The sequence below is a fragment of the Lutjanus erythropterus genome, chromosome 16 (assembly GCF_056507025.1).
Source record: "Lutjanus erythropterus isolate fLutEry1 chromosome 16, fLutEry1.hap2, whole genome shotgun sequence".
Lineage (NCBI taxonomy): Eukaryota > Metazoa > Chordata > Actinopteri > Lutjaniformes > Lutjanidae > Lutjanus > Lutjanus erythropterus.
Window position 1 is genome coordinate 27,301,236 of NC_139332.1, and position 139,269 is coordinate 27,440,504.

At 39.5% G+C, this 139,269-nt stretch overlaps 14 protein-coding genes across 20 annotated transcripts; 5 read left to right on the top strand and 9 right to left on the bottom strand.

Moving 5' to 3' along the window:
* Positions 1 to 16,408: 16,408 nt before the first annotated feature.
* Positions 16,409 to 22,580, top strand: LOC146313219 (serine/threonine-protein kinase Sgk1). Its single transcript, XM_084738470.1, has 13 exons — positions 16,409 to 16,626; positions 17,122 to 17,197; positions 18,756 to 18,831; positions 18,926 to 18,966; positions 19,081 to 19,138; positions 19,230 to 19,313; positions 19,487 to 19,618; positions 19,727 to 19,839; positions 20,309 to 20,432; positions 20,534 to 20,629; positions 20,728 to 20,883; positions 20,998 to 21,087; positions 21,791 to 22,580. The coding sequence occupies exons 1-13, from the start codon at positions 16,545 to 16,547 to the stop codon at positions 21,953 to 21,955; spliced, it is 1,293 nt and encodes a 430-aa protein (XP_084594596.1). The 5' UTR covers positions 16,409 to 16,544; the 3' UTR covers positions 21,956 to 22,580.
* Positions 22,581 to 25,107: 2,527 nt separating this feature from the next.
* eya3 (EYA transcriptional coactivator and phosphatase 3) lies at positions 25,108 to 40,586 on the top strand. Its single transcript, XM_084738625.1, has 19 exons — positions 25,108 to 25,245; positions 29,430 to 29,534; positions 31,114 to 31,163; positions 31,332 to 31,426; positions 31,517 to 31,597; positions 31,690 to 31,744; positions 32,640 to 32,749; positions 32,996 to 33,133; positions 33,314 to 33,399; positions 34,109 to 34,286; positions 34,846 to 35,015; positions 35,193 to 35,276; positions 35,376 to 35,465; positions 36,283 to 36,341; positions 36,495 to 36,655; positions 38,257 to 38,371; positions 38,708 to 38,829; positions 38,953 to 39,053; positions 40,063 to 40,586. Exons 2-19 carry the CDS (start codon positions 29,478 to 29,480, stop codon positions 40,141 to 40,143), a joined length of 1,833 nt encoding a protein of 610 aa, XP_084594751.1. The 5' UTR covers positions 25,108 to 25,245; positions 29,430 to 29,477; the 3' UTR covers positions 40,144 to 40,586.
* A 5,365-nt stretch (positions 40,587 to 45,951) lies between these two features.
* LOC146313221 (XK-related protein 8-like) lies at positions 45,952 to 51,823 on the bottom strand. Its single transcript, XM_084739378.1, has 3 exons — positions 50,503 to 51,823; positions 48,145 to 48,335; positions 45,952 to 47,490 (listed from the first exon to the last, which is right to left on the bottom strand). The coding sequence occupies exons 1-3, from the start codon at positions 50,796 to 50,798 to the stop codon at positions 46,727 to 46,729; spliced, it is 1,251 nt and encodes a 416-aa protein (XP_084595504.1). The 5' UTR covers positions 50,799 to 51,823; the 3' UTR covers positions 45,952 to 46,726.
* A 302-nt stretch (positions 51,824 to 52,125) lies between these two features.
* Positions 52,126 to 57,118, bottom strand: xkr8.3 (XK related 8, tandem duplicate 3). The gene is made up of 3 exons (XM_084739876.1): positions 56,429 to 57,118; positions 54,750 to 54,937; positions 52,126 to 54,357 (listed from the first exon to the last, which is right to left on the bottom strand). Exons 1-3 carry the CDS (start codon positions 56,752 to 56,754, stop codon positions 53,621 to 53,623), a joined length of 1,251 nt encoding a protein of 416 aa, XP_084596002.1. The 5' UTR covers positions 56,755 to 57,118; the 3' UTR covers positions 52,126 to 53,620.
* A 1,103-nt stretch (positions 57,119 to 58,221) lies between these two features.
* Positions 58,222 to 66,496, top strand: srsf4 (serine and arginine rich splicing factor 4). 3 transcript variants are annotated; one of them, XM_084738609.1, is made up of 6 exons: positions 58,222 to 58,410; positions 60,235 to 60,374; positions 62,828 to 62,934; positions 63,647 to 63,861; positions 64,141 to 64,218; positions 65,587 to 66,496. In XM_084738609.1, exons 1-6 carry the CDS (start codon positions 58,304 to 58,306, stop codon positions 66,074 to 66,076), a joined length of 1,137 nt encoding a protein of 378 aa, XP_084594735.1. In that variant the 5' UTR covers positions 58,222 to 58,303; the 3' UTR covers positions 66,077 to 66,496. The 3 variants fall into 3 exon arrangements, with proteins under 3 accessions (XP_084594735.1, XP_084594736.1, XP_084594737.1); XM_084738610.1 differs by lacking the exon at positions 58,222 to 58,410 and adding an exon at positions 62,181 to 62,377; XM_084738611.1 differs by lacking the exon at positions 58,222 to 58,410 and adding an exon at positions 62,181 to 62,329.
* A 2,559-nt stretch (positions 66,497 to 69,055) lies between these two features.
* On the bottom strand, positions 69,056 to 77,361 carry msto1 (misato mitochondrial distribution and morphology regulator 1). 2 transcript variants are annotated; one of them, XM_084739706.1, is made up of 14 exons: positions 77,159 to 77,361; positions 76,028 to 76,157; positions 75,794 to 75,863; positions 75,490 to 75,565; positions 75,183 to 75,240; positions 74,956 to 75,106; positions 73,894 to 74,008; positions 73,507 to 73,641; positions 73,231 to 73,383; positions 72,220 to 72,351; positions 71,941 to 72,125; positions 70,229 to 70,333; positions 70,005 to 70,117; positions 69,056 to 69,661 (listed from the first exon to the last, which is right to left on the bottom strand). In XM_084739706.1, the coding sequence occupies exons 1-14, from the start codon at positions 77,240 to 77,242 to the stop codon at positions 69,402 to 69,404; spliced, it is 1,767 nt and encodes a 588-aa protein (XP_084595832.1). In that variant the 5' UTR covers positions 77,243 to 77,361; the 3' UTR covers positions 69,056 to 69,401. The 2 variants fall into 2 exon arrangements, with proteins under 2 accessions (XP_084595832.1, XP_084595831.1); XM_084739705.1 differs by having other exon boundaries at positions 74,956 to 75,109.
* Positions 77,362 to 80,181: 2,820 nt separating this feature from the next.
* On the top strand, positions 80,182 to 85,233 carry LOC146313225 (uncharacterized). The gene is made up of 2 exons (XM_084739452.1): positions 80,182 to 80,475; positions 81,973 to 85,233. Exons 1-2 carry the CDS (start codon positions 80,182 to 80,184, stop codon positions 84,862 to 84,864), a joined length of 3,186 nt encoding a protein of 1,061 aa, XP_084595578.1. The 3' UTR covers positions 84,865 to 85,233.
* A 1,701-nt stretch (positions 85,234 to 86,934) lies between these two features.
* On the bottom strand, positions 86,935 to 92,486 carry apoea (apolipoprotein Ea). Its single transcript, XM_084738939.1, has 5 exons — positions 92,394 to 92,486; positions 91,973 to 92,036; positions 90,394 to 90,538; positions 89,081 to 89,368; positions 86,935 to 87,420 (listed from the first exon to the last, which is right to left on the bottom strand). The coding sequence occupies exons 2-5, from the start codon at positions 92,013 to 92,015 to the stop codon at positions 87,114 to 87,116; spliced, it is 783 nt and encodes a 260-aa protein (XP_084595065.1). The 5' UTR covers positions 92,016 to 92,036; positions 92,394 to 92,486; the 3' UTR covers positions 86,935 to 87,113.
* A 2,124-nt stretch (positions 92,487 to 94,610) lies between these two features.
* Positions 94,611 to 96,079, bottom strand: LOC146313227 (uncharacterized). Its single transcript, XM_084738637.1, has 3 exons — positions 95,922 to 96,079; positions 95,665 to 95,818; positions 94,611 to 95,414 (listed from the first exon to the last, which is right to left on the bottom strand). Exons 1-3 carry the CDS (start codon positions 95,959 to 95,961, stop codon positions 94,835 to 94,837), a joined length of 774 nt encoding a protein of 257 aa, XP_084594763.1. The 5' UTR covers positions 95,962 to 96,079; the 3' UTR covers positions 94,611 to 94,834.
* A 3,526-nt stretch (positions 96,080 to 99,605) lies between these two features.
* Positions 99,606 to 101,559, top strand: LOC146313228 (uncharacterized). The gene is made up of 4 exons (XM_084738715.1): positions 99,606 to 99,705; positions 99,821 to 99,874; positions 99,964 to 100,114; positions 100,892 to 101,559. The coding sequence occupies exons 2-4, from the start codon at positions 99,835 to 99,837 to the stop codon at positions 101,466 to 101,468; spliced, it is 768 nt and encodes a 255-aa protein (XP_084594841.1). The 5' UTR covers positions 99,606 to 99,705; positions 99,821 to 99,834; the 3' UTR covers positions 101,469 to 101,559.
* A 674-nt stretch (positions 101,560 to 102,233) lies between these two features.
* tomm40l (translocase of outer mitochondrial membrane 40 homolog, like) lies at positions 102,234 to 108,007 on the bottom strand. Its single transcript, XM_084738636.1, has 10 exons — positions 107,849 to 108,007; positions 106,060 to 106,274; positions 105,755 to 105,822; positions 105,497 to 105,589; positions 105,301 to 105,402; positions 104,801 to 104,906; positions 104,521 to 104,643; positions 104,343 to 104,419; positions 104,128 to 104,230; positions 102,234 to 103,020 (listed from the first exon to the last, which is right to left on the bottom strand). Exons 2-10 carry the CDS (start codon positions 106,271 to 106,273, stop codon positions 102,881 to 102,883), a joined length of 1,026 nt encoding a protein of 341 aa, XP_084594762.1. The 5' UTR covers position 106,274; positions 107,849 to 108,007; the 3' UTR covers positions 102,234 to 102,880.
* Positions 108,008 to 111,694: 3,687 nt separating this feature from the next.
* On the bottom strand, positions 111,695 to 122,226 carry LOC146313230 (putative ATP-dependent RNA helicase ddx6). 4 transcript variants are annotated; one of them, XM_084738890.1, is made up of 14 exons: positions 122,047 to 122,225; positions 121,312 to 121,337; positions 119,593 to 120,689; positions 119,399 to 119,503; positions 118,172 to 118,301; positions 117,603 to 117,749; positions 117,027 to 117,121; positions 116,789 to 116,911; positions 116,242 to 116,370; positions 115,766 to 115,882; positions 114,891 to 114,954; positions 114,697 to 114,798; positions 114,270 to 114,489; positions 111,695 to 113,856 (listed from the first exon to the last, which is right to left on the bottom strand). In XM_084738890.1, exons 3-13 carry the CDS (start codon positions 119,833 to 119,835, stop codon positions 114,275 to 114,277), a joined length of 1,470 nt encoding a protein of 489 aa, XP_084595016.1. In that variant the 5' UTR covers positions 119,836 to 120,689; positions 121,312 to 121,337; positions 122,047 to 122,225; the 3' UTR covers positions 111,695 to 113,856; positions 114,270 to 114,274. The 4 variants fall into 4 exon arrangements, with proteins under 4 accessions (XP_084595016.1, XP_084595018.1, XP_084595015.1 ...); XM_084738892.1 differs by lacking the exon at positions 121,312 to 121,337 and having other exon boundaries at positions 111,695 to 113,851; positions 122,047 to 122,226; XM_084738889.1 differs by lacking the exon at positions 121,312 to 121,337.
* Positions 122,227 to 123,187: 961 nt separating this feature from the next.
* Positions 123,188 to 127,216, bottom strand: LOC146313231 (trypsin-2-like). Its single transcript, XM_084738522.1, has 6 exons — positions 126,858 to 127,216; positions 126,481 to 126,631; positions 125,281 to 125,537; positions 124,691 to 124,827; positions 124,212 to 124,313; positions 123,188 to 123,419 (listed from the first exon to the last, which is right to left on the bottom strand). The coding sequence occupies exons 1-6, from the start codon at positions 126,991 to 126,993 to the stop codon at positions 123,372 to 123,374; spliced, it is 831 nt and encodes a 276-aa protein (XP_084594648.1). The 5' UTR covers positions 126,994 to 127,216; the 3' UTR covers positions 123,188 to 123,371.
* Positions 127,217 to 128,360: 1,144 nt separating this feature from the next.
* lipea (lipase, hormone-sensitive a) lies at positions 128,361 to 138,053 on the bottom strand. The gene is made up of 10 exons (XM_084738523.1): positions 137,730 to 138,053; positions 136,042 to 136,326; positions 135,693 to 135,783; positions 135,433 to 135,578; positions 135,148 to 135,333; positions 134,192 to 134,344; positions 133,801 to 133,945; positions 131,922 to 132,149; positions 130,636 to 131,027; positions 128,361 to 129,441 (listed from the first exon to the last, which is right to left on the bottom strand). The coding sequence occupies exons 1-10, from the start codon at positions 137,967 to 137,969 to the stop codon at positions 129,178 to 129,180; spliced, it is 2,130 nt and encodes a 709-aa protein (XP_084594649.1). The 5' UTR covers positions 137,970 to 138,053; the 3' UTR covers positions 128,361 to 129,177.
* Between the last annotated feature and the right edge of the window lie 1,216 nt (positions 138,054 to 139,269).

Consider the following 139,269-nt stretch of genomic DNA (forward strand, 5'->3'; position numbering starts at 1 on the left):
CACCACGACCCTGACATTTGTGCATTTCGTGACAGACAACACCGAAAATGGAAATCTGACATGTAAATATTCACCAACAGTTTTTTTTTTAAGACATTTTGCGTGACCTCTCTGTCCAAATGCAAGAGAGTGTGACTCAACATTTCACGTTTAGGATCACACGGTGCTTAAGACGACTAAAGCGGCCCGGCCTGTTTCTATTTGTGTGTCAGTGGGTGTTAAGCTCTTCCATGTCTAGAGAGCATCCCTTTAAATCCACACTCACCTACCGGGTGACCGTCAAACACACACCGACATCGGGTGTCTCTTAGATATCCCGTAAAAATTCAGAAAGACCTGTTTCCCGTTAGGTTAGATTTTCATGTGAACTAACATCTTGACTCTTACAGTTAAAGAGCTGAAGTAACACACACACACGCGCGCACACACTCAAACACACCTGACAAATCTTCCTCTTATATGACCTGCTGTTAATCAGGTTAAAGATAGCAGCAGGTGAGCCGGCACTGTTCCTAGAGTGACCTACTGTGCAGACAGACTGATCTCAATCCCTCACCTCCTCCAGGCCTCCTCGCCGCTGCTCGCAGGTTATTCGTCCTTCCCCTTCACACACACAGCTGACTTAGCGGCCATGAAGCGGCTGAATAATGCTGAAGCAGGACAAACACAGGTGCAGATCTGTAAGAGACAGCAGGAGGGGATGAGCAGCACATACAGTGAATTTTTAGTCCATCTGCTTTTGGAGGGAGAGTTTTGTAGAAACAAATTGCGGGATTGGCTGCGGTTGCAAACACAAACACTGATTTCCTCTGAGCAGAAACATCTCAATGTGTTGTTTGAAACTGAAGTACAGTTTAAAACAAGCCGAAGGTTTTTAAACCGCCATGTTGTATATTTTATTTGGGTTTGTCCTCCACATTTTATTCCACATTAGGGCTTCAAAAAATTGCTATTTTCATCATCATTGTTGATTATTTTTAGAGTTATTGGCAAAATTGTTTAATCCATCAATGTAAAAATACTGAAATATGCCCATCACAATTTTTTGGAGTCCAAGGTGACGTCTTCAAAGGTCTTATTTCGTCCAATCCAAAGATATTCAGTTTATTTTGATGTAAAACAGAAACAAGAGCAAATATTAATATTTGGAGATCTGGAACCACTGAATATTTGTTATTTTTTCTTGATAAAATCAAAGCTTTTTGGGGGGGATAGTATGGGCCATGAAGGCCCTGCAGGTGGGCCTTGAGAGGTCGTGGAAAGTTTGAAATGATCATAAAATTTAATTTATGATCAACGTTGAAAAGGTAATCTGAACTTATAAATGATTTCACTTCCTGAGATCCTCCTTGCCCATTGGAGACATGTAACTATGGTAACCTGTGCCTTCAATGAACTAATTCAAACAATATATTTCACTTTGCAATGTGAAACCTCTCTTACATTTAATTTAAAGCGTCACTGATGTTACGCCAGAGCTGCCTTGGTTTCTGCTGTCACTACTCAAGAGCTCCTAGCACTACTGCATTGCACTGTGGGATATTTATTCCAACATAGTGTGCAGTTTTTGCATACTGTACTATTTTCCTGGAAATAGTACGGACCTCACAAACTATTATTTCCTTCTAAGGTTTGGGCATCTCAATCTCACATTCTGTTTTAGTGCGCTAAAATGCATTTAAGTATTGAATTTTCAGACGCAGCGTAGTCTGACACGTAAAGTCACAATGAGGATCAGAAACAATTTATTGATCCGTTTGTGTTACAGTTGCTCCCATTCAGGAATAGAGGTGAGCATTTAGAAAATATAAGAACAGAAATAGAAAAATATAAGTTTGTAAAAAAGTTAAAAATATATATATACAACCTCTTGTCTTAACATTTCAGTTTTTGAAACTTTTAATTTCATTCATTCATTCATTTTCTGTAGCTGCTTAGTCCGTAAAGGTCGCGGGGCTGCTGGAGTCTATCCCAGCTGACATTGGGCGAGAGGCGGGGTTCACCCTGGACAAGTCGCCAGTTCATCGCAGGGCTGACACATAGACAGACAACCACTCACACTCACATTCACACCTACGGGCAATTTAGAGTCACCAGTTAACCTAGCATGCATGTCTTTGGACTGTGGGAGGAACCCGGAGAACCCGGAGAAAACCCACGCAGACACAGGGAGAACATGCAAACTCCGCACAGAAAGGCCCTGGGGGATCAAACTCAGGACCTTCTTGCTGTGAGGCGGCAGTGCTAACCACTGCACCACCGTGCCGCCCGAAACTTTTAATTTAACCAAGTAATCATGGCATTATTCCACATTAACCAGATGTTTTTCTCTCTCTTTCTCGTGCACATTTCTGATGCAGACTTTTCTTAAATCTCGCTTTCATTCACATGGCACATCACATGAAGTTAAGATAAGCAAAACAACAATACAGATTAGATTTCAGGGTTTGTGTCTGACAGGAAACAGTCCTGCAAACAAGCAAGACAGCAACAATTGCTTCCTTCATTTCTGTGTCAACTCTGCCACAATGAAGCCAAAGATCGTCAGTGACAAACAATCACATGTCTGAAACAACATGTCGGCCCGTTTCTGTGTCACTCCAGACTCACATCCGTCTCACAGCGCCCTGCTCGCACTCTTGTCCTAATTTAAATTACATGCAAATCTGTCCAGTCGGCGTGGTTTGTCACACATTATTTCTGTGCCCTGGCCTCATCGTGAAACACTCAGGGTGCATTTCTATTTTTCAAACTAACATCCTCGCAGTCTCAAGTTACATGATATCAACCTGTATTTATTTTCATTTTTCCCTGTGAACTGTGCGGTGCGGTGTTGTTCAAGGTGATGAGCAGGCTGAAAAAATATGTTTGTTGGCGAAGTTGCTCCATTTCAACACAGAGCTGCGGATATAAGATGACTCAGTGAAAGTTTTAAAGAGGAGGCCCAGTTCTCTTTTTAGAGTCCATTTTGAATGAGTGCATTTATAAACTCCCCTTGACCTCTTTGAGGTTTTTGAATTTGAATAATGCTCGTTAGTCGGCTGTGGGAGCAGCTTCTGTTTGCTGTGAATCTGGAGTTCAGCAGCGGGGCAGGAATCTGTGCGTCACAGCCTTTTGATTCAGTATCAATAAAAGCAGAATGAATGAACAGGCTGTAAAACATTATGAAAATGTGTCATCTCTTCAGTGATTGCATAGAGACGATTCTTTTTTTTATCACCAATGCAGATACATTCTTCACACAATCACCATTATCTGTGAGAACTTTATATCACAATCAAGATAGAAAACTGAGGCTGAACACAGCCGCATAAATTCTTCTTCTAGGGCAAGTCCAAGTCTCATGTCCTTGAGGAGCTTGTTAGAGTGTTTTGTGTCTCTGACCATTAAAATCAAGCAGCATTTTCCCTTCAAAATTGTGTTAATAATGTTTTTACATAACTGAAAGTCACTTGAAGGCATGGACCTAGCAATTAAATGTTTAAGTTGTGTTGCCATGTTTTTTTAAAATATCTTTTATACCATTGTTTTGGTGAATACTGCTTTCTGATTGGCCGGTAGGTGTGCATTAACTCACACATAGTCCAGCTCAAGTTTAATCACAGTTCAAAATTAATCCACAACCCAACTTTAATCACGGCAACATTAAAGTGCACAACTGCCAAAGCTCACACCACCAACCAAAAATCTTCTCAGCAAACTGAAAGATCACCTGACTCCATCTTCTGCCTGTTAGCTCAAATGCTACAAGAAGTTGCGGCGCTCCCTTTGCAAAAAGTGGTTTAATAATTAATGAGACTTGGACCTGGGAAGCACCTGTGTTTGTTGGCATGTCTGCCAGCCCCACCTAACTAGTTTGCATATTGAAATCCGATCACCGCGCGGGCAGAATTGAGCCATTATTATTACCAGGTGTAAATACAAAAGACCACGGATCGAATGTCACTATCAAGATAATGTATCCAGATACAGATCGCATGTTAACACAGAGTCTCAGGTCTACAGCTGTGGTGTAAACTGATATCAACTTTTAAAGGGAACCCACAGCTCTCATATCCTCTCTCAAAGGTACAAATTAAAGAAGATACTTCAATAAATGAGGGAAACAAACAACACTAACACATATGGAGTCACTACATGGTTGTGAAACTGGCTAACTGAATGCCTGGAGCAGGTTTTGGATGGACTTCGGCCTCCTCAATTGTTCATCCGTCCTGTAGAAGTTTTCTAGCAAATCTCTGTTGAATCTCTGTTGAAATCTTAGATGTAAATACTTGAATATCTATTAATGGGTGATATAGCAGATGACCATATAAATATTGCACTATGATTGTAAATCACTTGTCCAGCCTCAGAAGCAAAATCATAATTTAACTCAGCATCTTTGTTGGTGACAAATGGTCTAACTCATCAGTGATGCAGCTGATGCTCCTGTACGTCACCTCCCACAGACCTCGCTCTTCATCACACAGCACTCATTGTATCTGATGGCCTCCAGCTAACAAAGCAATCAGGGCTGTCAGTATGACTAACCGGATAATTTCACCCCCCTAAACTCCACAGAGACAGTAAATGAAGGAGGTAGAGGAGGCTGGTGTTCAGTAGTGGCCAATTAAAAGCAGATTTAAACCCCTCTGTGTCTGTTCCCTCTATTCCTCAGGTGGTTCCCTTGTCATGGAAACTGGTTTCCCCTGTGGCAGGACTCCCACGCTCACGGGAGCCGTAACCAGACACCTGCTTTTGTTTTGCTCGATGCTCTCCAGGTAGATAAAAGAACAGATGAGGGTGGAGGTGGAGGGGTGGTGAGGGGGGGGGGGTGTACAGAGGAGGAGAGGCAGGTGCGTCACACATCTTTGGTTTCAGCTATTTGCTCTCCGCGCAGGCAGGGCAAGAAGAGGAAGAAACGGCAGAGGGAAGAGGGAAGTGCAGCAGGGAAAGTTATTTGCCTGTGAATCGAACACTTTTCTGACCAGAGCTGCAGCGAGAGCCATTGAAAAGAAGACGGACGGAGACAGAGAGAGGGAGGCAGATTTTACAGGAGGACTACATCTTTCTCATGCACTCCATCACCTGGACGCTCTGCAGCAGACAGACGTTCATTCATCAGAAACCCGGCGCTCCACAGCAAACATAATCAAACACTTAGAGGGACATGAAGACCGGCAAGAAATCCTTCATAGGTAGGTGCTCCTTTAATTCTGTGTGATGAGACTGTCTGGGGAATAATCTGCAGGCTTTTCAGCACCACAGCAGAGGATGATGCACCTTGAGACGTGCAACTTTTCCCTCTAACAGCTCAATCATCTAAATAATGTCCCTTTTATTGCCTCTTCAATCATGTGACTATTATATGTTTATGACTGTTTATTAACTATTCAATCCCCTCCTCCCTTCTGCATTCCCTCTGCTTGCTTTGACGTCATTGGCACTACTTAAGATTGCTTTTTGGCCACAGAACCAGCCAGATCCCAAATTCAAAAGGCATCATCTGACACTGCTCAGTCCGTTCTTGCATTGTCTGGTTTATTTTGTAATGACAAACGCAGAGCCTCTCACCTCCTCTCTGCAGCTCCCCTTCGCTTTTCATCTCATTTGTCATATGAGAGGATAAAAGCCACTGCTGGGGCCTTGACACCGTAACCAGGACTGAAAGGATCGGATGGTTTTGGCATTCACTGATCAACAGTTCTGTTCTTGCCGCTAGAGATGGAAAGCACAATGTCCCTTTTGTAAAAGCTCCTAAATGTTAAAGGTAAAATCAGTACGATTTGCCCGAGCTCTTAGCAAAACGCACCAGAAAGACAGTTGATTGCTGAGTCTCATTGCCCGGATGTCAAATACAGAAGTTTTGGAAGAAGAAAATAATGAGAAAAATAAGGAAATACTAGCACAGAGAAGCGTCTATGCAGATACAGCCACCACCACACACTTCTAGTGGGTCACAAGTGATGATTTAGAGGGATTATGTTTAAGGATTATGCATATCGTGCCTTTAAAGGAATAGTTTGGCATATCGGGGGAAAAAACTACAGTTATTCAGTTTCTGTCTAAGAGTTAGATACAAAGATTTCCCATGACTGTACAGACATGACGCTAGAGCTAGCCGACAGTTAGCTTAGCATAGTTTATCTTAAAGATTGAAATTAGGGAAAAACAGCCAGCTTGACTTTGCCCAGCAGAAACAAATTATTCCCACCAGCGCCAACTAAAGCTCAAGAGTTAGCTTGTTAGTTTAATCCGTTGTGGCCCTGGAGTCTTGAGTGGTTACGTGCCAACTGGTCCCTGTGATGACAAGAATCAAGAAACTTACTACTCCCCATCAATAAAGTGTACAGCAGGTATCACCTCATTAAAACAACATTTTATTTTTATACTTTGAACATTTTCCAGTTGCTTTGGAAAGAGCCAGGCTAGCTATTTCCTCCCGTTTCCATTTTTTTAAATGCTAAGCTAACCTAACCAGCTGCTGGCTGGATCAAAGCACCATGTGATTTGCAATATTGTTTAATCGTTCAATCTATTAAATGTCAAAAAATTATGAAAGATTCTCTTAGCAATTTCCGAAATTTGACACCCCCAAATGTCTTGCTTCGCTTACAACCCAAAGTTATGCAGTTTACTGTCATAAAGGAATAAAGACACTAGAAAATATTCACATTTAAGAAGCTGGAATCAAGAGAATTCTTACTTTTTTCCTGAAAAAAATATTCAACAGATTAATCAATGATTAAATTGGTATTTTTAATTGAGCAATGGTCCTTCGGAGCAATGGGCTAGGGCTGGGTACCAAACTATTACTTCACTGCTATCGAGAATTGAAAAATGCCTTGTCATTTCGTGCTAAATTTTGATACCTTAGGAATAAATCCCCAATTGTGGTTTATTTTTTAATTTTTAGTTGTGCAGCTGCTTTGAGTGGAAAAAAAAAATACCAAGGTGCTGAAACAGAGAACTAAAGACTTGACACAGACAACTCTAACCACATTCTGGTAAATAGATTTCTGTTTCTATGTTACGAAACTGCTGCATAAAAGGGAGAAGAAAATGGGAACCAAAGATTTGCACCGTAATGAGTAATGCGATTTTCTTTTCAAGGTTTTGTTCGGTAACAAGTATCAAAGTCAAGGAATCACTAACTGTATTGGTATAGGAAGGTTTTGAACAACATCTAGCCCTGAATTAGGCATTTGTGTTCGGACTAATGGCCGTTTGGTCCCGTGGGATGTTTTTTTTTTGATTATTAAGGTTTAAGAATGAAGGGCCCTCAGAACAATGGGCAGTCCCTGCTTGCTGTGGCTTCAAATTCCCCATACATGGCATGACAGGTATCAATCTTCTAATCTAATCTATCATCTTACTAAAACCGTCACCACGCCTGGTTGTTTCCGTTATGCTTTTGTCTGTGTTTAAAGATGTTAGCCAGATGTACATATTTGGCCTCATCTGTGAAGCCTCACAAAGCCTCTGCCCATAAACTTAGCTTCACTCATTCTGGTCTGGAGATGCTCAGGAGGTATTTGTTTGGATTAGGGGCATCACGACTGGCCGTAGACCAGAATTACTCTGGATCAGACTTGAACCAGCTCCTTCACATTTCACTGAATAAACGCACCACTCACCGAGCCTTCGTTGCCTGTTTTCAATTTGGGGAAAAAAAAAAAACACCCACGCTGGCTGCATGGAAAATTTCTCAGAAAATCCACAGAGAATACGCCACGCAGTCACACAAACATGCCTCATCTCGGATCATCCACATCTTGTTTCGGGAGTTGTTGACGAGGCTCCGGACATGCGAGGCCGCAAATTGGCACAATGCAGCTCGCTGTCGTCGTCATCTGAACCACTTCACACACTTGATTAACTAGTTTAGTTTCCAGCTGCCACGCTCGATTGATTCTCAGCGGATGTTTTCCAGATGAATATCTCATAGTGATAACTGACCTCATGAATTTTTCCGCTGAATTTGCAATCGCTATCGACACTCAGCAGACCACAAACTGGATCAAATTAATAACTTGGTGGTGGCTGTGCAAGTTGTTTGTTTTATTTATGCTAGCCTGACTGCTTCTATGTAGTTCAACAACCAGGCTCACTCCACACAGAGTTATTGTAGTTTTGTGTTTTCCATTAGTTTTTATTTTTATTTAGCTTTTTTTCAATTCAGTTTAGTTTCATTTATCTTCCAGAGTGGGTTTGCTTGTTTTGTCTTTTTCCCTGAGTAAAATGTTATTTATTTTTTAATAGTTTCAGGTTTTTTTTTAATTATAATATGGGGGGTATTTGTCAGGGTCAAGATTCAAGACGTTCAGAATATGTATTACAATAAAAACAACACTTTGTGAAGGCAACTGACTCACAGTCACAGCCTCAATAAACATGCACCAATGCCTCCTCGCACTTATTATGCAGAAAAATTTGACCAAATTGACATAAACTACAATAACATTTCCTGTGTATTTTTACTTTATTTGAGTTAGTTTTCATAGTATATAATATCATTTCAGTTAGTTTTTGATTTTTGTCAAATGTCTAGTGTATATTTAGTTCACAATTTCTTTTTTCAGATCTAGTTTTAGATTTTAGTATTGTTTTAGTTAAAGCTACAACAACGGCTTTGTTGGTTTTGGAGGCCCCTGTGAAGAAAAGCACGAGCGTTTCTTTGATAAAATCCACAAAATATAACGCCACAAATAAAATTTAAATAAAGATCTCCTCCTACTTCATTGCAGCTGGCTAACGGACTATTCACTATAACTTTGCAGGCTTGTTTAAACTGATTTCACTGAGAATCTGACCCAGTGGGTATTATAATAACTATAGAAGTAGCCGATCTTCTCTCTGATGGTCTGGTCTGTTTATGTGGGTCATATAGAGGCATAGAGTGTTTCATAATCACTTGAAAACTCCTTGTAGTAGCTTTAACTACAACAACCTTGACTCTAGATTTGAGCTCAAATGTTTTTTTCCACGCGCCGTCCTTTCATATGATCACAATGTCCTGGCATTGAACAGAGAAACGGGAACTGCATTCAATGAGGGAAGTCAGCACTGTCCACTGATTCATGATGTTTGGCCTTCAGCTGCTGTTGGTGAATGAGAGTCTGGTGTTCTGAATGAAAATGTCTTTTTTTAATCTGCTTCCTCTCGACAGAACTGTTACAGTTTCAGTATCACACAGGAAACCTGCTATATAGAGCGGTTTGAGTCATTTTCAAGCAAAAATGTCAAAACATTTGCTGGTTCCAACTTCTTAAATATGAGGATTTGCGACTTGTGACAGTAAATGAAGAGTCTTTCTGTTTAAAATTGATGGCCGAGCAAAAGAAGCAATTTGAAGAGGTCATTTTGGGCTCTGGGAAATTGTGATGAGCATTTTTCACTTTTTTTTGCCATTTTATAGAAATGTTTAATCCAATACTGAAAAGAGCCAGCAGTAGGAATGTAACAATACAAAAAACTCATAGTACGATAAAATAAAGGGCTGCATGGTATGAATTTGGATATTGCACTTGGCCATACTGTGATTTCAATAATACTGTGATGATTCTAATAGTTTTTATTTCAGTAAAATGAAAATTGTGACGTGAAAATCATAATTTCCACTATTGCAATCCCAATTTCAGTCAAAATAATCGCAGTGCATGACTTTTTTCACTATATTGTGCAGCAAAATATTTAAATAAAATAATAAACAATGTAATATCACAGTAAATATTGGCACAGTACAGTACAGAACTGAGACATTTTTTATTGCAATAATTATAGTCTATATATTGTTGCATCAGTAGGTTAATTTATAATGAAAATAATCATTAGTTGCAGAAATATGATGTTAGATTGGAGGGTAAAACCAGAGTGCATCAGGAAAAAAGCTCATCTAACCATCATGATAGTAATTATAGCAGTAATAGCAGTCACATTAATATAATTAATAGAGGCTTTATGGTTCAAAATAGGCAGGATCATCCCTCTTGCTTGGCAACAAATTAAAGTAATGCATCGTTTGTAATAATTTGGCAGCAGTGCACGTCTGAGTCATCACATAAGAGAGAAAACATTTCTTTCTGCTTTATTATCAGATGAAGCAGGCGCATGAGCAGTCATCTAATCCTCCGTGGAGAATGAGAAAAATAAAAAACACAGCTCATCTCCTGCCTGGGAAATTCAGGAGGGAAACAAAGACGGTTGTAATTCTAACTCTGCTTTCATGAGCCAAAATCTGCTCCCACTCGCTGGGGGCCCGAGGCTGCACTGCGACGCTGCCTGTCGGACTGGACCGCCACCTCCAGTCTGCGTCTCTGCGGTTCTCTGTGTGAGTAATAATAAGTGCCAGGAGTGTGTGAGAGGACGATGCAGGCGGCAGGCTTGACCAGAGGAGAAGAACCGGAGGGAGATGTGATTTTTTGCGGAGATTTGACTGTGTGGGTGTGAGACTCACAAGGCCGTGATCGCTCCTGAGAGCTGGTCAACAAGACCCACATTGTAATTAGAGATCCTCCATCCTCGTTAGCCCGCAGCCTTCCTGCCAGCCCTCCAGTTGGTCACCGAGGACCTGTCTTTTTGCCTGTGTGACTCATTCATCCACCTTCTGCTGCCTCCTACACTGGAAGCAGGCAGCACGGCAGGTAGAGGACTAGCTTCTCGTGTGTGACCGTGATATTAGAGTCAAATAGCTAAAGCATCCAGTTTTCTGACAAATAAATACTCAGTAATCTTTGAAAACATCAGAAGATTGTTTAACACCAGTTAACACTGTTCTGAAGGCATTTCCTGTATCCTTAAAGACATTTTCTTGCACAATAAGATTTTTATCTCTTTCCCAAGTTGCAGCTTTTTACTTTATTTTCTAAAGAAAGATGGTACAGTAGCTGGAAATAGCATATCTCCTCGCTCAATCTGCACATGAACCAGATCATATTCAAATGTATTATTAATAATATAGGTATCTATGAGGGTAAAAAAAACAGTTCTCTTCAGTGTCATGATTCTTTTTTTGACTTGATTTTTTTTTATTGCTGAATCGATTTTTATGTATGTAAATAACCAGCACCTAGGGCGTTAGCTCAATGCTAACACATCATGAGAATTCCCATTGACACGCTAATGGAAATTAGCATTGTGATCACAGTGATACTGTCTTAACAAATGGATCAGTTTCACTTCACTACTTACTTAACTACTTGTGATGTGCATTGTTTTCAAAAATACGATATGCAGTCTATAGACGTGTATACTTGCAGAATCACAATACTTAAGAATTGTAGTATATATCAAATCAAATTATAGCAATTTCAGCTCATTGTTTAACTGTTTGGCTGAAGCTTTACTCTCTTTGCTTTGGTCCCAGCAGGCAGCTGTTTTCACAGAAAAGGCTCTAAAGACGGACTCTACACTAACTGCTCAGCACCAGACAGACACATTTAGTGATTAGCAGATTAACATAGCGGAGATTTTAGCTGCTAAAGATCCAGATATTTCTCCTCGGAGCTGGTGGACTGAAAACCGAGCTAAAAGAGGGTGAATATCGGATTTGCATTCATTAGATGGCTGGAAGCACAACTCGAAATCAGTGATAAGTTTGCTCTGTAAATGCTGGATAAGCAACTGTTTGCTAACAATTGTTAACAATTTCTTTCAGATGCCCTGGCAAAAAAAAAAATATTGCAGGTTTACAGACTCTGGAAATGCTTTAAGAACAGATATGTTGTTAAGGAGTCAACACATCCTCTGGTATGAATTTTTCTAGACAAATTGGATGCTTAGCTCTCCATGTCACGAATGTAACACAAGAAGCACAAGCTCGGGTTAATTTTCAATTCTGTTCACACACGACCGGCAGCCCCAGAGAGAGCCTGCAGTCATGTGGCACCACGCTGAGGCCGGGGAGTTTTGATCGATGGCACCCTGTGAGAGCTGGAAAGGCTTTTACTGATGAGTGGATGTGGCGGCAGGTGACTCACATGACGGCTTGTCAGCAAGCAGAAGTCCTGCCGGTCTGCTCAGCATCAATCACACGATTGGACAGGGGGGATGGAAAAGCAGGGCAGCTTTTGTGAAAGTGCTAAATAAAAACCTGATTAATCTGGCATGAGGAGGACATTTACAGACAGACGGAAAAAGAAAGCAAAACAATCTCTGATTCATGTCAAATGCATTTGTAATGATGCATCTCTATAGAACAGAAACAGGTCTGACTGAATGTGAGACTCCTTTCACACCTCATGATCTATATGTGGGGTTTCTTACACAGAAAAACATCATGTAGAAAAAGGGGAAATACCGCTTCAGCCAGCTGTGCTTTGCTCGACACCACCTGACTTTCTGTTCCATCACAACACGCAAATCAAAGACAGAAGTGGCAGAAAAATAAAACTGTTTGAGGGAACTGCCCGTGTCATGTTTATCCTTCATGTTACCAGAAATGACAACACGATACACCTGAATAATTCAGAGAACGACTACATGAGGTGAGGAAAAAGCCTGGGAGAGCCGGTGTCACTGTCATGCAACTGGATCCGGTGTGTTTCTGTGTGTAAACAGAGCTGAAGCTGAGCTCTGAGTGTTTACTCGGGTATCCAGGGTATGACATGATACACTACTGTTCCAGCTGGCTCTACACCAGCTTGTTTCTATTTGAGCCCAGATAGAGATCTTCACTTCCTCTTTTAATAATACCAGAACTATCGCTCCTGCGAGTTCTCACTTCCATTAAATCATGCATGACTGTCACATGTCAATCTGGGGGCAAAACCCAGGAGTTCCCCGCTGTCACGGCTCAGCTGAATGAATCTCTGAGGACTAGGGCAGATGTTTTTATGAGAAGTGGTGGAACAAGTTCTCAGATCATTTACTTAAACGTACTACAACGTACTACTAAAACGCAAATAAGGCCATTATTGTCTATTTTTATGTTGTTATTTTTAATGCCTGCCTCTTTGTTGGCATACAGACTGGAAGACCCTGTTTACATTTTTCCAGGTAAAGTTTAAGTGAGTATTATTTAGCCAGTTAAAGACAACAAAGAGGAGATTATTATTTAGCTAATTTTATTTTTGATGATATTTTGTGGTTATGTCAGTGGTAACACTACTGCATTTTTGCAGAATGACAGTGGATTAATTGGTTGGTTGTTTGGCAGAAAATAATTTGTGACTTTTTGCTGGTTCTGGCTTCTCAAATGTGTGGATTTCATCTCAAACTAAAAGTATCAGCACAGTGTACTTAAAGTAACAGGTTAAAACACCCACAACGCAAAAAGACAAACACTTTGGCACTTTTGGCATTTTTTTCACAATGTTTGCCTGGAAAATAATAAAATAATAAAAATAATAGTTTTAAGTAATTAATCGGCTTCAGCTCAATTAACAGTGCATCATTTTATGGTGTGTAAAATACTTATCTCTTGATCTGTGAAGAAACTACTAAGAAAAGCTCTCAAATAATTGGTAAGCCATGGTAGGTGATCTAACGCCCTATGAACAAAGGCTGAGTAGGGCTGTGACGATAACGGCATTACCGCGGTTATGTGACACCTGCTGCGAGATCACTGCCGTCATCACTGCAAATCTTATTTTGAAGAATCATTCTCACGTTGTTTTATCACCCAGTGCATTTGAGATCACAGCACGGATCAATTAATACACCTATGGATCATCACTGTCATAAGACAAGTCAGGAACACAGCCTCTGATTGGTCTACAACTCAAGGCATCGTGGGATTGCCAGAGGATGGCTAACAACATGCGAAAAACAACAACAACTGTTTTGAACATGTAAAGAGTGTTAAATACTCACTGACAACATTCAGCATCGGATTCATTATTATGGATTTATTTTACTGCGTCTCTAAAAACACGCTGCAGTTCAAGGCTGGATTACAAAGCTTCTGAAAGTGATACGATCGCATCAGAGCCAATGATGTTAAGGTGCAATGCTAGCATTAGCTTAATGTTAGCCTTTCCTGCTCAGCTGTCTTCAGGGCTAACCCCTGTCACTTATCCAGCAGTTAGGAAACAAGAGATTAAACGTTTCTTGGTCTTGAGAAGCGGCAGGGTTTATTTACTGATGCACTGTAACCTCAACTGTACATTTACTGCCAGACTGACAGCTCTCCTCTTGGCCATGGGCATCACCATCACTCTCAGCCTACTGCTTCCTCTCATTCACTTGCATGCCACACATATATTATGCATCGCCCTATCCCTTAAAGGAGCAACATTACTCTTGTAAAAGTATCTTTCAGTAAAGTCCTATAAAACATAATTATTTGGGAAGTCACGGTAAATTGTCATTCTGTGGGATTATGTTGCTTTTTCTGAAAAAATCCACACCGTCACAACTCTAAGACCGAGTCTTTGCCGCAGCAGCCCAAGATCAATTCCAACCTTTGGCCATTTGCTGCAATTCATCCCCCTTTTCTCTCTTCTCTTCCTCTCTTCAGCTACTGCTAATATCCAATTAAGACAATAAAAGACCAAAAAACAATCTTAAAAAAAAAATTGCAGTCAGGTAAAAAGTGCAGGATTCCCCCCATAAATATAAAGTTGCACAAAAAGCCCATATTCTGCTAGTAAATTCCTGTAAATCTTACACACCGGACCTTTAAGTACAATACTTGGATTCTTCTCCACCACTGTAAGACAGAGCATCAGTTACACAAGAAATGTTTTTGTCCTTATTCTCTCTCTGCACGGTGAGATTGTTCTGAACTCTCCTCCAAAAGCGATGATTGCTCTGTGAGCGATCTGACGACACTTCAGTCAGCAGACACCACATAACCCCCGCTCTAAAATCACTATCACTGACTGGAACATTTGCTATGCAGCTCACCCTCCTCCTCAGGCAGTATAGCTTCTATCTGCATTATGGCACAGTTATGTAACTTACAGGGTTAGTGGACCACGTCTGTGACAGCTGGACTGATCACTGATTCGGCTTAAATGAGCATGATGTCATGTGTGATTTCTCTGAATTTACATAATTCCATCGTGCAAAGTCACCTTTATAACCTTGGCTTCATCGGCAACGGAAATCCACTAATTATTCAGGATGCACAGCACATGGAGATTTCAGGAAATTGCATGTATTTAAACAAGGGATTGTCCATGCATTATGTTTATGCATTTGTACACCTTCTTCTACCTCCTTCCTCAATCAAAAACTGCAGTAGATGAGATGCAGCAATCGTGACATACATTTCTCCACATCCTTTCAAAATAAAACGACTGCAGGGAAGCTCAGGAACATATGACTTAATAACAGATTTTTATCCCTTTGTCCACATTTATGTGTCAGTAAAATTCCTCTGTTGTAGTTGGTCGAGGTGAGGCCAGTTTAACCATTTTATATGTTGTTGAAGAGTTTAATCTAATCTATATTTCAATATTTCAATATTTTGTTGTTGTTTAACTAAAAGTCCAAAACAGACAGCAAATTCTCAATCTTTAGAAGCCAGAAACAGAGAATGTTTGGCATTTTTCTACAATTTTTAAGATAAGACATGCAGATTTGTTATTTTTTCTCTTGTTATAAATTGTTTATAGCCTTTGTTAGAGCCACTAACTAATATATATAAGAATGTATAGAAAGTGCTGCTTGCATTTGTTAAGTATGATGAAAATATTTTGGTAGCAGCAACAAAAAAGCTAATTTTCAGAAGTATTGCGCAGTATTTGAACATTGCAGTGGCCCTATGACAATTAAATCAGTGGCCCCAAGCAAATTTGAGTTTGAAACCTCTTTTTTAAGGAAGGACATGTAAATGTAAATGTTATCAGGGCATGAGAAGCTGGAAACAGAGAGCGTTTGGCTTTTTTTTCCCACAATTTTTAAGATAAGACATCCAGATTTCACATTTTTCTTCTTCTAATGATTCATTTCTATTGGCTCTGTGTGGATCAACACGATCAGAAACTGCAGCAGCTGAAATGCTGCAATCGTGACATACATTTCTCCACAGCCTTTCAAAATAAAACGACAGCAGGGAGGCTCGAGAGCAGCCCAAATCAGCCCATTTTTGGTGGTCTGCATGACATCAGAGAAAAAGAGAAAGGACTCTCAGCAGCTCCCGTTCGTGTGATAGTGATTTCCTCTCACTTAATGACTGACTTTAATCCCTTTGTGTGCGGCGGTGATTACAGTCAGTTGGAGTTTTCCATTCAGAGAAAATGATGAAGAGGAGGAGGAGGAGGAGGTGGTGGGAGATCTTGCCTCCCACCTCCCCCTCCTCCGCCTCTGCGGTGAGCTCTCCTCGTCATCCCCCGCCGCCTGCTGCAGGCAGAATATGGCTGCAGCGGAATCCCGTGACGTCACGCCCCCAGTCACGCAGTTGCCGTGGTTACGCGGATGACGAGAAAATGGGTGTCGCCCTCCTCGAGCACCATGTGGTCCGTATATAAACAGGCGCTGGCAGCGGGCAGCTGCTGTTGAGAGCGGAGCGCCGCGGCTGAGCTCTGCCCGTGTGAACTCATCGATAACTGACCGATAGAGCATCACTGAGGAACTATTATTGATTTTTCTTCTTCGCGTCTGTATTGGATATTTAAATGTCGTGCAACATGGCTGTGACCGAGGCTGGATGTGATCTTACTTACTGCAAAATGAGGGGAATTGTCGCCGTTCTCACCGGTGAGAGATTAAAAATATACAATTATGATAATTTATATTAATGACAAGATGATTATATTTTAATTAGTGAACCAAACTAAACGCGTTTATTGATTATGTGCTGAAAAGATAAATTAAACCTACTTGCAAAGTGCTTTTCTGCTCTACTTTTATGGAAACATCACATAAATCGCTTTAAATTAAATGGTGCTGCCAATAAAAATGCATAAAAATCTCTACTTTGGGTATTTCCATTGTGGTTAATAATCTGGGATGGAAAATGCTTTGTTGGCTACTACTGTTGGTATCTCAATGAGTGACCCAAGTGGTTGCATAACCTATAAGCCCGCAGCATTAGAGGTCTATGCACAACACGCAAATCTACCCCATAATAACAGGATATGTGGAACTCAAAAAACAGCGGATTACAGCTCTAACACACATTTTCTCCTCTTAATGTTTTGCATCATGTGTGCTCAATGATGCTGAATTCTTTGCCTCTCTTTCCATCTGCAGCTTTCATCAAGGAGAGAAAAATGGGGCTCAATGACTTCATCCAGAAGCTGGTGTCAACCCCACATATCTGCCAACAGTGAGTATTTCCTTTAAAAATATTATCCATGAGCGGAGAGCTGCAGCTGCTGGTTGATTCATTCATTAGCTGTCAACTCTTAAATTAATTTCCAACTATTTTGATCATGCTTTAAGTCATCTTTTAAGATTTTGGCTTCTTAAATGTGAATAATTTCTGGTTTCTTTATTCCTCTATGACAATAAACTGAATATTTTTGGGTTGTGGACAAAAATGCTGTGTGATTAACATTTTTTCACCATTTTCTGACATCTTACAGACTAAACAACTAAGTGATAGATGAGAAATTGATTGACAGATGAATTGATAATTAAAAAAAAGTCATTAGTTGCAGCCGTACAATGTGGAAAAAGTTTGGATGGAAACTCAGGCAGTGTCTCTGGGCGTCAATTACTTCCTGGCTCTAGTATTTATTTCTGATCATGAGCCCATTCATGTCCAGTGTCCAATCCAATCAGCCACCTGAGTCTGGCAGGACATTCTGTGAACTGTATAATCTGGGTCCAAGAAGCCTGGGTAAGAATAGTCCTTTCATGACGAGCCAGTTAGCAGCCTCTCCACTGCCTAATCACCTTTCGCAGCAAATCCCATCTGTCCCCTAGACGAGGATAAAGTGGTAATTCAGTTATTACATGATACATGGCTCGTCCCATCGCAGCGTCCTGACCTCCAGGTCGGGGTCTTGCTGGCAAAATACCTGTGCTCGCTGCGTCTGTCCCGTACAGATGCTTTGTAAGAAAAGGGTGTCTGAGTCCTCCCGCAGAGTCGTCTGAACCTGCCTGTCGTGGGTCAGCAGATTAAGCTTTTTCTCAGACAGGTTAGACACCGATGAGCTGGTCCAAAACTTGACCTGTCTGGACGTTTCACACGGTCATTCACAGACTAGCAGGGAGCGTTCATTCAGCTTTTCAGACTCACAAACTAGGGATCTAAATTAGCAGCCAACTGCTGCAAAATGTGCACATGGCTGGTGGATTTGCTTCAGTCACAAGCCAAAAAAACTAATAGTAATCTTTTGAGTAGCTGGTAAAATTTGGGCATTCACTGGCCATTCATGCCAATGGACAAAAAAGTTCACTTTGAAACTTATGCTGATTTCACTGTGTCACAAAACTCAAATGTAGTCATTCATATTGAATCCAGGGCTGCAACTAATGATTCATTCAATTGTCAATTATTTTGTCCATCATTTCTAATTAATCAGTTAGTTGTTTGGTCCATAAAATGGTGAAAATTGTTGATCAGTGTTTTCCAAAATCCAAGATAATGTCAACAAATGTCTTGTTTTGTCCACAACCCAAAGAAATTTAGTTTACTGTTAGAGAGCAGTACAGAAAAGCAGAAAATGTTCACATTTCAGAAGCTGAAATCAGAAAATTTTGACATTTTTTCTTTCAAATTTGACTCAAAACAATAGTTGGTAATTGATTTAATAGTTGACAACTGACTAATCACTGCAGAACACTAAATGAACACATGAACACTAAATCACATAATGAAATGACAGTGGCTGATGTCAAAATCAAAATTGTGACCAGCTCTGTGTGTTTTTTTCCAGTGTTGAAGTTAACAACTTCCTGAAGATTGATGAGAATCAGAACGAGGAGGTTGAAAATGAACTTCCTGAAAGTCCGGTAAGCAGGAAATGTTTACTGTCTGACTTTATGACTCATCTTCTTTTCAAACTATGGCCATGTATTCATAATTTCCCCGTGTCTTTTCTTCTAGATGTGCCTACATTCGCGAAGTTCACTGGCTGAGGAGACTCAGTAAGTAGCCTTATACTAACACTACTTTTAATATACACAACAGATCAGATTTGTTAAAAAAAAAAAAAAAAAATCAATAAAAATCCTAATCACCTGTTTGTTTCTCTGCATTAGGATCAAACCCTGTGATTTTGACTACCTCAAAATCATCGGCAAAGGCAGCTTTGGAAAGGTGAGTCTTTATGTAACTGATGTCTCTTATCTGCTCATACGTATCTGCTGCAACACCCCCATCGCTCATGCAAATATTTGCTCTATTACAGGTTCTGCTGGCTCGACACAAGGAGTCCACCAAATATTACGCTGTTAAAGTGCTACAGAAGAAAATCATCATGAAGAAGAAAGAGGTAAAGCCTTTAGATATGGTTTCATTTCACATTACACACTGAAAACTCCGGCAGAGATCAAGATTAATCGCCGTACATGCAGTTGAATCCATATTCCTCTTGTTTCGTAATGTAAAATGTCATTGTGATGAATGCGGCATTAAAGTAACTTTTATATACTGTTTTCCTTCCAGCAAAAGCATATCATGGCTGAGCGCAGTGTGCTGATGAAGAACATCAAGCATCCCTTCCTCGTGGGACTGCACTACTCCTTCCAGACTACTGACAAGCTCTACTTTGTCCTCGACTATGTCAACGGTGGAGAGGTGCGTTCAAGTCCCATCACGCCCACCAGATATGAACCGCAGACCAGAATCAGGTCAGAGGTACGTTTCAGGCTGATGTTGACAGATGTTTGTCTGTTTTCTCTGCAGCTGTTCTACCATCTCCAGAGGGAGAGGATCTTCCTGGAGCCCAGAGCCAGGTTCTACGCTGCCGAAATTGCAAGTGCACTTGGCTACCTCCACTCCCTGCACATTGTGTACAGGTAAGGAATGATGCTGCACTGCCCCCTAGTGGACATTTGTTAACATGATCTGTGCTAAACTGAAAAGGAGCATAGATCTCTTGTCTCTTGTTCTTGTTGAAAACTGAATGACATCTTTACGCCCTTTTTTTAACTAGTTAAATGAGAAATATGTTATACATTTACTGTATTAAATCAAAAAATTACCATGACATGTCACAAGAGATTAAGGAGTCATGCTAAAATGAAATAAAAATGCTACAGCCAGCATGTTCTCCTTCTCCAGGCCATAATAACTGTTTTTGTTTACACGTTTCACATTTATTGGAGTTCAAATTACTGCTGAATGTTTGCCAAATGAGTTATTGTCTATTTAAGACTTAAAGAATTAAAAGAGAATAAATCATTAATAATCTTTTAGAATGAGTAGATGTTTGTAACTGTAAAATTCAGCAAAATGTTAATGGAGTCCTCTTCTTCTTCTTCGAAGGGACCTGAAGCCTGAGAACATCCTGTTAGACTCACAGGGCCACATCGTCCTCACAGACTTCGGTCTTTGCAAAGAAGGTCTTGAGGCCAACGGGACAACAACAACCTTCTGCGGGACACCTGAGGTACAAAACAAATCTCTCTTCATCCTTATCAATACAGAAACTCCACCATAGATAGACTATAATAGTCAGACATGGGTTGACCCTTGTTTCTTTCCTCACAGTACTTGGCCCCTGAGGTTCTCCAGAAGCAGGCGTACGACCGCACCGTCGACTGGTGGTGTCTGGGATCGGTGCTCTACGAGATGCTCTACGGACTTGTAAGTGAAACCTGTGACTTTAAGTCTCTTGGTGGATGTCTGCTGCTTGTTCACGCATTTAAGAAACTTAATTTGTGGTTGTCGCTTTTGCTTTACAGCCCCCGTTCTACAGTCGAAACACAGCTGAGATGTACAACAACATCCTGCACAAGGCTCCGGTGCTGAAGCCCAATGTGTCAAACGCAGGCAGGGAGCTGCTCGAGGGGCTCCTGCAGAAGGACCGGACCAAGCGTCTGGGAGTGAGGGATGACTTTGTAAGTGTGCGCACACAGCTCACCCTTAAGCACTTATAACGCAGAGAACTGTAAGAGATCCCCGAAGCTTGTTTCTGTCAACCTGCTGATGTAGAATTTGTTTTTCCCCCCTAGCTTGAACTCAAGTACCACTCATTCTTCTCTCCAATCAACTGGGAGGACCTGATGGCCAAGAAGATCACACCTCCATTCATCCCCTCAGTGGTGAGTTCAAACTAAGGCTGCAACTCAGGATTTTTCATCATCGATTATTCATTTTCTCAATGTAACGTCAACTTCAACTTATCCATGCATATCCGTATATAAGTATTTATTAACTACTGCAGCAACGCTCAGTTAACATGAAATCCAACACCGCCGGCGTTCTTCTACCAAATCCTACTGTCTAAGTTATAGGCAATGAAAGTGAAGCTTACAGGTAGGAATGCCAGTCATTGCTGCCCCCTGGTGGTTGGGAGTATTATTAATTAGTGGTGAAAGATGAAAAAATGACAGTTTCGTTAAAGTAATGAAGCTTCACTAAACTAATAGAGCTATTTGTGCATTAACAAGAGAATCAAAGCAGACATTTACTAACTAAGCAGAGCAGTGATGTTTGAGTGACACTGAAGCCATCTTATATTTCTAAATAGGTGCCTCAGATGTCCTATACATGGTGCAGTATTAGTAGTTAAACACATGTAAGAGAGCGTCCTGCAGTGTCACTCTAATCTGATAAAGAGCAGTGTTTTTCAAAACATCACTATTTTATGTATTAAATAAATAGACATTGGAGCTACTTCGCTACTTCACAACGTCATCAACCTACATCTTTTGATACTGTTCTAACTGAGGGCAGCAGAAATGATATAAAATCAATCCATTAGACTACATGTCTAATTCCCGTTCTTCCTGCTTTATTTGACAGACGGGTCCCACAGACCTGCGACACTTTGACCCCGAGTTCACCCACCTGCCCGTGTCCTCCTCTCTGTGCACCGACACCCCGACTGTGACCAGCAGCATCAAGGAAGCGGCCGGAGCGTTTCCAGGCTTCTCGTACGGGCCTCCAGCAGAGCACTCCTTCATGTGAACGCCCCACCATCTCTCCTCCTCTGTCACAGGAACTCACATGAACCAGGACAAAAAAAAGCTCTGGATTGAGAGTCGCATCTTGACTGAGGGACCACGCCGGAGCAGCCTGTGTGGAGGGACACAGGCCTGATAAGAGGATCTTTACTGACAAAACAGACATGAACAATCTTGAAGGATCTTGTGCATGAAACGTGTACAGACGGGAACTCTCATGTCACAGCAACACTGGCCCTACTCTTCTGCCTCAACCATCCAACATTAAAATACATGTGTGCCAAGTATGGATGCACTCTGGGGTCACGAAACATCGCTCTCGTGAAGTGACATGAAGAGAAGTGCCTGAGGTTCGAAAGGCAGTTTGGAATGGCAGCAACAGCATCATCAAAAACTACAAACTCATTTGACTTATTTGGGCTTTTTGACCTGAGCGCTGCCTGTTAGGCTAAGGGTGATGCCTTCTTTAAAGCTACTACAAGGAACTTTAATATTTTGTTGATTCTGGAGCCCCCTGTGGACAAAAGTGGAAGTGTTCCCACCCTAATAACCACAAAATATAACTTCAAAAATAAAATTATCTGCTTCTTTTTCAATGGCTAAATATGATTCGGTGTAACTTGGAATAGGAGAACTCAACCCGGTGGCAGAGAATCTACTTGTAGTAGCTTTAAATGTCTACATGTTTAAACTGTCTATGTTCACAATGCATTGTTATTATTTTCATGTAAACGCTCAATTGCACTTGAGGAAACAAGGGTCAGGAAAAGTGAAAATTCAACTTTGGATGAGACAGCTGCATATCTTTCCACTTTTTATTTTCATATCTGTTGTTCTGACAGAGAAATAACGGCATTTCAACGTTGTACACTAACAGTCATACTTGGACCAAACTGCTTTAACACAAACACTTTTTTTGACCGGTTTGTCCTCATAAACTGAAGATCAAAGTTTTACTGTACTGTGTAGGAAAAAAAAGTTACATATTTTATTGCAAAACCAACAGGTTTTCCATGTTTTAACAACCACAAACATTCTTTCTTTACTTTTAAGAAGGTTCTGCATATATTATAAATGAGTTATAAATGTTTCCTAGTATATAATGATATATATATATATATATATGAATAGATTAAATGAAAATTATATTTCCTGTATGGCAATATATTTTATTTTTTTCCAACTTCTTTTCATTTACAACAACAAGTGACTGTGTTAATCTATATCTGCTGTTTGCAAACTTAATGAAAGACTCTTATTGATCAGGAGAGTTCAACCAGCAATAACAGGCCCATCAATGATAGCACATAACTGTATATCAATCCTCTTTCAAATTTCAGTGATTGCTGTTTTATTGCAAACACTCCAGACACTCCTGTGATTATTACAAATGTTTTTTGTATTTATGCATCATGTAGAGAAGAACTGTGAATGTCTTGTGCCTGTCCAAGGCGGCCTGATCCGTATATATACTGTATGTACATATCTCTTTTCCCTGAACCTCTTTGTCCCCTTTTCTAGAAAATAATCTGTAACAAAGTGCTTCATTAATTTTGAGGAAGAACCACTAGGTGGAGCAGGCGCTGGCTTCCCCCTAATAGTGTTTAGCCACTGGCCTGCTGCATAATATGGTTCTGGAAAGTGCAATAAAATCTTAAATTTTGAAAGAAAAATAATCATTTTTTCTCTTTAAGCAGAAGTGTAAATTGTCATTTATGACCATGCATTAAGTTATTGAGAGGATCTTCACTCAAACTGAGATTGTTCATGACTTTGTTTTGCCCCTTTCAGTCAGTCTCCATATTTTAGACATACAGAGTGCATTTTCAAGCCTGCTGAAAATAATAATAATAATAAAAAAAAATAAGGCAACACACAGTTCTAGATAATTTTCTTCCATATTTGGAAGCATTACTTTTCTGTTTTGTATTTTTTATGTATATTTATTTTCATGCCACTGCTACTGTATAAAGAAGATAATTTACATGATCAATTGAAATATTGAGATGTAATCTGTGTCAGAAATGGCAAATAAATTCTCTAAATTCAAGGCAATTGTGCTGTTTTTGTTTTTTCTGGCTCCTGATATTACCTTTGCATATTAATTACTTACTACTTTAGATAATCATTTAATAGTGTATTTTAGAGCTGCATAGATTTGTCTGTCATCGAAAGATAATAGTCAATTATTTTTATGATCGATCAATCATTTTTAACACAAAAATGTCAAATATTTGCTGTCTCCAACTTGTTAAATGGAAGGATTAGCTACTGTTCAGTGTCATTTATAATAGTAATTTAAGAGTGAGCATTTTTCAATAACTTATTACACTTTATAGACTAAATATATCAGCTGGTGTTGTTTAGATGGAGTACAATATACAGAGTATACAGAAATACACACATTTTTTGCAATGCTCTGTAAGAGGTTGACACTTATGACAAAGATATCTAATGGAAACAGGATATTTACAATTTAACAATCAACTTTGCTGTTCAAAATGGCACCAGGTCACTGAAACGGTAAACTTCATCAGTATTTTTACTAATTATAAATAAAATTGTGGAATAAATTATATGTGAGGGTTAAATCTGAATTAAGAAAAAAAATCAAATATACAATATACATAGCATATAGCATATCAGACAACATATATGTCAATACCAATACAGCTATGATAGATCAATATCAGGCCAATAAGATCGGTCGGGCTCTACTTCCTAACAATTAAAAGTTTTCTCTTTTTTATGCCATGAACATTTTATGGAATTTATGTTTTTGTCTTGATGTTTTAGCCTGTGCTTGATGTGACCTTTTGTCAGTTTTATGTCACGTAGTCCTGAAGAGAAAATATAATGTTTCACAATACCTTTTTTGCATTTTAAAAAGACAAAATGAGCCCAAACCTACACTTAACTAAAGCCAAACTAATAAAATGAACAAGCTATGTTCTACGTGTTGAATAATTAGTTTGACATCGAAAAACATTCAGTAGAAGTAACACACCGTGAGACAAAGCTGACAACATTTAACTAGTGGGTTCATCTGTTCAACTAACAAATGTTTGCTGTTTTATCTCCCACCTGTCTGTGTTGATGTTCCGCCACACCTGTCGTCTCCCGTCGCGCCACAGTAACAACCCTTATGCTGTGAATGACACTGTGCGCATGCGCAGTAGGCCCCGCACATAAAACTTCCTGCCAAATAGTGCTCCCTAACAACAGACAAAGCTTGACTCTGTGGATTCCATTGAAGACGCTTTAATAAAGCGTTGCTCATTCACTCGTTCAATGGTAAGACTGGATTTGACCATTTTGGTGTGTCAGGAGCGTTTGCTTTTTGATTAGTTTTGCCGTGGGTGCAGCGGGAGTGAGATGCTTTCACACGATGCCCACTCCAATGGCTGCTGGTACCGACTAATTTGTGGAACGGAAAACTTTCATGCCCGGGCCAAACTAAGAAACTCACAGCTAGTTTAGTTCTTTAAGCATAATAACCCATAGACACGTTAGCTAGCGTGCATGCACAAGCGATAACGGATGACATATGCTGTTGTATTGGAATCGATGGATGCTAACGTGGAGAAGCTAACGTACCTGTTTTAAAGCTTGCACGGTGGCGTCTAAATGCTGGCGTGCTACGCTTTATTAGTGTCTGTTATAGTGGTCATAATGGTTGTGCCAGTTAATCTTAGCTAGTTGCCTACATGTGGCTTCTGATGACGATTGTATAGGTGCCGTTTCAAACGTTTTGCTTTTAAATTGAGCTAAATTAGTTACTGTTTCTCAGGAATTAGTCCGATGTCAGACTTCGCCGTCATAACCAACTGTCCATGGCTGGGTTATTTGCTGGGTTCAGGTACCGTAATGATAGTAGGCTAGAAAGACTAACATTTGCAGCTGACCTGGACACAAACTGCCTGGATTTCTATCACACGGTATTAACGTGCGTTTGCAGTGTGCATTACAAACCGTAGTGGAGACAACCTGGGCAGTACATCAGAGATTTTGGCACAGTGGTATTTATGATCACCAATCCCAAGTCAGGTACAGCTTTGTCATGAAACAAAGTGAACGAAAGATTGTTTTGCCAAGTTTTGTAGATATTTACTGTAGAGATTGCAGAAATCTCTAGCATTACAGCAAAGAGTAAAAATTGATCAAGTACTTTTGGGTTTGTTTTTTTCAAGATGACAGTGCAGTTAGGAAGGTTTCTGTAAAACAACACGTAATTTGGTATAGTGTACAGGGAGAATGGATCCAGTGCTCAGTTAGTACTTCTAAATAATTGTCAGAGTAATACAAAGAGTATTTCCAGATAATTAAAAATGCTGAAATGTGAGATTTCCTTGCAGCCAAGCAACCATTTTAGTAAACATGATGAGTAAAGTTAATTAAAGGTTTGGTGTGCAAGATTTAGGCATGCAGTGATTTCATGGCAGAAATTAAAAGTTCATAAGTATATTTCATTAGTGTACAGTCACCTGAAAATAAGAGGTGTTGTCTTTTCATTACCCAAGAATTAGCTGTTCATATCTACAGAGGGCACGGGTCCTCTTCCACAGAGTCTGCCATGGTGCACGCCATGTTTGTACAGTAGCCCAGAATGGACAAAGCAAACACTAGCTCTAGATACGGCCTTTCGTATGTTACACAAGTGTTGGGGCCACCATGCCAGGTGTTCGCAATCTGGAAACTTGCCGCATTATGCCACTAAATCCTCCACACTGGTCTTTTAAGAGCTGAGCATGTCTTGCCCTCGTCTCGACCGCATGCAAGTCAGATGCATTTTTCTCTTGCACATCTCACACAACAGAAACACTCATTTTAATCTAGGCAGCTGTCTGCACCAGCTCCATGTGTCTCATGTCCCAGCTGCATCTTGAGAGCTTAAATATGAGCTGAAACATTTATTTAGTGCAATGCACTCGCAAACTTGAGGCAGGCGCCCATTATCAAGGCACTGAAAATATATCTGCTATATCTGTATCTTCCATATCTATCCATATCTTCTTATATCTTATAATCACATTTTAAAACCTATGCAGAGCAAAGTGAGCTGAGCTAGAGGGCAGCTCCCTCTGCTCCAGTTTAATGCCACAGTCTCTCCCTTCTATTTACCCAGCTGAGACACAGGGACTTTTTGAACTTCTTCTCCAGTATTTATTCATGGACCAACTGCACATTTACTGCCACTAGACAACTTCGCTGCTAAATTTTAATCCCTCTATTCTGATCAGCAACATCTGTCTGCTCTGTGCACTGCCACCGGCACTCTCTTCTCTTCTTTCTGTCTTTTCTTTCATCAACACTGGTTGTGCGTGCAAGCACTGCAGAGCTTATGCATCATATTGACTATAAAATAGATCCACAATATTCACGCATATCAATGGAAAACTGCACACAGCACAGAAAGTTTGGCTGCTTATTTGCTGCTGGGCACTTTGAAATGTGTGGACAAGACGGAGCCTTTATAGACAGTGGCATGAATGCTGTTGTCACATGAGCATCCAGTGTAAAAAGCATCCAGTGTAAAAAGCCTACTCCAAATCAAATATGCATAACTATACAAGGTTGGGCAGGGCCTGGTCTGCTAGTGATTAGATGGTCCACTTTGGCGACCCTAACGGGAAGAGGCGAAAGACAAAGATGAAATGAGAATCTCCTATAAGTGAAGTCCAGCACAATATTGGCACTTAAGGGCACTGCTTAACTGATTTCCCTGTCCCCAAAGACTTGATAGTCCACCCTCTGAGAAAAGAAGACGGCTATCACTTGAAGCAGAGACTCCCGAAGGATCCTGTATCAGGATGATGTTGTTGTTCTTCACATACTGCGATTTAACCTGAGTGTTGCTGTGATGCTGACAGAGTAGAGGTGACTGTGAGTGGCTGTGTTTCTGGTGGCTGTAATCGAAGGGCTGGTGGCATTGATGCTTTCAAGTCAGTGAAATCAGCCAGAAAAGAAGAAGCAGCAGTGTATGCATATAAATTGGGAATGTCTGGTGTGATAACTTAGCAACAAGCCTTATTAAGAAGCATCTGCTTGAGAGTGTGAAATGTTTTGAGGTCAGTGTAGCCGAGAAAGTATGGATTATCTTATTCTTTTTGACATCCTCATCTTTAAAGTTTGGGATCTTACACTTTATGGAGGCTGTGGTCGAAATATCTTAAATTAGGTATGCAGTGATTTATCAGCTGAACATTGGTTTCAGACAATATTTGCCCTCTTGACTTGGCAACTAAGATGACATTCACTAATGGCAGTGTCCCAGTTATATCTGTTGTGTGGCATTAAAGCACCAAAAAACATCCAGTTTGAAAAACTCAAAACCATAGTCTCTTTCCAAAAATCATGACCCGGTTACTCAAGATAATCCACAGACTGTGTTGTGATCAGTTTCTAGTGGAAATAAAGTAGTTCTGGTAGATTCCCCTGCAGAAAGACTACATGAAACTGGTCACACCTTGAGTAACCAGGTCACGATTTCAGGAAAGAGACATTGCTGAAGAGTTTTTCAAAATTAATTTTTGCTGCTTTGAGCACCGCAAGTCAAGTGCCATTTAGTCACGTTATGTTAGAGAGAAGGCAGACATCTCTGTGGCTGATATCGCCAAAACTCTGCAACTCGCACCAATAAAATCTACATGAATAGATAACACATAAATAGCCAGGGGGAAAAAATGTACTTTTGATTTAGGGGTGAACTGTCCCTTTTAATATTGTTATCCGGACAGAATTTCACAATCTATGCATCCCTATCTAGATTATAAATATGGGTTAATTTATCCTCAATACATCATTCAGTGGCCTTATTTTCCTTCAAATGTCAAGTTCACTTATATAAATCTTGCTTACATATGTGTCGGTGGCCCAGCCAATTCAGGCGGCACGCTTTTGGATTCAGAACGTGCACTATTAACAACTGCCTGACACATCCATGCAGTTTTGAGTTTGCTGTCTGACCTATTTTCCCTCTCTTTGTCTGCATTATGTCAGTTAGATGAATGCCTCTTTTCTGCAGCCGTAGGGAAATGCCAGTTGAGCGAGCAGTGGACAAAATGAGGTTAGATCTTATCCCCTCGGGGCATCTATTGATGCGACAGCTTGCACCTGAGCACCTAATGCTTCAGGAGAATATGTTTTCGTTGAATGAAGGTTAGGTCTCATGTAAGGTGGCACGCTTCCTTAATCCCACAGCATACACAAGCGTAGTGGGGATATTGGGCAACATCCGTGCCACACGTGCCTCACCTGTGCTATCGTGCCGGGGATTAGACAAGGATGTCCCAGTTCTTCCATCGCCGCCACCTCCCTGCTGATCACCCCGGTGTTAGTGGCAGGCGAGGGATGCATCGATGAGCGTTTGTGGGACAAGGGGAGGGGAGAGTCACACATCGGAAAACTACATAAGGCATAACCCCCCGGCCATTTATTCTGTGCCTATGTGTTTTTGCTCCTCTGGTTGTGTAAAGCAGGGTCCGGACACGCTTTCCAGGTACAGAGAGTAGGCTGTGCGTGCAGACATGTCGGGGCGCTCTGCTGCAGAGATGGATGACTCGCAGGAGCTGCCTGAGCTGCCGGTGAGTCTACCCACGATGACGCCAACACAGAGCATCAGGGGAAATGTTTGCATTATTAAATGGGTTTACAAATTGGTTTTAAGATGACACATGGCTTTGTTTTCTGTTATACTAAATTACTGAGATATCTTTATTTATATTAAGTCATAAATTAGAGGTAAAATAAATGTGCATGGGTACTTTTATTGTCTCAGAAATCAGACTCAGAAATGTTTTATTGATCCAAGGGAGGAAACTGGGCTACGTTACTGTTGCTCCCATTCAAGAATAGAGAGAAAATGTGTGTGCATTAGTATACAGTAATACATACATATATATCTATACACACACACACACACACACAGCATACAATATTCTAAATAAGAGTATAAATGTAAAGTATAAATAAATAAATCCAGTGATGACAGTGTAAACCACTATATTGCGCTGTTGAATTATTGCACATAATTACTGTTCTGTTTGGTCAGTATTAAGTTTAAGATATAAATGATAAATAATAACTACTTGCTGACGGGTGAAATAAGGACCAGTCCATTGACTCAGAGTGTCTGGCACTCTGAGGGAGGAGCTGATAAGTTTGTAAAGTTTGATGATTTTGTAGATCATGAAAATATTTGATCAATACTTAATATCTTTTGCTTCTCAGCTGTCACATTCTGGTTGTTGCTGTGGGTTTTGATAGTTGCAGATTTTCTTTTTTTAGCCCTCCAAATTTCATGGTGGATTTCAGTGGATTTTAAGGATGATGGCTAAACCTAAAACTGCTATAAGGCAACTTTTTTGGACCTTTCCTCTACCATAAATACCAAAAATAAAATGATCTAAATAATAATATCAACCTGCTTCTTTTTAAATGGCTAGCGTGCTACTCGCTGTAACTTTGGGAAAATCTTAACACAGGCCGGTTTTATCCTGTTTTCATAGAGAATGATCTGGTGGCGGTCTTTAAGTATAACTGTATGGAAATAGCCGATCCTCTCGTGGATGGTCTTGTTTGCTTATGTAGGTCATATAGAGAATTCAGTATAGACTGTTTCATAACCAGTTATTAAAAACTGTTTGTAGTAGCTTTATGAAAACATGAATATAGTTTAATATGTCAGATTCACTGCGCTGCTAAATTGATTGATGGACAGTTGATCAGTGACAATTTTAATAAGTGAGAATATCAGATAGTTGCTTCTCAAATGTGACAATTTTCCATTTTCCCCTTTTGCACACCATTATAAATGGTTAATCCGTTTATGTTTTTTGACTTTTGGTCAAGCAAAATAAGCACTTAAATTGTTTTTGGTTCTCTTAATTTGTGAAAGGTATTTTTCACATTTTATAGGAACAAGCTGTTAATGAAACAGTAATAGATCTAAAAGCTTTAAATCGGTATTGATTGCTGACTGTTTACTCTCTAATTTTAGAGGTTTACTTTATTCACCTTTCAAACTATTTTTATAACTGTGGTTTAATTTTAATTTCATTCAACTTTATAGGCTACAGTATTGAGAAAACGTTCTGAAGCAGCAGAGGAAAATAGAGATACGATGAAAACCTTGTCGATGAACTGCTTTTTGTGTTTGTGCAGACAAAGAAGGCAAAGCTTGAGATCGACGGCGGATTGGAGAAAGACCCAAGGTTGGTTCTCAGTGATACTTGGATCCATTTCTGATACGTTAAATTGCTGCATACACTTTCTGATGTAAAACCATAAAGAGCAAATGTTGAGTTTATTTATTTGTTTATGTGGCTGTTGGCTTGCAGCAGAATTCATATAATTCTAATAAATTCTTTACACTCTTCCAGTAATTTAGGTGACGATGGGAGTCCAGCTGCTGTGTTAGGTTCATCAGAGCAGGACAGCTCTTACTCTTCCTTATCCACAGCCCAACTCGATACAGGTAACTAAAGCAATGTGACACCACTCAGAAATGTTCCTGGAAAATATGATAATATATTATAATTTTAATATAATTTGCATTTGATTTCAGGTGATCAGGAGCAGTCAGATGCAGACAGAGGTGCAGCACCTCAGGCATGCGGTGACTCCATGAACTCATATGCACATTCTGGTAGGAACAGACACACTGACTCAGTTGTAAATGTCTGAAAAGAAGAAAGCTGCTGTTGTGTGTCAAACTGAATCTGTGTTGTCTTCTCACAGCCACAGACACGACAGCCACATCTGAATACACCCAACAGGTTTATCAAGGAAGCAAGTGAGTACACTGCGTGAAACAAATCTGATTATCTCATCATTTTTTCATGGTCCAGTGTTACGCAGGTTTGACAGCGTGAAATTTGGGCAAAGCTCCGGTGTGCAACCATGTGACTCGCATGCTAGTGACAATTAATTATTCTTACATTGAAACAACACTTTTCACTTGAGAATTTAGACTATGCCCAGAGCTCTGTGGGCAGCAAGGTTGTGGGAGAAAAACATCCCAAGTATGATCCATCATTGAAACAAAGTGCTGCTAAACACTGAGAGTAGCTGACAACGGCCGCTGCACGCAGAGACGAGTATGACTTTCCCCTTTTCCCCCATGATTTTACCACATGGTCCCCCTGAACCGGTTTTGTTCCTGAGAGTCCCTTTGGCGTCACGCAAACTGTGCTTTAATCAAGATTTTTTGGGCCACTTGCTGCAGGCAGTACCAGTGGATACTTCTTTGTTGTTTAAACAGCACAGTGAGTGAGGTAGAGAATACATATATGTGTGTACAATAATTCAATTAATCAGATATTCAAGAGCACTGTCATTTACAAAACACTTCTAGAGTTCCCCCAGTAACCACCCCAGTAATGTCACTGCACTATGAAGAGTCAGTGATTTCCTCATGCAAAGTCTGCAGAAATGCAGTCTTATTGAAAGTGTGCATGAAGGGTTTGAAAAAAAAATCTGCAGGGGAGCCCTTGTAGACGTGACAGTTTCAGAGCAGGACAGCCTTAAGCCCACATGGACTTGCGGGGAACGCCCCTCAAAGTCTGCGAGTCTAGGTTTGGGCCATTGTCTTGAGCCTTAACAGTTGATGTCCAGTTTAACTTGATACACCTGCAGGTTTTCCCTGACTTGATGCGAGCACTGATTCTTTTGCTCTTTTTCTCTTTCAGCCCTGCAGTGACGTCGTACACCAGCCAGGTGGCCTTCCCTCCTCTGGCCCAATCCGCTGTGTACTCCACCTTCCCCCAGACAGGCCAGACCTACGGCCTCCCACCCTTTGGTTAGTCCCTGCTCCTCCTCAAACAGCTGTATTTTAACACTGTCTGCTCACTAAAATCTCAGCATCACACCTTTGTTACTCTGCTTCAGAGGCCTTACTGTGCTTTGGCGCTGTGGAATTGATTTTGCTTTTGATCTCTGCTTAAACACAAAGGACCTGGTTTCTTAACTTTGCCTCATCTTCAGTGACACACTCCTCTTGCCGCCTCTTTCATTCTCTGCTTCCATTGCTCTCTTTCATCTTCAGGTGCTATGTGGCCAGGCATTAAAACAGAGACAGGGCTGCCGGAGGCTCCCTCTGGTGGCCAGCCTGGGTTTCTCAGCTTCAGCACCGCATATACCTCAACCCAGCCAGGCCATCTGCACTACACATACCCCAGCCAAGGCAAGCTGCAACCCCACTCTGTCTCACTACGATACATGCTGTCAGCACTCAAAAATTAAGGAGATCTTGCAGCGGCACAGCTCTGTTTCCCTCTCTTGTTGTTAATCCTTTCAAATATTGAGTAGAAATACTTTTATTTTTCCTCTGGCACTGTTTGAGTCGAGCACTTTTTCTCTTCAGGCTCAAGCTTCACAACGTCCAGTGTGTACTCCAGCATCCCATCAGCTACGGCCGCCACCACAGCCTCCACCACAGTGACCCACCAGGTTAGTGTTCCTCAGAGAAGTGAAAAACAAAACTCGTGTCTGTGTCATTCGTCATGCATTCTCCTGCTGGGCAGTGCTACATAAGAGAAGAAAAGACATTTAGTTAAAAAAAATATATTTTATTAGATTTTCCGCACACATGCTTTAAAACAGAGAATCAACTCTCTGAAATACTTAACCTGACTTCTAACATGCAAACAAACTTCTTGAATATGCCACAGATATAAAAATAGTTGGTAGTTGTAGCAGATGGCAGAATGATAATCTGGCAGGAGGCTGTTACAAATCCTGGCAGATGCGTATATATTGCTGTATATTTCTGGTAGGAAATTACACATCTAAACACAGTGATGCATTAAAATAATATTTGTGAGCCACAATTTTGGCATTTTTTATCAAACTTTTTTTAAGACCAACAACAACCCTTCAGAGGAACTTTTTTTTTCTTATGGGTTTGAATAATTTTAGATTTGATATCATTATATGACATTATATTTGCTTGTAAGAAAGAATGAATACAGTTACATTTTTTAACATGAAAAATGTATCTATTTAATTTCCTTCCACGTTAAAATGAGCTTGTGTTTAAGGTGTTAAAGGAACAAAAAGAAAACAAGAAGTTGCAGACAGTTTAATGGCACTTGAGTTTTCACCACCCTTCTGTTGATCATCATCTTTTTTGTTGTTGTTGTTGTTGTTTTTCTTCCAGGAATTTAGCAGCTACAACTCTCTGGGACAGAGTCAGTTCTCTCAGTACTACGCTCTGCCTCCCAGCTACGTGCCTGCCGGGCTGCCCAGCACTGACGACCACGGTGCTGGTGTGGGAGTGGCCGGATTTTCAGCTGTGAAGTCGGAGCAGGCCGCCTCAGCTGGACTGCCTCCCAGAGGTAATTACGCTTTTATCCATATTATAGAGGTAGATTACGTTGTTATGGCTGTTTCAAAAGCACCATGTTATCACACTGCTAACTTTTTGTGTGATTTTTGGAGATATCGGCCAAAGAAATGCTCATAAATGTTTACATCCCATGCTGTCACATGCATGAGCTTCTCATCCATAAGTAGATGCACGTTTCCTTCTGTACAGTATTGTTCACTGGCAAGAGAATGGTCCCTACATGAAGCTGCACACAACAAGTCTGTCTATTATCTTGAGTAATCAGGTCATGATTTCTGTAAAGAGATGCTTGTGTTGAGTTATTTAAAAGCATTTAAAACACAAGCCGAAAGCCATCAAGGTCCATTACACACACATCTCTACTGCTGGTATCTCCAATTCTCAGTATTTTGCACCGCAACAATCTAGATGGATAAAAAGCACTACGGCCCTGAGAATTCACTGCACTATTATATATATATATACGATTTGTAATCCTTGCACAAGTTTGTGACAGAAAAAATGTAGGCTACATTTCAGGTGCTAATTGCAGACTTTCTTGTACTAAGATGCGTCTCCACCAGAGAATCTCCCAGCTGGTGCAGCCCTTCCTACTGGTGTGGCTCTTCCTGCTGGAGCCAGAGATCAGGACGAGGTTGGACGCAGGAACTCTGTTGGCAAAGCCAAAGGGAAGGGCAAGAAGTCCGATAACTCGCCGCCTACTGACAGTGACCTGGAGGTAACCAAGTCAGCAGCTGAAACATAAACAAACTATTCCTGCTCTGTCAGTAGTTAAGCTGCAGTTTAGTGCTTTAAGACTAAGATAAAACTGTGTTGTCTGTCTGCATATTTTATCTTTTATACTTGACAGAGAAATGGTTACAAAGTGTAATATTATTCTCATCTGCCTTTTTAGCGCATTTTTCTGTGGGATCTGGATGAAACCATTATTATATTCCATTCACTGCTCACCGGCTCCTACGCACAGAAGTTTGGCAAGGTTTGTTATTGTTAATATGCATAAAGTCTGAGCATACAACATAAAAAAAAAAAAAAAAAGTCTGATTCATTTTATTGTTTGTTTGTTTTTTTTGTTCAGGACCCAGCGACAGTGCTGAACTTGGGCTTGCAGATGGAGGAGCTGATCTTCGAGCTGGCAGACACTCACCTTTTCTTCAATGACCTGGAGGTACAGTGAGATGCATTCAGACTGCTGTCACAGCAGCTGGTTCTGAACACGATCAGTGGGAAACCTCACATATTTTCATAACAATTGTGACTAAATTGTACAGTGAATTTCTTTATCTTTCATCAAGCTGCCTGAGTTCTTTAGAAATTCATGCAGAGAAATGCGTGAGGACACAATGGACTGTCAAAACCAGTAAAACTACATTACACAACATACTAATGGAAAACGTGTGTGCAGTTTGGAAACAGCCATCCGTACTCAAACTTGTATGCAGAAACAAACTCTCAGTCAATCAAATGGCAACATAAGAGGCTGTTAGAAATGTCCACAATCTTTATCAATCTTTTTTTAACTGGAAAAAAAGTAAAAATTACATTAAAACCATTATTAAATTATATTTTTTTTGGTTTTCCAAATACATTTTAGGCAAGAGCATTTCTGGAGCACTACAGTACCTCATAATGCTGTTTTCTAAAACTTTTTTTTTTTTCCTAAAACATTTTCTTGTGGTTCTGCAAGTTGGATATTGCACTTGGCCACATTGCAGTTTCAGCAATGTCCAATTAATTGTGCAGCCCTAAAAGAAAGTTTAATCTGCAGCTGTTTAACTGGATTATTATCATGAACTTTGAAAGTGAATTTAACATCTGTCCAGATGCGTAGATATTTGTAGTGTGGCATTCTTCTGATACCTCTACCTGGTAGAGAGTAGATGTAGATTGTGAAAAGGACCGACCATAATATCAAATCCTGAGGGAAACCTTTTTGTTAACAATAAAAACACCAATTGACCATTACCACTTTTGTTTTCTTTTAGGAATGTGATCAAGTCCACGTTGAGGATGTTGCCTCTGATGACAACGGACAAGAACTGAGGTGTGTTAAATATTCTGTATCTAACACACGCTATACAGCACGATGACTATCTCATTACACACATATTAGCTTTAATACACACTTTTATGTCATGACAGGTAAGCAGTTTTTTTTCTGTCATCTAAACAAATCACATTTCATTTCTTCTTGTAGTAACTACAACTTCTTGGCGGACGGCTTTAATGGTCCCAGTGGTGGAGGAGCATCAGGAACCACCACAGGAGTCCAGGGAGGGGTGGAGTGGATGCGGAAACTGGCCTTTCGCTACCGCCGGCTAAAAGAGATCTACAACAGCTATAAAGGGAATGTTGGAGGTGAGTTTGCATTAATGATATATCTGTCTTTTAACATCTAGAGTTTGACACGAAAGGCCCACAAGAACATTTTCTTTGAAGCACTTGTACAGGGCTTGTTCAGAACAGGCATGTTGTGAACAGGCACGACTGCTTGGCCTCTGGTGTTGCAGCATTCTTGAGAACTGCTCATCCAAACGCCTCACTCACAACGCTGGCTGTGTAGGCTTAACAAAACGTTAACATTAAAACTAACATTAGCTAATGCTGAGCAAAGTGTAAGCAGTACTGTTGAAGAGAGAAGATTACTTTTTGTTATATAGCATGGGAAGATAATATAACAATTATGTTGAAATATCAAAAACGTGTCTTATTAATATTTCATTCAATTATCTAACCATCATCTAATTATCCACATCATTGCATATATTGATAATAATAATAGACCCTGTTTGTCAGATACTGATCAGTACTGGACCTCAGTTTCCAAACTGTTTCTGTAACAAATAGACTAATTTATTTATCAAGTAAGTTACCAGGATGCCTCAGACACATAGATGAATTTAATCACTGTATGTCAGAGAAACTCTTTGTCTTAACTGGAAAATCTGTATTTTTACTTAAGTACCTGACTTAAAATGTTCATGACAGGTTTATTTCATCAGTCGACTTACATGCAGTTAATAAAAACATTGGCAAAAGTATTTTTGTACCTGCTAGAGAAAAGGAAAACAACAGTCACTGACTGTCACAGCCGTCAATTCTCACTCATACATGGCTGTTAAAGTAAGCAGAAATTTGATTTTTAGAAATAACTTAATTATTATTAATTAGCACTGAAAGCAGAAGTAAAAAAAAAAAAAAAAAGTAAGAAATAATTTAAAGCAGTCGAGTCATAATTGATGACGTTGAGGAGTTCCACTTCCTGCTGCTACATACTGTGGAGCCCTGTTTGCATGTTTATTCAGATTTCATTAATACTGAGTGTGTTGTGTGCCCAAATTGCTCCAAATTCGACACTGCACTTCCACGGGTCCCCGGTAAGACAGCTGCCAAGTTTAAACCAGATCAGTTCGGCGGCTCTGAAGATAAACAAATTACAGGCAGAGATTCCTTCCGTTATAGTCAGATTCAAAAATGAAACTTGGAAATCTTTGTGGAACACATTTAAGTAGACTTTGAATAGATGATGTTCTCTAGTTCTTTTTCTTTCACTTTCAGCGTAACTCGTGTGTGTCATGCTTTGTGTGTCATGCCGTAGGGCACTTAGAGCCATGTGAATTCCTGTCATATTTGACAACAGTAAAATTAGTTCCTCAGTCTAATATCCAAAAGGCAAAATGAAGCAAACACACAGAAAGACACCAATTTATTCTGCTTGTGTCAAACAAATAAAGTAGTGTTTTAGCCCAGCAGCCAAAATAAACAGAGAGCTGTTTGTGTTGAAAACTTGTGCTTTTGTGTGTGTCTGTTACCTTTTTGTCTTTTTAAATATCACACTGTGGATGTTAGATTTACATGCAGTTCCTGATACACTGGTGAAGTTATCTAAATCTATAGGTTGTATTTTCACTGTTCACTCAAAACAAAGTTTCTTCATTAGTGCACTTTGTTTCTTTCAGGCCTGTTGAGTCCGATGAAGAGGGAGCTGCTTCTACGGCTTCAGTCCGAGATCGAGAACGTTACGGACGCGTGGCTCAGCACAGCGCTCAAGTCTCTGCTGCTCATCCAGTCCAGGTCTGAGCAGAGCACAGTTTTTATTTTTTAAAAAAATCTTTAAGGTCATACTCTGCAGCAGAATGAATGGTGACTCAAAGGATGATGTAACCCTGGACACTGTTCAAAAGCTCGGAAGTTGTTTTTGTCTGTGCTGAATTTGTTTGGAAAGAAGCTCATAATTCATTCAGTGTATAATTTATTTACTCCAGTTTTTATGTTTTACTCAGCTGCAGCTGGCCCAACAGCAATTCATGATAAGCAGCTCAACATACTGACAGTGTAAACAAGTCTTTGCCCTGATAAAGCTTTTTGTTTTCACCCCGTATGTCGGGGTGTGTGATATTCCACCAACAGGGGGAAGTGTATGAATGTGTTGGTCACCACCACTCAGCTGGTTCCAGCTCTGGCCAAAGTGCTGCTCTACGGCCTGGGAGACGTCTTCCCCATCGAGAACATCTACAGCGCCACAAAAATAGGTACATACGGTATAAAGAGTGCAATTAATTCTGTGTCAGGTAGAAAATGTGTTAAGATGCTGCTTTTAATCTTCTGTGCTAAATAAAATGTAATATTTTTTCCTTTGGTTTCCTTTCATGCAGGAAAGGAGAGTTGCTTTGAGAGGATTGTCTCTCGCTTTGGGAAGAAAGTGACATATGTGGTTATAGGTGACGGTCGTGATGAGGAGTTTGCAGCAAAACAGGTAAACTTCAGTTTTCTTTTGGGTCGATATTTAAGAGAGCAGAGCAGCCGATTTATGCCAATATCAAAACAAGGAAAAGTCTTGTATAATTCCATTGTTCCATCCTTATTACAATCTAATATACATCAGTATCTTTATCTAATATACATTATTATCTATTATCTTTTTCATTATCAAGGAACATGTTGTTTCAGATGGATTTTTAATGAAATATGACATACATTTGGTCGTGCTGTAGGTTCCAGAACGGGTATTTAAGGGAGAATAGAGTCAGAAGAGACGTCATTCAACTACATTATAACATAACAGGTTTAGATGAGATTTGCAATTTGTCTTTGGTCTTCACTGCAGGTAAGTGCAAGTACAGTTGTTGAGACTCCAACTTTGTTTGTTTAAACGTTGTCCACATCAGACTGAGGAGCTTACAAGTCCAGATGTGGCTGTAAACAACTCAAAAGTTTAATAAATCATAAACTAAACAGTCCAACAAGTTAATTTTTGAGGGGAAAGTAGGGCTGGGTAGTATTAATATATCAATATCATGATGTGATACTAGATATCAACACGTCAATCATGATACAACAATATCCGAAATGGATATGATATTGTTTCCTGGTTTTAGAGGCTGCATTACAGTAAAATGATGTAATTTTCTGAACTTACCAGACTGTTCTAGCTGTTATTTTATTTGCCTGTACCCACTTAGTCATTATATCCACATTACTGATGATTATCACCAATCACCAATAATCATCTCTAAAATATTGTTGCAATATGCAGCGGTCCAAGTCCAGTGTGATTTACCTGTTTGACGAGCCTGTTTCCAGATCTGTGAATCACCAGCTTCTTCTCAGATTTCTTCATTCATATAAGTGGAATATAATTTAAGTTTCCTCTGCTTAAAGCTTTGGTCTGTTATTTTTTGTTTTGAGATTTTTTTTTCATCATTCTGTAGCTTTCCAATAGTGTGAACATAAACGTATTTCGTTGTGTCTGTCTCTCTGCGTAGCACAATATGCCTTTCTGGCGGATCTCCACTCACGGCGACCTCGTGTCCCTGCACCAAGCGCTGGAACTGGACTTCTTGTAAAGGAGGCGGCGTTGAATGTCGCACACTAAAGGGAAAATATTGTCGTCCTGATGGCTTGTGGAGGGACGCGGTGTAAGAAAATCCTCCACAACCCCGACGAACGATTACACACTCGAATATTAGAAACACCTCTCTGCCCTCACTGACGACTAAAGACTCACTGTGTGATGTGTGATGGTAATGTACTGAGGCGGACTTTGGGTCGGAGCTGACTGTGAGAAACGGACTGGATGCACCATTTGGCTGAATTAAGGTTCCTCACGCCCAGCACTCCCTCCTCTACGGCAGCTAACCTCACCACGGCTGAAACTGGCACTGATTTGGACACAGAAGGGAAGACATCCATTTTTTTCTCCTCTTCAGTCTCTTTTTTTTTTCTTCCTCCTGCAGCAAAAACAATCCCTCTTTTTTTTTTTCTCTTTCTGGATTTAAACAACCAAAGGGCCTTTGTTGTTTTGTTTTTTTTTGTTGTTGTCCTCTTTTGGGGTTGTTGTAGCTTTTTATTTAGGATATGTGCGAGTGAAAGAATTATATCAACGCTAATTTGTTTTTCTGGGTTGTTTTGCACTCATTCAAAGACTTGAAAGCATCATTTTTGCCTTTTTGTCTCCCTTGCAAATCAAGTTTCTCATAGTTATCGTCATCAAATAATCCCCTTCTTTCATTATCAAATAATCTCTTTCTTTTGTCTTAAAAAAAAACCTTTCCTTTCTTTTTTTTATTTGCCTCCCACGTTGCCATTCAACTATTTAATTTACGGTACTAGATGCGACTCAAAATGAAACTTGGTCACGATTTCCTCTTCTGATCTGACCAGACTCCACCATCCGTCAGTGACCTCATGACCTCTCGACTGTGTGGCAACAGAAGACGTGTGGGTTTTTTTTTGTTTTTTTTTTACTCACAGTATGAGTGATCTGTGGTCAGAGAGCGCGTGCCAAGGCTCTGGTCAAGCTTCAGATGAACCTGAATTGGCCTTTTCATGACTCAGTAATAAAAAATGAGCAGTAGTAGGCAGAGGAGAATAGAATTTCCCACCACTTTGACTACTTAACAAAAATTAAATAGAACACATCGGCCACTTTGTTAGGTAAATTCTGCTAGTATTGTGTTGGACTCCCTTTAGCCTTAATTCGAAACATCCCTCAGAGGTTTTGGTCCATGTTGACAGTTGCAGCAGATTTGAATGGCTGCACATCCGTAATATGAATCTCCCTTTTCACCACATCCCCAAACATGCTCCAGTGGATTGAGAGCTGGATGAAGGGGGAAAAAAAATATTCTTAGAATTATTGTGATTCTCTTCTGAGAGTTTATGGATCAATCAAACCCATTTTGTCAGCATTATAATCGTCAGAAACAATTTAGAGAGAAAGGGCTGTGTGTTCCTTACAGCTGAACCAGTTGGATAGTGAAACGTAACGGACGTAAACATGTGCGTTGTGTTTACTTTCTAAACTTGGCTCCTTAGCTGCATTACATTAGAAAAGGTTGATGCAAACAGTAAAATAAAAAAAAAAAAATTCTTCAAAGTGGTTTTTGCCTTTTTCTAAAATGAGTTAAAGCGCTTAAAGGGAGATGAAAACACATTCTGAATGAGCAAACATCTGACTCGTGACTTATCAGCTGTTTTTCTCAGTTTGGTTAAAATTTTAGCTTCATTTGGATGGAAACCTGACTGCAGACAACAGCTCAGGATGAAGGATCTGAATTGGCTTTGAATGGAGACCTGACGCGTTTCTAGAGGATTCAGATAACCTCTTTATCCACAGTGTCAGCTGCGGCGTTTGAAACAACGGCAGCGCAGAGAGCTCTGCTTCACCTGCAGGACGTGGGTCCTGGTGGTGGTGCTGCTGCTGCTGCTCCTGTGTAGAAGGGCTGGGGGGCCTTTGACACGTCTGTCCCCAGGGGTCCATTGTCTCTTAATCCGTCCGTGCTCACACCTCTGACTCAGCTAATACATTGTCAGGAGGACTATAGTTCACTTAAGAGGTTCCATTTTAAAGTTTAGTGAATTGTTAGACATTTGTAGCATCTCATCACAATACTCACCAACGCAGGTTTAGTCTGCTGGACTGTTGAGTCGTGGAAGCCGTTGTACGAGCTGACAAAAGAATAACGTTTTATTACTCTTACATGTTGTCATGTCATTGCTACAAAATAAGATTTTTTTTGTGTCTGAAAGTCGAAATTGTCATTTAACCAAAGACATCATTCATTCAGCGTTTTCTCAGCTGCTTCAGTTTTTCAAATTTGATTTAGCTGACATTTATTATACTAATTAGGTAAAACTAGAGCTATAGCTAATGATATTTGTCATGATTAATTAATCTGCAGATTATTTTTCAGATTTCTTGATTGATTATTTGCAATGAGGCGCAACAGTTAAACAATAAATTAATCCAAAAAGAAACCTGCCACTATTCTGATAACAACAATTTGCTGGTTCCAACCTCTAAAATGAAAGGATTTGCTGTTTTTGTTTGTCTTATATGATAGTCAACTGGAGTAGAGATGTTAATCAATTATAATAATTATCATTCATTGATTGTCATGAAGAATTTAACTGATTGAAAACTTATCAATCAAAATCTGTCTGGTAGAGCCATTTATTGAACAAGGCAACTTAAACTTGAAATAAAAAAAAATGAAAATGAGAAAAAGCTCATTACTTATTAATGATCAATTTTAGGGTTTTCAACTGTTGGTTAAGAAAAATGCACTAAATTTGCAGTCCTTGATGTAACTTTGGGGTCTTTTCTTTACATTTTTATTGAACAATTAAGGAACTAATCTGCAGATTAATTGGTGGTGGAAACAATTGTCAGATACAGCCCTAATATTGTATACAAAATGTCATAAAACGGTTACTTCTTGACTTCTTTTAAATTGTTCATGTCTGAACAGTCAAACACCCAAAGATATTTAATTTACTATCATAGAGGAACAAGAAAAATGGCAAATATTCACGTGAAAACAAGTTATGTTTTTGGTATTTTTTGCCTCAAAACAGTCAGTTGTCAAAATAGATGCTGACTGATTAATCTACTAGTCATTTCAGCTCCAGTTAAAACTTGGAGATTACTAGTTGTCATACGACTGCAGCCACAGAATGACTTCATCACTCGGCCACATGACAACCCCCGACCTCTCGAAGGCGTGTCGGTGGGGGAAGAACACAAAGGATGATGACTGTGCAATACATTTCATTAACTGTATTTCAAGGGATTTTTCGTGTGCAGAAGCTGGAGGGGGGTCTGTATGAGATTACGACTGAACAATACTGAGCCTGAAGAAGATTTTCGTATTTACACACATGCAGCTTGACCGTTACGAATGTGTATTTCTGTGTAAATTGTTTGTGTGTGACTGTGCATATTTATATTGTGCCTTTAACCATCATCTGTATGCATAATCTCAAAGGGAAATGTGTAAGATTTTTTGTTTGATACATTTATCACTGCATTGTTATATTATCCAAAGTGTTATCTTACTTTTTTTTTTTTTGAACTCAATATCTTTTTTTTTAAGTGCTGGTGAGACTTCTCCTTTTTTTTGTTACTAGACTTTTTGTTTTTTAATTTGATTGTCCTGTCTGCACTGTATTTGAATGGTCTCCTAGAAAACTATATATCCATTTTGGGGGAAAATGCTCATGTAGATTGCTCAGTGTTTAAATAAGATTTTAGTGAAGTGTTTAAAGGGATATTCAGATTATTTGAAGTGGGGCTGTATGAGGTACTTACCCAGGGTCAGTGTATGACCTACAGTAGATGGCGGAAGTAGAGGGGAATACCAGCATGAAAGCTAAGCAGTGTACTGCTGTGGAGAGGGTCAGCAGCAAAACATATTTTAGCCTCCTGAAAAGAATCAACATCAGTTTAAGTGGCTGCAATATTTTGAATATTTTCACCACTTTAATCTTGCTGTCAGACAGCCTTTTCTGATGAGAAACCACTGTTATATAAGCCAAACATCACTCACTCCAGACCAACCAAACTCCATTAGCAAAAACAGTAATTTTACCTCACAGAACATGGGAGTTGCTGGTCTTCCACCACCTTGATCGGTTAGTTTGTGAATGACTTTGGTGATTCTGAATTATTCTTAAAATGCTGAAGTCTCTTAGTAACAAAAACAAACTAATCAATCAAGGCAGCAGCAGACCAGCAACTCCCATGATCCCGTGAGGTAAAATTACAGTTTTTTCCAAAGGAGTTCGGTTGCTTCTGAGGGAGAAATATTTGGCTCATATAGCAGCAGTTTCTCACAGCTAAAATACGCATTTGGTTACTGGTATATTGCTCAGCTTCCTACTGTGGTACCCCTGCTGCTTCTCCAAAGATTACTGTAGGTAATACACTGACTATCAATAAGTACCTCGCACAACTTAAAAAAAAAAAACCTGGACTATCCCTTTGTGATGGCTTATAGTTACTTTGCTATCAGATAAGCCATCTCTAGATATCTGAGTGACAATACATTCATAGTTTTCATAAATTGACTTGTGAAAATCTCATTTTCAACCCCCACGTCTGCTTTGTATTAGATTTTTGCTTCCTTTCGAAAAGGAGATTGTTTATTCTGTTGCTGTGAAATCGCTTAGAGACAATCGCATAGTATTTTTAATGCAGATCAGATTACTGAGGTGAAAGGTTTGTATAACAAGGTGTGCATTTGATTGCTCAGTGTCGTACTACCTAAGTGAGTTCAGCAGAAATTGGCTCATCTATCAGTCCTGACACACAGTTAGAGGAAATCGAGAGACCATAAGCAATCTTAACATTTTTTTTCTGCTTACTGAATGTGTTTTCTGTTTATTTCTTTACTTTGTCTGCATGTCACGTCTGTTTTGTAGTCTTGAAGTATACCACGACTGTCGAAAAAATGACCATGCGATGTTTAAGGGGCTATATTCTTCTACGTGTCCTCTTTTTCTTTCCAATGCCAAATACTGTTATTCTTTTTAAAATGCTGTGTGTTTTTTGTTTTTGTTTTGTTTTATTATGGATTTCATCTCATTTTCAAGAATCTGTGAGGCCACATAGGGTCATGTAGAGAGCCTGAATGTGATCCTGTAAACTGAACACTCATAATAATCAATGCTAATTTAATTACAGTAATCACTATTTTCCCCACAGTAGCTGTTTGGGGCCTCGACACAGTCCTGTAAGGTTTTCCTGTGTACCCAAGACACTCAATACAGTGTAAATAAATTTAAAAAATGTTTCAGACTCAAGTTTCTGTTTATTATTTATTAGTGTAAAAAATACAATGACATAAATTGACATGTAGTATAAATATAATCTTTAAAACATTTCCACGGAAGTCAGGTTCTCGATGAGGAATGTTGCTAAGCTGAAAGAGGGCAGCTGTTAGGTAGGCAATCTGAATCCAGTGCTGGAATGGCGGACTCTGCCACCATCAATAAAAGCTACTATGTAAAGATAATGACTGGAAGTAAGAAAATTTAATAGGGATGTAATGATATCAAAAGTCTCGGTATAGTAATACTTTGATAAAAAAAAAAAAAAAAAAAAAAAAAGACACAATATTTAAAAAGAAATATTACAACTTTAGCTTAAAGTGCTTTGGCTCTCCCTCTTTAACAAAATAAAAGTAGACAGCCAAGACAGCATGTGCAAAGAATACATATATATATATATATGTATATATGTAGTCACAGTCTGGTACATTAGTGAGACATTTTTTTAATAGTGATATTTGATATCTTGTTACATCCCTAACATTTGTTTAGTTTTTTTTTCCCGAACATTTTTATAAAAATAAAGTACGATACATATGTAGAAAAAAAAAAAATCAACACGTTTCAATGAGGAACATAAATTAACACATCATATAAACATTTAATCTTTTAAAGGAGAATAATCTAATATGTTAACTTTGATGAATATACTTGTGACATGAGTGCTGTAGCTGCAGTGTCCCCCTTTAAAATCTCTATTACAGCCTGGAAGAACTGTTTTGTTTGCTTGTTAACTAGAGTTCAAATTAATCCAGAATGTTTGCAGAATGAGTAAGTGTCTGTTTGAGTCCTAAGAAATTATTAATAATCTTGTAAAAGGCACAGATGCTTTTAACAGTTAAAGTAAGCAATTTGATAATGGAGTCTGGCAGGTAGGCTCCATTAATATATTTCTCATTATTGTTCACAGTTTTGCATTTTTGCAAGTGCTACATGTTGCTCCTTTAGTGACTATAAAATAAAATAATGCCTGAAAATATTAAGGATTTATATTATAAAATGTAAGCCATTTTAAAATAATTATTTACATAAAGTTCTTTTAAATGTGTTGTAGTGCCTTTCAGTGTTTTTATATTGTTCTGAGATATTAGTGGGGAGGCTGTTTTCAAGAGGAGAGTACATTAAATATTCTTAAGTCCTGCCCCCTTTTAGGACATTGGTCAGATGTTTAAGAGATGTTGCTGGAGACTTGCTAAGTCGTCTCCCATGAGGTGGTTTATCATAGGTCATAGTCCTCTTAATCAGACTGGTCCACTCAGAGTCTACATGACTCAGTCTTTCTTACGTCCATGTGTGGTGGATGTCAGGCGATGCAGGTCAGGAGTAGAAGTTCTCAGCCAGCTTCCTCATTCTTTTATTGCAGCGTCTGGTCTCGGCTGCTGGTGGTGGTGGACTCGGCCCGATGCGATCTTCAACGTCTGTGTCTGTGGCCAACATGACAGGGAAGTCTGGCTCATCTAGAGGGATTATTTGTACAGTTTGGGACTTTTCAGTGGGGTCCCCTTTTAGGTCCTTTTTAGAAAGATTTGGGTGGTAGAACTTGTAATATATTAACTTAAAAATGAGACCAATTATATAAACTGCAACAACACAAGCAGCTGTGATTTTGGCATAGAAGGGTGATATGTTAAAATAAGGTGGTTCTGTGATCATCTTCCAGCACCACAAACTGCTGAGGAGGCAAATATCCAGCAGTATGTACCCATGATAGAGCAGAGTCCTGTTCCTCGTCCTCCCCTCGACCACATTAAACCAGTCGAAATACCAGATGAGGCCTACGGTGGCTCGGTAAAGACATTCTCCACAAGGGCTTTCCATGAAGTCAGTCCCAGACAGCCAGACGAAGAAGAACAACACCAACCAAGAGCAAAAGAAGTGGGTGAAGATGAAGCAGGGCAGCACGGAGGCGAAGAGGGCGAGGGCGGTGAGGCGAGACGTGATGAGAAGCAGGTTCCAGAGAAAGTAGACCACCGATGAGGCCATCTGCTGCTTCGCCTTGTCGGGCAGGAAGGAGCGCAGGGAGCGGTGGTACATGGTCACACTGCAGGCGACGGCCGAAGCTGACCCGATGGCCTTCAACACTGAAGAGAAGAAGTCATCGTTAGAGAGGCTAAACAGGAATAAATGAAGCAGACTTTTTTTAGTGTGTTAAAACTATTAAATACACTTTCACTTCTGTACATTTTTGTAGTATTGCTGTCAATAGTTCGTAGAAAAGGGAAATTACTTTGAAGAAATCAGGGTCGGACCATTCTGACATAATAATCAGGCCACTTCCTTCTTTATGTCAGTGTTACTATTGTAAAGTTTGAGGAGGCTTTTCCCGCTGTTGTTTTTGTCCCAGACAAGAATTACAGACAAATTACTCTGGTCCTTCTCCTCTTTAGTCCAGCTGACATAGTCTTTGATTTCAAAAAACAATCTGCAATGTGGACTCATCAGACCACAGCACACTTTTACACTTTGTGTCAGTCCATCTCAGATGAGCTCAGGTCAGAGAAGTCTGCAGCGTTCCTGGATGATGTTGATATGTGGCTTTCTCTTTGCATGGTAGAGTCTTAACTTGCATTTGTAGGTGCAGCTAAAAACTGTGTTTGCTGGCAACGATTTTCCAAAATGTTACAGTCCAGATTCCAACATCCACTTGAGTTAGAACGATTTTTAAAACGACAAATTTATAGTTGTAGTTCAATGTGCACTGCCCATAGCTCTGAGATGTGAGTGAGGTACTGCACCTGTGACAGGATCGAGCTGGCCCCGCTGCAGAATGATAGTGAGCATGAGGACGAGCTGAGGGGAGCTCTCCGAGAACGTCTCTATGAGCCGCAGCATGCTGAGATCGTGGCTCAGGTACACTGCAAAATCCTCGGGGCTACTGAGCTTCGTGAAGAAGCTGCGTACAGAGATCTCTACGACTCCTGCGTGCCTGAGAAGAAAAGGTTGTGGTATAGAAAACAGTTAAAATCATTGAAATTACCACATATAACCTAAAAATAAGGTACACTAACAGAACCATCATGTAAAGGACATTAATTTGGATTTCTTTTGGGAGGTGGATGATAAGAATCTGGGAGAAGGGATGATGTTGTTAAAACCAGGCTGAGACTGGAGCATTGTGGTCTAGACAGTTATTTGAAAGCCAAATGCAAACATCTAGACAGTCTGTGTGGAAAGAGTCCAACCTGTTATCTTAACAAATACAAGTGAAAGGCAGCAGTTATTCAGGGAGTTGTCAGATCTTTAGGCTTTGTCTTTCAAGTCTACCTTTGCACCATTGTGCTTTTCAGCTTATAGCCTACTGCAAAGTCATTAGATGAAGACTACCACTGCAAAGAAGGAAGCTGTGGTATGACTCCCGTTTCTGTTAATTTCCGTTGTGGTCACAAAAATGCATCTGCATAAAAAAAAAACCCACTTGTACGCACAAAGAAGTCCACCATTACAATAAAATATCCTCTTATTCACCCTTTAAAGAAAATAAAAGGAGAAAATGACTTAATGTTGTGTTTTGTTCCATTACTTGCTTTTAGTTTCAAAAATGAAGTGTTCACTGTAGGCTAAAATGACACAATATGCACATTGCCCTAGTTTGGAAGGCAGCTACTGTGCGGTATGAATTATGATTATTTCCTTTGCACTTCCAGTAAATGAATTTTCATGAATGGCTTAGTAAATACGTATGGAGGCTCATTTCTGCCAATGTGAAGAAAAAATATATCCTATAAATAATTTTAATGAATAACTTTCTCAAAATCATAGAAGTTTCCCATTATTTTGAGAAAATAACCCATGATTTTGAGATACTAAGCCATTATATTGAGATACTATGTAATTATTGTGATATACGAAGTCAAAAGTTTTTCATAAGAATGACTTACAGGATCTTTTTTTCATCATATAGGCAGAATTCGGCTTCCATAAATAGTGCTGCGTAATCGTTCCATTCAGATTATTTACTTTACAGTTTAAATACATGAATTTTCATGAACAGGTGATGCATGGAAGTCTGCCATTGTGAAGGGAAAAAAAGATCATGTAATTCGTAACATTAAGTCATTATTTTGAGATAGTGACTCAATTTTTTGATATACTAAGTCAAAACTTTTCATTATGATGGTTTACAGGATCTTTTTCATCACATTGGCACAAACGGGCTTCCATAAATATGAAGGGTGGAGCTCTCAGATAATAAAAAACACACATGTAAAAGTGAAACCACCAGCTTTGACAGGTTAAACACAGGTGAGTTCACTGTATTCACACCCAGCCTTTCACACATACTGAAGAGTACGACAGAAAGAAAACCAGTCCTAAGAGGAAATGAAACAGATGATGTAATCCATAATATTTCATTCAGATTATTTACTTTGCGTTTCCCCTAAATGGATTTTCATGAACAGGTGAGTGACTAGATATGTAAGACTATTTCTGCCAATGTGAAGGAAAAAAGATCCTGTAAGTCATTACTTATCTCAAAATAATGACTTAATATTTAAGTTTATTTAGTTATTTATTATTAGCTTGAAGCTGCTGCACCCATTACAATAACATATCCCATAAACCATTAAGAGGAAATAAAGCATATTATGTAATCTATAAGGCTCCATTCAAATAATTTACTTTGCATTTCCACCAAATGGATTTTCATGAACAGGTCAGTGATTGTATGGAAGTCCATATCTGCCCATGTTGAAGAACAAAATATATTATAAATCATTTTTTTGAGATTCTAACTCATTATCTAGTATTTAAGTCATTATTTTGATAAAGTTTCTCATTATTTTGAGACAATAGCTCAATATTTTAAAGGAGCTTTCTCATTATTTTTAGAAACTAAGGCATTATTTCAAGAAAGCTTCTTACAATAATGGCTTACAGGAACTTATTTCAGTCACATTAGCAGAAATTACCTTCCATAAACATAAGGGTGGAGCTCTCAGATAAGAGGCACACATGTAAACTTGCTTTTTCATGCAAACAGCCCTCATGTTAGTTCCCTGCATTCACACCAAGCTTTTCACACACACTGCAGGTCACAACAGAAGCACTCCAACCACAACAAGATAATTACAGCACGCGAGGCATGCACATACCTGAAGTAGATTCCCAGCTGCAGCACATGGAGAAGTTTGAGCTGGCTCTGGGTCAGGCAATTCTCAACGGTCGTCTCCCTCTTATAGCCCTCATAGCTGTACCACAGCCAGCTGAAGGCCTGGACAAGAATGGACGAGCCCACAAGAAACAGCAGCAGGATACCAAGGGACACGTAGGCCTTTTCCTGGTAGAAACTCACAACAGCAAATACATCCAGCCCAATGTCGAGCAATAGGAACACCAGACCCAAGCAAGTGAAGAGGAAGTCCACCGGGGAGTATTTGAACACACCCATTGTGTCTGTCAAACTAAACGTCTCTCAGTTCCCCTTAAACAGTCAGCTTCTGGTGGAGTTACATAATTCAGAGCTGTTTGCAAGTCATTCAATAACCTTAAAGTGTTTGAGAGACAAATGAAACCAAAGAGACAAAGTTCACAATTTAAATAGTTTGTAACTCCTCCTACAAAGAGGCCTTCCTACAGACTTACATGACTCCTTAAAGGCACACTAACTGTACTAACATGAGCACTACCATCAGTACTACATACATAAAACTGTCACTTTAACACTTAAGCCGTATAGTATTCCCATATTTGAATCAAGTTGTGGCACTGTAAAGAAAGCAGAAACTGAGCGGTAAAATCACCACACAAGTAAGACACAGTTCATCAAATGTCTGCAACAGAAAAACACAAGTTAAAACAGATAAATCCAACAGTGTTACCACTTTAATAATTGCACATGCTAATGAGGTAAAAGATTAACAACCAGCTGCGACCTTGACTTTTGGTTCAGCAGAGTATGTGGCAAAGATCTACAACACTTTGCAGAAATGAACAAAGAAGTGAAAAAAAACATATAAAATAAAACAGCAACTTGAGTGAACTTTTAGGACAAAGATTTAAATAAAACATGCTTCATCTGAAATAATGTTGACTGTCTACGTGTCGTACGGTTTCACTCATCACACTGAGAGAAAAAAAAGGATGTTTTGACAATGTTCAAGTCTGAACTGATACTAAAGTAAACAGACGTTTGACATGTGACAATAAAACAAGCTAAACAAACACTTTATGAGTGAGCAAAAGTACCCACACTACCTAAAGTTTACGACACCTTAAGCAACAGTGATGACACCTACTGTCAAAACAGACATGTAAAGAAATAAAACACTTGACTTACTTTACATCATCAATAAAAACTAGTTCCCTGTTGAGTGCTCTAAAAGAAGTCTTACATATGGAAGCCCATTTCTGCCAATATGCTAAAAAATAAAAGATCTGTAAGTCTTTACAACAAGTTAGTACCTCAAAATAAAAAGAAACTCTCAAAATAATGAGTCTGTATCCCAACATGAGTTAGTGTGTCAAAATATTGAGTTAATATCTCAAAATGATGAGTTAGTACGTTATAACGAGAAGCTTTCTCAAAATACTGAGTTAGTATTTAGTTAGTATCTCAAAATAAAATGAAAACTAATAAATAAAATAAAATAAAACAATGAGAATTTTTCTCAAAATGAATTAGCGTCTCAAAATGATGACAAAATTTCTCAAAATAATGACTTAGTATCTTGAAAAAATTATTTTAACAAAGTTTCTCATCATAATGATTTACATGATCTTTTTTCCCATCACATCAACATAAACGGGCTTCCAAAGTTCCGCACAGTAACAACACAGAAATTATAAAAGCAGAGCTTATGGTCAAATCTACATTCAAAGTCCTTCAGTTGGTTCTAGTAGCAGCAGCTGTAACAAACAACAACAAAAATGTATCATACAAGTTTAGAAAGCCCTTGTTGTCATTGTGTAAAAACCCCAGAAATCCAATATTCATCGTTTTTGCAAATGAATTTAAATGTAGAGATAAACTACATAAATTCAGGAGATTGTCAGACCTGTTTGGAGTTAATCAAGCCTTTCAAAATTAAGCAGAATAATGTTCAAAACATTATGATTACTATTGCATTATTACTATTATTAGTCAGTATTTTATTGAGGACACAATTTGTTTATGTTATCTATTATATAGCTTGTCAAAAAAACAAGGTTATTTTTGTATTTTGGAAATACAAGGCGTTATCACAACAGCAGCAAACCCATATAGTCACAAAGTATGTATGAAAAAAGTCTCCAGCATATGAAAAGATAGTAAAATACATGATAGGAAATCAAATAAAATTACACTTCACTTTAGTATAGAAATAGTCTGACAGTAGCTTAACATATTAACCAAGTTTCAAGTAGAATTACAAAATAAGAAAATGGATGTGAAAAAACATGAATTTGTAAACAGAGATAATGTTTGTTTGGCATTGGCTGCATATTTGTATACTCAAGTATTTTGATTTGTCAGGCACTTCATGTGTTGGATTAGTAAAAAAAACAGTTATTGACAGTTATTTTAACAGTTTTTCAATTGATTGTGTGCCATATTATATCGTTCATGATAATATCTGTATTTTTTTCTATGATAAAACAATTCATATCGTAATTATGGCAATATTCTGAGTTGTTGACGTAATTACATCGTACCGTTAAGCACAGCGGCAACAAGCAAGGCTGAGAGCGAAACATCGCTACAGGGTCTTCGGAGGAGGAGTCTGTTCCCGAAAGGGGAGCAGCTTCAGTAGTGTTGAAGTGGTTTGGTCTGAGGATCAGATGTACAAAAAAAAAAACCCAACAGGGTTACAATTGAGAAGTGCAAGAAGATTGTAACAGCAAAAGTCGGCATAACAACAAACTAATTACACCATGTCAAGTAAAAGCCTGCAAGTGTGAGGAGAACCAAAAATCCTGCGAGGAGAACTTAACAACTATTGTGAGTAGAGCCCAACTGATAGTGGATTTTTGGCTGGATGTTGATACTGATATTAGGGAGCAAAAAAAAAAAAAAAAGAAAATAATAGAAAAAAGCTTTAGTAAAGTCAATCAAATCAAATCAATTTATCATTGCGGCTCTACTGTTTTTGAGCCTGTATTTTGGTTTACAGTATATGGTTAAATCGCAGCACAAACAGGAGACAGTCTAAAGAGAGATTGTTGCACTCTGTCACAACCACAGAAGGTAACATTTATCAGTAGTACATGGTCGACTGTGACACAAGTCAGACGTCACACTCTGTTGGTGCTCTCAGTGTTTCTAGTGACTGTTTGCTTGGAGTAAAAATGAGTGGCATGGCAGGCCATCCGTTTGTTCAAAAGCTGGGACGACGGGGTGCCGTCCTGGATGGAAAAGTCTCTGAAGGACACTTCTGCATCGGGCAGATCATCGCGCAGTCCTGGCTCCCTCACCGGGGGCCTCCACAGCTTGGGGTGGAAGCAGATATAATAGACGGCTTTGAAGAGCAGTCCCACGAGGTAGGTGAAAGGCAGAGTGATGAGCAGAGCGAGGGCGTAGGACTCAGTTTGGACAGGGTCTCTGTAACACCACCACGTCGCCAGCAGGATGCCTCCATCAGTGGTGATGAAGGTGTGGTAGATGATGCTCCTGCCTCTGGTCCGACCCTCTGCAACATTAAACCAGCTGAAGTACCAGATGAGCCCCACGGTGGCACGGTAGAGCCACTCCCCGCTGACGCTGTCCATGAAGTCGGTCCCCTGTCGCCAGGCCCACATCACGAAGATGAGCCACAGCAACAGGAAATGTGCAGCGATGCACCCAGGCAGAACAGAGGCAAAGAGGGCGACGGCTGCCACACGTGGGGCAATTAGCAGCAAGTTCCACAGGAAGTAGATTAAAGAGGAACCCCAGCCCTGCTTGGCTTTGTCTGGGAGGAAGGAGCGCAGGGAGCGGTGGTAATCCACCACCATCCACGCTATGGAAATGGTCGATGCAGCGATGCTCACAACTGCGAACACAGAAGTTAAAACCATCAGTGTTGAAACCATGAGGAAGTGTGCTGACTTACCACAACCCAGATAGCGTGCTGTTAAACCTCAACTTTGGAAACATTGATTCACATGCTAAACACAACCCTCGACTGATGTTTTTCACAGCAGCCATAATGACATGAAATAGCAGCGTAAACACAAGTCTTACCAATAATACTAATTACAGTTCCATTCAGGTCAAACAGAGTCGAGATGCTGATATGCATGCTGGCTAACTGGAAAGGCCCTGCGACACTAGATAACACCTGTTTTTACCCAACTATTTCATGTCAACATGGCTGCTGTGACAAAGATCAATTGTAGAAGTTTGCTTGTTGGGTGGAAGTAAATCAGATGAAAGAGAACTCACACTGGACAGTCCTGGCCTTGTTTGTCCGCAGCATCACATAGATCATCAGGGTGAGCTGAGGAGCACTCTCACAGAACGTCTCGATGAGCCGGAGCATGCTGAGGTCATGTGTCAGGTAAACGGCGTACTCTGAGCCTTCCTGTTTCCGCCACCAAACCCTGAATCCTTGGCGTATGGCGGAGATGTGCCTACATGGATGAATATGTCAGAGAAGGGCTGTTACGTGACACACAGATTCACAGAAATGATCAAATCCATGCAAAACATACTCAGCAATTCCAGAGAAAGATAGTTGTTTGCTGAGTCTCATTCCAAGCTTATCAAATACTGATGTTGTGGGAATGAAAGTCAACAATCAACTGTTTTACCGACCTGGATTTTCTAAAGCCTGAATCAGAACCAACAGCAGGAACAGAAGTTTAATTTTCTCTCAGACCACTTCAATCACATCAGTGGTTCTGAGTTGGCCTTTTTGTATTTTTTTCCTCATATGTGCTGGAAAACAGAGACCCAACTCATGTATTTGCAGTACAGCAGAGAGACAGAGGTTTTTAAAAATGTCCGTGTGTTCAGTTTTTGTAGCTGAACTGAACTGAATCTCTGTGGTTTGAAGTTTAGTTTCTATCCTTTGTTTGCTTCTTTCAGGTATCTGCTTTAATTTACTGTGTTATGTTTGCTTTAAGGTGGATTTGGCTGCTTCATAATAAAAACTTTTAGCTAACAAAATACCAGGGACTTTTATTGTGCAATTTATACAGTAGGAAATAAAATGATGAAAAAAAAATTGAGAACCACTTAATTACATTATCCTTAAAAGTTAACATGGAACTTTTGCCCAATAACAGCACCAACTCATCCATGTTTTGAGCATTTCATAAGTCATTAACTCATTATTTCTGCATTGTATGCATTCAGTTCTCTTCTGCCACGCCTGTCATTTGCATTCATGTTCACAGCACCTGTCAAATATTAGTTACCTATTTTCTCGTCTGAACCTCTCTGCAGGACTCTCCAGTTTTTTATAAATAGGTACAGAGAGAAATATTCCAGCAGCAAAGGCGCTTGTGCCTGGGGACATCTCTACAGAGCATTATTTCAATTGTGTCAGGACTCAAGCGTGTTTGCTTCACATGGGCTGGGTGTTGTAACCTGTCGAAACACTGCACATGTTGAGAAACCATAATCAGTCTGACTAACATTCACAGTAGGGGAGAATGGGGCGCCCTGTTATACAGGTAAGTTGTCACACTGGTTATACCTATGACACCAGAAGGTGATATCTAAATATTTTTATTTTTTTTTCTTTTGTAGTTTGATTTTTTCAAATTTATTCTTAGATATTCTGAGCACCACAAGTGGACTGCAATGTAGTCCCATTATATTGGAGAGAAGGCAGACATCTCTACTGCCGATATTTTCAAAACTCTGCAACTAGATGGATAAACAGCTGTACAGGCCAGGGAGAAAATATGTATTTTTTTTATTTTGGGGTGAACTGCAGTGTCTCTTCGATTTGGAAAATATACTGATGTACTGAGGGACAGCAAAAAGTGTGACAAGATGTCCCACTCTCCCCTACTACTGAAATACACCAGCCAAGTGATTAACTTAGCTGGACGGTCTGCATTATTATTATGATATGATGACTTTTGTAACATTAACACAGTTATTTGGTCTACCTGCAGAGGAATCCCAGCTGCAGCACATGTAACAGGCAGGAGAGCTTCACTTGGTCCCCGAACAGCACGGTCCCTCCCTCGGTCTGAGCTCTGAACCCCGGCAGCTCCCGGTCATACTTGAGCCAGAACCAGCTGAACATCTGGACCACGACAGACGACAGGACCATGAGGCCGACCAGCACCCCGAACCAGAAGAAGTCCCCCCGGCAGTAAAACTCGGCGGCCACCCACACGTCGGAGCCCCAGTCCACCAAGAAAGTGCACACGCCGACCACAGAGAAGACGAAATCGATCCAGGAATACTTGGAGAAAGTCGAGCGCTCCATTACCGTGAGTCAGTTAACTGAAGTTGACCAACTCGCCGACCTGTTGCTGAGAAGCTAACATTCGGCTAACGTCGTGGACCGTTATTTCCCTCCCGGAGCGACTTAACGTCCTTCAACCCATTGAAACCAAAAAGTTGCCCCACTCTTTCACATCTGAGCGACAGGGTGAACTCACTCCGCGGGCAAAACGTTAAAACTCTGCGGCCATATTTGTGAGATATCAGCGTTAGCCTTGAAAGATGAAAATAACCGCCACATAGAGGAGAAGCTGGTGCGTGTTTGTAATGATATTTGTCTCTGTCTTTATTAGCCCCGCCCACCGCGGCTCATACGTGTACCGACAGGTCACAAAATCCGGGACGAAGAGGTTTAACATTTAAAGACCGCACTCGTCATACAACACCCATAACCTCACTGTGCGTTATAAAGTACTAATAAATGAATAAGAAAATATGTAGAATTTTTAACAAAGCAACAACAAACAGTAAAGGTTTATAAGAGGTAAGTTATTTGATCTGAATAAACATGTTTGTCATGCTATTATAAGCAATTATAAGAGACTCATAAGGCTTTTATTTTATTTTATTTATTTGTTTCTTATAAGACTGCTTATAAATGTCTTATAGTCTAAAACATATTTAGCATGCTATTACTAACACTTGTATGTACTAAATTGAATGTTAATAAGTATCTTAGAAGGGGCGTATTATCTATTAACCTATACAAGCATCTTACTGTTAAGTCTTACCCTGTTTTATTTCCAATAGAAAGAAAGGTAGATTCTGACAAAGAAAGAAAGTAGTTACTATATGAACTGCTCACAACAAGGTCTGTGGATTATCTTGATTAACCAGGTCATGATTTCTAGAAAGAAGCGTATTGCTGTTGACTTTTTTTCAAATGTCCAAGTGCCATCTAGTCCCATTATATTTGAGAGAAGGCAGACAGTCTGATACCTCCAAAACCCTGTAACTCACACCAGAACAATCTAGACGGGTAAACAACACTAAAGGTCAGAGGAAACTTAATTTAGGGTGAACTGCCCCTTTAAGTATCAGTTTTAATTAGGTATTTCCATTTTGTAACACTTAATACTTTTACTCTGCTACATAGAGAAATATTGTACTTTTACTCCTTTGCATTTATCTACCAGCTTAAGTTAACAGTTATTTTATAAAATGAGGTTTTTTTTAACACAAAAGGAACTTATGATGTAAATATGATGTAAAAATGTAACTACCAGTATAAAAATTGGAGCTTAAACCATTAGATTAGTAATCAATTAGTTGATTAATCAATTATCGAGTTCAATAGGTAGATGCATGATTTGAAAAATTTGTAGTTTGTAGATGTAAAGACGGCTACCTGAAAGACTGAACTCTGGTCAGAAGAATGCACTGCACCGGAAAACACGCCCCCGTGAGGCAGCGACCTATTGTATGAAAGGAGCGCGTGTGTATCCGTGCAGCCTCGCGCCTAGTCTGTGTGTGTGCTCGTGCGGCTGTGTTCGGATCCCGCATTTCGGCAGCAACGCACTGAAGCTAACAAGATGTCGAGGGTGTACATCGGCAGACTGAGCTACAGAGCCAGAGAAAACGACGTCGAAAGGTTTTTCAAAGGCTACGGGAAGATACTCGAAGTCGACCTGAAAAATGGGTAAGTTAACGTCCAGTCCGTCGATCATCGTTGTTGTTGAAGCCAGCGTGTGCGCAGGCCGCACCGTGCAGTCCGGGCCTCGTTAGCTAGCTAGCTACAGCGGGCACGGCCTGCTAATGCTAACCTACCTAGCTAGCTAGTGTGCTTAATATTTACCAAAGAAAATCGTCGTAAAAATGAGCTAATGAGGTTCGGTGTTTCACAATTGCTTGTTTTCTTGTCACGGTGTTAAAATACAGACTTGTTCGTGAGCTTCCGTCTAACATTTCCGTCGTCCCGACCACGGTTGCATTTACGTTAGCTTATGTTAGACGTGGCAATGTCACAGGCGGTTGTGTGTACTAAGCTGCATGCAAACCGTTAGCTAAACAAGTGCAAGTTCAGGCACACTCGTGTGTAATATTAGACTGAATGTACTTTGTACTATAAATGTGCACGCTTTGTCGTAAATTGCATTGCGAACGTAAGTTTTAGTTACATGCATGTCCTCCTATTATCGTCTGCTGGTTAGCTTCTACGTCTAGATTTAGAGGAAACGTAAGTGACCAACGGTGGAGCTAGTCTCTTTCAGATAACGCGTACTTCCTCTATCCGTATTTAGGGCTGGATTATTATTTTGATCGTTGATTAAGATGGCAATCTTGTTCATGAGTAATGGTTTGGTCAACGAAATTTCTGAATTTTGTGAACAGTGCGCTTTACAACAGTAAGTCCAGTGTGGACAGATTATAGCAGCATGTTTTGTCTTGACCACCAGTCTTCTGTAGGCATGCACGATGTAGATTTATCACAGCCGATACAGACAACCAATTATACCTTCTTCTCATGGCTGATGCTGTTAAGATAACCTTATGATACACAGACGTCTATAGATACCTGTAGTTCATTTACGGTTGAAAATAAGAGAGTCTAAAATGGAGTGAGCAAAGGCAGATGATTTAATAATCCACAGCTCTTACTGAGCCAAATCTAACTGATATCACTATTTCAACTAGCAGGTTTGACTCGTCATTTATTTTTTATTTTACTAGCAAAGTTAATTAGAAACGTTAATAAACATGCTTTCCCTTTTATGAAGCATTTTGCCCAAGAAGTGAAATATAATTTAAAAAATATATAATCTGTCAATACTCATCATCATATAATTTCATTATTGGCATTACTGGAATAATGAAGACCATAAATTTTACATAGTCATTAATTGCTAATTTAAAAAATAATAATAATGCTGATTACCACACCACAGTGCCCAAGGTGGACAAATAGTTGTTCACATTAGAGAAAGTAGAATCAGTTATTTTGCTCAAGTATGAGACAATTCTTACAGTTGTTGCTGATTAGGCTGAAGTACAATCTGATCACTGAATCAGCAGAGCTGTTTATCTCTGATCATTGTCAGAACTGCTTCAAAGCATTTATTTGTATGTCAATAAACTAACCAGAGAAATTTAATGTTCATATTTCATCTAGAGCTGCAACAAATAGCTGATTATTCAATTAGGTGACTGAAATAATATTGTTTTCCAGCTATTCTGATAATCAATTCCAATTAATTGTTTCAGTTATTTTAAAGGGAAAAGCTCAGACATTTGCATGTTCCCCCTTTTATGTAAGAATTTGCTGCTTTTTTGTCATTCATGACAGTAAATTAAGCGACTTTGCTTCATTCTTCAAATGCAGACCCTAACTGTTATATTAACACTGCTTTATCAGAGTGATCAGGGTGTGGGTGTGTTTGGCCAGTGACCCGTGATGTGTTTTTGATTATGAACATGATTAAAATCCTTTCTTCTAAATGATAACATGTTCTCCTCTTTTATAAAGGTATGGGTTTGTTGAATTTGATGACCCCCGTGACGCAGATGATGCTGTGTATGACTTGAACGGCAAGGAGCTGTGTGGAGAAAGGGTCATTGTGGAGCACACCAAGGGACCCCGTCGTGATGGAGGTTATGGTGGAAGAAGTAAGTGTTCAAAGAAGTATTATTTAATTTCACATGAATTATGTCATTGATGTGGGATTTCATTCATTACAGGAAACCATTACTCTAAATTTCAAAGGGGCAAAATGTAAAGCTTGTCCTTGGTGGCTGATGTGCATTCAATTTTATATCCTAGTATTCGCAGTAGAAATTGTAGCTCTAGCTACAAGTCTTGATACTGATACTTTACAGGAACATTTGTTGTTGTAGGTTGTATCTTGAGTTGGGTGATGTTGTTTTGATATCAGTCACAGATGAATTTGTCATAAAAATCTGAACGTGGGTAGCAACTAAGAAGTCTGCAACCAGGCTACAGCAATAGCACTAAAATATTGTTATTGATACTAATCTTTGAGGTAGAAAATAAGTAATTTTGTTTAGCTTAGTATCATCTAGCACTACTGGTACCCAATATCCCTTCCTGGTAGCTGAACAGAGTATATTCTTCTTTTGGGATGAAGGGATAGTTAAGAATGTTTGAGGTAGGGCTGTATGAGAGTACTTACTGCTTGGCAGTGTATTGCCTACATTAGTGTTTGACACTGCCCCAATTTGAAGAAAGCAGCACATGCACCAGTATAGGAAACTGCTGTTATGGACAGGGTCAGCAGCAAAATTTATTTTAGACACTTAAAAGAATTGATATCACTAAGCTGTATGCCATATTTAGAACATTTTTGCCACTTTTGCTGTAAGATAGTCTTCTCTAACAGGAAACCACTGTTAAATAAGATGAACTAATCAGTCAACTCCTGTGGCCTGTGAGGTAAAGTACCATTTTGTCAAAGGAGTGATATTTTCTGTTTTGTTACTTTGTTATTGTGTGACATCAGTGTTTTAAAAGGTTAGTTCAGCTTCACCAAGCACCAACCAATCAAGGCAGCTGTAGACCAGCAACTCCAACTTCCAATTGATTCAAGTTGAGCAAGAGAGTGATAATTTGTGCTTGTAAAAAATGGTTTCCTGCCTGACTGCAAGGTAAAGTGGTGAAAATATTCTACATATAGCTTGTTCTTAAACTGATATAGATTGTTGAGGGTTAGCAGTTCATTGCTTAGCCTCCTTCACCAATACTCCTGATGCTTCTCCAAACTGGCACATTCAGACTGCAGATCTACTGCAGTTAGTAAATGACAATATACAGATAAGTGCTTTGTACAACCTTACCTCAAATACACTGAACAACCCCCTTTAGCTTGCGCATCTTTAAATGAAACCATCTTGTTTTCATTTCAGTTTCGATTGACCTTGAATTGCACACACCCATCCACACCCCCTCATCTTAATTTCATAAGGTTCTGCTATTGTTCTGGTCTCAACAAGCCCTCCAGGCTATAAATGGCCTGTTTAGCATACAGGCATGTCTCTGTATTGCAATTTTGTTTTTGTATTGTCTTGCAAATACATCGCCAGACAGTGTACGAGCACCACTCACTACAGCACTTAACGGGTTTTTCACCATCTGAACAATAAGCGTGGGAGGAGATGTCCTTATCAGCATGTAATGTGATTAAATTTGTGTGCACCAGAGCCACCAATGACTTGGAGAAATATCTTGGATTTCCATTTGATGGATTGAACATGCAGTTACATGTGAATGTGTGATGGGGAAATGGCTTACTGATGGACAGGATATACATGTCTTAATTTGAATACTGTAAAATAACCATTTGATTGTCAAATATCTTGTAATCTATTGATGTCTTATTCCGTTTTTTATTTTATATAAAATGATTGTCAATTTAAAGGTAAAGATTTAACAAAGAACCTCAATGTTTTAATTGAAAGAGTCCTTTGCTGACTGCCTGCCCCTATTGCTGGCCATGGTGTCCCCCCTTTCCAAGAGTGTGGTTTGACCATTCTGGGCCCCTGGGCAGACCAAAAAAGGGAGCCATTGTGAATGAAGACCGCTTTTCCCATTAGGCCCAGGCCGGGTGGTGAGGATGCCATGGGGTTAGGAACAGATGTGGGTTCAGCTCTTATAGGTGCCTGAAACAAGAACATGTTTTGTAACAGTGAAATGTTTTTAGATAGGATAGCTTAGAAACTTGCTTTAGTTCACCGTAAGTACTTCCTCGATCAGTTATGTTTTTGTATTTGTTTTTTCTTTTTTTCTTCTTATTTAGAAGATAGGCCTATTGAAACTTTCTTAACCAAAATTGAATAAGTTGCAGTTGTGATGTATAGGTTTAAATAAAGATTTCAACTTGTAGAAAGAAATAATTAGGATTTTTTTTTTTAAATACGCTTTAATGAATTTTGTTTTTTCTTTTTGTAAGTCTTTTTTCACCTTTGCTTTTCCCCTTCTTTGTTTCCCTTTCCCAGATGAATATGACATATTTTTTAGAGTGTAGCTTGGAGTTTAGTATAAATACACCACCCCTGTTTCTTTTTGGTACTCATTTTTTCCTGTCCTTTCCTTGTTACCTTAAAAGGTGGATATGGGCGCTGGGGAAGAGACAGATATGGTCCACCAATAAGGACAGATTATCGGCTCATTGTTGAGAATCTTTCCAGCCGCTGCAGCTGGCAGGACTTGAAGGTATGTATTGTTTATTTTTTCTTGAATGTCAGGTGTTAGGGAAGTCGTGTCCAAAGACAATAAGTAGTGCACCAAGTGTTATCTGGTGTTTAGTTCTTCAGAAATTTAAATGTAGAAGTACAGTGCATTAGAAATGTCAGACCAGTTTCACAAGATTGATGGATGTTGCATTTCCAAATTAGTTACAAGGAATTGCAAAGTAGATGGCTGCTGTGCAGGCTGCCAAAGATTCACCACTGATAAATCAAAGAATTCATGAGGAAAGTTTTCCATTGGTGGGAGACTGGTTCTACTAGCAGTTTTGTTCAACCAGCAGTCAAAAACTCACCATAAATAAAAGACAAAGAAAAGCTGCTAATGCATGCATACCTGTTTGCCTGAAAAACGATTGCAAGAATAGTTGGCAACTAAGTTTTGATCTGTCTGACAGAGCCATATAGATGCCCAAAGACTGCTCCTGAATATTGGCATATACCACATGTCTTTATAGAAAAATGCTACATTCAACATGCTGTTTACATGACCTGTATCAAATTCTGAAGATTGTCATACTCTGACTACATTTACATGCACACCAATTTTCCACTATTATTCAGTGTGTGAGCACCCTTGTCCCCTTTGTTTGATTTTTGTCACCATGTCTTCTGAGCCAAGTATATCAGTTAAGTCACAACTTTTCTTCTGATCACTGTGTGTTTGTTTTTCTCTGAAGGACTACATGAGGCAGGCAGGGGAGGTGACCTATGCTGACACCCACAAAGGCCGCAGGAATGAGGGGGTGATAGAGTTCAGGCTGTACTCTGACATGAAGAGGGCTCTGGAGAAGCTTGATGGCACAGAAGTCAATGGTAGAAAGATCAGGCTCATTGAGGACCGCCCTGGAGCCAAACGCCGACGCTCTTACTCTCGCAGTCGCAGCCGTTCCAGGTGAGACACTTCCCTTTTTTTATACTTGGCTTCCTGGTGCATACTGATATGTATAAATATAGCAGAAGTGCATGAGGAAGTTATGCTGTATGTCACAGAATGGCCTTAAAATGAATTAGGTCTTCAACGTTTGTTAGGCCTTTGACCCTGTATATATTTCATTGAATGTTTTGCCTCACCCCCTGCGCTCTTTTGCCTGTATTGCCTGTAACATAATAATCATCACGGCAGTTGGTCTGTGATGTGACTATTGCTAATTTTTTCAATGCGTTTTCTCAGGTCCCGCTCCAGGAGCCGCAGGTCTCGTAAGAGCCGCAGCCGCAGTGAGAGCAGCAGTCGCAGCCGCTCCCATTCCAGGTGAGAAAACAAAACTCTTAACCGAGTTACATTGTGCCAAATACATTTTATCTCTGTAGTCAACTGTAAAATCTTAGAAAACACTAAGGGTAAATGAACTTGTTTTTGTGGATTACTTTTGAACACCTGAAAAAAAAGAGTAGCATCAATGGCAGCCCACCTTAATGTGGATTTTACTAGGCAGCTGCTGAGATGCTTTACGATACTGGCACTTTCTAACTAGTTGGCAGTAAGATGAGAGCACATGTTTCTATAAAAAGATGTTTCCATGAAAGTGCACAGGTGCTTGCACCGGTCACACGTAGCCTGTGACCCCTCAGTAGCCTGATATTTACAGCTGTTTGACCACAGCCTCTCGTAATGTGTTTTATGACTGTTGACTAGTTTAAGCAGACCAAAGCTACACAGCCTTTCACAGTGGATCTTTCTGTCTGTCCACTGATGGTTCATCCACTTGCCATGAACAGGATTCTTAAGGGTGCTAGAAACCCTTAAATTTTAGTGTTTGTATTTTGAATGAAGTGCTCAAAATTGTAACTGCATTACTTTCATAATTAATCTCTATCTGGCTCAATAGTTGGGTTGTTAGATTAAGAAAAAAAATGAGCCAGAGAGCCTAAATGCTTTGGCTTTTGGCACAAAATGAAAATGACTCCACTTGAACCATGAGTGCATTGGTCTGATCTGTCAGTGTTTGCTGATGTGCGCAATCTGATGGAATAGAGTAGGAGGCTAATGTGCCAGGAGACTGCAGTTTAATGACCATTGGCTTGAAAATGAAAAGTAAATAAATTAATTAATAGGAGTTATTTGTTGAGTAATTGCCTAGACAATGCCTAGAGAGTCTGCTTAGACAGCTGACATGTGAAACATGAAACTTTTGTTTCATTTTTTTTTTTCCTTTAACTTGTCACCCTTCTGTTGACTTCTATCACAAGAGATAACATTGGTTGTTTTATAGCACAATAACATCTGATTTAATCTGATAAAGAAAGGAAATGTTCTGTTTTGAGCATTTGTATGGTACCAGTCAAAAACTGGAACACGTCTTGTCATTTCTTTTTTTAGTTTTAATGCATGTAATGCATGAATTTGGCTTTGGAAAAGTTTAGGAATCCTGCATAAAGACTGATGCCAGAATTTCTGTCAAATCTAGGCGAGCCTGTATTTAACCTGCCTCACGGTCATCTTGTACTTTTATAATTGTGTGAAACCAATTACTGGAAAAGAATAAATTTGTGGTCTGATAGATGAATGCACCGGCCAATTTTTAGCATTATTTTGGGACTCTTATTTGATCCCAAAATGAGGAAGTTGGACACGGCACAGAATCAAACACTAAGTTCTTTTATCTGATTCTGTCCACAGGGCTGCTTCTCGCTCCCGCAGCCGATCTCGTAGCAAGAAGAATAAGAGCAAGAGCAAGAAGGAGGGAGAAGACCGCAGCAACGGTGCTCAGAAGAACAAGGACCGCAGCAGGAGTCGCAGCCCCAAGAGCAAAAAGAGCAAGAAAGAAGGGAAGAAGAGCAAGAAGGATGATTCCAGGTCCAGATCTCGCTCTCGCTCCAGGTCTCGTTCTAGATCAGGAATCAAGGATCGCTCCAGGAAATCCGGGTCAAAGGGCCGCGAGCCGCCCAAGAGCGACGACGAGGGCGGCGAGCCAGAGAGGGGCTCCCGCTCCCGTTCACGCTCGCCTGCTGAGTCCAAATCCAGAGCCAGGTCTAAATCAAAGTCCAAATCCAAATCCGCCTCCCCCTCACCCGCCAAAGCCCGCTCCCATTCCCGATCCGCCTCTCGTTCAGAGTCCCGCTCCAAATCCCGCTCCCCGTCTCGTTCTCGCTCCCGTTCCCGCTCTTAGTTCAGAGTTTGGACTGTTTGTCTCGAGCCCTTACCCCACTGTGTTCCCCTGTCCTCCATTTACATTCCCCACACCCCACAACACTACCCCTGCCTCCTGTTTTTTGATAACTAGCTGTAGATTACCAGGCACTCTGCTCGATGTCTTTTATGCACATGCTACTCCTCTTCATTTGACTTTTACTCTACAGGTTTTTTCATTAGAGCTGTCGTGTATGGAGGTGTTTGTAAAAATAACAGGGTGCAATCTCAGTTTTATAAGTTTAAATGATGGTATGGTATTTGTCTTAGCCTTTTTTTAATCAAATGTAGAAGCATACTGTTTTGTCAAAATGCTGGGTGAGAATATGTTGTGACATCTCCTCACCTTTGTGAAATCCTTGTATCATTTTATTTCAAATTAAAAAAAATGCCTGTTCTACATTTGTCATTGGATTAGTGTTTTTTTTTTTTTTTTTTTTTTTTTTTTTTATATTCCTAACAGATTCAAAAGCTACGTTCAGCATCGACTTTGCTGGCTTTCACTGCACATCAACTTATAAATGAAACTATAAACGCTGACTTCACTGGCCTCCATTTTTCCTTCCATGCTGTGTGTGACATGACGTGTGCGCCTGTAGATCAGGACTGTGACCATTTCACACTGGACTCTGATATTAACTATATTTAGGGTCCTTTGAGCCAACAACGATTAATTTTTAAACTGGATTAAATCATGGTTTAACTAAAATTGTTGCACTGAACTTTAGAACTGTCTTAAAATTAAAATACCGTTCAAACTTAAGTTGATTTTTACTCCAAACCTAGTTTAAATTTAATTCTGTTGCACCAAAAGTTTAAACTGTAATTTAAAACTTGAGGTTTAATTCTTAAAATGGTTGCCTTTTTGAGAAGGATTGAGTGAAATAAAATTCATCAAATAAGGTGAACGGACAGAGTCAACTGAGCTGAGTTTTGTCTCTTCTTTCTGTCTGTCCAGTTTAATTCAGCCAAGTTGGAGCTTCTCTGCCGAGCCATCATGAATAGGCTAACAAACCAAGTTTTGCTAAAGTGATTAGGTCTAACCTCTTTGTTGGTGCAAAAATGAGCAGTGAAACAAAACCAGAATTGAGCACTAAGGTTTGCAGTGTCTAGCCGAAGTTAAATTTGTGAAAGATAATTGTGTTCTTCTGTAGGACAGTAGGAGCAAGTGTCCATTTGAAATAATATGTACCAGGGTCTTAAATTGATTGGGTTGTGAAGTTAACTTTCATAAGGTTGCATTAACTTCAGTGTCTGTTGAGGAAAAAAAAAAAATTGATCACACTGAAAAACTACAAACTGAAACCTAAATGGAACCAGTTACCACTAATGATGTGAAAGAGTGGAAAGGACAAGAAGCCTCATGTGATTTGGATTTGCAGATTTCATTAAAAGATTAACATTTAATACATGTTTACTCCAGTTTCATGTTATTGTGTAACGTAAAAACTCACCACCTCCTTAGAAAAATGTCAGTCTTTACAATAGACTATGTCCATTGCCTAAATGCCACAAACATTTGACTGTTTTGGTCTTTTAATTGAATTGGCAATTGCGAAGATTCACAATAACATCAGCTTCATCCTTTAACTACACAATCATTTTTATAACCATTGTTTATGTCTAAAGTGGAAATACAAAGCACTTCTGGTTTCTGGTTTTAAATTCTTTAATATAAAATTGACATTTTGATTCTTATGGCTGCTGGTCACTTCGTGCTCTGGCAATGAGAAAAGCTGTTTCCAATTTGACAATGAGAACTTTCTGAGCTTAAAGTGCACCGTTTCAACGTTTTTGTGCTATTAATGGATATTAATGTTCAGTGGACGGCACACCCCCAGTTTGGAGAAGCAGCAGGAGTACTGGTGTAGGAAGCTAAGCAAGCTGAGGACAGAGTCGGCAGCAAAACATGTCAGCTACTTAAAACCAGTATTAATTTTTAATAAGGGTTCTCCAGACCTATTCAATTGATGGACCATGGGCTGAATGTGCACCGTAAATGCAGCATTGTGTTTATTAAAACAACAAGCTACTTATTGAGCTCATTCATTAGTTCTGTCTGCTGTTAAACACAGGCACTTAGTTCAGAATTACAAAGGAGCATTGTTTTTTCTGTACTTTTGTACATAATGATTCTTTTCCAACTGTGGAAACTAATAAAGTGGGGTAAAAACAGTGCATTGTTTTACACATTTAAAATTCTTTACAGGTCAGACAGGAAATGTAAATGTCCAGCCACTTGGCACTGTACTCTTTTCAAATGTGGCCCTTCTAAAAAAGTAACTGAATATGCCTGGTGTACAGTGCATTTAGAATATCTTCACTGCTTTATCTTGCCATCAGGGAGCCGTTTCTGACAGGAAACTGTTGCTTTATACGCCAAACATCACTCAACCAAACTCCATACGCAAAAACAGTCATTTTATCCTGCAGAACATTGATGTTGCTTATCTATCGCTGCCTCAATCTGTTAGCTTGTTTATGTTATTTTGTGCATCTGAAATAACCGTTTAAAACACTGAAGTCGCACAATAACACAAACAAACCGATCAAGGCAACGCTAGACCAGCTACTCCCATGTGCCGTGTGGGAAAATGACTGATTTTGGCAATGGAGTCTGGTGAGAGAGAAAAGACTGCATGAAATCAAGGTAAAGCATTGAAAATGCTCTAAATACAGCATACACTTAAATGCATATTGACTTTTTAGGTTGTTCTTTCTTAGGTGGCTAAAATGCATTTTGCTGCTGACCCTGTCCACAGCAGTTCATTGCTTAGCTTCCTGTACCAGTACTCCTGCTGCTTCTCAAACCAGGGGGTGTGTCGACTAATACACCGAATATAGATAAGAACCTCATACAACCCTACTTTAAATAAACTGAAATGTCCCATTAACTCTTTTAGTTGAGTTAATTGTCAGAGGAACCTGTGCCCAAAACAGACGTGTGACAGTACATCTCTTCATGTAAATACAGTCATTTTATAGTGTACACTTGGTATAAAATACACTTAATTACAGGTAAACAGTCATTTGCAGAAATGTAACAACACGCCGTACAGTCTCATGATGCTACATCCATCACCTTTCTCAATACTACACATGGATCTCTTTTAGAGGTCTAACTTCTTTATATTCCCTCATCTCAGTTCTATCAGTCTATGAGAAACTTTTCGCCCCTTCTTTTGCCTGTAATTCAGTCGTGGTCCTTCACAAACCAGAGGCACAGCTGCTCTCTTCCTCTCTGTGTCTGTGTGAGTGCATGCAGGCTTTAAACAAAGCAGATTATGGACCTAGGACTGCCGCTGTCAGTCATCATCATCCTCCTCTGAGGAGGAGCGCATCACTCCGCTGCTGTCGTCACGGTAACACCGGGCCAGCAGGCGAAGCTGCTCCAAGGCCTCTTTGTAGTCGGCCATTTCGGGGCCCTGGGAGAGGAAGCTGGGGGCCACGCGGCGGATGTCGAAGGTGCTCGCACCTTGATGCAGCTCGGACAGCCAGGGGCCGAGTGCAGGACCGGACTGGAGGGACGTCATGACGGGGACAGAGGACACCAGAGGGGCCGGAGCTGCAGAGAGAGGGGAGGGTCGTTTTATTAACCATCAAATCTAGGTTGAAGAAAAGTTGTTTTAAGATACAAAAATGAGACATGGACGGCTGAGAAAACAAAATATTACTCTGATATTATTTTAAACAGTTTCCTTTTTAATACTATTAATCCTGTTCTTAATGCCACCCAATCCACCTCTCCTGATGTCTCTTCAGAAAGAGATTTTTGAGACCACTGGGCAAAAAAAATGATTAACAGCAAAAAAAAAAAAAAGCAAAAATGGACCTTGAAAAGTGCTTGAATTAGACTTTGGAAAAGGTGAGGGAATGCTGGAGTACAGTGAAATCAGAAATGTGCTTACAGCCGGGCGGGGGAGGCTTGTTCTGCAGGAAGCCCTGAGCGCTGAGGGACTGGCTGAAGATCTGAGGGAACGGTGGCGTCAGCTTACTGGGAGAAGACACCAACTGCAGAGCCCTGGGAGAGTGAAGATAGAGACGGAAGAGCAGTGGTGTATTATTTACCGTAAAGATAAACCAGTAAAAGTGATTTGTCAGTTGACAGCATGTGAAAGCGGGGGGAACTCACAGAGGAGCTGTGGGATAGAAAGATCTGATGTAGGAAGCGAGGACGTCTTCCCCACTGTGGAGGCTGTGCAGAGGAGTGGGCGGTTTAGTCCCTGGAGTCAGAGAGCTGAGGGAGAGAAAATCATTTAAGCAACACATCAAAGATTAACGTGGGGGGTGTTTAATGCCTGCATGTTTCTATAAGCCACGTTCTTCCCTGATCATTTATTTAGGTGTAGACAAAACACTGAAACTTCTTGATGTGTAACTTTTTTAAATAACTCAGACTTCTAGCAGCACTTGTGCTAAAAAAAAAAATGGATACAACACGTTGGGTAAGGACAGTTTGAAAGATGGTAAACAAAGCTTGTATGTACATTTCTGATTTTCATTAAGTTTTCATTACAGTTGCATGAAGTCAGGATATTTAACTCATCAGTGGAGACGAACCCCATTAAAGGGTAACTCGGGTATTTTTTAACCTGAACCTTTAACCTTTAACCTGACTGATGTCAAAAGCTTTTGGGACTAGTCCAGTAAATCTATCCTCATCTGGCAGTCACGAACATTTTGGAAAGGATCCCTACAGCAATAGATTTTTACAGACGACTCTTTCCAATGGGGAATCGAAGCCGACCAAAGTCACACAATAAAACAAACTCACCAAGCTGGGCAGCTTTGCACCTCCTGTGTTCTGCAAAGTTACTGTTTCTGTTAAAATGAGTCTGGGGCTTCTAATCGAAAGAGCTGTTTGAAAAGCTCTCCATTAATGTTAAATTTAGAGTAACACTCAGAGCCTGTCAGTGGCAAAAACAACCACTTTTGTGTACGTTCTTGCCCCCAAGGATTACATTGCAGCCAGTGTAGTCTTGTGATACCCGACGGTTGGAGATCTTGCTGCCTACTGTCTATCTGACGATTTTTAAGTGCAAAACAGTTGCTGAATCACAGCAAGAACGGCTGCTAACAAACCTACACCCCTTACGTTTTACAGGAAACACCTTACCACAAACAACACTTTCCCTGATTCTACTCAGCATGAAGCACACAACTTCTCCACATCACTGCTCCGACAGAGGACCACCCCAAAGACTTTGGGGTTTTAAAAATCCCTGCACGGCAGAACCAATCCAGTTGTTTCAACCTAGTTTTAGCAACAAAAGCTGAGCTGTTCAGAGACCGACTTCTGAGTCTACATCCATTACAGCTTGTTTTGTGGCTGCAGACTGAGGCAATGTGCTGGATCAATTCAAAAACATTTTGTACCCATTAGTCATTTAGACCCCAAAACATTTTTTGAAAAGGGCCCAGGTTTATATACACACACCAGGATTACCCTTTAATGTGAATTTTATATAATTAATGATTAATAAAGTAACATGATTTTACACTGTCCTTATCCCACATGCTTTAGATCCCCAAGTCTGACTTATAATCTTGTCAGTTTAACAAAGTGCAAAGCTGCCAGGAACCCAGTTAGAGGTTGTAAAAAATATTGTTCCACTATTTACACACACAACAGAAAAATGTAAAAGATACAACTATAATACAATCTATTTACATGTAATGTATGTTTGTGACCTTTCTGAATGTCTACGTATGAATGTTAATCACTGAAAATATTACTTTAAAAAGTTTTAAAATGGTTTTCTCAACTTATGTTAACGTGTTCTAGCTACATTTCATTTTTATGCAACAATAACTGAAAGCATTCATTAACTCATATATTCTGACCTGATTAGTCTCTGTCCCTCAAAGCCTTTGAGTGTCGCCCACTGGCCGTAGCATCGACCGTCACCAGGTTCGGGGCAAGCTGATAGAGGTTTCCATGGCAACACATCTGTGCAGGCACTCAAGGCATCAGGGAGAGAGCTGCCGTGCATCATGGGAAACGGGACGGCACCATAAGCAGCTACCACCTAGGATTTAAATGACACCGGTGGTTGCCATGAGCTCAGAGGCTCCTCTGTGGAGACGTAAACATGGAGAGAGAAAATCTCAGCAGAGCTTCACCTTTCTCCCAGACACAGCCAGCGTGTCGGCCACCTGCCACATGGGGACGCTGTTGTTCCTCAGCCTGTAAGGCACAGTGAGGGCATCCAGGGCCAGAGCCAAGACGGAGCTGGAGTGGTACCACAGTGAGGGCTGAGACAGAGGAAAGACAGTGAGAGTCAGCCAATCAGATTCAAATTTTAGATATATCCATACATATATACATAAATAACAGCACCACATTAAACAATGTACTGCTGATGGGATCAGCAGCAAAATGCATTTTAGCCACTGATAAGGCTTTTTTCACGGCTTTACTTTACTGTCAGACAGCCTTTTCTGATGGGGAAACCCCTGTCATACAAACCAAGTATCGCTCTCTCCAAACTAAACCAGACTCCATTGGAAAAATTACTAATTTTAACTTCCAACACATGAGTTGCTCGTCTTCCGCTGCCTCGATCAGTTAGTTTGTTGGCGTTTTTGTGTGACGTCTGTGTTTTTAATGGTTAGTCCAGATTCACCAAAACTTATACAATAACACCAACAAACAACAACAGATCAAGGTAGCAATAGACCAGTAACTCCTGTATTCTGCGAGGTAAAATTGTTGATTTTTCCAATGGAGCCTGGTGGGTTTGGAGAGAGCCATACTTGGTTTACATAACAATGGTTTTCCCGTAAGAAAAGGCTGTCTGACAGCAACGTAAAGGTGTAAAAAATATTCTAAATACTGTGTACATTTACACTGATGCTGTTTTTAGCCGAGCCTTTGTTTAAGTGGCTAAAATACGACTTGATGCTGACCCTGTACACACCAGTACATTGCTTAACTTTCTACACCGGTACTCCTGGTGCTTCATCAAATTTTGGGCGTGTCGACCGCAATCCACTGTAGGTAATACACTGACTATGGATAAGCACATCATACAATACCACTTCAAAAAATGTCTATTTATCAGTGTTGGGCATCTCTTATGGAGTCAAAACAGTATTTCTACACAAATAATAAACAAAAAATGAGAAGCTCACATCATAAGTTAGGTAGGGGATCGATGTGGGAGAGGATGGTCGTCGGCCTAGTCCTCCACGGAGGGTCAAAGGGCAGAAGAAAGAGCTGTTACTGGCCAAGTGTATGGTCCCTAACGTGCAGTTTAACTGGTGGTAGAGGTCCTTCATTGGAGTCTGGTTGAACAGAAAGAATACGATAAGTACAGAAGCCCATTTATAAAATATCTGCTTTTTCACAACCGTTCACGAAACAGTAAAAGACAGAACAGACACAGAGACACTGAGTTTGTGACTCACTGAATTTGAGTGACTGACAGGTGCTAACCCCCAGGTCAGGATGCCTCTTCCACCATACGAGTCCTGTAGCATCTCTGTGACCTTTGACCCCAGGCCTGCAAAGCCATCAGCCAGGTCACACAAAACCTGGAAACCCTGAGAGGAAAACACACAGAGCACAGAGAGAGACGGGATAATGACGGGAACAAAAGAAGAAAAGGTGTGTGACAAGCCCCCAAATGAAAGTGTTTGAGTAGTTTGGCATGCAACGCATCAGCAAAACTTAAAAAAAGAAAATAATGTGAAGTGAACCAACTAGCTGAAAAACATATTTTAACATTCTTAACATATTTTAAATATAATACAATACAAATAAATCAGTTGTTGGCATTAAAAACGCTGATGTACCTGAAGGTAATCACACTCCTCCACAAAGAAGTGCAGTTTGTCCTCCAGCTCCTCGAGCACCGGCCCCTGCAGGAGAGCCTCTCCTTGGCCAAAAGCCTCCAGACGTTGAGCCTCCCTGGACACACACACACACACACACACACACACACGCAAATATACACAAACATACAGCTGTGTTGAGACCAGTACTTAACTAATGATGGGAATTATGGCTCTCTCTCTCCTTTCTAAAAGCTCTTCAAAAGATCATTGTTCTTTTTCCTTTTTTTAAAAAGGAACAGGGTTTGTTAGGTTAATCAGAAAAATAATCACTATAATGATAGGGTAAGATCTGGATCTGGTTCAAACTTAAACAAGGTCATTTCATTTCACATGTGTGGACTAGGCTTAGTTGCATTAAATTACTGGTACTGCAGGAGCTTATGTCACTGATCTGCACTGTATGTTTGTCAGTCAATTTACTTTAAACAAACTTTTGTACAAAACACACACAAGAACATTTTTAAGAAGAAATAATAAAACAGCTTAATAATCCTTTGTTCAAAAGGCTCATACTACAGCCAACTTCTGTCAGTCAGTCCCCTGTCTGCCTGTATGAAGTCTGAGATTCAAGCCCAAATCTGTGCAAAGCCTGACATCTACTGGAGTAAATCATGAAGTGTCAGTGAGGAGGGAAAATATAGTTGTTTTGTTTATACAACATTATCTTGCCATTAATTGTCAGTCTGTGCTCACTGCTTCGCTCATATACCCACTGTCTTGTGCTGTAATATATTACTCATTATAATATACAACTCTGACGATGGACTCACAAATTCTTCCTAATACTATACTTTATACTCTTATGTCTTTGTCAAAACCAGGCCCTGGTCTGAATTTAACATGTGCCCCTCGTCATTTTGATGAAATCAGGGTCCCTAACTATACTGAGGTATTGTAAGAGGGAGTGTTACTTTGGAATAAATCTCTACATTGAATCAGCCTTTGCAGTCATTAAACGAAATCCCAAAGCCTTCCTTCATTTTGCTCCACAGTGTACAGAGTCTTTACATGGCAACTCACCCGTCATGGTTGTACTGGTGGATGACAGAGATGGTGCGAGGGTGCAGGTGTATCCTGAGGAAGTCGGACCACACCTTTACGCTGCCCTCCAGCCTGTAGCCCTTCTGGACTCGAGCCAGCTGTTCGTTCACAGTATCCACCCTCACTGCACCTGCTGATGGGAGAGGTTTCAGAGCTGTTGCTAAAATCTCACTTGTCATGCAGAGTTTAAAAGAGGCTCGTCTTACCTGAGCACTGAGGTTGGGAACTGGAGTAAAAATCTGCTTCAGCTAAGATCTCGCCTTTCTGGAGACAAAAACAGCTGTGATGATAAAGAACTAAACTGTCTGAGGAGGTTCATGTCTAGCTGCAATACAGTATTATGCAAGGTTGTCAAAAGTATCAAAACTTTTTCGATATCACCTGTTAGATCTCTGTTAATTCTACATATTATACATAATTATACATTAGACTGTATCCATACTGTATCCATCAGCAGAGGAAGTATGTTAGTTCACATCTGGCCTCACAACGAATCTCCACATAAATACTCACATCCAACTTGTCCAGATCTTCAAGGAAGGAGTTCTTCGCAGGAGGACTTTCTTTGTGCATCATGAGGTTTCCCTCCCTGTCAGATGGAGCACATTTTTTACACCAAAAACACACAGCAGTGAGGACCGTTCTTCTTGGACAGTATTTCATTACTCCAAAAACAAAAAATCACAAAAATCACAAATGTTGAAAGGTGCAGTAATCCACCAGCGATACACTGTAACTACAAAAAGGACAAAATCTGTTGGGTCATATAATCTGTAAACACACAGTCAATAATGTTCACACAGAGACTCTTATTTACCAGGTGACTGCAGAGGTGTCTTTGCCAGGGTCATACAGACTTCCCTCCTGCCGTAAAGTCCGAAGACTTCCTGTTAAAGACAAGTGACAGGCAGAGAGCAGTTTATTAACCATCATACATGTCACAGTTACTATATAAAACGAACAGGAAACATTTCAATCTAAATACCGTGAAAAATTTAAAATTAATAAACCTGCTCCAGCATTAATAGAAGTATGTGAGAAGAAAAGTTACCTTTGAGGTCCATGGCAATGAGGCGAGGTGTGTGGGTGATGTGTCCACCCAGAGTCTGTCCTTCACGAAACACCACATCACTCTGGATGTCACCTGGTGGTGTCTCTGGGTCGTAGGATAAAGACGCATCCTGCAAACGAAGAGATGCCCATCGTCATTTGTCCGTCACAGACTATGAAGATAAAATTACCAAAAATACCACAATACATTGAGCTCCATGTAAGATGAGAGTGAGATGAGGATCATTGCAGCTCTACTGCACAGCATGTCTACATTATAGTTTGAATTTCATCTCTACTGTATAATCTCTCTCAGTAAAATATTTATATTCTTATTATACTATTTATGTACATTATCTTCTCACTTTTAATTTTACTTCTGACTTCTTTTGTACTTATTGTTTGAACATTGTTGAACAGACTCTGAGAATAATAATTTCTTTGGAACGACTGTTTCACCTTAATTGTTGAGGATATGACAAAAAGAGACCTTAAATAGTAATCCAGGTGCCTATAGTTATTGTATATTCTGCAGTAGTTGCAGGATGCTGCCTCGTCACATCTAACCTGCTAATAAATCTTGTTTATTCGTCTTGTTTTATCCTTTAATCTTGTTTTAAGCGTTTATCTTGTTATCTCAGAGAGGTACCAAACATAATTTCGTTGCATGCAGACAATGACAAAGAAGTGTCTTATGTAACTCAATCAGTATCAACATCTCCATCATCTAAACGGTGTCAAATTCAAATATATTTAACTGTGCATATTTTAACTTATCCTGTGAAATGTTTATTATTATCAATATATTTTATTGGCGAGTCTCAGCAATTACAGGCTAAAATATGTTTATTTTATCTCAGACAGCAGAGCTGAGGCTTCATAATTAGCAACTTTAGCATCATAAAGACCCCGATTGCTAACGTTGTCTTCATGTTGTAACTCCTGTGTGCCACTTTAATTAAACTGCATGTCCTCGGTCTGTTAAAGTGACCATAAAATGCCCATTCATCGTGTTTCTGGCATTAGTTATTCCCACTGCTCCGAACAGAAGCAGTCTCCAAAGTTTGACAACACATGCGAAGCTAAAGCTAGCAGGCTAACTTTAGCGTTAGCCGCTAGCTGCGCTCCTCACCTGTAAATTCCACCAGTGGGTCCCCACAAAGTTTGAATAATGTCCCAACTGAAGAGTGATGACTTCTCTACACGGGTTACTCATCGTGACGGAGATCAACAACCAGGATAAAATATAAAATCCTCTGCTTTGAACATGATGAACATGTTCAGGGATGACAACACTGAACAGCGACAAACAAAACCGATGTGGAGCCTATTATACATCAGCTTCTGTGATTGGCTAGAGGAAATGTATGGAGAAATATGATTGGATGTACAATGACGTAGAGGTGAAGTGTGGTTTCACCGTGCCGTAACTTCACGTGCAGTCCACCCAAGCAGCTTTTCACATACAAGGGATTTGTCGTAGTATGTTGGTGTGTCAACATGGTACAAGAAAATATAAATAAATATGAAAACAAGTATTGCAAGTCAAGAAGTTTAAATGGCACATGGAAAAAATATGAAAAAAAACAAACATATAAAAACAACATGTACAATATCGGTGTTTAAAAATTGACAAACCAGGTTCAGTTTCCTGTGAAATACAATTTTTGAAATACAAATTTTGGGGGCTTTCTAAAACTCAAAGATCCAAGTTTATCTCAAGAAGTAAAGTAAATTATCCCAGCAAGTATTACAGGAAGGAAAAACTTTTAATTTTTTTTTTCAAAACATAAAAGTTTGAGTCCTAGCAAGAGTGCAGGCATTGAGCTGTGTTACAGTAAACAGCCTCAAGAGGGCAGTCAAGATGGGCTCTCATTGCCAAAGTAAATTATTTTATTTTATTTTTCATCATTTTTTATTTTCATGTTTTATCATAATTATTATTTTGTTTTGTTTTTTACTTTCTATGTTTGTTTGTTTGTTTGTTTGTTTTTTGTTTTTTACTTTCTATGTTTGTTTTTTTTTTTTTGTTTGTTTGTTTATTTGTTTTTGTTCTGTACATGCACCTGTACTTATACTGGTTAATTTTCATCTTGACTGTATTTGCTCAGTCTCTATTTTGGCTTGCTAAAGTTGTATCCTGCAAAAAGTAGGGGGAAAAAGTTGCAGTGCGTTGAGCTCTCTCGGCCACCGTAGTAGGGGACGGGGTAACTTCAGTTTCCGCTCTGTTTTGGCCCATCCTGCACGCAAAACAACACAGGAGGCGTGAGACTCATCAAATTTATGTACACAAACTGTATGAGAGATGATGCAGCGGATCGTCGTCGTCCTGTCGAGCAGTGAGTCAGAAACAGCTGCGGATCATCAGGAGACGCATTCAGGTTCATTAACGCGGTAAGAATAACGTGCAAACAGGCGGATTCCTCCAAACAACAGCTGAGAAGTCTCAAGAAAGTTTCCCCGTTTCACCAAACAGCCACGTGCAAAAAAAAAGTTTTTATTTTTGTATGTTTGGGTGCATTTGCATCTGCGTTACTACTGTGTATCAGTGGTGGGAAGTAACTAAGTACATTTATGCAAGTATTATACTGAAGTACTTCACGAGAGTATTTCCATTTGTTGTCTACTTCATACTTATGCAGATGCAAACATTGTAGTTTTTACTCCATTTAATTTATTTGATAAGTTACTCTGCAGATTCAAATTAGTAATAAAACATGCAGTAAACAAAACAAGATGATTATTAAGTTAAGGTAAGTTGTTATTGGCACGAAAAACTTAAGTAAGATAAGTGTAATTCTTTATTAACCCCACATTGCTTAATCTGGTGATTATTTTCTCAAGTAATCAAGTATTTGTTTGGTCCATGAAATGTTAAAAAATGTCAATCACTGTTTCCCAAAGCCCAATATGATGTCCTCAAGTGTCTTATTTTGTTCACAACCCAAAGTTATTCAGTTTTCTGTCATAGAGGAAAATAAAAAACACAAAATATTCACATTTAAGAAGCTGGAATCTGAATAATAATGAGAACAATTTTGAATTTTTCTCTTCAAAAATTAATCAAACCAATTAATTGATTATCAAAGTAGTTGGCAAATAATTCAATATAATATTTTAATCAATAAATCGTTGCAGCTCTATTTGCATTGTTATCGCAGCAAAAGGGGATACAACAGCACAAACAGCAGAATCACCAATAAAAATAAGATATTACAGTTGATCAGAAAGATAAATAAAGAAGGTAAAGAAGCAAGATTTAGACAAAAAATAAATCAATAAAAACAATATAAAGAAGGATACTTTACTTCCCATAATGCAAACATATTTTAACTGTTTTTCAAACTCCAAAGTCTTAGTCCAGTGTTTTTCAAAATGTACACATCACTAGGCAGAACAAGAAAACTGTGGCAGACAGGTTTTTTTTTTGTTCCTCTCTGTTCTTCACAAAGTCATAAACTGAAAACTCATAAACAGCATGCACATCCAAAAATGACAAATAGTGCTGGACAAAAGAACAAATACAGAAATACAAAAATGGGTCCGCACACCAGAAACTGGTCCTTTTGGAAATTTAATAGAATCACCACATGTGACATTTCAGGCACAATCCCTTCATCAGACCAAAGTGAGACCAGAAATGAGCTCAATGCTCTAAACATCATGTATAAGGTTTTGAATTCAGCAAAAGCTTTTAGTTTTATTATCCATGACATGATAAGCAGTGTAAATTCTCTTGAATCCACCTTATCTATAATTCTTATTGCTTATAATTCTTTGATTTATGTTAAGGATACCGACTCTTATGAGACATGTAGCCTACATAATTTAAAATTCTTTGCCAGCAAGCTGCACATATTGCTGTCTAAGCTTCTGTGTTTGGTTTCTTTCATTTAACAGCAGTCCAAAATAGGTGGGGAGTTCAGGTTTGGTGGCTCATGTCTGAGTAGAGAGGACCATGTGGAGACAAACTCTGATCATCATCAGCTTTCAGTGGAAACACATCTGATGTCCAACTCCTGCAGCTGATGTCCTGCAAAATGACTCCCTCTCTTCTTCTGAAGCTTCTCCTCCAGCCTGTCCGCAACCGCAGACTGTAGAGGTCACGCTGTCATAGATGATCTTACAGCAGCAACTCCTTTTGATGAAAACAACATGGATTTGTTGCCACAGGACGGCGACGCCCCGCGACCTGCTGAACCAGTCCAGTCACAGCAACTTATGCTCTGTCCTCCAAATGACCAGACAGACACCGAAAGACAAGACGGAGCGGGTGATCAGAGTCCAGCGACTGCAGAGAGCCAGAAAGAGAAAACGTATCACTCAGTTCTTCGTCAGATCCAGCAGCAGCAGATGCTAAAACATGGCAGAAGATTCAAAAAGAAAACCCTCATAAAAATGGCCAAACTGTATGTTATTTCCAAAGGATGGGATTCAGAGACGATGGAGGTCACAGGTTCAAACAGACCTTCACCAGAACATGAGCGATTAGTGTTAAACCAGGAAGAAGATACGCTCACGCCTTTAGTTTCCTCTAAAAGTGACACAAATTCTCTCAAAGATGAAAAGAAAGAAAGTGTCCTCTTAAATGTTTCCACAGATGCAACATTTTCAGGTGAAACTGCAGCACCAGTTACATTAAACAAGAGACCTCACACCCGTATAAAGCCAACAAAAGAGGATTCAGGAGCAGCAGAAATGTCCACAAATCTGCTTGATGATTCACAAGAATCTCTGTTGTATTCCAGGCCAGTAAAAGCATCAAGAAAGAAAGGAAAATTAAAGAAAATTACCTCCGTAACTCTCCAAGAAGATACAAAAATTACGTGTGATGACAGTCAACTATCAAGTAATAGTCCAGCAGAAATGTCCAGCACTGCTGCACCTAAAAAACAAGCTTTTAAAACAAGAAAAAAGACAAAGAGTGATGTGAAAAAGAGCCCCAAAGAAAAACTTTTACCGCAGACTTTTACAGAATATAATGATGTGACGACACTGGATGTTAGTGAAAGTAATGAGGTGGATGTAAATGCTGCTAAACAAAAACACAGTCAAAGAAAAACGTCAGAATTAACATCTGGAAATAATGTTTGCGACAAAGAAACTATCCTCTCAACCATTTCCACAGTCGCAACATTACCAGGTCAAACAGCAGCGCCAGTTACATTAAAAAAGAAAAAATCATCTCGCACCAGCAAGAAAAAAATAAAGGAATCAAGAGAAGCAGAAACAGACGCGTCCACAAATTTACTTGACAAATCACAAGAATCTCTGTTGTATTCCAGCCCAGTAATATCATCAAAAAAAAGGAAAACGATCTCAGTGACTCTCAAGGAAGAAATATCCACTGTTGATGAACCTAAAAAACAAACTTCTAAACAAAGAAAAGAGAGAACAAAAACATCCAAAGTTGGTATAAAAAACAGCTCTTTGATCCAAGAGACAGTCTTTAACAGGATGGATTTAAATGCTGCTAAACAACAAGAACACGATAAAAGTGAGACAAATTCTCTCAAGGATGGAAAGAATAGTTGTGACAAAGAAAGTGTCCTTTCAAATATTTCCACGGATGGAACATTTTCAGCTGCAGCAGTTACATTAAAAAAGAGAAAAAGACGTCACACCAGCAAAATGAAAGCAACAGATGAGTCACAAACAGGCTTCCGCTTGTCCACGAATCTGCCTGATGAATCACAAGAATCTCTGTTGAATTCCAGAACAGTAAGGGCATCTAAAAAGAGGGAAATTAGCTCAACGAACCTGAAAGAAGATACAAGAATAACACGTGGACAGTCGAGAAATATCCAAGCAGAAATATCTGGTGTTGATTCGCCCAAAAAAGAAGCATCAAAACGAAGGAAAAAGACAAAGAGTGGTTTGAAAAAGAGCACCAAACAAAAACTTTTACCTCTAACTTTAACAGAACATAAAGATGTAAAAACACAGGATGTCAGTGACGATTCCATAAACCCTCTTCTTGCTGATGGCGCTTCGATCCAAGACGCACTATTTAATGGGATGGACTTAAATGCCGCCAAACATGGAAAAATTAAAGCTTCAGAATTAACACTGGAGGTGACACCTTTAATTCAGGATGAAATTAGTCCAGTTGAATCGATCCCAACTGCTGTTCCTGCAAGAAAAACAATGAAAAAGAGACAAAGGAGAAATAAAGCACAGTGGACTCCCAGAAGGAGATTAAAGCAACGTCAGATCAACGCACACTCCAGTAATCTAGCTGAAATATTCAACTCTGGTCCCTGTAATTCAGGTACAGGTGAAGAAATGATCAAATTGAAAGATGAAAATGAAAGAAACACTGTACAAACACTGACAGCCAATACAAAAATCAAGCACTTTACTAAACATGAAAAATACGACCCTCACCATCATGAAGTGAAATCACAAAAGCCCCTTAAATGCTCGTTTTGTGGTCGTTCCTTTCGACACATCGCAGCGTTCACGGTCCACAGGCGCATTCACACAGGAGAGAAACCTTACAGATGTCCGACATGTGGCAAGAGATTTTCTCAGATCTCCAAACTCAACATGCATTCAAAAACCCACAGCGAACCTGGTGCAGTCTGTTGTCCGTGTTGTAATGAGAAATTTAAAAGTAAAGACCAACTGATCTCCCATTTTCATGCTCATATGAAAAGCATTCAAAGCTCAAATAAGACTGAAGATGCAAACCGCCAGCAGGTGGACGATTGTTTGGATTCTCCCAGCAGCAATAAACCTCTCAGATGCTCAGTTTGTTTTAAGGAGTTTCTAAACCGAGCCACTTTTAAGATGCACAGACGAACACATGGTGCAAAGTCGTACACCTGCTCCATCTGCGGGAAAAAGTTCTGCAAGTCTTCAAGTCTAAGTATTCATGAAAAAACACACTGGCCTGTAAAACCGTACTCTTGCTCCACATGTTGTTATGTTTTCGACAAGCTACAGGAGTTGGAACGTCACTCTCAGATGCACTCTGGGGCCTCGCCTTTCTCCTGTGCCAAATGTGAAAAAGCCTTCAGCAGCTTCAAATTGTTACGTTCACATCAAGTGTTTGAAGTTTGCTCAGAGAAACAAGACGCAGTTTATGGAAATCGATGTGAAATCAATGGATTCTTTGTTTCTCAGAGCGCTGAAGGACAGACAGTCACCCCCGTGTTTTTTAAATGTCCGATATGCAAGCAGCTTCATCGCCACTGGTGCCATTATGTTCTGCATCTGCAAACACACACTCATAGCAAGTCCTACACCTGTGAGACTTGCAGACAACAGTACGATGAAGCAGCTGGAATCAGGAGCCACTGCACAGTTTGCTGCAGAAGAAGTGGGGAAGAGAGGGCGTGTAGATCCGCCCTGACTGACATCTGGAAGGAGCCAGAAGCTCCAGAGAATCAGGTGTTTGAGCCTCACCTGGATGATCAAAGTTTACCTCTAGATGAAGACAAGAAAGTTCAAATGTCAGCTTTGCCTCAAGTGGAAAAAGTTGAAAAAGAGTTTACAGGCGTGTCATCACCACCAGCATCACCAGGCAGCGTGAGTCTGTCTGTAACCAACGACTTTGACATCAGTGCCTCGTCTCTGAGCTCTGGTTTCTGCCCAGAGTCTGATCGAGCATCTCAACAGCCCTCCGGATTTCATCTTCAGTCACTAATTCGCAGGCATTGTGGGCGATACTCATGTGGACACTGTGGAAAGTCCTTCAGCTGGTGGACCAAGCTGTGGCTGCACAAGCGTCACCACCGACAAACCAGCAGAGCATCTTTCTCCTGCGGCCAGTGCGACCTGGAGTTTCGTTTCTTGGGTTCGTACATGGATCACCAGCGGGAACATGCAGCCCAGACGCCGTACGCGTGCCCTTTATGTCCTGATGCCTTTGTCAGCGAAGAAAAATTGAGCACCCATGTTTCTGAATGCCACAAACAGTGTGATAATAAGAAATGCAGCATATGTGGGAAGAACTTTTCCACCCTGACAAACTTGAAGAAGCACAAGATGCTCCACAAAGGAGTCAACTCACATTTCTGCCTCCGATGTAACATCTCATTCTCCAGTAACAGTGCCTTAAAGATTCATCTGAAGACTCACAAGACACGTCTCAGTGTCCCGCAGCCCGCAGGGCCTGCCGAGCCTCTCTTGTTTCCATATCACTGCAGGAGATGCACTGCCACGTTCTCGAGCACAGATCTACTGCAGGCCCATCAGGTTTGTCATTTCATAGCAGGGAGAAAGCCAGAGAGCTCTCCTTCAGAGAGCGTTGCCTCTTTTATTCTCAGCAGAGCCACAGAAGACAAACAGGCGGGTGTTTCAGGGTCGTCTCAGCAAAAACGGTGTCTTCCAGTGAGCAATAAAAAGCACTTGTTCAGGTATCCTCATCCAGACCGCCTGTATGTCGTGCCTATCATCTCCTCAGAGCCGCCCATCGTCATTTCGGACACAGAAGAAGAACGTCCGTCCATCGCTACCTCTGCCAGCAACACAGGATCTGACTTCCCTCAAAGACAACCAGGTGCGAGTTCTACTATCTCAAATCTACCTCAGTCCTCATCTGTCTCCACACCCGGAGACACGGATGGACATGAAACAGGCGGCTCAGAGAACCAACTTCAGGATCATTCAGATAAATCCTCAGTCCTCCCAGGATCACACCCAGGCCATGATTCATGCACAGGTATAAGTGGTCTCAGTGGTTGTGATGGTGATTTACCTGAACCTGTTCTGCTGTTTATAATGGAGAATGAAGTTGTGGATGAAGTCCACAGTTGTGCAATTTGCATGGAAACATTTAGGGATATCTCAAAGCTGCATGAACATTATTTAAATCATGCCAGAGGGGTGTAGAAGCAGAAACTTTAAGTTCAATTTAAAGTATTGGGTCTGCAGAATAAATAACTCTACAAGTTTTGTAAAGACTTGAAAAGGAAAATTGTGAGTATAAGCTTTAATTTAGTCTAAAATGATCATTATATGGAGGTGTAACATTTGCGTTTAATAAAGTTTAAGGGATACCTCAGATCTTATGAAGTGTGGTTGTATGACGTACTTACCTACAGTAGATGGAGGTCGACATGCTCCAAGTTTGGAGAAGCAGCAGGAGTGACGGTGCAGGAAGCTAAGCAATGTACTGCTGTGGACGGGGTCAACAGCAAAACATGTTTTCACCTAAAAGAATCTATATCAGTTTAAGTGTATGATATATCCACAACTTTAGCATGACATCAGACAGCCTTTTCTGTTGGAAAACCACTGTCATATAATTCAGATACTCCTCTATCCAAAGCAACCAGAGACCACTGGCAAAAATAGTCCTTTTAACACTGAGAACAGGGGAGTCAGAGTCACAGAATGACACAAACAAACTAACCGACTGAGGCAGCAGCAAACCAGCAGCTCCCCTGTTCTGCAAGACACAATTAATTTTGCTAAAGGAGTGTGGTTGCTTTGCTGCTTTTTCAAACTGGGGGCACACTGGTCATCGACTGTTGGTTTACAAAGACTATGGATAAGTACCTCTGAAGGAAAACTTTAAGGCCCAGTGTGTAAGATTTACAGAATGGCAGGATCGAATATATTATTCATAAGTATCTGAAAGTTTTTTTAACCAGAAAGAGACACTGCAGCATGTTACTGTAAAGTTAAAAGTTTAACTCCAATTGTTGCAGCTCTTTCGTATTCTACTACTGAATCACAAAGTTTATGTCGTGACTTGAAAGTATTTTCTTAACACTGTTTTTACGTGATAATATGATGCTTTTCTACTGTTTCTAATGTATTTACATTATTTGGGAAAATATATATTTTGATATATTTAATGCTTTGAACAGCTGTTAAGTTTGTGTTTACCTTTCCTTTTCTTTCATCTTTTTTTTTTTTTGATAGATGATTATCGATGTTGTGGCCTGAACCAGTGTTTGATTTGTACAATGTGAACAGCTCAGATCACGTGAACACGTCAGTGACGAACAGAGTTTTGTATTTTATGGCTTCGCGAGCTTTATTTCTTGTCTACATGGCAAAACGGTCAAACGGTTTAAAGAGTTGTTGGCCTGAAGAAACAGAAGCCAATATTACAGTTTTTGACTAAAAAACACTTTAATCGTTTTTCTCTGGTGCTTTTTTTAGTGTTGATGGATACATGAAGCATATTAACACATTTTAATAAAATTACTGTTAAATTCTATGGAGTGTTCTTTTTTTTACTCTTACAGTATTTTAGAAATTATAATTATGTCATAGATTTTTGTTTATAGACAAATTTTTGAGTTTGTAAATGCAGGTTTAAAAGTCTGTAAATAAACACAACAACATTCAAATATGTTTTTGATGAAAACTGCAAATATCTTAACATACATGTGTGGTTACATGCATGTGGATTTCTATCCCATTTATTAAAACAAGAAACATTTGTGTCTGCATCAGAAATCACTTTTTTTTTTTAACAACCAAAACTTATTGTGTGCATTGAAAAATATTTTTGCACAGAGTCATTTCTCTATAGTTCCTGAGATACATTTGTGAATCCATCTGTGTGCATTATGAGACTGATCTCACCCCGAAATAGTGAGACATTTTAAAATCCTTCACTGGTTTTAATAGTTGAATATGTGTGCAAACACTGAAGGTAATTTAGACAAGATAGCGGGGCAGACGGGCAAAAGAATTGTGCATTTTATGACTAAAGCATGAAAGTTTCAGCATATAACATACATTCCCCAAGTTTTTATTTCAGACATGGAGTAAATTTATATCTGACCTCTGGTGACTTTAAGAGGTCATTGACCTCAGAATTGCATTTAATCAGTTTTTGCCTCATTACTCTGCATTATAATCATGTGTATCTTAACCAAAACTGCATTTTTGCTTTAATACAAACTTCAGACTTTAAGACAAGACTGCAAATGAGAACATGACCAAGGTTTTGTTTTTATTGAAGAGACATTTTAGACAGTGGTGGACATTTGTGAAGAAACAAAGATTTCCCTACTTATTGCTCAGTATCTTATGAATCCTCTGAGGAGGTTTTGATCTCTGCATCAGTGATCACCAGTCATACATAAACAGATCGAGTCCAGGCTGTTTGGTTACACGGTTTACTCGTCACCGTTGATCCTGGAGACAAAAGGCTGAAACCAGTTTCTCAGCTCCTCCATCTTCTCCTCCATGGTGGATCGCAGGTTCTCAGAAGTTTTCTCGAATCGCTCCTTGATGTCCCCAGCTGCGGTCTCAATCTTCTCCTTCATGTTGTCCACCTGCGTCTTCAGCAGATCATTCAGGGTGGTGATCTTTGCCTGGGCGTTGTCACGCACCTGAGCGAAGTAAGGGTCGAAACGCGTCCTCATTTCCTCCACGTTGTCTGAGGTGCGGGTCTGAAGCTCATCAAGGTAGTCGGCAACTTGTCTGAGAGATGAAAACAGTTTTAACTGAGTGAAGAATAAGACTCAAAAACATCTGACATCACATTACTTCAGCACGTTATTATATCCTGTTGGGTAGTTTGTTGTATAAAATCAAACTACTTTAACAGAAATTTGAGGTAGGTACCTGAACTTAACTGGACTATTTCCATTTCTACTTCTCCTTCACTACATTTCTGACAGAAGTATTGTGCTTTTTACTTCACTACAGCTATAAATAATGAAGTCAGTTGCTTTTTCAGTCCACTAGATGGTGCTGAGTATTTTTTATAGTGAGGTCAGCAGAGGTCAAGTTTAGCGAGACTGGTTGGTTTTTATGACAGTGTCGGTCTGTGTGCCTGACAATCTCACTTAGCTGCAGTAAAAAGTACTGAAGTGAGATGAAAGACTGATAGACCTTATCTGAGAGGCTTTATCTTATTAGATAAAATAGATGTCAATAAAGTTTTCCTTTGGAGACGCAATTTGCAGTTGATAAAAGCTAATAAATCGCAGTATTTGTTCTTGCAAAATCTTTTGTAATCACAGTAATATTGTATTGTGACATAAGTGTCTTGATGCTAACGTACCGTGGGGCCCCTAAAAAATTGTCAGACCTCACCATAGGTAACCCAAAATAATAGTATATATCTGTAAAATACAAAATACAGTCCCTGTAAAAACTCTGAATACTAAATGTCTCAGTCTTGATAAATGTCAGTGGACATAAAATTCACAAAATTTGATAGTGTCTTTAAAAAGTGTTTCATTAAATCTGTTGGCTTTTGATACTGATCATCAGAGGAAAAATCATTAAATGTCAACATGAAAACAGTCAGCTATTTACTTGTATAAGTTTGTACTGGACTTTGTCAGATATAGCATGATAAAATCCTTGACTTTTCTTCATTACATCGTTTATAAAAAATTAAGATGAAGATGTTCATTCTGTTGTTTTTGTCTGATGTTGAGAAATAAATTAAAAGTGGGACAAAAAATGTGAAATTTACTTATATGAACAAGTGAATATTTCCTTTTCAGGAAGCAGATAGAGTAAAAGGTATCACCCACCAAAATAAAATCATATAATCATACATTAACACAAATAAACAAAACAACAAACAAAAACATTTAGTTAAAATCTAGCTCTTAAATGTATTTACATAGGGTGAGAATTATTTTCAATATCAATTAACCTTCCAGCTATTTTTTCCCATTATCTGACTATTTTTTATGCAAAAATGCTACAAAACAGTAACAAAAAAGGTCTATTTTAGTTTCCCAAAGCAAAAATAGCATCTTCAAATTGCTCTTTTTTCTGATTATCAGTCTAAAACCCAAAGATATTCAGTTTACACTAATATAAACAAAAGAGAAGCAGCATATCCAAATATTCATGAAGCTGGAAACTATTTGATTTTTGCCAGAAAAGTGACTTATAGTTGTTGAAAATCAGACAAGACAGCACAGATTAGTATAAGGTATTAAAGGGAAAAAAAAAAAGAAACTTCTAACTTAATTTTTATGATGAAATAGGAGAACTGGTTAAAACTTGTAAGTCTAGTTAGTAAAAGTTAAAGAAACTATCTGAGCCTCTTACTGGACAGAGTTCCCCATCACCAGCCTCCCATGAACGCCTCTCTGCTTCTCTGCACTTCACTCACCTCTTGATCTCCTCAGTGTCCTTGCTGAGGCGTTTCTTCAGCTTGCGGGTGTAGGCGGAGACCCTGACCCTGACGTCGTCGACGTTCTGCTCCATCATGGTCTGCACCTCCTGGCCGTACTTCTCCATCTGCTCGCGGGCCTCCGTCATGTGTCTGCGGAGTCTGTCGGCCAGCTTCTGCAGGTCTCTGGCCAGACGCTCGGTGGCCTCCTGGGTGTAGGGCGCCAGCTTGGTCTCCAGGTCGTCCTTGTACATGGCCAGCTCAGACATGCTGTCCTGGATCAGGGTGCTGTTGGAGGGGCGACACGGATGAGTTTTGGTTTGAGAAAATACAGGCCTCATTCAAGAAGAAAACAGGAAATAAAATCATTATTTTCTTAATAAAATGTAAAAACAAAGCTTTGTTAAGTCTCAGCAGAGATGTAGGTCTATCTGCAGGAGTTCTGGTTCTACTGAGTCCTTCCATGTCCAAGAAACCAAAGCAAAAATCAAAGGATTGAGTAAAGATTCAATAGTGGCTGGGACTAAAACTAATACAAGTCCAAATAAGTAAAGTGGACTTGAGACCGGGGTGCACTGCAGGCCTCAGTCAGCAGCTCTTTACATGTCTCACCTCAGTGACACATGCTGATCGCCCTCCTCACACTCAGCTGAACGCGTTGTTGTGCAACCAAACATCTAACAGCATCGTGTTGATGCTTTTTTCCTCAGTCTAACACACTTTAATCAGTCTGACGAGAACACAAAGACCCAGATAAAAAGTGTTTACCAGCACTGGGGGAAGTATTTGGATCACTTAGTTAAAGCTGCTGTAACTTTAATATTTTGTTGAATTTGGAGGCCTCTGTGGACAGAAGCGATAGTGTTTCCACCACCATAATCACAAAATATGATGCCAAAAATAAAATTATCTGAAGAAAAGTGTCATCCTGCTTCTTTGTAACTAGGTAACGCACTACTCAGTGTAACTTTGCCTGAAAAAATCTAAACATAGGCTTGTCCAAGACAGTGTGATAAAGTGCCCTTTAAGGTGCTCTTCCAGTAGACAAAACATGATAAAGCGCCACTAGAATGCCTCTGTGGTAGATAACACATGATCAGTGCCCTCTAGAGTGGCCTGATGTCCGATATAATGTTGTAAAGTTTCATCTAAAGTGGCCTTTAGACGCAAAATAGATGCATAGATCCTTTAGATGCAAAATATTCACACAGATGTCACAGATCATACATATGTTCAGTGAGTTATTACTTATTACTGATTTATTACTGAGATAATTATTGCTTAATTAACCACTGTGTCATAAATGAACTCACTCCAGTTCTCTGCTGATCTCGGCGCTCCTGATGTTCCTCACCGTGCCGATGTTCAGATCTGTGAAATATCCGTTCAAATTTTCGACTATGGCCTCAATGGGCTTCCTCCAGTCATCATGACCCGCATTATCAATGGCATGGCAGCCTGGTTTGGACAGAGACAAGACAAATATTGAAAATATTCACTTCTACATCTTTTAGATGGGAATAAGACAAGATGACAAACAGTTTGGACGTTGGATTTTAGATAAAGAATTGTTTGTGAATCAGTGGCTGCAAAGTGCATCATTTCATTTAACAATTTCTCTTTACCTATGAGGGACAAACCACTTCATAAAATCTGGGACCTGAATTTGGACTACAAGGACACCGAGGAGACCCTGAGACTGATATCTGGGTTGATGAACGCGATAGATGCTTCATATCCAGAAAATAAACAAACAAGACTTTGCTTATGCTGACTTTTTCACCAAAATTCAACTCAGACTTTTTTTTTATTAGTTGCATTCTGCATCGGTAGCCCTCGTAGTCTTCCCCTTTACTTACCTTTGTCTTACCTTCACTATCTTTTTATTGCACTTAGTTTATGGATAATATACCTCATTTACATGAAATTGTACCATGTTTTTAAGTAACAAAAAGCAGAAATTGTGAGTCATTTTGGATTATCGATTGATTGTCAAACATTAGCCAGGATATGCCCAGGTCGAAACTGAATGATGCTATTGTACAAATAAGAGAGATCAAACAAACATGATCTACAAAGTGCAACATTTCTTTTCAAAACAATTTTGAACTTCATATAAACACAGAGAAACTCTCTCTCTGTGTGTGTGTGTGTGTGTGTGTGTGTGTCAGAGTTCATTTGTGTGTTTGTGTGTTCATGTGTGTATGTTCATTACACCACTAATTGTGGCCAAAATCTGACCCTATAAGACCACAGATGCTATAAAGTTTAATTCATGTCATTTTCAAGCAATTATAGGGAAGAAAACCATAGTTATGATTTACAAACACATGAAAATGCATCAAAATTGACCTGAAGACAACAGGTGAATTAATGATTGATGGAGAAGAATCGCTGCTTTATATTTCAGTATTATTTTAGTGAAGCTGTATTTTCAAAATAAAAGCTCCAACAGCTAAAAATGAGCTTACAGCAAACTTCTGGAGTGCTGAAGACTTTCAAAATAGAAATATGAATGATTTTCTTTCTTTAAAATCCTCCTTTCCCTTTCTTTCTGTTTTTCTTTCTTTATCTCTTTTTTTTTTACCGTACAGATTTTCATGCAGTTACTTTTCAGCAGTCAGCAGCTTGCCAGCTTTCACATGCGTTTTGTTCAGAAAATTCTGTTTGGAGCTACTGTTATGTTCATTTTTATACTTAAAGTGTACAATTTTCTCCTTTAAAAGAAAATTTAACATAATATGAGTATTTTTTTTTCCCTTTCTTCTGTCATACATCTGGTCTAACAAATGCAAAAACATAACTTTAAAATATTATTTTTTAAAATTCCAATAAAATATTTGAAAATTCACAAAAAAGTTTTTGTGTTCCAAAGAAGACTTTTTAACTCACCTGAGAGGAAAGCCAGCACAAAGATTCCTGCAAAGACCTTCATGATGAGCAGAAATAAGGACACCTGGAATATCATATAATAAATAAGTTAAAATGATCTCAATACTGACATTAAGGTTAATTAGTGAATATAATAGTTTACTTACAAAAAGCAAATATTTCAGCTCTTGAACTTTTTTATTAACTCAGATGTAACATTTTATTTGTCTGAATCACTGACATGTTTGTGTTCTCAAGTGATGGATGTGAATTTTTCAAAACTGTTATCTGCATGTCTGTTTAAATCAAACTCTTCATCACTCATCCAGTTTAAATAAACATGAATGTGGCAAATTATTTGACACAGTTACAAATAAATCCCTGACTTCACTCATTTACTACCAGCTGTTATAAAGACTGATAGAAATGATCTGTGACTTACCTCAGTGATCCTGATCTGTGACGTCTCTGACAGCGACTGAGCTCGTCACTCAGTATTTATACAGTTTGGGTGGCATTGATGCGACCCAATAAATATCAGGAGGACTGCTGACCAGCGTCCGAAGTTCCCAACATGAACTGCGCTGTTGTCATCTTTTATTGCTGTGTGTGGTGTTTTGGCTCCACGTCGCGCGCTGAAAGTACACATGCAAGAACAGGGCAGGAATTAGGAGCACCCAAAATATCTGATCAGAATTTGCCCGTGGAATATTTTGATACCAGTTCAGTAAAGTTCCTTAAATAAAATGTGAATATCTTCTCTCTAATCAGGGAAAAACTTTTGCGCCGTCCCTGTCTGTCACAGCCACAATGCTATTGATAGGACAACAGTGACAAGGCCAAAAGTCATTCTGGTATCATTGCATTGTCCAACTGATCTGGTTCATAGTCTGCTTTAACAACCACTGCCTGATTTTATACAACTTTTATATGATGGGAAACTTTCCAATAAACAACCATCTGCACAGATCAAGGTAATAAATGAAGAACTTTATTCCCTGGAAGTGTGGAAATTAACTTTTGTCCATACTGCTGATAAAAATATAAACAGACATCAGGTACTGGATGTTTGAGTGCTTTCAGTGCATTAATTAGTACAATTTAAAGGATAACTTCAGTATTTTTCAGCCTTTTCACTTTTTTCAACCCTATTTTCCCATGTTTTTATGTTTTTGAGTGAAACTGGTCCAGTATTTTAGCGAGCTGCAAAGCAGGCTGCAGTGCAATCATTAGGGCCATAAAAGTGCGTCCACTAGAAGTGCTTGTTTTTGCCAATGACTGGTCAATGACTTGCCGATGGCTCAGATTGTTATAAATGTTTCACAACATTATGGGAGGGAGATACAGAGATTTTTGGCATGAGGCCCAAGATCCTGCAGGCCTTCAACAGAGGCGCAACAGAGAGCATCCTGACTGGATGCATCACTGTCTGGTATGAAAACTGCACTGATCTCCCTTCATCCAGGAAGTTTACAGTGGACAGTATGTCAGTAAAACCCCAGGATCATCAGAGACCTCAGCCACCCCGACAGTGGTGAATGAAACGGTATAAAAATTTCAGATATCAGTATTATCACGGTTTTATTAAAATGTGCTGAAAATGTGGAAAAAAGTGATACAGACACTGAAATCATTTCACGAAGTTTTATATTGAAATGCTCTCAGTGACCTGAAATGGTATCATATCCTTTGTGTTATGACACTATTTACTCTAAGTTATTCAAAGTGAGGTAATCAAACACAGTTTTTATGACTAAATAAGTTAAAATTTTGAAATAGTAATACCAATTGTTGGAAATTTTATTGTGAAACTGATTATTGTTTCATCCCTAACACATACTAACATAGCTGTAGTTATACAAACACTCATAAACATGCAAACAACTACATAAACATATGCACATCTGCACATTTCCACCCACACACACTTCTGTTATTTGTTATTATTGCATCATATTTTCATCGTCTTGTATTTTGTGCTGTAGTACAGTTTTCCAGCTTTTCCTATTGTGTTTTTATTGCTGTTATTGCGTCAATATCAAGGAGCCGAAACCCAAGAATTTTACCTGTAAAATGAATTCCATCTGGACGTGGATGAAAAAGGCACAGTAACTTCAGTCTGACACAAATGACAGAAGATGTAATCCAGTTTAAAACACTTCAAAAATTACATCATGTCACATGGTAGAAAAATGATGTGCTCCTGCGCCCGATGCAGCTCTCTGCTCTGCTCCACTGCACTGCACTGCACATAACACTCGCTATTATTAAAATGAGTATACATGATTTTAAGCCAACATGCTTTTGGTTTTTAACATCTTATACAGTGACAATAAAGTTTGCATGTTTTTTAAATCAACTCTAACTTGAATTCTCACATCGCGGCTCTGAAAACTTGTTGAATTTGGAAAACCTGTGGCAGCAAAACTCAGCGTATTGAATTGAGGAAGTGTGTGTTCTCTTCTCTTAATAGTAACATAGTCTGGCTTTAATATACTTGATGAGATTATCTCAGATGTGTAAATGTCTGCTTAAAATTGTTGGACAGACATACTGTAGTTAAACGTATAGCTGATAGTTGGGTGGGTAGGTGGTATTCTGGCAAAACCTGTTGTGCATTTTTTTTTACTTCAAATGCAAATAAAGTGAAAACACAAAATACATTTAACCTATTTATTGTAGTTTTACATATGAAAGCTTACAGCTGTAAACAGTAACAGAATGGAGGAAATACTGACATTATTCAGGTGGTTGCCGTTGAGAGCATCTTTCATCAACATAAAAACATAGAAAATGAGGTATTGCACTTTTTATCTGTCCCATAAACACTGTCCTGATTCAACAGCGATAACCGAAGATGAGGCAGGAGAAATATTAGTCCGTTTACTGGATCATCTTGGTGAAGGACCTCCACAGAGCGGTCAGCTGCTTCTTCAGGTTCTGGGTGTCGGCGTCCAGCTTGGCCTTCAGCTCCTCTCCGTATGGGGCCAGGTTCTGCTGGATCTCCTGGGTCTTCTGGGTCAGCTGGGTCTCAAAGTTCTTGGCCAGGGGGATCATGCTCCTCTGAAACTCCTCCAGGCTCTGCTCCATCTTCTCCTTCATCTCCTCGGCGTAGGGAACCATCTCAGCCCGCAGCCTGTTCACGCTCTCATCCAGCTGCCCCTTCAGCTCCTGGCTCTTCTGCAGCAGGACGGCCTTCAGCGCCTCGGGGTCCACGGTGCTGGCGTAAGGGACGGCCTCCTTCTTCAGCTCCTCCACCTGCCTCTGGAGGTCAGCCACCACCTCCTCGGCGTAGGGCTGCAGGCGGGTTCCCATGGCGGTCATGTCTTCCTCCAGACGGGTCTTCAGCTGCTCGACCTCCTGGGTAACCTTAGACATGAGGTTCTGTGTGAGAGGAGCCACCTGGGTGCGCAGAGTGTCGGTGAACTTGTTGACGGCGTCGGTGCTCTCAGAGATGAGGGCGCTGAAGAGACACAGAAACAAAAACTTTGAATAAGTCACGAAAAACTCTTGGTCCTCCTTTATGTATTTGTCCTATTCTCTCCAAGCTGAAACTGTATATTTTTAAAGGCCCTGAAAACTTTCTCAACTAGTCTTTGAGTGTTAAACTGTTGTTTATTTGGTCATGAATATGTTATAAGGAAAGACTTTCAGGGCCTTTAATTTTCTTCACGGCTTTAGTAAGTGTGTCTTCATCATTCTGAGATTCTTACTTCACTTCCTTGCCCAGCTGAGACTGTCTGATCTGCTTCAGGGAGCCCTCGGCGGTCATGGTTGCCTTGGCAACGTAGTCCCAGAAAGCATCTTTGACCATGTCGACCTGATGCTTGGGCTTGTTGTGACGCACAACGTTGGCATTGCAACCCGCTGAAAGGACAGACATAAATTGTCGCATAATGAACGTTAGAAACTTGTTCCAAACGAAATAAAACACGTGTTGAGTTTCTTCAGAATCGCAAAACTTTCTTACCAGTGAAAACGGCGAGGGCGAGCACCACGAGGACCTTCATGACTGCAGCTTGCTGTTCAGTCAGAGGGCAGTTGAATACACAGTGTGTGTCCTGCACAGCTCATGGCAGAGTTTATATAGGCAGCTGAGTCCTATAGAGGATGCAGGAGTAAAGTCCAAGCCCTGAGTGCTGTGCTGTCACTGCTGCCTCCACATCACAAGAGTGTTAACAGTGTGTTAGGGACGACATCATCACCGTCTGATGAAATCCCATGACACCACTTCTGTTAATATACATCAGACACCTTTTAGAGCAACATTTTAGCCCAAATGTTATTTTAAAGAAATACTTGTTTCTTTTTATTTACTAATTAGATTTTGAATGAGTGACACTTTCTAGGTCTTTTATCAGGAAAAAAAACAGAAATGGCACCAAGTCATTGTTTAACAAGTCAAGAGCTTTAAGTCCAAAATAAGTCACAATTCGCTCTAAATGTAATGACATTTCAAAAACAGTTCTTTGTGCAACTTTAAATGTCAAACTAAGTTGGAAGTTGTTGCGTCTCCATCTGAAATGTTCATTTTTTGTTGAAAACTTTGTATTTTTTGTACGCAAACTTTGGTACAATTTTTCCAACTGGCGCTCCGTAATGTCACATTAGTTCTTCATGGTTCTCTGCTGCAACTTCATTGGATGCTCAAACAAAGTGTATCTGAGCTAAATGCTACTGTTAGCATGCTAAATGTCGCCTTTTTTTTGCTCTGTGCTTCACTAACAGTTGACTACTCTGCAGAACTTCAGTTAAATTTCTTCTTTCCTGTTTCCTCTATAAAACGCTGGGTAACTAGCTAACATTTGATAGCTGTAGCCAGATTAGCTGTCCTACAGTACGTGATTATGATCACACCAGCAGTATAAAATAAATAATATATATAATATAATAAACTTATCCATCTGTGTCTGCACCAAAAGTGGTGTCCTTGGAGCGACTACTGGCAGCTACAGGCGTGGTTTTAGGTGTGACAACAGCAAGAAATGTCAATGGAAGTGATTTGTCTCAAACAAACAGCGGCGGTGAGGTTAGCGTTGATACTACAATAGCATCAGTTATATCAGAAGTGGAGAGTAATTCTACGTTGAAAGAAGAGCAAAGAACAACACTGCAGGTTTTTGTCAATGGAAAAAGATGCCTCCGCTCTTCTCCTGAAAGGCTTCAGCAAGAGTTCGATGCAACTGGTTGAAATTAGCCCATGTTAGATGTGATAGATAGACAATCACCTGCCAAGTGCTTTTTTTGAAAGTGCCTGCCCTTTTCCAAAGTGTCTAAGAATGATTTCCCAGATGGTTCGTTTCACAGAACCATCTGGGAAATCATGTGTCAGGTCACATCAGCTGCCATACAAAAAGTTTAACAAAGGATGGAGAGGGAGAGAGGCAGACTTTCCATAAATATTACCATTATTTAGGTTTTCTTTGGTTACCCCAAGAAAGAATATGCACCAGTGAAATCGAATGCAACATGGCCACGAACAAGGTACAAAAGTAATATAATAATATAACGAGTAATGTAACTAATTATTTTTGATGCCAAGTAATATGTAAAGTAATATCATTAGTTTTGAAAGGATTCATAAGTAAAAAGTAAGTTATTACACTTAGTAACTTCCCCAACACTGCTCACCAATCATATACTGAAAAAAAGGTTGATAGTATGATTTATTGCTGTTCACATGTAAACAACCGTGTTTTGAAAGTTTCCTCATGAGCTAAAAATCAAAGCCTGTGAAAACAATCATGCAAAGCAAACATATAGTGATTATAAAGCCATAAGAATACATGCACATTAACTGAGTAAAGCAAATTTATGACACACACAGAGGTGAATTTGGGTCACATGTTACATGTGTAAACACACGGATGACTTGTGACAGAGTAAGAAATGTCAGCAGATAAGGCACTGATGTTGTTACTGTATCACTCTGTTGTGATATACAGTACAAACACTGCATTGTTTCAGTTGATTACTCAAGAGTAAACATTCACTTGAATGTTCTAAAGAAACCAGTGCTGTCAGATGTTTATAGGTCAGTGAAACGAGAGCAGGACTTTGATCCAGTTGTGGCATCTGACCTGCAGATTATCTTGACTGAGGAATGTTACGTTTCCTTATACAGCGATTCTGTCCTCACCGATTGATAAGAAAGACGGGCTGAAGTCTGATAAACATCCAGTTTTCATATGACGCACACAAAGTCCTTGAAACTAATTATAAGGAGACGTAGAGAAACTAAAATGTCTCAGTCTGGGAAAAAGTGGCAAATCAATACTGTTTTCATCAAAAGGTGCATGTATGCACTGTAGATAGAGCCACAGGTGAGCTCATGTTGAGTCCCAACATCAGTACATCAGTAAAAATTTCTATAGTGTTGATTAAAGTTGTACTGATGGGCTTCCTTATAACAACAAAGCTAACTATCTGAGCTCATGCTGCAGCTGCAGCATAAACCTCCACAACAAGCCACATGAAAAACACTTACTGACATCCAAGCTACTACTGTTATTTAATTGGCTTCCAAACAGGCTTAACGTTCACATAGTTTCTCTTAACTGTCCCTCAGTATCATAGCATTGGTCCAACATCGACGCTCCAGCCTGTGGCAGTAGCCACATTGGCCGTGCAACATGTTAACAGCAAGTTCAACAGGCAACCCTTTAAAATAATCAGTAAAACAACGTAAAACACATTGTTTCCAGGTTTGAAGCCCGGTCAAGGACAGCTGGTATTGATCCATTCTTGAACTCATAATGTTATTGTTACTGTTACATAAACTGATTAATACACATATTTATAGGTGTTGTAGGAACATTTCACTCACATTTTCATCAAAAAATAAAGGTAATCCACTGGGTCTTGACTTCAGATTTTTTTAAGACAATGCTCTGGAAAATGGATGAGGTTACTGCAAACTTGTAAAATACTGATGCACAGCGACATCTGGCTTCTCTGATTCACCTCGATTCTAAAAAACCTCACTCTGCAAGGTGTAGTATTGACTTCATAGGAATTTAATGTATGAGACCCCTGCAGAAATGTTCAGCCGTGGTCAGCATCTTCTGGCTAATTGTTTTGGTTTTACATCCCTCAGGTTTCCTGTTTTGGTTCAGTCTCACTGCTCTCATAACCTTCATTTAAGCTCCAAAACACACTGAGCACAACCTGCTGAGGAGCCAGTGACAGTCAGACAAAGTTAGCAGCTAGCTGGTGAACATAGTGGAGCATTTAGCAGCTAAAGAACCAGATATTTTTCTCTGGAGTTGGTTGAGACACCTTTACATGTGTTATGTTTATAGCTCCTTGCACTACCTTGGGGGCAAAAAGTAAATTAATGCAGCTTTAAGTGTGCAGAACTGCAGGACTTTTTTCTGCACATTTATTTGCTTTTTAGATATTTTTTTTATATGTACACCTATTTTCCCACCTATAAGTAATATAAATAGGTAAATGTTTGTTTACTTATCATAATTGTACTCATTTTTGTGCACACACTTGGCCAGTAAAGTGGCTGCACGTGATGCTGTTCCAGGGGTAAAAAACAATACCTAGCCCATTCAGATGCCAGGGAATACGTATCATAAGATGATGACTCTGATGATGACGTGGAGTGGCAACAGTGACAAGAAAGTGTCCAGCGGGGCAACCAGAGGAGGACTTTACCCCTGAATATGACTATAAAAACTGTGAACGGCCGACTGCATGACACAAGTCCTGAGACACAGAGAGAAGAGACAAGCAGCCTCTCCAAGGTAAAACATTTCATACATCTTGTATCATTATAACTAGATTAACTGTCAGATTATGCATTTTTACCCATGTTTTTTTTTTTTATATAATTGTGCATTTATTTTCTTTGTCCAACAGAGTCAAATTCAATCATGAAGGTACTTGTGGTTCTCGCCCTCGTGGCTTTCTCTGGTGAGTCAATTTTGTCTTTGAATTCTTTCCATAAACCACAGCTGGTGAATAAATGTTCCCCTGTGCTGAATCTTCTGTTTTATCCACAGGCTGCAATGCCAACCTGCTGTGGCAGGAGCCAACCAAGAGCAACCTGGATATGGTGAAAGATGCTTTCTGGGACTACGTGGCTAAAGTGACGCAAACTGCTGAGGACTCACTGCAGCAGATCAGACAGTCTGAGCTGGGACAGGAAGTGAAGTAAGAGTCAGTGTGATACAGTGTGGAGACATAGGAGTGCCATAACAAATCTGTAAAAGAATAAGAAAATAAATGCTAAAATGTAAATATAATAGAATAAATAAAAGAATAGATAATTGTGGGACAAATGTGGACAATACCAAAATGTAAAAGAAAAAATGAAACCATTTTGATTTATTTTCACATTTATTCATTGTTTATTTCCTTATATTGATGTATATATTTTTATATAATGTCATTTATTTATTTAATCTATTTATTTCCCCATATTCTTTCCCTGTTGCTTTTGCTTTCCCTTATTGCACGCAGGCAGTTCTTGAGAGCAGTTCAAAAGCAAAAATTATAAGGAAAGGAAATGCAACAGGGAACAAAATAATGGGATAAAAATAAATAAATTATATTATATTAAAATAAATTAATGAAATTAATTTTAAATATACAGAAAAAGTAAATAAGTAAATATATATTTCTAAAAATATCAGAACGAATACAAAAAAAATGAACAAATAAATGTGAAAATACATGAAAAGATTTATAATTATTCTTTGTTATTATTCATTGTTTTATCCTTTTATTTGTTTCTTTTTATATTGCCACATTTTTAATTTACTCTTTCATTTATTTTTCTTTATATTTCATAATTTATTTTCTTGTTTTTTTTAAAGATGCATTCTTTTTTATGACACTCCTATGACTCCATAATAAAGAAGCATAATAACATTATAAATGAACTGTATTTTTCAGTTTAGTAACTGTTTTTTTTCTTGTGTCTTTCAGTGGCAGGATCTCTCAGAGTGCAGAGACGGTGAACGAGTACATCGTTGCTCTGCGTTCTCAGGTGGCTCCTCTGACTCAGGACTTCATAACTCGTTTCAACCAGGAGGCCGAGCAGCTGAAGACCCGTCTGGAGAACGATCTGACCGCCATGAGCACCAACCTGCAGCCCGTTGCTGACCTGGTGGCTCAACTCCAGACGCAGGTGGAGGAGTTGAAGAAGGAGGCCGCCCCTTACGCTGAGGCCATGGACCCCGAGGCCCTGAAGGCCGTCCTGCTGCAGAAGAGCCAGGAGCTGAAGAGCCAGCTGGACAGGAACGTGCAGGAGCTGCAGGCCAAGATGGTTCCCCTCACCGAGGAGATGAAGGACAAGATGGAGCAGAGCCTGGATGAGTTTCAGAGGAGCATGATGCCCCTGGCCCAGAACTTTGAGGCCCAGCTGACCCAGAAGACCCAGGAGATCCAGCAGAACCTGGCCCCACTGGGAGAGGAGCTGAAGGCCAAGCTGGACGCCAGCGCTCAGGACCTGCAGGCTCAGCTGACCGCTCTGTTTGAGTCTTTCACCAAGAAGACCCAGTAAACAGACTGCTTCATCAACCTCAAAACACACCAAATATTTATTTTGATTTTACCCAATGTTTATTTTATTAAATAAAAAGAATTATAAATAAGTTCAGTCTTTTGGTGTCTTGATTAAAAACTTGTGCCAGTTTGATTTTGAACTGATCAGGCTGTTAGCTAGTTAGAAAGATGACCAATGTACCAGAGCAAAAGGGGTCAGGAGGATTAAAATGACCCTTCCTAAAAATGGACCCTTCTTAAATTTCTAATCTCTTTTTCTGTTTTTTTGCACTTAAAATACGGTATGAACTCGGTTTGATTATAGTGAAAAGAAAACCAAACTTTGAAGATGGTTAAAAATGTTTCTGAGGAACCTGTCAATGCAACATTTGAAGTTAGCTAATGTTAGCCAAATGCTAGCTAACTAATGTTAGCAAAATGAAAGCTAATTAGCTAGCTAATGTCTGGTGTAGATTAGTTAGCTAGCATTTTGCTAACACTAGCTAACTTAAGATGTCAGTTTTACAGGAAAAGGAGAAAGTTGACAAAGGTAAGAAACTTTCTGAGCTGTTATTGGAGCACATAGCAAAACAGGGCGGGACTTAAGAAGGGTCAACTGAGTGAGATCAGCACCACATAATATGAGAGTTATTAATAATGTAACAGCACTGAGTGAGATGGATGATAGGAACCCATCCAGGTACACATCCATGATTCTGCATTTCTATGAATTCGCACTCAGCAGAGACGAGATCGACTGAAGGAAACGACCAAAGACATGCAGTTTTTGTAAGAAATGGTATTTATCAGTTTCCAAGAGGTATATACAGGTCATATATACTGTTCCATATGTACGTAACATAAAAAAGGCAACAAAACAAGTGATGGATTGTGAACATGCAGTACAGTACACTCCCTCCTGATCCCTGGTAAACTTGTCTGTAACCAATAAATCACCTCCCAACAAGCAAATGACAAATGACTTCATTCATTGCACGCCAAGACAAGATTTTACAGTAAAAAAAAAGGAATAAAATTCAAAACTGGAGCGACAGGCATTGAACTCAGTGACAAAAACAAAGAGCTCTGTAATGTCTCTTAATATGTTAAGTCTTCCTACTGTCTATTGGTTTGTGTCAAAAGTCAACAGTCAACAAATTCCTGACCAATGACATTATTTGTTACACTTCTGATCAATGAGGCGATTCATCTTACAGGATTAAATGCATTAGATTTACACTGTTACCTTCTATTCACCACGTTTGATGAAACACGACCTGGGAAACCAGTAACATGACGATGTCTGAATCAGGCGACAGCTTGAGTTGATGGGACACACAGTAGTGTACACGGCATAGTCTGTTCGTCCATAGTGAGTCTGTCCGTTCTGTGAAGTCTGTCAGCAGGTCGATGATTAGCCGCTAGGTCAGCCTAACCGATGGTGACGCCAAAACCGCACTGGAACTTGTTCTTGCGGTGGTTGAGGAAGGTGCAGAGGACCAGAGAGAGCGGCAGCGGCAGCAGCTTCTTTTCTAACGTTGCACCAACTATCCAGTTACTGTCTACTGAACCTGAGAGAGGAGCAGGAGACAGAGTATTAGTTGGGTCTATTATGAAAGAGACACAAGAAGTTTCATGAAGTGATTAAAGACAGAAAATATCTTCACTCTTGTACGCCTGTGTTCTGCTCTGTTCATCAAATTGTCAATCAATAGTGATATTAGGTAAAAATATTTATGAATAAAAGCCATTTTTCTTTGACAATATGGCAACTTGCCTTCAGAATTTTTCCATTTTGCCCATTTTAGAAAACTATCAGTTTAATTCAGTATGTGTATCCTCCCATGACTTTCCAGTAGCATTAACTTCATAATTATATTTCTACGACCTGTCAAACTTGGATTGAAGACACTGAAGACCTAAAATTCAGATAACTAACTTTTAGACTTTTTAAAGACCTGCAGAAACCCTGTATGTTTTGTGTCTGGTGACTAATAAGGACATCAACTCTTGAAACTGGTCCAGAATTGAGCCAGACCGCTGCAGACCGCTCCAATCGTCAAATTAAGTCCACTAAAAGTGCTTGTTTTGGCGCCTACAGTCTAAGATTATTGTTATTTTTGTCTGGCAACATTATGAGAAGGATCCCTACAGATGCGCAATAAAACAGCTGTTATAATTCTCTCCCCAAAGCCACCAGACTCATTTTACAAAAACAGTAATTTTATCATTAAGAAAGACAAACACTTTATTCATGTCATTCTGTAAATGAAGTCAGGTAGGTTTAACCAAAACGTCTGCAGGGCTGCTCTTAATAATGTTGTCAGACATTTATAACAACAATCTGAGCCTGTTAGTAGAACAAAATGCACTTTTAGTAGAATGGTACACTGCAGCCAGTTTTGCTTGATCTTGCTCAACACTCCTTGCGTCCAGGTTGAAAAACACCCAAGTTGTCCTTTAAAGCAATAATTCAACATGTTTATCTTGCCTGTATATATAAACACAACGAAGACACACAATTTCCAGCCACCTGCAGTTAAATTTTAACAATGGCTTGTAAATCCATGAGCTCTATAAAACAATAGATGACAACAGATTTTCCTCTGTTATTTTAAGACTCTGCACAGCTTCCAGTGCAGGATTAACACAGAAGGAGTTGATACACACATACGTACCTTTAAACTGTAAGTTGGCTTTAGGCAAATCTAGCTGGTAACCGAATGACACACTGGTGTCTTGCATGCGGGTGCTCGCCTCAAACTCCACACCGACCTGCAACTGTTGAAGAGCAGCACACAGTTAGATCCTGATGAATGCAGATATATGGAAAATCGACCGAAAAATGACCTGAGTCTGACAAAACAGGACGAGTTAAAGGCAGCAAAGTTACCTGATCGTTGGCTTTGTGATAGTAAGAAGCATGAGCCCCCGCCGAGCCGAGCGTCAATGTGGCGATGTAATTACTGCCTAAACACAGGAAGACAAACCAATACGTCATGAAGTCATTCAGTCTGAGTGAAGTGGGTCTGTCAATTCAGGTAACATGTTTGCAATAAGCTGAGCCTGACCTGTGTATCGGCCAACTAAAGACATCACTGTGCCTTCCTCTCCAGGCCGGCGGTGGTAAACCAGCTCCCCTCCCAGAGCCAGATCTGGTGTTATGGACTGGAGGTAGTGCGCTACAACAATACCTGACAGGGGGAAAACAAGGAGTGTTCAGGTTCAGAACAAAATCTTGGTTTCAGAAGAATCAGATATTTACTTTCAGAAAATCTGAACATAGATCACTTATGGATGAATAGTAATTTAAGTCTTTGGATGACAAAATGGTGACACGTCTGCACCTACCAGAGCCGACGAGGACGTCTGGGTTTCCAAGTGTAACTGTTGCAGTAAAATCTTCTCCCCTGATCTCAGCATCACCTTGCCAGTTCACAAACTTGTTTTGTTGTGTCTGAGGACGTGACAGATTTGGGCAAAGTTAACATTAATGCCTGACTGACACAAACACTCCTTTAAGGAAGCTGGCTTTGTGGGTAACCTGAACCCTAATCTATGATAAAGCAGTGAAAAGTGTCGCTGCAGGCTACAGACTACCTACGCTCATCTTTAAAGTGTTTTTTTTTCCCCATCGGACACACCCTGGATAAGTGTAAGTAGCCAGGGGTGGGGAGAAAAAAAAATGCTTGTAGAATCACCTGGCCATTTTATCAGTCTATCTCCAGGTAACATCATCACAGTGAGAGAAATCAGGATAAAGGAAATTGAATTTAACTAGAAAAGTAAAAACATACTTTGGTCAGGTTATAATGTTATTAAAGTTACAGGGGAAAAAATTGGAGCTTTACCTGGAAGGCCACTTTGGATCGTATTCTGTTGGTGATCTGGTGGATTATCTGGGCGTTAAGGCTGCCGTTGTTGTCCATGTCTCCCACCATGACTGGAAAAAACTGATTAAAAAGAGCAGAGCATTTAGATCGGCGATCATATATAAATATAAAACCTCTTTCAGATGGGATTCACAGTAACTCTGCTGCAGCATACCTCTGCTGGACCTGTCTGCTTTGTTCCAACGTATGTGGCACCAAACCTGTAGGTGGAATCTCCCATGGTGCTCAGCAGCACAGTGTGATTCACCTTAAAGAGAGATGGAAACAACACAATTAAAATGTATTTTTTAACACATCTGTGGTTTGCTTTCTTTAGTCTGATCCAAACTGCTGAAACACACATGAGACTAAATACAAAGAAAGACTGTTCTGATTTTGTATTCATAAAAAACAACTAATGAAGTTAACTGACCTGGAAGTGGTTGCTAAGGCCCTTATTGACGATAAGCCTGACACCTTCCATCTGCATCGGGAAAACCTCTGAGATGAAAAACACACAGATGCAGTTAAGACACATAGGAAAGCAACAACAGGTAGTACACACTTTACAAGTTGGGCAATTCTGACAAATACATGTTCACAGAGTTAGACCACACAGAAAAACTTTTTACTCACTTCTAAACAGTTTTCTGTTTTTATTTATTTTCTATTTTAGTGTATAATTTATCAGAGGCAAGACTGTTACTTCCTTAGCCTTCCCCAAATTTCTATATTTACCTTTGCACTTGCGATGACACTCATCAAATGCACCCGGGTTAGGTAAGGGGTTTTCTGCCTCCTGCTGCTGTCCTGAGGTTGCCTCGCTATTGGGTATAACTGAGGACACTGGAGGCATCCCAAAGCCTGGCGGCACCGTCAACCCCGGGACGGCAGCACCGCCAGAGGCAGGTGGCGGAGGGTTCGGGGAGCTGGCAGCCAAAACACTGCCCATTCTGTCAGAGAGAAATTAAGGGATAAAGCAAGTGAGAGTGTGAATGACTGACCAGGTTAAGAGAATATTTGTCTGTTAGTGGCAGTAAGCAGTTAGTGAACTCCAACTCTGGAGTGTGTGTTTTCAGAACAGTGGACTTTTGTTTTCAGGATAACGGCCTTTGCCAATTTACAGTATAGGTCTTGGACTTGTTTGTTGTCGCTTGTTTTTGTCAAAGTATAGTGTTGTGCTCATCTTGCGCTCCTGTTCAGTGTAGCTGCAACCTGCAGGCAAACTGCCTGAGCTTCGAGTCCTTGGAGGAGGGGGCAGAACAACTTGATTCAACTATAGGGCATAGGCTGAATAGGCATTTAATGTATTTACTGTACCGTACTGTAAAACTCACTATTTAGACTGAAGTACTCATTTTTGAAACCTATCGTTCCTTTACAGAAGAGGATCAAGGAAGCAGAAGCCAAGATATCCCCCTCCTCCTCCTCCTGATTTTATTCCCCAGTATGGGTCCAGCCACAAAGGATCAGGATCCTACATTTCATAAAGTGCAACTTAAGTCTTCCATTAGACCTTACATGCTTGTTTAATGTCCATTTCTTTCAAACTCCAGTGTGTCCCATCTGTAATGTAGACCATCATGTAAAATTACACATTATAAATAGTCTACAATGCAGCATTTTTACCATATCATATCACCATGAAGAAGTAAGTGTGCATCTTATCATGGAAGAGAGATTACAGCAATGTTTATATCGTGTGCTGCAACAAGCACCAGCCTCTCATCCATGAGTACATGTACACTTCCCTCAAAGTAGTGATATGGTTGGTGGGTGTAGTTTGGTAGAAAGAAAATAGTTCCTATAAATGTAGCTTTGTGGCACTTTGAGCACCACTAGCAGAGTACTATCTAATTTTATCATATTTGAGAGAGAATAGACATCTCTATGGCAAATATCTCCAAAACTCACACCAAAACTATTTAGATGAATAAGCAGCACTACAGATGAGAGAAAACAGATCTATTTTTATATATATATGTATATATATTTCAGGGTGAACTGTCCCTTTAAACAAACTGTGTCACAGGCCACAGGCTGCGTAATAACGTTAGATCTGATAATGAGAAATCTGATCTTCATGAGCACAATGGGCGGAGTGCCCCTTTAACCTTTCACACAGCTCATGTTCATTCATTTGAAGTTGAAGCAAAGCACGTACAAAACACCGGCTAATATGAAATAGCAATTACGTTATATGAAGTGGAAACTGAACAGTGAGTAAGAAAATAGCGATCACTGACGACCGTCATCATTAGATATTTAAGTTAAATGAAACCTGCCATCATTCAAGTCAGTATGGAAAAGTTAGCTAAGCTAGCTCTGTAGCGCCGTTTAGTGCAGTGGTTAACCTGCATGCTAGCTTGTCAACCAGCTGACAGCATTAAAATACACTGATGCCGCTGGTGGAGGAACACAGGGGATACTTTGTTAAATGGCACCTGTCGTAAAAACGGCTGAGACGCTGATATTTTCGCAGTGAGACCTCTCGTTATATAAAACACAGGTAACGATTGATACTCACGTTGTGATTTCCAGAGGACGATACAGCCGGAAGTTGAATTCGGTGGCACCAAAGAAGAAGATGCGCGTGACGCTAGAGCCCGCCTTTTTTTCTTCAGGCACGTTCTGATTGAATAACGAAGCATACCCCTCACAAATGATTGGCAGAAACACCTGTCAGTCATTTTTGTGAGCGTCGACTCGAAGGCGGGGTTTCTGTCCATTACATCACGCCCACCCTCAAACACTATTCGCTAATCGAAATGCAGTCAGTTGCATGGAGACGGGACGTTATATTTTGAGGTTACTGATTGGCGGAGAGACTTAACGTCAGCTGCAGGCAGGAGATCGGGGCCGCACCTGGAAGGGAACCTCAGACACGCGAAAGATATCGCGAGAATGACTATTTTAACCTAAACTGTAATTTTTTTTCTCCTAACCCTAACCGAGTGTTTTCTGTCCCTAAACCCTGGCCAGGTTTTAACCACAGCGTTTTCACGTTATAAAAAAGTAATTAGTCCGTATTAAGTATATAATGAAGAAACAGCGCGACAAATCTCGCGAAAGTTTCGCAAATCAAGGGTTCCTTTTAAAACACGACCGAGAACGGGTGTAGTAAAATGTCATGATACCTTCAAGGTCAAACGGCAGCCGGAGGGTCTCCAAACGAAATTACAACGCACCAAAACACAGTTTATTGAATCTGTAGTCGACACACATCGCCGCCTCACTCTTCCTCCGGCGACAGTTCACAAAGCAGCGGGGTTCAGCAGTCACGAAGCCCTGCTGTTTTCACTGAAGAGTCTAATGAGGGGCTGATGTCACACCTGTGGTAGAAGGTAAAAGTATTTGGAGGAGTAGATCTTTTTCACGGTACCCATTTTAACATGAAACAGTAAAATACAGGTGTTACTTATGATGCTAATTAAGATCCTGTTCCATTTGGTGTAGCAGAGTCTTTCTGGTGAGCCAACATGCACAACAGCACAGATTTTCACATATTGTCTGTGTATCAATTAGTAATTTGAATAATCTTAATCCTAATATTATTTAGGAACGAACAGACAATACAAAGTAAAATATGTAAGGTTTTCTGATTATATTTTGAAACAGAGCCTCAAGAAATCATAATGTAGGACACATAAGTCGTTAGGTAGAAAACTTAAAATAGATGAAGATTTCACTAATTTATGTGAAGAATCAGCCAAGTGTCAGAACTAAAAAAACACAATGAATTTGCCAAAAATAAATATTATGTATGCTTGTTAAATTAAAGGAAAGGTTAATAAAAACAACAGTAAAACTAAATGAACACAGTATTCACTGGAAATGTCTTGTTTAGTACAAACGACCTGCAGTTATTTTATTTGGGTTAATTCTACAGTTCATCAGCTGTTCTGTACTGTTGTTCTGCATTAAATATAAAATGAAATATCAAGTATATCACTTAGTCATGGGTTGTCAGTTCACTCGATGTAAGAAAAGAGGTCCCTTCAGTAAAAAGATTGTGAACCACTGATGAATCATGACAATGTGACACAACAAAGGAATAAAAAAAAATAGAGAACACCAGACGGGTTGAATTTAAGTTCAATTTATTGACTTTTATAACCCCTGCATGTATTTCCACATTACAACAATAGAGGACAGAGTGATTAACACAAGTTGTTGGGATACCTTGTGTGTCTTTGATGCATTTCGTAAGGAAAGACAAACAAACAAAAGCAATATAAAGATGAACAATGAAAAAATGACATTTTTGCAGTACCACCCAATCACTACTGAGTTTATTCTAATGGCATGAAAAGGAAATCATGGGACAGCGAGGGAGGAAAATAAACCGGCATCCTAAACATGGAGTCTGGCTTTAGGTTGTTACAATTCCAAGTCCAAAATGACGTAACTCATTTGAACATGGGGCTAAAAACTGTTTTTGGGAGAAGCGGGGTCACATTGTACCGATAAGTACAGAGAAGACCGAACAGCTCAAATAAAAACTGACCACAGAGGGGTTTATTGAAAAGAAAACAGAAATTTTAAGCATGAGGGATCAACTGAACCAACATTTCTGTGAGCTAATTAGTATTACCACTCCTGCCTTTCCATGTTGTAGAGAAAATACCGTTGTAACTTCATCCCCAGCTACTTTAAAACAAACAAATTTAAAAAAAAAAGAGCCAATTACAGTCTTAACACCACTGTTGTCTATGTTGCAGGGAAATACTGCTGTAACTTTACCCTCAGCTTACTACAACAATTCTGCTGAGTTCATTAAACTTTGGCTGAGAACACCTTGAAGCGTGGGTGAGTCTACATTAGTGCAGCAAATTAACTGAGCCAATTCAATTTAGCTATGCACAGTAGAGATATTAGGGGCAGTTCAGCCATTAATACTAAGTTTTAAGTCAAGGTGTTGACATTTTTCTTTTGATTCCCACTCATCTAGAATTTGCATAATCCCCAAATCCTCACCCTTTCCGAATCGGTTTCTTTTTTGTTACCCTTTTCAAACCAGGTTTTTGACAAATATGCCTCCCACTCCCATCAGCACTCCTGACTCCACAGGTCAGAGAGCACACACACACACACACACACACACACACAGAGACGAAGACCAGATGACAAGATCAACCCAATCACTCAACATTCATAACTGCATTCATCATAACCTCCTTTATGACCACTGAAGCAGAAGCTCACTCAAACATAAAATTTAAAGTGAAGAAAAACTGTTTCTTTTTGAATGAATGAAATCATTGAAAATGATTTTGCAGCTCCAGACATCAATTCTATTGTGTACAGGGCACAAAATTAGCACCAGCAAACTGGTAAAATTGACTGGCAGGTAAAATCTGAAAATTCACAAGACATTTGACCAAAAAAGTTAATTTTGCATCCTGATTGTGAAGAAAGCTATTCGTACAATCTTCTTAAAACTGTGAGAAATGTTCTTAGAACTGCATATTTTGTCCAGCTAACAGTAAAAGAAGAGTCTTTAGGTTTTGGACTATCGCAAATAACAGAGAAAAGAGACATTTTTGTCTCAACCAATTCATTAATAAATTAATTGTTGCAGCTCTAGAAAAAAATCCACAACTACTTTAACTATAGATCAATGTGTAATTTCTGTTTTTTGGGGGTCACAGTCATAAAGGAGGTCATGAACTGACTGTCAGGGATGTGATCAGGGACACAAAACAAAAAAGAGAACAGAAAAGTGGAAATTTGTTATTAGAAATGAGATTTATGTCCACAAACTTGAACTTCAGGAGGAAGCGGGAGACCAAAAAGGAGAAAGAAAAAACAAAGAAACTCACATCCCTGACACCTGTAAACATCCGTACTGATATTTAAGACACCGCCAACAGAACCACAAGACGAATCTGCACATGAAAACACAGAAAAAAGATGTACGATTACGCTTACATGCAGCTTCAAACTGTTAACAGCACAGGTTTATTTTTATTCCAAATTTCCTGTCATCCACAAGAGTAACTAAGCTTTTCCCTGACAGTCCCGACATCCACAGACGGGGTTTGGTCGAAGCTGCATGTAAACGTAATGATTCTTAACAAAACGCAGCCTGTCACAGCTTCAAACACACACCAAGCTCTTTCCCTCGCTCACTCATAAACACACACACCTTGTTCAAACAGTCGCCTGCATATCTAACACACACTCGTACACACCTCTCCTCACTCACACACACAAACAAAGTCAATCTCTCTCACACACACACACACACACACACTCGCACGACATTCTCCTTTTTTGGTTTTGCTTCAATGTAAATCCTGAAAATCTATTTCAAGGAAAAAAAAAGGGAAACAAAAAATCCCACCTCCTCCTCCGCCCATGAAGCAAAGTATTTTCTTTTTTTTTTGTATAATTGTAAACGACTAGTGTAAACAATGAATCATTTACAATTTTGTTTCCTCAAAATGATTCATAACACCTCGTATTAAAGATTGCCCTAGTGGAAAAAAAAAAGGATTGAGTTACTGAAAACCAATCATAGCACTTTGATCATCCGTCACACAAACATGGAACAGGTTCAAGAAGATCACAGTGCTTCAACGCTTCACAGAAACTCTCTCCTGTACAAGTCAACACTCTCTGACACCTAAAACACAGAGCAAACAACATATTCTGTGTACTTTTGATGGGAAAAACAACTTTAAATCAAAGCTTTTGTCTTTGCTTTAAGTGTCAGAGAGAAGTAAAGTTTCAAGATGCCCAGAGAGCATCTGATAAAACACTTGGCTTCTGCAAACCCACCCAAAAAATAAACCTCCAGAAGTTAGTTACCCAGTGCTAAAGCCTCAGTCCCCCCGCCCCCCCAAACTGCTTTAAGCAACATCAAAAATAAATCTTAAAAAGCAAAAATACTTTCTTTTTTATGTCTTTTTTTTAAGCATCACTGACGCTCTGTAAGGGGAGGACAAAAACAAAGAAGTCACAGCTGCCTGTTCAAAGATGCTACAATTTTGCTTTCAAACACAGAGCCCACCCCTCACAAAAGATAATCCTCACATTTTTTTATGGTTAAAAAAACAAAAAAAAAAACATAGCTGTGCTGGGGGGAAAACAAAAAAAAGGTATTGCCGCTGCTGCAGAAAGAAAACTGACATTTGCCTCTAATTTTAGTTCAAATGAAGGTGGTCCTTTGTAGACTGAGTGAGTTTCATCACCCTGTGGTCCATCATGTTTCTAATGCAGCAGCAGCAATACAAATGTCAAATATGCTTAATTAAGAGCTTGGCATTCAACCACTGGGCTAGAGAGTAGTACACATTGGCAACAAATACATTCACCAACTTCAATTTTGTCATGATGGGGCTTAAAAAGAAAGTTTTACTTCAGGATTTGCAAAAAAATGCTCCTGTAATTAACTCCACTTTGTATTTCTGTTGATAGAACTGAATCTGAAGCAGTGCGGGAAAAGAAAATGAGAAAATTCAAACTATTATTTTGCACCAACTTCCACAAAATCTATTTACTCCTCGGACCTATCAATGCTCAATTATGTATCAGCTTATTGTGGCTATCAAAGCTGTTCTGACCCTGTCTCTGATGCGTTAGTCCTGTGCTGTAGTTTTTCATCTGCCAGCTACAGTGGCCGACAGATTTTACAGTATTCACCAGCCTGATGTGATTTTTTTTTAATGTAAAAGAACCTCCAGACAACAACCACAATGTAACAGCATGAGACTGCTCTTCATTTCCCCACGCTGTTTGTGTGTCCATGAATCAGAATGGGGGCTTGTGTCTTTAGCCATCTTCTCGTATTATAACTCTGCTCATGTATTATTCATAGTGAAAGGGAAAAACAGTCACGCAGTATTTAAATAAAGCTGCCCTTTTTTATTGCAACGTTCACATTAAAAATAAACGTTCACATTCAGGATGTATTTTAAGGAGTTTGAGCCGTGTGTGTGTGTGTGTTGTCTTTTTCCCTTGCATAATGGATGTTTTAAATAGACTCGGGTTACTATTAAATTCTTATTATTTGTGCTCGTTCTCTGCTGCATATCAGACGACAGCAGACTATGAATGGATGAGTGCACATGGGAGTTAAGTAAGGCACTTAAGTGACAACAACAGTGTTAAGTGGACAGAACGATGGCTGGTGTAAGTGCACCATTATAACATTAAAGAGACCGGCTGTGCTGCTGGCGATGAAAATGACAGGCTCAAAACAGCTTTGATACTCATTTGCATGGCTGTCTAACCAAGACACGTTTTAGGAATAATTCGCTAAAGCTCACACGCAGGACGCATGGTCCATTCTGAGTTTGGTGCAAAACAATATGGTTTAACTTTCTCAGTTAAATAAAATAAAAAGAATGAGGCAGCTCTCTTTGAGGAAAAGCTTAGGAAATACTAAAAAAAACAAAACAAAAAAACAAACAGCCTTTACATCCATTCAACAGGCTCTGAAAACGAGTGAGAAATGTGAAACTGAAGAGTTGCCTGAAGCCTGTGTGCAAGCGCTGATGTCTGTGCAAAAGCCCGTTGTGTCCGACTGTCCTGCAGGGAGGATAAAACTCAGATAAGAAGGAGCGGTCTTACATTTTTAATATATATAAAAAAAAAAAGGCTAACAGTGTGTCCATGCAAAAAGCTGAAGAGATTACATATAAAGTCAATGTAAAAACACAATAGTTATTTTTGCACCAGTTGAAAACTAATGGTTTTCATGGTTAAATGGTTTCTAAATACTGGGGGTTTACAATCATTGACAGGCTGAGGGGGAAGAGCATCAAGTGGGTGAACTTCACAAAAAACACTCATGGGGGGATGAGTCAAGTACTCAGGTCATAGCACAAGAGTCTCTAGTTAGTGTCTGCCGTTACTCGCCAGCTTAAAGCTATTCTGCCTGTTCTAGGCTTGCTTTTCTTTCTGAGTGAACACACCATAAAAATATTTTAATAGGCTCTCACCTGTTCTAGGTGCTGTCCTGTTGGTGTCCTGGTTTCTCCTCCACCTCTTCCACATCACAGTCAGCGCCGGACGAGTGGTACTCGGCCACGTAGAGGCTCTTGTCGATGCTGCCTGGAATGGGCTTGATGTCGGTCACCAGCTGGTCTTCGATGGCCTTCAGGTTGAAGCGGTCTTCTGATGTGATCAGGTTGATAGCCAAGCCGAGGTGACCGAACCTCCCTGACAGTGACATGATATTTAACTCACTGTGCTTATGTCATCTCATAAAAAGAAAATACCAATTCTTTGTTTGTAGTTTTTCTTTATAGTTAGGTTTGTCATGATTTTATTTAGCATTTCTCTCCTAAATCCTCTTTTCAAACCAGGTTCCACAAATGATACAGTGAAACTATATTATTATGAATCCGCACACATTAAATGACGTACCTGATCTTCCAATACGATGGAGGTAAGTCTCAGCATTCTTGGGGAAGTCGAAGTTGATGACGACATTGACAGCCTGGATATCAATACCTCTGGTGAAGAGATCTATTGGGAGTCAAAAGAAACTTCAATTACTTTCCTGGATAACATTAAAGATGGCTACTTTTGAAATGTGCGAGTACACAACATAAACTCACCAGTGCAGACCAGGTTTCTGCACAGTCCGTTTCTGAAGTCGTGGAACACACGATTTCTGTATTCCTGAAAACAAACAAGACATAAAATGCTACAAAGGAGGCTACTAGTTATGTGCAAATACACAAACAAAACATTCAGAGCTGCATTAACAATGTTTTGGCCATTTTGCATTCAGTATACAGCTTAAGCGTTTAGAGTGACAGGAAACAAAGAGAGGGTGGATGAAATACAACTAAGGACACCTCTCAGCTTCTACATTTATAGTCATATTTTTTATTTTGCACAAGATGAAGCAGCTTTTACTTCCCTATGCTCCCCACTGTGGAAAAGGCTTCCTGAATACCTGGAAACACCTTAAATCATTGTTTATGGTGGCCTTCCCATAAATTAGATACATAACTTCTTTTTACAGTAATCTGTAGCCATTTGTTTGCTTACTTTTTTTATTGTCTTTTAAATGCAAATTTTAAACCTTTAACTGTTTTGTTTTTATTGCAATTGTAATGCTTTCTTAATGTTTTGTTTTAATTTAAGCATTTTGAATGGCCTATATAAATAAGTTTGCTTTACCTTCAGCAACATGCATATGTTTATGTTGTGATCAAAAACAATCTGTTGATGTTTTCTGATAGTTAGTTGTAGGTCATATGTTAATCTAATGTCTATCATTTACATATTTACACAACTTATGAAGGCCAAACATGCAGATACACTTTTTTTTTTTAGATTAGTTTTTGAGATGCCAGGTTTTTAATTAGCTTGAATCATATTTATCAATCAATCTACCAAACATTGGCATGTGTGAAAATATAAGGAAAAAAAAAACATGAAATACATTTGAAAAATATTTTCCTCAAATATGCCTCATCCTCACCTGCATCATCTTGGCATGGATGTAGAAGCAGGAGTAGCCCAGCTGAGTGATCTTCTTGGCCAAGAGCTCCACCCTCTGAGTGGAGTTACAGAAGATGATTGACTGGTTGATCTGAAGCTGTGACATGGAGAGAAAGGAAAAATAAAAATTAAAAAGAATCCACGATGGATCAACACATCAACCTTGTGTCCTTTGGTTCAGATCAAAATCCTAAATTGGACAGTTTACTGTTGAAACAGGAATTGGAGCTGGATGCAGGAGATGTTTTAAGATAAATTAACTCCAGCCCAAGAGATGCAACTAGATTTTTCAACAGCTACATTGTACTCTGCTGTACTGTGTTGCCCCTCAGGCAATCTGTGTTTATGATACAGAATTAAAACACATTTTTACAACGCTGCATTATGAAAAGAAGCGCCTTTATGACTCAAAGGCTGGCAGTTTAAAATGCATTGAATACAGAGTTGGTCAGTTACCCTGGAGAACAGTGTGTTGAGACAGTGGACTTTCTGCCTCTCGGTGACGTAGGCGTAGTACTGAGTAATGCCCTTCAGTGTCAGCTCCTCCATCAGGTTTATCTCATAGGGTTTCTGAAGGTGCTTGGCCTGCAGCAAGGACACGGTTTAGAGTGCATTTAAAAACAGACGTTGAGTGAACAGCAGAGTTTTAACACATGTACAAGCATGTAGGACATCCCTAATAATGTGTGTTACTGTTTGTTGTTGGCAGATTGTTTTTGGGATTCATTACAAGCTGAAATCAGAGGTATTTCCACATGTAGTTTGCATGACTGCATTTGAAAAGACTTTAGAGAATCTAAAAATCAAAATAATCAAATCCCTTAACTGTTAGCTGAGCTGTTTTAGATGAAGACAGCCCTGGAAAAGTCTACAACAGACTAACACAAACACAGAACTGGACACAGAGTGAGAACAGCTTGGTCTGCAGTGGGAGCCGAGCGGTGCCAAGTGGCCCCGAGCCATCGGGTTGGCTGAGTGGTGCAGCAATTAGCCGACTACTCACCATGAACTTCTGCACACTGATGGGGAAGGTTGCAGAATAGAGCAGGATCTGCCTGTTCTTGGCCAGGAAGCTGATGATATCCTCGATGAGCACCACAAAATCCTGAGACAGCAGCTTATCCGCCTGAGAGGAAATGGAGACAATTTAACGTGAAGCAGACAACGCTCCAATTGGAAACACAGACTGGACTGAACATATATGACCGATTCTGAGCAGATTTCTTTTTATTCCTGTTTACCTCATCCATAACCATCATCTGGACTTTATCCACCTTTGCCACTCCCTTCTTTATCAAGTCCAGGATCCTACCAGGTGTGGCGATGACCACGTGCACTGATGTGAAAAACAGGAGATAATTATTTGTACCACAGAAATCTGAAATATGATCCTTGTGTTTGTCCACTGACTGCTGCTTGTACAATTAACCTCACTAAAGTGAATGTTGTGCTACTTAGTGATGGAGTGATGTCGAGGTGATTATCTGGCAATTTTGTAAAAATAACCATCAGCCAATGCCTGTGATCACAAGGCTGATTAACAAAAAATGTCTGCAGATACATATCATGTTGAGCCCTGTACAATAACTCTCATGCATCCTGCTGTAAATGTTAATTTGATTAAGTCACCATTATCATATCAGCCACCCTGCTCTCTAAATACCTCCATTGGTCACTGAAAAATCCATTTTGGTCAACCACTATGAATAATTTCTGATATTGTGATGTTTTTAAGCATAAAGCACTATATCTGTGTAGTGGGCTTTATCCCTTTTTGGACAAAATGTCATTAAGTAGATTGCACTGTGTATTTTTACCAGTCTCATCCAGGCGCATGATGTCATCTCGCAGGTTGGTCCCCCCGGTGGTGGCCATGACTTTGACTCCTCCAAGGTGTTTGCTGATCTGGATGGAGATCTGGCTCACCTGCAGTGCCAGCTCACGGGTAGGAACCATGACAAGTGCTAGGGCGTAAAAATATACAGGTTAGAAATATGGTGGATGGCAAAAGATTTCACAGAGGGCAAATTCAAGTGAAAAACTGACAAGCAAATCAGTTTACAGACTACTGAAAATACCATGTTAAGGCATACATACTGTGTTTTTCTTTGCTCACTAGACCCTTCTCACCTTTTTCACCCATGACCAGACTCACAAGGTGAAGTCCAAGCATATGCTCCCACAGATTTTTTTTTTTTAACTAAGCTACTCAGTGCTAATTTCTGGTGATTTAGAATAAGTCTAGTGCTGGTCACAAGTTAACGGATTTACAAGACTGAACAAAATAAAAAAAAGTGCAATGTACTGTTTATAATGAATGTTTATATCCTGCATGCATGAACAAGCTCAGGAGGGTAGCAGTATAAAACCGCAGGCAGCGTCTCACCCTGTATGTGGTCCTTTTTCAGGTCTATCCTCTCCAGCAATGGGATGAGATAAGCTCCGCTCTTCCCTGTTCCGTTCTTAGCCCGAGCCAGAATATCCCGTCCAGACAGGGCGATGGGAATGCTCTCCTCCTGCAAGGAAAGAAATATTATCTTTAGTCTCATTTTGTAGTATCATGTAGGGTTGCAACTAATGGTTATTTTCATTATTGATTAATCAAAATAAAAAATAAAATGCTAATCACAATTTCCCAGAGCCCAAAGTGACTTGTTTAAATGTCTTTTTTTTGTCCAACCAACAATGGGCTAAGGTTTGTTAAATCTAATGCTGACATAAACACTAAAATACACAGGCGTATTTTAGCTGGTTAAAAGTGCTGCAAATTATTTTAATACACAGAGAAACAGAAAACAGAAAAAAACAAAAGATACTAAAATACTATTCTCAATAACTGCTGTTGAGGCATGAGGATCACACTGGGTTCCAGGTCACATTCACCAAATATTGACTGTTATTGATTTAATTTCTTTTTATGAATGATGTAAAAATTTAAAGGCCATCTCTCATTTTGGCAGATTAAAACACTGAGGGCGATTCACCGTAATATAACGCGTGGTTGTGTCAGTTTCAGATAAAGCCGTTTAAGAAACAGCCAAACAATCACAAACTAACTACATGGACATCATATATTTCAAGTAGAAAAAAAAGTTTTTAGTAATCCTTGAAGGCACCAAACAAACTATTTACATGTCCAGGGTCTGACAGGAAAGAGGGAGACCTGCCTGCGCACACTGCAAGAGTAGAGGGAGAGACCCTGGTGCTGCTGGCAGCAGAGCTGTGGACTGCATTACTCTGAGCAACATGGATGGGAAAGAACTACAATATAATATATTTGAATATATTTCTTGCTCACTCTCTTATGGTCCGAATAGGCTACCTCAACTGTTGACATGAAATGTGACTGCATGCTGCATGATCAGTGTCTCTGTTCATCTTTTCTCTTCATGCTCTTATAAACACACAGCCTGAGAGTTGGTTCTGTGTGGTAAATGCTATTGTGATCGAATTTTTGAAAGTGAAAATGCTATTAAATAGGTTTACCTTTAATGCATGTAAATTAAATTGCCAGTAAAAATCGACCCTGTCTGACAAAATGACAGACTAAGTCTAATGCAACCTCTGCTGGGTTCATCTGCTGAGCAAAGTAAATGACAAAAACGAACCATACCTGGATAGGGGAAGGTTTCTCCCAACCCATCTCAAAGATGCCCATCAGAAGTTCTCTTTTGAGACAGTAATCTTCAAACTCATTCCCCTTAGTGGACGTCACATCCTACAGCAGACACACAAAGGTTAGAATGACAGTCGAAAAATAGTTTTAAGAAAAATTAAGATTAGAGAAACTTAGAACGTTTGACTTACTGAGGTTTTGACCCTGTTGTCTTTGGGAGGGAGCTTTAGGCTCTTTTTCCAGTCATCTCCAAACTTGATGCCTCCTCCGTCCTGAGAGGCACCGCCTGCTATCTGGGGAGCACCCAAAGCCTTTCCTTGAGTTGTGGGTGCTGGCTGGACTGAAGCTGGTTTGGTCTGTCCTCTGAGCTGCCCATTCTGCTTGTTCAGTCCCATGACGACTGGGCCAACGTTTTCTGTTCTGGCAGTTGCCATTTTTCCTGTTTTCCTTGCTTTTGTTGTTTTTTTCTTCAAAGTATTAGATTTTTGCCTCTTAGGTTTTTCTTTTTAAAAATTCTCTTCAAAAGTAAAAAAGTTTAATAAAGCATTAACAAACAATATTCTCTATTCTTTTTAAGTCCAAAGCTTTCACAACAGAAGTCAATTTGTAGTATTTACATATACACATGTACGTGCAGTTCGGTCCCCTTCAACAACAGAGTGACTGACGTACAAGAACAACAAAAAACAAGTTTATACACAAGAGCTCTTCAAAATGAAGAGAAAATTGCATTCATATGCATGAATATACTTGCCCACAATATAGAAAAATTATATGTGAACAAGTATCAAAGCGGTTCAAGTCCTGAAATAGAACAACTAAGGCAATCTGAACTTGGGGAACAGCTTTTTCCAATATAATCTTAGTTCAATGCTTAAACTTCTGTTTCTAAATTGAACAATGTTTCCTGTTTCCACTTTGAGTCCGTAAGAGTTGCTCAATATCCCTGTCCTTGAAAAAAAGGATGTCCAACTTTGTACAAGTTTTTCCCCAAAATCATATAGTCTGTAATGCTCTCCGTTTAATTCCACTGTGTGGCTTTATATCACTCCACGTGTGAGAAAAACTGGATCCTGAAATCACAAATCATACAAGGGGTTATCTAGTCCAAAGCCAAAAAGCTTTCCACCCCTTTTGAGTCCTCAGTGTGTGTTTCCTTTCTCCTCCGGGTGTTTGACCCTCTCTCCTCGGACACCACAGGTCTTCAGGTCAGTGTGTGAAGTGTGCGAGTGTGGCCGTGATCAACCCGCTGCCTCCTCAAAGTCAGCCAACAACTCAAACTTGACACCTAAAAAAGAAAATCCAACCGAAACATTTTAAATTAAACCATGAGCAGCTGACATATCACTCAAGAAAAATATCTCGCAATTTTTATTTATTATTTTTTCAACTGACTTATTGTTGCAACTCCACCTCTCACCAGGTTAGGAAACGGTGACAAAAGCAATTTCAACACATCACTTTCTGTCTCTGGTAACTTGTGATGGATGCCTGTCAGTGCTGACATTTTACAACAATCTGTCTCAAAATAGCGATATTAAGCAATGATGACGATAATAGTTAGCCGAAACTTTGATAACAAACACTACAACGCCAGACTTCATAGCAGTGAAAGGCTTTAACAGCTAATTCGCTAAATGGTTTGGTTTAGGATTGCACAGGTGAACTTGCCAGGTGGCAGTCTTCTGAGGCAGATTAGTGAAGCCCAAACTGGCAGGATTTAAAATGAGACTGACCTACAGAGAAAGACCCTAGATCTCACTGAAATTAATTTATAACAGTTAATATCGATTGTCAAAAGCTGATGTTTCTACAACGCTAACTTGTGCGCTGATTTACTTTAACTAGCTACAAACTGTTGGTTTGTGCCTCAACAATTCGGTGCGCAGTTCACGGAAATGTCAACTTACTTTTTCCCCGGTTTTCCAAACCTTTTCTGCAAAACAATTAAAATGAACTTTAAAATAGTTAAACCATGAGTGTAGTTATGATAGGTTTTACATATCTTCTTTTGTAAGTCAGTGGCTTATCAACGTTATCATAATGCTGCGTCTCAGGGAAAACATTAGCGACGTCAGGCTACTGAGTGGGAGGCTCGTGTCTTAAGGGGAACTCCAGACCTGTGAAATATCTCGCGAGAGCGATACTTTACATTCAAAACATTAACTTTCTCCAACCCTAACGAAGTGTTTTCTGTCCCCAGACCCACCCAGCTCTTCATCACAGTGTTAGCACAATCTACAACATATATAGTTTGTACAAGAAGCATTACGAAGAAACACCGCCACAAACCTCGCGAGAATTTCGTAAATCAAGAGTTCCCTCCTAGACACAACCGCTAAGCAGCTCAAAGCTAAAGCTAACCGCGAAGCCGTTACAACACTAGCATGCCACTTTTGATAAGCTTTTAATTACTTAATAACAATATATGTATTAAATTGAGCGAAAATAAGATTAGATGTAGTTAACGTTATGTTCTTTGCATCGTTACCGCTACATGACACAATTAGCGAGCTCGTTAGCCTCAAGGCTAATTTAGCACAAATAAGTCCACTCGCTAATGTTAGCTATGTGTTAGCCAGCTCACACAACAACTCGGATGTTTTTAACGGAAACTGGACGGTTCCATGTCATCGCAAACCTACCTTAGTTTCTCTGTTTTAAGGTATAGTATGGTCAGTGTGCGGTTGATCAACTACCTTTGTTGCAGTTCGCTTTTGTAAATGGATTTTACTTGAAATAATTCGCCTATTGTGTTTCTTCTTCCTTTAAATCAACATGGTCGCCCTCTTCTTCGTCTCCTCTTCCTCGGTGTCCCTCTCTCCTGTTTATCACATGTGAGACTCTACGACGCTACTGCCATCTGCTGTCCCATCTGGTTACTGCCTTGGGAGGATCGTAGATAATTTTGTATATGATTATACATGATAAACTACAATGCATATAGCCTTTTAAAAACTTTAAAAAACTACTTAGTTATGTGAAAGAACAAGACGAGATAAATGTATTAGAAAGATATTAAACGTGTATTTAAAATATTTGCACCATGTCAACTAGAGTTTGATATACATTGATATATTTGAGTACCCCAATATTATGTTTTGTCTCAAAAATACTGAATCGTGATGTTGAAAATTAATGAATCAGCTTCACTATTATGATTGCATAAAAAGCAGACAGATTTTATGCATATGGTGATGTGTTCTTTATACAAGACAATTTTTCTAAAATGTAGACTTAATCTTAATTAATTACCTTAAACAATAGCAATATATCACCTTGCTTACAGTATTGGAATGCATCAATATATTGAATCGTAACCCCTGTATATCAAATGTGTGTGTTTCACTTTTAATGCATATACATAAAATAAAGTGCAGATTCAAATGATTTAAAATAGTATATAAAATTGGCTTAAATACATAAAAAGAACCATACGCGTAGCCTGGGACTTCAATAAAATAGAAAGAGATAATAATAATAATAATAATAATAATAATAATAATAATGATAATGATCCTGTGAAACTCCAGCAGTTTTTGGTGGACTAAAAAGCTAAAAGCTGACCTACAGTCGACCTGAGGGTGAATAAATAATGACTGAATTTTCATTTTTGAGTGAACTATCCTATTAAGGTCAAAAGTCAGCACAAGAAAAACATACTGATTTTAAAAAGTTTGAGAAGTTCAAGAACACTAAAAAGTTATTAATTCACAAAACTCAGCAGGTCTGTTGTGTTAAATGACTGATGGAATAAATACGTGTGAATCAAATCCCCAGACAGTGTTAACTTTTTACTCAAAATGATATTTTACTGTCACTGCTAAATCACAATCCACAAACAGTCAAAGAAGTCATGAACTTGTTAGTGAAGCTGTAAATACACTCCTCATATAATATGGAGTAAATGTGTTGACATAAAATGAACAGCAGCAGCTGACAGATTCAATCTTTCCTCTGCAGTTGGACTTCAGTGAGAGGCCATAGTGGAGTGGATCCAGTCAGTAAAGTGGCAGACCTATGGACAGGAAGATGAGATTCAGCTGGTTCACTTTATAAATTACTGTGTGACACAATAAAATGCAAGAAGGGAATTAGACGTCAGAGAGGACAAATTGAATACTTAAGGATGTTGCAATCAGATGAAAGTTCTCAAAAATCAGGTAGAATTAAGATTAAAATAGCATTTGGAAAAATATCTAAATTTTTAAGATATGAAGATACTTACTGTACATATAAATTCCAAAACAGTTTTTTCATCCTCAGATACACAACGTGGAGTCTAAATTCCTACTTAGTTCTTACTGCAGTAGAGTTTATAGCCCCATTTCAATAAGGGCAGAGGATCATCTGACCAGCAAGTTTCAACACAACTAACAACAAATACATGATTCATGTCACAAAACATCACAAAGTAAAACAAATCATGGCACTTTTTTTTGAGTGTTTTAAAGTCCTTAATGCTAGTGCCTGTGCAGACTGGAGTATTTTAGACATGTTGGGATTTAATCTAGCTATGTTTTATACTGAAAACTGTTTTAAAGGGATAGTTCAGATTATTTGAAGTGGTTCGTATGAGGGACTAGTCAGTGTATTACCTACAGTAGACAGTGGGTGTGTCAACTGCAATCTACTGTAGGTAATACACTGACTGTGGAAAAGTACCACACCTCAAATGATCTCTCTTACTTGATAAAATGCCAGTGCGTGTGCAGATTAGACTTTTTACACATTTTAAAATTTAAACTAGGTATTGGTACAGAAAATTCTATTGAGTATCACAGAACTGGGGTCTGTTGATTTTACTCACCTTGGCGTAAACCCCAGGACGATTTTCCTCGGCACAGCCCCATCCCCAGGACACCACACCCTGGAGCTCCCCATTACACACCAGAGGGCCCCCAGAGTCCCCCTGATGGACAAGATGGAAAAAAAAACTTAAACAATTAAAAAAAGAGCACAGTGCAATTTGAAAACCCGATTGAAGCGGCACACAAATACATACATATTGATGAGCGATAAGTTATGAAACACATTTAAAACAAAAGCTTATTAACAAATGGTCCATAAGTGGGCTTAAAATCATGAAATTAAATCTGTAATATTGCCTGAAAAGGCACATTTTATCACATGAAACTGAATTACCAGGCTGACATTTGTGAAGGCACACCATTAAAAAGGATTATATCAGTATGACATCCTACCAAAAGGAGGATCATAATTAATCAAAAACCACAGTCAAATCGACCTTGACTGTATTATCTTTTGTATATTTCTGTCTTTATGTACCTGGCAGGAATCCTTTCCTCCCTCCAGGAAGCCGGCGCAGAACATGGAGGAGGTGATCCTGTTGGGGTACGAGCGTTCACAGTCCTGCTGCGACAGGATGGGCAGATCCAGGCAGTGCAGACACTTCAGACAGCCGACTGAGACACACAACCACAACCAGAGAGACATTTTAAAGTTTCCCTTTCCACCCCATAGTCAAAAATACAGATTCATTCTCTTACCTGTAGCGCTATTTGTCCATCTAGATTTTTTTGGTGTGAGTTAAAGAGTTTTGGAGACATCAGCTGTAGACATGTCTGCCTTCTCTTGATTATAATATAACTAGATGGCACTTGGCTTGTGGTGCTCAAAGCACAAAGGTGCTCAAATAAAATAAAATAAAAAACAGAAGAAATGAACACAAACTAATTTATGTTTGGGACTGTAAACTTAGTTAAATGTGAACTACAGTATTCAAATCATGAAGTGACCTCTGACCTGTGACAACCTCCACCGACTAGTAGTAGAAAATGCAGCAACACTAATCAAAAACAGTCTTTGAACACAACCGTAGACAGATAAAATAAATTCTCTCCTCATCCCAGACTTACAGGGGCTCTTGGTGGCTCCCCATCCAGAGACCAGACACTGGGTGCCTGCAGGCGCACAGCTGCTGGGGAGGGCGACGGGCTGGACGTACTCATCAAACTTTGCTGGCTCGGCGAGTTTAATCAGCATGATGTCATTGTTGATGGTGTAACGGTCGTACTCCGGGTGGCGGATGATGACAGCAGGAGCGATGAACTGCTCGGGGCCGTCCTTGTACCCGATGTGGTGCTCGCCCAGACGCAGCTCAATATCCTCGTCCCTGAGACGCCAAAGTGGAAACAGAGGGAGAGAAATGCAGGGGAAAACACATGCAGGTGGTTAATCAATAAGCGTAATATATTAGGTTTAAGTTCATGGTTCACTGTGTTTTAATTATTATGAAAACAAGTAACCAATACATTAAGTAAGGGATAATGTACAGTAAGCATTATTGTGAAATAAACCCTTCAGGATGATTCAAGTGTGCAGGTGACCCTGCAGACCCCGCCTTATTACCTGGTTACTTACTTGGCACACATTTATGTGACACAAAATATTAATTTTTAAATGATTTTATGGCTTTATTTCACAATAGTGTCCTGCTCACTGTATGTTATCCTGCTCATTGCGTGGTTATGAACCAAAAAATAATAATTTGACACAAAATATTAGACTTTAGAATTGAGAAAAAATTCATATAATAAAGTGTATTAAAGACGCACAGCAAGTTCATGTCATGTTTTTTTTTTTTTTTTTCAAACAATAAAGAAGAAAGTTTACAAGAGAGTTTCACACAATGCATGCTGGGAAGTCTTCTAACATGCTGATCATGTTTCTTTAGAAACTTAATTTATTTAATTTTCACTCAACTGATCATTTCAAGTCTGAGGACTTCAAGTAAGAAGAACTCAAGTTCTGAGGTGTTCTTAAAATCAGTACTAGAAATTTTAAGTTTAACTTGAACAAATAAAATGCATATATTTATATGAAGTTAATTAAGTTGCTGTATGATTTTCTTTTACAGTTTATTATCTAGAAGGTTTTATTTTACATCTTACTTTTACATTAATTACATTAATTATAACATTCTGTCCCTGTTTTTATGCTCATTCTCTGTCTATTAAAATGTGAAGATGCACTCTATTATCATCTTTATCTTATTTTCACCATTATCATCACGTGGGACTTATTTTCCCTCTTATTAATAATAATTATTAACTTACTTGTAGCAGTGTGCAGCACTGACGACCCAGCGGTCATTGATCAGGGTTCCTCCACAGAAGTGCCAGCCGTTGTTGAGCGACACCTGCCAGGGGACGGAGTGCTCCCTGCACTCGTAACCGCCAACAATCTTATCGTCAAAGCCGAGGGCAGCTGTATAGGCAGCAGCATGAGAGGAGAGGAAAGAAAAAGTGTAGAGGAGTAATTACATTTAGGCTATTTAACAAAGTGTGATTTGACTGTTATTTCAATCACCCATAACAATTCTCATGGTCTCATACAAGGAAACTAGAATATGTTATTGCAAAATCTGGACAATTTCTAACCTTGAGCCTACAAAAGCAAAAAGTGTACAAGATTTAATTTTCTGTAAACTTACCGTTGGTACCCACCAACACAAAAAAGCTGAGGAACAACATTGTGGTGTGTGTGTGTGTGTGTGTGGGTGTGTGGGTGCCTGCAGACAAGGAGATTTTCTCATTTAACTCCTTAAATTTAAAGCGTTTGCTCCCCATGTCAGGTGATAATGAGGAATGACCAATAGAAAATGTAGAAGAAGAGAGAATTGGAGCCAAAAAAACATCATATATTGTGTGGGAACTCTGACAACTGCGACTAGAGCAAACATTTGGTGTACTGTAGAGTTATAGTATCATGAACGATGGGAAATGTCAAGCTGTGTAAAATAACTCAAATTCAGAGCTTATTCTGCCAGGGATAGTTTTTTTTTAAAGTAGGGTTGTATGAGATACTTGTCTATAGTTGGTGTATTACCTACAGTGCTGGTGGTCAATATGCCCCCAGTTTGGAGGAGCAGGAGGAGTACTGCTGTGGACAGGACCAGCAAAAAACATATTTCAGCTGCTTAAAAAAGGCCCACTTAAAAAAGAAATCAATATCAGTTTAAGTGTATGGTATCTTTAGAATAGTTTCACTGATTTACCTTGCCATCAGACAGAGTTTTCTGACAGGAAACCGCCATTACAAAAGCCAAATATTGCTCTCTCCCAACAAACCAATCTACACTTATAAAATCAGTCATTTTACCTCACAGAACACAGGAGTTGCTGGTCAACCAGGGCATCAATCTGTTAGCTGTTTTCTGTTCATCTGTCACTTCTGTGTTTTAAATGAGCAGTTCTGATTCATTGAAGTCACAAAATAATACAAACAAACTAACAGATTAAGGCAGCGTTGTGTAATTTAAACTTTAAAAATGCTATATAATATTAACAGGATCAAGAAGTTTATCAGGCAGCTGCACAGAACAGGTTGTGCTAACAGAGGAGTTGCATCTTCTGTGTTTCCAGCTCAACATAATATGTCCAAAAACTTCAAATAACCACGAGCAGTCCTTGCAGTTTGGATTTAATTCAGACTTTAAATATAACAACAGTGTTAAATATTACCATTAAGAAATACTAAGAAATAATTTACAGTATAACAAATTACTTTCACACCCACATCCACATACTGCTGGTAAATACAACATGAAGGCCTCCTTATCAATATGTAAACACGTGACAAACTGGTAAAACCAGATCACACATTTAGTCCAAATATACAGTAATAATTATACAGTGCACCTGGGAAGTGTTTCCTGTACAAGTAAACCTGGTTAGTTTGGTAACGTAGGTAAACCTTTTCTGCATACAGTGTCAAAATACAGAAGCACTTTAAATTCAAGGCACAACAGCTCCTATTACTGACACATCAGTTAAAGGGATAGTTTGGATTATTTTGAATGGGCTTGTGTGAGACACTGAGCAAATGGAGGGCAGTGCATCCCCAGTTTATAGAAGCAGCAGGAATACTGGTGTGGGAAGCTGAACAATATACAACGTCAGTTTTAGTGTATGCTATTTTTAGAATATTTTCAGCACTTTATCTTGCCACCAGAGAGCCTTTTCTGACAAGAAACTGGCATAATATAGGCTAAATATCATTCTCTCCAAAGCCACTGCACTCCTTTGGCAAAATCAGTGGTTTTACCTGGCAGAACAAGGGAGTTGCATGACTACTTCTGCCTTAAAACACTGAAGTCACGTAATAACACAGACAAAGTAACCAACCGAGGCAGCAGAAGACCAGCAACTCCCATGTTCTGCAGGGTAAAATCACAGTTTTTGCAAATGGAGTTTGGTTGGTTTGGAGAGCGCGATATTTGGCAAAACTGCATTTTCCGTCAGAACATATATATATTTGTATATAAACATATACAAACTGGGGGCATGTTGCACCATCTACTGTAGGTAATACACTGACTATGGATAAACACGTCACAAAAACACCATTTCCAAACATCCAAATTATCCCTTTAGGAAATTACTGTGAGGGCTGGTTATGGTGAAGTTTCTGTCAGTCTGTTATATTCTAAATGCAGGTTTGCTCTGGATCATGAAAATGTAAATCTTGGTAGAAAAAATACTGAATTGTTTCCTTTTCAAAATTATTTAGGCTCATAATAAAGCTGGTTATTGAAAGTTTAAGCTTTTAGTGGCTCTCTTAATCATCGTTGTGTATGTATGTATGTCATTGTATGTTGTGCTGTAAAGGTTTCAAATGCAGCGTCCCTCCAGTTTTTGATATGTCCTCATACTTCTCCCTGACTTGTTTCCTTTTCTTAAATTTATTGCATTTCTCACCACAGTATGTCAGATCTCTTTTTCACCCACGAACAACAAAGTCGAAGCGATAAGTCAGCCTGATGGACTGGTACTCTGACAAGTCTCTTCCCGCTTTGGACGTTTGCAAAGAGGTGTCGGGTTTTCTTGCTGAAAAATCTTCCTCATCTGCGCCACACAGATTGCTGAAGCGACCTCCGTCTCCTTGGCGAGCTGTGACAGGCTGAGGAAGCCATGAGGCAGGTCCTCCACCACCGTCAGACTCACAGGCTGGCCCATGTCTCGCAGCTTCTTGGCAAACATCACCGAGTCATCCAGCAAGGCATCCAGAGCAGAGGCCTGGCAGGAGATATGAAAGAATCAGGAGACCATGACAGAAAAAAGAAAACATGCAGCACATTTAGCAGTCTATATTGCTACATAATTTTTCTTGTCTTAATATAGCTGAAAGCACATCACAATGTGACAATAGAGCTTTAACAAAATGAAAACATTCATTCATTCAAGAATGGAAAACACTAGCTCATTAAAAAGTAGGAAAAAATAATTCAAACTCAAAGCTGTGGTAACTGATTTTCTTTTTGGCCACCTGGAGGCAGCACAACAAACTGTTACACAACCCTGACATATTATGACCTAATGAAATTACGTTAATAATCATTTAAAACTGTCTTTGTGTAATGAACAGAAGTCCAATACTGTAAATAATATTCATCGTCACAATATTAATTCTCTCTCTAGCTAGTTTCATTTTGTTCTACACCGACTCCTTGAGGGGAACTGTCTGGCTTTTTAGCTGCTAAAAGCTCCACAATGTTCACCTGCTAGTTTCTAATTGTGTCACTGACAACAGCTGCCTGCTATTACTGAACACAGTTTGATGAGAGGATCCAAAGAGCTGAGGGGGACTACAGAGCTGGACAATTTTCTGTGTTTGTCACCATGGGTGACATGGCTTATTCAAAAAAAAAAAAAAAAAAAAAAAAAGTTGTTCAGTGCAGCTTTAAGACAAAAAAACATGCCAAAATGCACATGTAGTTATGTATATGGAGAGATATCCAATTTATTATGTTTAAGTGTTTTGAAATGCCAACGGCTGGAGACTGGAGATTTATACCCAAATCAGCATACAGTCTGAAAAGAAAGGTTTGAAGTGCAGAAGCACCAACACCTGGTAAAAATATATTTTTCAGCTGTTATTAATGATCATATTTATCAACCCATGAACCGAACAGAAATATATTTATTGTCTATATGTCTTACAGCAGGCCAATTCAACTAGAGGCCTGCAGGCTGGATGTGGACCTCTTGAATTTTTCTATGGTCTGCAAAAGTCTGCCTGCAAATTAGGCTGGTATGTGTGTGTTATATGATGCATAAAAGTGATGTACATATCTCTGAGCTACTTTGAGACATATGCTGTGTGAAAATAAACGAAGCCTGAAAATATATGAAGCCTGATAATAAATAAAGCCTGAAGCACTTGGGCTTTAGAAGAGAACAAACTCATCCACTCTCACTTCTTACTCTTACCACTATGTGAACAGGTGGGAGGCCTCTCAGCAGGTTGTTTGGAGCTAGCAGGGGCGACACAAACGGGTTCCTGATGATGGGGGAGGAAGTTGGGCGAACAAAAGCCAAGCACTCAGAGCGCAGGGGCTCAAAACCATCTGGGTAATCTATGTGACCTTCACAGTTTGGTGCGGAGGTTTGAGTGGATGTCCCGCGTGTTTCGTTGCTCGGGGACCGCCTCGGCGTTGATGACACTGAACGTGCTCCACCTGAAGTCCGCATGGGGTCAAGAAAGGACTGGATCCAGTTGGAGGCTCCCTGTGTGAGATCACTGAGCAGCACAGCGGTGTCTCGACCCAGAGAGCTCAGACTGCTGCTTCCCACTGCGGGCTGCACCGCCTGATATTCTGCACCTGCAGGGAGAAGATGCAATGAGAGCAGGGACGAAATATATCAAAGAAACAGAACAAAAGACATCTGAGACAAAGAAGGACTAACGCAACATGAATTTGGCTCACGGCTTATGTCTGAAGTTTAAATAGATAATACAAAATTAAAAGCATGAGCAGGTGAAAACTTCTTTGTCTTCTAAGGGATCTGGGCAATAAATCCTGGTTATTACTTATTACAAAACCAAATCAGCCTATTCAGCCTTATTTTGCATAATCCTGCTTTCTACACTGTTTGCAACGAGAAACAAATGTTTCTCTCATACACAGTTATTAAAAGTAGAGAGAGCAGTTCTCTGACATGATCTGAGATATGAGAGTTGAGAAAAGCAAAAATATGTCACTGGCTCTAAGCTGTCAAGGAAAAGTAACCCGATAATGACAGAATCTCCCTTTCTACATCAAGTTTAAGTTCACATAATCCCAGCGTGTCTCTACTAAAACTACTAGTTTGAGTCTCTCTATTCCTATTCCTTTCTATTCTCCTCGAAAATCTAAAGAATGAGCCGTTTATGAATTCACTGTTGACTGTTAGAGGATTCAGAGAGCTCAGTGATAGAATATCAGACGCTTCCAGTGTTGTATCAGCCTGACCAGTCAAACCTGGATGCCAACTAGGTGAGTCACAGTGGTGAGCATTAAGCCACGCCAAGTGGGCCGACACAATGCAGAAGTGGTTTGAAAGAGAAGATAACAGCAGGTTGTTCATTATTTTCAACTTCCTCTCCTCCCACATAATCTGGTTTATACATAAATCCCTCTGAGATTCTGTTTTCTCTACCACTGGCGCCGGAAAGTGTGTTAAATGAGGCGTGAAACTGCGCACACCGGCTGCTGTGCTATTATGCACCCACATACCTGCATAGGCATTGAGGCACTTTGTGAGAACACCGAGAGGCAACAGTGGGTCAATGAGCGTGAGCAAGCGGGAGGGAGAAGCGTCGGTGGTGAGTAAGGTGGCGGGGTAGGCAGCCATGATGCCGTCAGGGACTCGGATGCCGCTGGACATGGCCTTCATGGACACAGTGATGCAGAGGTTTCCACCGGCGCTGTCACCTGCCAGACACACCCGCTCTGCGGTGGAGCCTGAGACACACAGACAGAACAATAAGGACTTAAATAATAATAATAATTTCACCTATATTAATAAAGAACAAGAACTATATAACAACCTGTTATGTAGATATTTTTATCCACATTACCTTAAAAAATCATGACATGCTGAAAGGATATATCAATTTTAGGATTTCCTGTTTTGGTTTTTCAAATGGAAACAAGCAGTGAAATATGTAAGAGTGCTGATGCCTTATCTCCCTAAACCTAGAAGGTTTATATGCAGTCAAAGTCATCAAGCAAAAACATACGTCAGGACGCGTGGGGAAACGTTTTTAGAAAGACTGGTCAATAGAATAGAACACTTCAACCAAAACTTGGATGCTTTTAGATTTGAATACATAATAAACACCACTGAGAAGCTACAGAATGATGTACAATCCTAAAGAAAACAAGAATAATGGACCTTCACTTTTAAACTTAATCCTCAGTTATATACTGCATGTGAATGGGGACATATGGCCAATTCTCTGTTCTGATAACAATTCACATTTGAGTTTCAGTACATAATGTGCCCTTCCTCCTGGAGCTTCTAAAAAGAGAGAACCAGTATCACCACATATGAAACTGGTACAAAGTGCAAAGGAAACATTTGTTAAGGCGGACGGATCCTCTATTGCTTTCTGTATATAACAAATGTAGCCATGTGTAGACCTGCTGACATGAATACATTTGCATTTTGCACAGGAACATAGTGGTTGCTTTGAATTCACACATTCTGTTTTATGTATAAATACTAATTTACATGTAGTCAAAATGAATTTACCTCTCATATTTAGGCAGCTGTGTATGCAAATAGTACTATATGTATTTTATAACTGTAAGCAAGTGCTCATGCTTAAAATGGACTTGGACAACAAATACTGAGCTGTACATTCATGCAACACACTTTTTTACTGCTATATTTTCTGGATATCTTTAAGCATGTTCCATTTAAAAATTTCATACTTTCTCGCAAGAGTTTTCAGAGCATGTTTGACATCTGAGTACAAATAGTTAGACATCTGTTATATAAATTAATAGTTTTAAAATTTAACTGTTATCATTTGTGTTACATTCTAACTATGTAGACTATGCAACTATTTTGCAAAATGATTGCCAGACAAGTTCAGTGCACAGCATTTTCTTCAAGCTGCCAATACTAAAACTAAGCAATGTTATTGTACACATGCAATCCAAAGATAGTGGTGCATTTTCTTTCAAACTAATTTGGTTGCAGATGTTTGAATTTGGTTCAGGTATAAGGCACTGGGGCAGAGTTGTTTTGCAGATTTTGACATCTGGTCAAGAGGTACCTTGTGAAGGGGTGTGCGTTCAGTCGCACAGCAGACTTCTCTCTGTGCTTTCAGTAACATAAAGCTAGCACCGGCCCACATTCTCTCATACAAACTTCTTGGCTGCACCGGCTACCTGCTCCAAACACCATGAAAAACACTCTGCCTGCAGAGCTGCATGATCATTTTGTAATTTAGAAACTAGAACAGTCTGGAAACACAAATATTTTTCAATACTTAAAAAAAAAAATCCAGACTTGGAAATGACTAAAATCTACTCTATACTTTTCCATACTACATAGAAACCTTTTATAATCCTGTGTTATCTGAGTGTGATGTTATGCACATACCCAGCAGATGACAGTTGTTCAGAGCCCAGCAGTAGGCGTAGAAACATTCCTCCAGAGCTCTGGGAAAGGGCGCTTCAGGTGACAGAGAATAGTCCACGGAGAGGATAGGTACGTTCAGCTCCTTGGACCAACTTCGAAGATAATTCTGATTCATGAGGAGGTGGATGGACAAAAACAGTAAATATGTGTGAGAAATTGCAACATTTGCTTATTTTCATTGTATTTAATAAATAATTTGTTGCTTCTGCAGGCTGTAAAACATTTTGTAGGACTGACTTTTATTATTATGGGATGAAAAGTATAAGTAGTAGTATTAACCACTTCTCCAAACATCATCCAGATTAAGCTAAAGTTAACAGCAGCCGTCTCACACCTGCGTTGTGCACTGTACCTCATGAGATCTGGAAGTCTGGGCCACAAAGCCCCCTCCATGGAAGTGGACGAGCAGCCATGGGGAGCGAGGCTGCTTCTGAACCCAGGGGAGATGGGAGACGGAGATGGGGGGAGGATCGGTGCGAGAAAAACCTAGCAGCTCTTCACTGTTCTATAAAAAAAAGCCATAAGATAATTAATAATGAAGGACACAAATCAATAAAACATGCATCGCTCTTCACACAGTTTAGTTCAAAAGAGAATGACTTTAAAACTGATTTTTCTTCCATCAAAATTAACACATTTTTTGTCTAAATGTCCTTCATGTACCTTGTTTATCGTTTTGTATCTTGTTTTTGAATCTTTTTATTGCACCTCCTGTGTAGTCTGAATGTTTGGTTCACTCCCACTGAATGTTACGTCATTTATTCTCTCTGTTTTGTGACAGAAACTCAATGCACCATCCTGTACTGTACACAGAGGAATGACAACAGAGTATCTCTTTCTGACATACGGGTTTGGTAGATCATGATAGTGGTAACCTTGGCCATCAAAACATTGTATTGTGATATATTTTACAGTTTTATCACCCACCACTAATTATACCAATGCCTATGGGCTTCACATTTCTGCCAAACATTTAACCTGTATTTGTTGTTCCCTCATTGGGACAATCTGTGCAATTTGTGAGACTGGTAGGATTTCTATAGCAGGCTTTAAAGGACGATCCCTTTGTCAAAATCATATTAGATATCAGAAGATTTCATCATGTAGAATACACAATCAGTACAATCAGACTTCTAACATCTTTTAATATTCTTGTATTTCTTCTTCGTAAGAGTATTTGTTTGATATTTTATGTGTTCCATCTACAACTACTTCTGGTCCAGATTCAGTTTCTAATTTCAAAGGGCCACTACTGACTTCTGTGTTCTTTCCTGTACATGTTCCACACCACCACCTGTGGAGCCTCACCTGTCCTTCTCGAAGTTCATAGGAGATCAGACGCAAGTGGACTGGCCCCGGGCCCCACTGGGCTATCGGAGGTGACACAGTGGCTGTGAGACTGGGGTCTGAGGCCAGCGGGAGGCGTAGAGTAACAGGAGGCAAAGTCAGGGTGAAGTTAATCTGCACTGGGCTGGAGGCTATTCTGCTGAAGCCCTGCACAGACAGAGACATGCAGGGGACTGAGCAGTCAAAACATTAAGGAGGACTTCAGCTAATATGAGAGTCAGCAGGAGAATATTTGACCCTGCCTACTGTTATAAGGCCGGACTCTGTGAGGTTCCAGAAGGACTTCCAGAACTGCATGTCCAGATTCTGGGTGATGCGTTCAAACTCGGCGCCCCGCAACTCTGGATCGATGACGTACTTCCCTGATGTGAGGAGGGAGAGCGCAGCCATACCTGGAAGAGGATGGATGATTTTAAGCATGACACATCTGAAAAGGCTACAACAGGAGTTTTCACCAATACCGTGACATCTGGGATGAAACCAGAGTAAGAAAAAAAAAGACTAACCCAAGCTGGACTGCTGTTTACCATATGTCTCTCCATATGAAACCATGCTAATGACAACAGTCTGGAGGAACGGACGCAGATTTGGTGAGAACTATGAAAAGAAACAAAGGAAGGTTAATTATGAGATCTTTGGTTTCAAATTATTAAACCTACTGACACATATTTTTTTTAATAATAGAGCTAAAACTGAATAAGAAGCTCCCAAAAAAAAAAGACAGTTTACGAATACCAAACTGGTTATTTTGATTATCTGAATTACATTCTGATGACAAAATGAGCTCCAGCATGCTAAAAATTGGATGAAAATAAAAGCAACTGGTGCAAAGTCAGTCTGTTCTCATTGGCTGACCTGAAAGCCCAGACAGCGGCCATAGAAACAGGCTTTGTGCATGGAGCTGTACTCCTGCACAAACTGGCGGCTCAGCTCCCCGTCCTGCAGGGAGTACAGCTGGCCGTAGTCGTTGTCATTGATCAGCCGCTGGGCGAGGTGAAGCAGTGCACGCAGCTGGCACAGAGCGCTGCAGTACGCCTCCATCTCAGAGACATTATGGTCTGCCCTGAAGAAGGCACTGTTGTAACTGGAGGCAATGTAACGGCCCTTGTGGATGATGTGCAAGAGGCAGGAGTGCAAGACCTAAAATAAAGAAAGAAAAAGATGTAACTTGTGCTGAGAAGGAAGAAAGTCTGCATTTTAAGGACAGAAGTGGTGATATTATATATTTTGTTTTGTTATTGTGAACAAATCCCATTAAAAGACCAAAACAAACAATATTATGTATAGTCTGTCAAGTCAAAGCTATAATGTAGCTTATGTCTCTGTGCCATTGAGCTCCACCTCCTAAAACACATTATAGCAGATCAAGGAGTCACAGAAGGGTTTGGGAGCAGAATTACGTCATGGCTTTTGGGGGAGCCCTATTTTTGGGGCTAGGGGCTGGGAGGGTACTGTACACATGCATGCACATACATGAACTCACCTGCCTGTGTGCAAAAATATAATATCACTTAGGCCTGTCTCTGACTAGGATTTTTGCAGTTGAATCAGATTTGGCCATACAAAACACATATTCAAGGATTCTGTCTTTTTTTTTCCAGTTCGCCACACTAAATTCCTACGTTTTACTAGTAAGACTTCAATGTCTTTCTTGGTCATCTGTGATGTGAAAACAGTCAAAGACAGCAAAAGTGTGCGTCCTCCTATACTTTTGTTATAAAATCAGTGGATTTGCATAACTTCTCTCCCCTTTAAAACACAGTACATAAATACAGTGTGATGTATAAATGTAGTGTGATGTACTTGGAAACACTGAGAAAATCTCCTTGACAGATTTGAAAAAGTAGATTAGTCTGGAACTGTCAAACCATGTCTTCTATTATTATCGCTTTGATTTTTATTCACATTTTTTTCTGTACTGTGTAATTGTTTTTCTTTCTGTGATTTTATACTGTCATGTTGTCATATTATCGAGGGTGTTTGTCATATGAAAATTTGTCATAATGAAAAACAGTATCTTCTGTATTGCAGTGAAAAAACATGATTGAATAAACAGTCACTCAAGTTTAACTATTTATAAGCTGATGCTATGAAAATACAGCACAAGGAGAAAATATCAACACCTTGTGATGGGAGGCAACAGGATTAATGGGAAATTCAGTACTGCTACCAGATGTTAACAGATCTAAGACACCAATTATCTGAACACCATGTTTGTTAGTGTACTGTAATTACACATAGTTCTTACTTAAAACATCAAAATTCACTGTTTTCTGCTTCTCATGTGTAAATATTTGCTGGTTTGTCTGGTTTTATCATAAAATGTAGTGTTGGGCTTTGCATCTACAGTTTAAAAAATGTAATTTTTCACAATTTTCTGATCTTTATAGACCAATGTTGTGATGGTAAAAAGTGAATACACCTAGTTTTGTTTTGTTCAGTCTGAAAATGTACAAAAATGTATAATAACTCATTGGTACAGCAACAGCTCAAATATCAGCAGTGAGTGGAATCACACATCCAGTCAGCGGGATCAATCATACCTTGACCAAGGTGCGGTAGCCATTCCCCGGTGTTTGTGCGTCAAAGTCATAATGGTGGAAGACAGTGGTGAAGCTGCCGACCACAGGCTCCAGGGCTCTGCCATGCTCCTGAATCTGTTTAATACACGTGACCAGGCGCTCGGCCACAGCACTAGGCGGTGAATCAGGAGGCCCGCGCATAACAGAAATGTTGTCTTCACATACTGTCTCCAAGGCTGCAAACACAACCTTGTAATCCATATCTGCGGCTGGAAGAGAAAGAGAGACAAGAGCACGGTCAGGGATTTTTCTGCCCTCCTTTATATACAGCCTCTGTAGCTGTTGACACAGCAGACGTGATGCTAAAAGAAAAGGGACAATCACTTAAAGGGTAAACACACAGCTCTTAATGACCTCATCTCTTGCAAGAAAACTCATTGCTTTGGTGATTATACTCTTATCTGCTTGGTCAAGGGTTGAAGTTCCAGCACAGCCTGAGGAAAGCTCTTTGAAACTAGGCCACTCAGACTAACTAACTGTGATGGCATCAAGTACTGGAGAGGATTTTCATTACAACAATAGTTCAGATGAAGCATAAACTCTGGGCTCTAAGTCTGTACAAGTGATTCCTCTTTTACGCCAGTAAAAGCACAAAGACACAGACGAAATAAAATGACTGGATGTCGCACTCAAACATGCATATCCACTGTAAGATTGATTACAAATATTGAAAACTTGTACATCAAGAGTCTGCTTTCACTGATACATTAACAATCAAACTGCTATGCGTTATAATGTTAAAGCCACCAAAATATTAGACATGTGAAATGTGTTGGCTTTAAGAGTTTAACTGAAAGTGAGGGCCTTGGAGTAAAAACAAAGAGGTCTCATGCAAGCTTACACTAACAGACCACATTAGGGTTGAGCGATGTCCAAATTGGCATATGATGATATCTACAGTGACACACTGCAATGGACGATGATATTGTTGTTGGGTCTAAAAGGGTTTTTGTCTCTGCAGCATATACCACATGTCCATAACTTACATGTGCAATAAGAAAATAATAAACAGGACATAGAGACATGGTACAATGTACAGCAGCAATGCCTTATTTTTACTTTTTCTCCCATATTGTCAAAAACAGAACAACTCTAGAAAGCTTTTAAATAACAATGTTAGGATGGTGGAGGCCTCAGTGGTCGATGGGCGACTGACATCATCCATCGATCAGACCCTAGACAACATTGTTATATTAAGTATATCACCCCATTTACCGCCCCATTTTGTTTCGTTTTCAAGTTGATTGCAGCTGTGTGCATCACTATTGCCCAAGTCAAATTTCCCCTCTGGGACAATAAAGTATATCTAATCTTATCATATCTTACAGGATTCTTTTTGTATCAGTGTGACAAACTACATTGGTTTGCCAGGTATTTAATTTGCTGGATTAGCCAGAAACAGACATTTGATTTCTGACCCATGAATCCCAATGTTCTCAATTGATTTTCCAGAAAATGTACAATGCCAGAATATATATGAATATCATGATATAAGTTACAT

Bases quoted from the DNA above. Each gene is read 5' to 3' on its own strand.
- LOC146313219 (XM_084738470.1), top strand. From the start codon at position 16,545: ATGTCGTGCAACATGGCTGTGACCGAGGCTGGATGTGATCTTACTTAC. The intron at 17,198-18,755 runs GTGAGTATTTCC...GTTTTTTTCCAG, and splicing joins ACCCCACATATCTGCCAACA to TGTTGAAGTTAACAACTTCC. The intron at 20,630-20,727 runs GTAAGTGAAACC...TTTGCTTTACAG, and splicing joins ACGAGATGCTCTACGGACTT to CCCCCGTTCTACAGTCGAAA.
- eya3 (XM_084738625.1), top strand. From the start codon at position 29,478: ATGTCGGGGCGCTCTGCTGCAGAGATGGATGACTCGCAGGAGCTGCCT. The intron at 34,287-34,845 runs GTAATTACGCTT...TCTTGTACTAAG, and splicing joins AGCTGGACTGCCTCCCAGAG to ATGCGTCTCCACCAGAGAAT. The intron at 38,830-38,952 runs GTACATACGGTA...CCTTTCATGCAG, and splicing joins CTACAGCGCCACAAAAATAG to GAAAGGAGAGTTGCTTTGAG.
- LOC146313221 (XM_084739378.1), bottom strand. From the start codon at position 50,798: ATGGGTGTGTTCAAATACTCCCCGGTGGACTTCCTCTTCACTTGCTTG. The intron at 48,336-50,502 runs GTATGTGCATGC...TTTTCTTCTCAG, and splicing joins CAGCTGGGAATCTACTTCAG to GCACGCAGGAGTCGTAGAGA. The intron at 47,491-48,144 runs GTGCAGTACCTC...TCTTCTCTTCAG, and splicing joins CCAGCTCGATCCTGTCACAG to TGTTGAAGGCCATCGGGTCA.
- xkr8.3 (XM_084739876.1), bottom strand. From the start codon at position 56,754: ATGGAGCGCTCGACTTTCTCCAAGTATTCCTGGATCGATTTCGTCTTC. The intron at 54,938-56,428 runs GTAGACCAAATA...TCATCCATGTAG, and splicing joins CAGCTGGGATTCCTCTGCAG to GCACATCTCCGCCATACGCC. The intron at 54,358-54,749 runs GTGAGTTCTCTT...CTGTGTTCGCAG, and splicing joins CAAGGCCAGGACTGTCCAGT to TTGTGAGCATCGCTGCATCG.
- srsf4 (XM_084738609.1), top strand. From the start codon at position 58,304: ATGTCGAGGGTGTACATCGGCAGACTGAGCTACAGAGCCAGAGAAAAC. The intron at 63,862-64,140 runs GTGAGACACTTC...GCGTTTTCTCAG, and splicing joins CGCAGTCGCAGCCGTTCCAG to GTCCCGCTCCAGGAGCCGCA. The intron at 64,219-65,586 runs GTGAGAAAACAA...TTCTGTCCACAG, and splicing joins CGCAGCCGCTCCCATTCCAG to GGCTGCTTCTCGCTCCCGCA.
- msto1 (XM_084739705.1), bottom strand. From the start codon at position 77,242: ATGAGTAACCCGTGTAGAGAAGTCATCACTCTTCAGTTGGGACATTAT. The intron at 75,241-75,489 runs GTGAGTATTTAT...TTTTGTCTCCAG, and splicing joins AAGATCTGGACAAGTTGGAT to AAAGGCGAGATCTTAGCTGA. The intron at 70,334-71,940 runs GTCAGAATATAT...TCTCTCCCTCAG, and splicing joins GAGGGACAGAGACTAATCAG to CTCTCTGACTCCAGGGACTA.
- LOC146313225 (XM_084739452.1), top strand. From the start codon at position 80,182: ATGGATTTGTTGCCACAGGACGGCGACGCCCCGCGACCTGCTGAACCA. The intron at 80,476-81,972 runs GTCACAGGTTCA...GTAAAAACACAG, and splicing joins GGGATTCAGAGACGATGGAG to GATGTCAGTGACGATTCCAT.
- apoea (XM_084738939.1), bottom strand. From the start codon at position 92,015: ATGAAGGTCTTTGCAGGAATCTTTGTGCTGGCTTTCCTCTCAG. The intron at 90,539-91,972 runs GTGAGTTAAAAA...TGTCCAAACCAG, and splicing joins TGTGCTGGCTTTCCTCTCAG to GCTGCCATGCCATTGATAAT. The intron at 89,369-90,393 runs GTGAGTTCATTT...CCCCTCCAACAG, and splicing joins GAGATCAGCAGAGAACTGGA to CACCCTGATCCAGGACAGCA.
- LOC146313227 (XM_084738637.1), bottom strand. From the start codon at position 95,961: ATGAAGGTCCTCGTGGTGCTCGCCCTCGCCGTTTTCACTG. The intron at 95,819-95,921 runs GTAAGAAAGTTT...CTGTCCTTTCAG, and splicing joins CGCCCTCGCCGTTTTCACTG to CGGGTTGCAATGCCAACGTT. The intron at 95,415-95,664 runs GTAAGAATCTCA...GTGTCTCTTCAG, and splicing joins CAGCTGGGCAAGGAAGTGAA to CGCCCTCATCTCTGAGAGCA.
- LOC146313228 (XM_084738715.1), top strand. From the start codon at position 99,835: ATGAAGGTACTTGTGGTTCTCGCCCTCGTGGCTTTCTCTG. The intron at 99,875-99,963 runs GTGAGTCAATTT...TTTTATCCACAG, and splicing joins CGCCCTCGTGGCTTTCTCTG to GCTGCAATGCCAACCTGCTG. The intron at 100,115-100,891 runs GTAAGAGTCAGT...TGTGTCTTTCAG, and splicing joins GAGCTGGGACAGGAAGTGAA to TGGCAGGATCTCTCAGAGTG.
- tomm40l (XM_084738636.1), bottom strand. From the start codon at position 106,273: ATGGGCAGTGTTTTGGCTGCCAGCTCCCCGAACCCTCCGCCACCTGCC. The intron at 104,231-104,342 runs GTAACTTTGCTG...GCTCTTCAACAG, and splicing joins ATCACAAAGCCAACGATCAG to TTGCAGGTCGGTGTGGAGTT. The intron at 103,021-104,127 runs GTACGTATGTGT...CTCCTCTCTCAG, and splicing joins AGCCAACTTACAGTTTAAAG to GTTCAGTAGACAGTAACTGG.
- LOC146313230 (XM_084738892.1), bottom strand. From the start codon at position 119,835: ATGGCAACTGCCAGAACAGAAAACGTTGGCCCAGTCGTCATGGGACTG. The intron at 118,302-119,398 runs GTATGGTTCGTT...CTTTCCTTGCAG, and splicing joins AGAAACCTTCCCCTATCCAG to GAGGAGAGCATTCCCATCGC. The intron at 115,883-116,241 runs GTAACTGACCAA...TCCATGTCACAG, and splicing joins TCAACACACTGTTCTCCAGG to CTTCAGATCAACCAGTCAAT.
- LOC146313231 (XM_084738522.1), bottom strand. From the start codon at position 126,993: ATGGGGAGCAAACGCTTTAAATTTAAGGAGTTAAATGAGAAAATCTCC. The intron at 126,632-126,857 runs GTAAGTTTACAG...CTGCCTATACAG, and splicing joins TGTGTTGGTGGGTACCAACG to CTGCCCTCGGCTTTGACGAT. The intron at 124,314-124,690 runs GTACATAAAGAC...CTTGTCCATCAG, and splicing joins GAGGAAAGGATTCCTGCCAG to GGGGACTCTGGGGGCCCTCT.
- lipea (XM_084738523.1), bottom strand. From the start codon at position 137,969: ATGGATTACAAGGTTGTGTTTGCAGCCTTGGAGACAGTATGTGAAGAC. The intron at 136,327-137,729 runs GTATGATTGATC...TCTTTATTTTAG, and splicing joins GCTACCGCACCTTGGTCAAG to GTCTTGCACTCCTGCCTCTT. The intron at 135,579-135,692 runs GTTAGTCTTTTT...ATCCTCTTCCAG, and splicing joins TAAACAGCAGTCCAGCTTGG to GTATGGCTGCGCTCTCCCTC.